Source organism: Euprymna scolopes, chromosome 21 (assembly GCF_053919585.1).
Source record: "Euprymna scolopes isolate OS-2025 chromosome 21, ASM5391958v1, whole genome shotgun sequence".
Classification (NCBI taxonomy): domain Eukaryota; kingdom Metazoa; phylum Mollusca; class Cephalopoda; order Sepiida; family Sepiolidae; genus Euprymna; species Euprymna scolopes.
The window spans coordinates 35,814,974-35,959,152 of record NC_136502.1 but is presented as its reverse complement, the minus strand read 5'-3'; the positions used below and the strand labels follow the sequence as shown (position 1 = coordinate 35,959,152).

General features: G+C 34.4%; 2 protein-coding genes and 1 pseudogene across 2 annotated transcripts; 2 read left to right on the top strand and 1 right to left on the bottom strand.

The window, feature by feature from the left end:
• Positions 1-56,908: 56,908 nt before the first annotated feature.
• On the bottom strand, positions 56,909-105,682 carry LOC145242102 (uncharacterized). The gene is made up of 3 exons (XM_080105018.1): positions 105,399-105,682; positions 77,154-77,323; positions 56,909-63,802 (listed from the first exon to the last, which is right to left on the bottom strand). The coding sequence occupies exons 1-3, from the start codon at positions 105,547-105,549 to the stop codon at positions 62,084-62,086; spliced, it is 2,040 nt and encodes a 679-aa protein (XP_079961144.1). The 5' UTR covers positions 105,550-105,682; the 3' UTR covers positions 56,909-62,083.
• A 925-nt stretch (positions 105,683-106,607) lies between these two features.
• On the top strand, positions 106,608-106,740 carry LOC145243304 (U2 spliceosomal RNA; annotated as a pseudogene).
• Positions 106,741-117,907: 11,167 nt separating this feature from the next.
• Positions 117,908-130,018, top strand: LOC145242104 (uncharacterized). The gene is made up of 2 exons (XM_080105019.1): positions 117,908-118,019; positions 122,206-130,018. The coding sequence occupies exon 2, from the start codon at positions 128,302-128,304 to the stop codon at positions 129,907-129,909; it is 1,608 nt and encodes a 535-aa protein (XP_079961145.1). The 5' UTR covers positions 117,908-118,019; positions 122,206-128,301; the 3' UTR covers positions 129,910-130,018.
• The last annotated feature ends 14,161 nt before the right edge of the window (positions 130,019-144,179 follow it).

The window sequence follows — 144,179 nt, the reverse complement described above, 5'->3', positions numbered from 1 at the left end:
CGGGAAATTAGCATATATAAAGTCAATGAATACATAACAAATTTCAAAACTGCTATTTTAGAGATAAGAAACACCAAATACTGTGAAAATCCTTCACAAACACTCAAGGGCGAAGATAAAGAACTGTGTGACTATATATCTGTTGATAATTCCATTCTTCAACTAAACATTTAATACTTGCTAAATTGTTTTACAAGATAAGCTTTACTAGTTTTAAGAAAAAAACTACATCCAGAAGAGATATCCTTGACAACTGAAGCATATCCCATGATTGACAAAGAAAAGTTTGAAACTGAGCTAGAAACATTTTATAGTATGTCAGAAATCCATGAATAATGCAAAGTAATTGATCTGAAATTTATTTTGGAAAACAATTTAAACGATGTTCTTAGTAAAATCACAAAACTCATAAAAATTATCTTGACAATTCCCATGACTACATCAGAGGTAGAACGTTGTTTTTCAACTCTGAAAAGAAGAAGAAAAAAACATGGGTTGCGAAAGACTAAATGAACTTGCAGTGCTTTCAATTGATAAAAAAGTTCTTCAGCAGTCATTCAGAAGTTAAGGAGAAAATTATCAATCTTTTCTCACAAATTAAAACAAGAAAAATGGAGTTTACTTTCAAATGAATGTAATAAGTAAAATATTTAAAATATTTACATCTATTTAGAATTCCTTTAAGTTATTGTATTTTTTATACGTGTGCATACGTATAAATTATATTTTTTATGCTTGTTTTATTTTTACACAATATTAAAACAATAGGTATTTTCTTTAAAACAGCACCCCCACTAATCTTAGGTACGAGCCGCCACTGGTCTATTGTCTCGTATGAGTTGTGAAGTATCGTGACCGAAGACGCCTGACATTTCGACAGAGATAAGTTGCTAAATGAAACGGTGAGCCATTGACCTTTATTGGTTGGAGAACTAAGCTGCAGTGTCGGCTCACAGAAGACAAAAATTGTAGAGACGACTTTGTTTCTAAGAATCCTTTTACCTGACAATACACCTCCACCCGGGCAACGCCAAGTAAATACCGCTAGTAAATTTTAAAATAACATTGCTTTGAAATAGATTTGATGTAAGCATAAAGGTACAAAAAGAAAGAAAAAAAGCTAATAATAATAATGCGTTACAAAAATATGCGCAGACAATATCAAAGTGACTTCATTCCCAAGAGTTTCGTGCATTTTTTGGTTTTTGACGGAATTCTCTTGACAATATTTTAGAATTCTTTCATCTTACTCTCTTATGGAATAATCAACATTCATTAATGAAATTCACAAATGGATGTTCGGTTTTTGATTATTGCAATTCGTTACATTGGTAATCGTAATTTTTATTGCATTATATATTAGTGGGTTTATAGTGTCGCGTAGGTATCAAGTAGGTACGTACGTATGTTGTTGTTGTTGACCACCACAACCAACAACATCAACAACAACAACAACAACAACAATAATAATAATAATAATAATAATAATAATAATAATAATAATAGTCGTCATCCCAATAGACCACAGCGTAAAGATCAAAGAGACAGAAAAACAAAGCAAATACACGGAACTTGCCAGAGAGATCTGAAAAAAATAGGGAACACGAAGAAAGTCAATATAATACCAATGATAGTAGGAACACTAGGAATAGTCCTGAAGAACTTTGAAAAAAAAAGACTAGGAGAAATTGGAATAAAGGGGATGAGCGAGACTATACAGCAGACGGTAATGCTGAGAACAGCTGAAATGTTAAGGAAAACACTCGAATACGGAAACCAACCCATATAAAATACAAACCTTAACCAGCCACATGAAACTGCAGCAAAAGTAAAACATAAGAACACCACATGAACACAAAGAAACTGAAAGAAATCTTATAAGCTGCACCTCTCACATTTTCATAATACACATGATACACACACATCCACAATCTTCTCTCCGATGAAGGTCTTAGCATATACATAACAAAACGTCTCCTACAGTTCTTTGTTAAAGCGAAAACTTACTAAATTAGATGCACTATTTGTCACTTTCGTTTTTTAGTATAATTATTGCTGTGTTTATCGTTTGCATATCGCAAAACAAACTTGCAAAGGGATACTCTTTAATCAACTAAATTACAACAGCTAACAGAACAAAATATATGCTAGTATTTTTTAATAACACATTTCCAATTTTCACAAAATCTCATAACAATGTTCAATTGTGGAGAAATATCTATTCTAACTGGTTAGTTTGCATGGAAATTGCAATTAATGAGAAAGTAGTTTATCAAAAAGGTCAATTTCCAAAGAAACAGGTTTTACCATGTTTACACACATAATATTTTAGTTTAAATGCTTATTTTCTTAAGAATAGTACTTATAAAAATACCTTAATTACAAATATATTTAATCCTATGAAATAGTATCTTCCTTCTAGTGTTTGTGTATAGTCACTATTATCTAAATCTCCCTAAATCTTTGTGTAAAGCCACTATTATCTAAATCTCACAAATATTTTTAAACACAAAAGATACATCTTCCCTAACAGTGTTGTCGAATTAGAAGTTTTGGAAGAAGTTAGAGTTGGAGTCGTATTTTTTAATCTCCAGGGAATCAACAATTTGCATATTGGAAAATTAAAATAAGATGTCCGACAGAGTTAGAATCGAATATTATAAAAATATATATATATATATATATATATATATATATATAAGTTAAAGTGTCTGTGTGTGTGTCTGTGTATCTGTGTGTCTGTATACATTTCTCTGCGCAATAACCCAGTCGATTTTTAGTCTACAGACTCGAAATTTGATGTACAGGGTACTGAGATTTAGGAAAATCGATGTGATCGGTTTTTGCCCAGAAATTTGCCGATTAAGGAGTCAACGTTCAACGATTTGACCTTTGAGAACTCTACCAAACTTCACGACAATTTTGGGTCTACGCACTTTAAATTTTAGATATAGATTCCTTGGACATGGATCTAACTTAATAACTTGATTTGAGCCCAAAACAATAAATCTTAAGGAGTCATAATAGGAGTCAAAGTTAAACAAAAATTGACCTCTGCGGACTCTACCAAATGACTCTTTCTGGTCTAAACATTTGAAATTTTACATAAAGGGTATTCAGAGATAGGGCAAGCTTTTTCATCAGTTTGTGTCGAAAATTTGAGCTACCAATATATAAATGTATGTATGTATATTTGCATGTCTGCCTAAAACTTTCGACAGAGTGACGCGACGGATTTCAGAAGATTATTAACGTTTTGAAGCTCGACCATTCAGACGACAAATACCGAAGAATTGGCTAAAAACATTAATTTCTTCACTCTCAACTGGGCACTTTTCTACAGGGAGGGGTCGCTTTTTTTCACCTATATTTTCGAAAGTCATCCCCTCTTTTCGATTGTCTAGCCTTAATTTAAACCTTCGTCACTTCAGTTTGGCGGTGGTCGTAACAGCAAAGACGTCACGTTTTTTTTCACATTCTTTTCCTCCTTCGCAGTACGGGTTCGAGCCTGCCTTCCTACTATCACTTGTTTTTTTTTGTTTTTTTTTGCTCAACACACAGCTCCAAATACCCGGGCAACGCCGGGCACCCACGCTAGTCCTAAATAAAGTGCATGATATTCGCAAATGGTCATCCATCTGGTACTGACCAGGCTCATTGTTGTTTAAGTTTGGTGATCTAACGCGAACCGGTGTGTCAATATGATTATGACATATGCATAGTATTTTAGAATTTAAGGAGCCGGACTTGCAGTCAGAATTCTTGGAATCCTTAACGTTAGAATCGAACTTTATACTTCCCAACTTCATAACCCTGGTGTCTGTCTATATACGTTGGTGCGAGGGTGTTTGTGCTTAGTTTTAAGATAATCCAAACGTTTAAATGTTATTCTTTATTCAGACATTTAATTTCTATTTTTTTTAATTTAATTTTCCCAATCAACACTGTTCTACAAATAACCCTGCTAAGATTTTTCTTATATATATAAAATTTAGAGTTTAAAACAAAACGAATTATAAAGTATGCGATTTAAAAAAAAAAAAAAAAAAAAAAAAAAAGCAATTATATATTTATTTCTGTTTTTTGGGGGGTGGGGATCCTTTGAGATGAGGTTTCATAATTTGTGCATTGGTTTTTGGGGACCCGTGGCACAGTGAATAGAGGCGTTGAGTCTCTACGGTTCCCGGTGAGCATTGTATGAAGATAACGGTTTCAATCTTATCCAAAACAGGCCAGAGGATTAGTTGGCCAGAAACGTAGTCAGACAACAGCAACTATGGAAGGCAGTAATTACTGAGGATACAGTTACGAGACTCAGCATTCCTATCCCATCGGGGTTAACCACCTGAAGAAGGCCAGAGGGTGAGTTGGTCGAAACGTGGTGAAACAGCAACTATGAAGATGAGGAAAACAGTCGGCAAAAGTCAATACACAAAATAAAGGGAAATAAAAATGAAATTGAAAAGATTCCGCGGCAATACAAAGTAGCTTCGGCCATTAACAGACAAAGTATACTGTATCGGCAGTTAATTAACGTTTTCTGTCCAACGTGATTTCATTTCTCGCCCAATAACGGCCATGTTGAAAAAATGGCGACTTTGTCTGTTAGTGACCTTTTACCTCTAACTAATCAAATCTCTTCAAACAAAAACGCCATTAAGTAAATGGATATTTTTTGGACGAGACTCATAAGTTTCCGTTTCAAATTTGTGACACTTTCATCAAACGGAATAAACACGTTATCGAGTAAATATCACGGCTTATGTTTGTGTTTTTATTAATGGCTGATTGCACTCTTAAAAGGGGAAAATCAAAACATAAATAAGTTGTGAGAGTGCATACATTCGCCTGACAACTCTTTCTTCTTCTTCTTCTTCTTCTTCTTCTTTCATGGCATGTTCATTCCGTAGATGAAATCATGGTTAGTGTTCTTCATAGGCTTCGGTCCATTGTTGGTCCGATTCCTCTGAAGACAATTCTTATGAAAAGAGACAGACCCCAGTAAGTAAGAAAGCAAAACTAGATAAGTTTGAAAATCATATCAGGAAAAGGCTAGATTCGAACCCAGTAGGCCAGTGTTCAAATATAATAGAGATTGAAATGCTAGGAATGCGGAACGATTTGCATTATTCTCGCAAATAACTAAACATTATTTATGACAGAGTTAGATCGATTGTTCCTTCTTTTAGAAATAACAGGATATTAAATATGTCAGTTAAAAGAATGGACAATACAAAGTTGAAAATGTTATGTAACAATAGGTTCAATGATATAATTTAATTTACGGATTTCTTTTGTTTATGAGAAGTGTTAGATACATGTGCAAAGGGCATGGGTAAATTGAAACGTGACACAGTCACATTGGTTGAAAGAAAGGAGATTCTCAATATATTGAGACAGGGTTCGAGGTTAATGAGGATGGCAGTTACAGACAGTGATAGAGTCAGTTAGAGACGAGAGTCGGATAGCGACTTAGTGGAGCTGATGCTCTTAGAGGCGAGGGAAGGGAAGAGTTGACCATGTAGTCGAAAAGGCTTGAATCCCTGACATCATCAATCATCCAGCTGGTATGAATAAAGTAACCATCTACTATTTGTAAACTGTTGTCTTCGTCTGTCGTCATTCCACGAATTGAAAGGTAAATGTGTTTTGCCTATCATCATCTTGTACGAAAATGCCCCCATCCTCCCTACTCTCCTGACCTTGCACCCTCTGATTTTCACCTCTTCCCAGCCATGAAGTTGTTTTTGAAAGGAAAGCGTTTCCCAGATGATACAGCCTTGATTTCTTAAGTCACGTCGTAGTTGGAGGACCAACCTGGAGTGTTCTACAAAACGGTCTCCAGAGCTGCGTCAAACGATGGGAGAAATGCATAACTCTGGGCGGTTCCTATGTAGAGAAAGACTAATAACTGTGCCAAGTTTCGTTGCTCTACTGCTATGGAAAGTGGATCAGGGGCATTACTTATTGCACGCCCCTCGTAAATGAACATTGTTTTAACGCCCTTCAAATATTGTCTGCCTCCTCCTCCATCATCAGTAATGATTCTCCCTCTCTTATGTAAAAGAACTGTATTACACATTCCTTCAATAATGAATTCGCATCTCTCCCAGCTCTGTTATAAATGTCTCTCTCAGAATATAAATATCTTTATCATCCTCTTGTTATGAGGCCCCGTTATATGTTGTCTCCAATATGTACCCACAACTCAACACAATCGCATAATTTTGAAATTGGCAGAATACATGGGGTGGTCTGCCATTACCTTCCTCGGCACAGTGGTATCTGACTCGCCTGTTTGCGCCTATCCATTGTCCTTAGATCATCCGCATAGCTGCAGTTGAATAACATAACTCTTAAACCCATAGAACCGTTGATTTGCTAGAAATTCATCCTCCTCCATGGCCATCCAATATCCTGCTGCCGATGTCATCAGAGTTACCTTCTCCTAGATGAATGTCTTAACTAAGACTAGGGGTGCATACCTCTCCCAGTGAATTAATGCGCCTCCAGATAGCAGCCTGGAAATTTCTTATGACTCTGTTCAGTACATACGACATCTGGCTTTCTCAAATGTTCACCCATCTGGTACTGGTTAGACTCATCGTTGCTTAACCGGTGATCTGGCAGGAACCGGTATGTCAATGTGATTGTGCTGTATATACGATCGTATACGTTTAATAAATGCACAAATTGAGAAAAACAAAATTTTATAACAAAAACATTTTCATACAAGAGATAATTTAAAAGTTACTTTCAATCATGAAAATATTAATTTATGCAAACCCGTGTTCGAAAAAAAAAAAAAAAAGTTGAGTTAGTTACAATGCTTAGAAATGTGTATGTTCCTAGTGTGAACATGCGTGTATAAGGAACATATGTATTTCAGCAGGGCTCTACATTGCGAGTGAAACAGTTGCATTTTCCAAGTGGCGACTAGACATAATGAAACGCTTATCCTTCAGTGATTGTATTTCTTTCAAAGCTCACTACCGAGCGAAAAATATCTTCTCAACTTTTTTTTTTTTTTTTAATAAAACGAAAAGCTAAATTATTTAAACAATAAAAGTTTAATAGAACAATATACTCTTTTTTTAATGGAGGATGTTTAAAAAACATCTGAAGATATTAGAATGTGTAATGTATCAACATAAATTTTGTTGTATATTTAGAATTACACTTAAAAAAAACACACACACAGAAAAATGTTGATGATGTACATACTCGTCATGGAACGAAGATGTCATATTCTAAAAATCATGTGGGTTTGGCTAGTAACTTTTCTATTTGGCTTGTAAATGAAAATATTTAGTTGTCAAAGGTCAACTAAAGATAAATTTGTCCGTAGAGCCCTGTTCAGCCTGATTGGGTAAGTATTTTCCATGATATAGCTTCGGAAATATTTCATCATTCAAACACTACCATGTTTGAATATATGGTTAAGTGTTAGTTTTACTTATTTAAAACTGCTTTAAAGCTTCACCACTCACTCATTTTGCAGCCAAATTTCAAACAATTTTTACAGAATCATAGGTCACCTTCTCAGCTATATTTTGAAAAAAAAAATTTCAATTTTCGTTCAGTAAAACAAAAGTTATAATAAAATTACTGTGTTAAAAAAGTACTTTTCTGATTGGATGTTGGTTACCATAGTAACCGAATGTTATGCTACCTCAAATTGGCTGAGATGATGACGTAGCACAAGATATAAAAAAAAAACTGTCGCTAATAATTCATCGCTGTCCCAATCTGTCGCTCAGCTGTACTGTCGCTGGTAATTCACCGTCGCTGTGCTGTGCTGGCTGACAAAAATTGACTGCTGAATGAACACCACAATCCGGAGAGAGAGAGAGGGAGAGAGAGAGGGAAGGGTAACAAGTGAAACAGAGAGAGAAATTTTTATTTCAAAGCAAAGCCTGGAAAAATCATGGATTACATAGAAAAATGCGAGCATGAAAAGTAATATGGTTAAGATTAAACTTAGAAAAGTAAAAGGACTAGGTGTTAAACTGGAAAAGAAAAAGACAAGATATTCTAGTAAAAAAATATAATAAATTTATAACTTAAAATATTGCAGCATTAATTAAGAACTGATTATATAATGTTAAATTGAATTTTTTAAAAATTCTTAATGCTGCAATATTTTAAGTTATAAATTTATTATATCTTTTTAATAGAATATCTTGTCTTTTTCTTTTCCAGTTTTAACAACTAGTCCTTTTATTTTTCCATGTTTAAGCTTAACCATGTTACTTTTCATGCTCGCATTTTTCTGTGTAATCCATAATATGGAAAAATAAGAACCGTATCCTTACTTCTCGATCTATAATATAAATCTCACCTGTTTGTTTAAATGTATGTATGTATGTATGTATGTATATCTGCCTAAAATTTTCAACAGAGGCGATGGATTTTCACAAGATTTGTATCGTTTTGAAGCTCAACCCTTTGGATGACAAATATCAAACAATTGGTTAAACATGAATTCCTTCACCCTCAACTGGGCGCTTTTCTACAAGCAGGGGGTCGCTTTTTTCGACAATATTTTCAAAAGTCATCCCCTCTTTTCGATTGACTAGCTTTAATTTAAACCCTTGCCACTTCCGGTTTGGCGACGGACGCAACGGCAAAGACGTCACATTTTTTTGTTTTTTTTCACATTCTTTTCCTCCTTCGCAATACAGGTTCGAGCTTGCCCGTCTACTACCACTTTTAAAAAATTTTTGCTCAACACACACCTCCAAAAATCTGGGCACCCAGGCTAGTACCCCCGAAACTATGCCATGAAAATGTTAACTCGAAAACTATTTACCTGATCAGGCTGAAATTTTGCATGACATCAATGTTATCAAAGAGCATCATATCAACGTATAATACTTGGAAAGAGAAGTGAATGTGGTTAAGTGGTTAAAGACACAGACTGACGACCTGGGTGTTCCAAGTTCGAATCCAGTTTGCTCCACAAAAAAAAATCACTTTCCCTTTGGATGTTGGCAACCTTCACGTAGTTTCTCCCATAAGTAAATCGATGTCTTTCTAGAAAGAATTTTGGTTAGGAAAATATCGAGGAAATCAATGCCAACAATAGAATCTCGGATTCATGCAATATGAGGATGACACTTGGAAAACTTGGAAGTTGAAATATCATCAAAATTTCTATCTTGACCGCACTTTTCAATGCAATGGTTAATAAAAAAATATAATGGTTGTGATCATATAGAATGCGGGGCTTTGGCTACAATATGGGTCAAGTTGTGAGTCTCTATAATGATCAAAAATAAAGTTATTGCCAAAAGTGTGACCTTTCTGTGACCTTGTGACATGGTCTTTGGTCTTGGTAGAGGCCATTTTGAATGACAATAGTATTTGGGTATTGCCAAAGAACCACACCAACATTTAGATATAAATTGTTTATAAAAAGTTTTATTTCAGTGAGGGACGTGCATGCATATTAAAATGCAAATAAATGAAACATTGAAAATATAGAAGGCTCATCAGTTAGAAAGTGCTAACTAAGTCATAAACAGAATTTTGCAAATTAAAAATTGAGAAAAACAAAATTTTATAACAAAACATTCTTATACAAGAGATAAGAATATAAAAGTTACTTTCAATAATGAAAATATTTGTTTATGCAAACACGTATTCGGTAAAAAAAATGTTGAGTTAGTCACAATGTTTAGAAATGTGTATCTTCATAGTGTGAATATATGTGTATAATATATGTATGTGAGTATTTGGCAGCGTGGCATTGTATACGTGTGTGTGTTGGCTTATCTTGTTTTTGTCTTATTAGTGCGTGTATAGCTGTGAGTAGCAGTTCGTTTCTGTTCACCTGACTATTGCTAGTGTGTAGAAATATATATTCAAGATGAAGAAAGTGGGTTTGTGAATCATTGAGTCTTTTCTTTCCTGCCTCCTGCCTCGCTAGGCCAAAAGCACTAGAGAGATTTTTGATCATATATTATTGCTTGAGAAATTTCGAAAACCCTGATTTGTTAATCCGGTCTTTCAGGTGTTTTTTTTAGTTCGCACTGGTGTATTACCTTCACATAGACATGTTACTTTTATGGTCTGAAATGATTTTCATTGGTTGAAAATAACACGTTCCAGTGAAACTTACTTGCTTTGAGGAGCGAAAAGGAAAACGAATTTCAATGACGCAGATAAAGAAAGCATGCAGCAATTAGAGCCACTTGCTTTTTAGCATCATGTTTGTAGGAATTACTTTGATATCCTAAAATTAAATCAGTTATAACTTACACTATGTATGATATTTTGTCCAAGTTTGGTGACGATTAGTCAAGTGATGTGAATGCTAAAGTGTGCACAAACATAGTAAAAATTTCGATTGAAAACATAATAATAAAGGTTTAAATAGTAAAAAAATAAATAGAAGAGTGATTGGGGGATCATCGATGCGGAGGTAGTTATCCGAAGTAACAACATCTTTTGTGTACTTATTCAATTCAATTTAATTCAATTCAATTCAATTTTTTTTCAATAAAACAATTGTGCTTCAATGCCATATAAGAAAAATGTCAAAATTTGCAGAGAAAAGGACACAGTACACCAGCACTTGTCTAAATTTACCTTAAATTGTTGCATTGTTAGTGCATTTATTACATCACTTGAAAGTCTATTCCAGGGTCGAGGGATTCTGATGGAGAAAGCGGCCCTCCTTCGGTTCAATCAAAGTCGGTGGTGAAATAGTTTCTTGCAGTGTTCTGGTGCAGGAGTGAATAAACGGTTCTGAGGTATATTATAATGTCTACTGAGAAGATTGTAGGCCCAACTCAGATAACTGCATAATCACCAGCGCTCAAAGGAAAAGAGATTAAACTTTTTGAGTGGGCTTTCATATGTCAGATTCAATAGACCCTGCACCATTCCAGCAGTCAGTCTTTGAATCCAGATTCTATACATCATGCATTAGATATGGGAAAGAGGCCTGGACACCATACTCTAAGAATTGTCTGATGAGGGAGAGATAAAGAGGAAGAAATATTTTAGGAGTGAGTTTGCAAAAAGCATGTCGTATGAGAAATGGGGTACTGCTTGCTTTGTTGGCAGTATGAATGCAATGTTTAAATGGCTGGAAGGACGAGTCGATTAGAAGGCCAAGACGTTTTGTCTGGTTCACCTCCTTGAGCAGATTAGTGTCGTCACTGAAAGCTCTTTGATTCTCCGGAAGAGTGTGAAGACTGTGACAATCGGTGGTTGGAAAGGATAATTACTGTTGTTGAAGGAGAGTTTTGTTTCGGTATCATTAAATGTAGCCATTCATCGTTGGCTTCATTGTACTATTTTCGTGTTGGCTGGTCAAAATCAGTTTGCATATTTGATTCCGATGTTTTTGAAGTTGGTGTACAAATGAACTGCAAAAGATTAAATCGGTACTTTCAGAGATATTCACATAGAATTTGAGGTTACTGTTAGAGATAAAAGTGCACTGTTTTGAGGAGGTGGCCAAATAAGTTGATTTCTTTGTATTGTTTAACGAGAGAGAGAGAGAGAGAGGGGGGGGGGCTTTCTAAATAATTTATTCCTTGATCGACAAAATAACAAGCCTGTAAATGGTGTGGAGATAAATTGAATTACAAAAATTGATCAAAAATTGATATGGAAGGCAGCTGGATCCCAAGGGAGGAATAATTTGCACATCTGTTCGTGGCATTTAAGTGTGTGTGCGAGAGGGGGAGAGAGAGAGAGAGAGAGAGAGAGAGAGAGATAGAGAGGATGTGAAAAGGAGAGGAAGGGAGAGAGAGTGGGGTGAGATAAGCTAACAGGGCAAAACTGTTATCTTTCTCAAATACCTAGATATATAAACTCAAATGTAGTTTCGCACTTGTGAACATATTTACATATATGTGTACGTCCATATATAGAAGTACACATGTTCATTTTTTTATATGTTATAATAATAATAATAATAATAATAATAATAATAACACCATTTTCCTCCTCCTCCTCCTCCTCCTCCTCCTTTCCTCTTCCCTTTCCCCCTTTCCCTCCCTCTCAATCACCCCCTTCCAAAAAGAACAAAAATAAAACAAGAATAATTGTAATGGCGGCATTCGTAGGGGATTGGGACATCGGGGAGGTTTATTGCTGCCCAAAATTCCAGTGAAGACCAGTGAGCATTGCCTGCAAGAAATCAACGGTAAACGACTATTGTAATAGCGCAAATATATTTACCAAGGTTATCAAAAAAGGTGAAGAGTGCTAGAAATTTGGGGAGACTTGTTGTCATCCAGACCTCGGAGAACACCATTTGTTGTTATCAGTGAGAAATCTTTGATGATGACTTGTTATGATGATCACTCATAGTGAGTGAAAAAATAAATAAATATATAAATAAAAAAAATAAATAAATAATAATAATAATAATAATAATAATAATAAACTAGAGGGACCTGTGGAAATTCCACAGCAGACTCTTTGATATGTAATATATTGGCATTCTGTGGATGTTCAGCGTAAATCGAGACGCCCTGGTATTATTATAACTTTCTTGTTAAAACTTCAAAGGTATTTATCTAAACTAGCAGGGACGCCCGGTCATAAAATACGTTTAAATATGCTTGCATATATTATTATAGAGTCAATTCTATTCTTATAAAGTTGTGATTTAAAAAATTAAAAAAATATCTATATAACCTGGGTGCATCAGACTGAACTGAAACTGAAAACAAAACTTATGAAGAATGAATATATATATATATATATATATATATATATATATATATATATATATATATATATATATATATATATATATATATATATATATAATGATTTCCTTCATCTATAATCGAACGAAACCAAAACCAAAACTTGTGAAAAATTCTTAGCAAAATTATTTATAAAAAAAGTACATGGCTTGAGTGGAGTGCCATCAATTATAATCGAAACTGAAACAAAAACTTATAAAGAATTATTGGTAAAATTATTTATACAAGAAATTGAAAGTCATAGCAATGAAACGACAATCGCTCGGAAGGAGAAAGATGTAAGCATGATACACAAAAGAACACACACGCTATCGTTTTTCTAGATGATGATGATGATGATGATGATGATGATGTAGTTTTAGCATCAACTGGCACCACACAAATAGTCGATAAGGATAAAGGAAGATGGAAAGACCGAGGAGAGAAAACATTGATCAGACCTCCACTGAATGAGTGCAAACATGACTGGGACCATGGGGTGGGGCTCTTTGCCACCTAAATTCTAGTGATGACTAATAGTCATTGCCAGTGAGAAACCAATGGTAAACGATTGTTGTGATAACACAAATTCATCTGCAAAGGTTATTGGAAAAAGTGGAGAGAACTGGAAATCTGGGAAGACTTGACTCTAGGGAACACCAAAGGTTGTTGACAGAGAGAAATTTTTGATGATAGTGTGTATGAAAAGTCCTAGTGGGTATAGATGATGATGCTGATAATGATGATGATGATGATGATGATTATGAGAACATTCCCAAAAAACTTGGAAAATACCAAGAGAAATTGGAATCAAGGGGGAAGGCTGAGACTACACAATAGACAGTGATACTGAAAAGAGCTAAAATCTTAAGGAAAACCCTCGAATGCGGAAACTAATTCATATATGATACAAACCTGAACAGGGCATATGGAAGATGCAATAGAAGCAGAACAAAAACAAAAACAAAAACAAAAACAAAAACAAAAACAAAACACATGGAACAAAGAAAACTGAAACCGCAAATTTGTATAGTGGTGTCACCATAGACTGTTGCCACATCAAATAGTCATGAACGGTCAAAAAGGATAGAAAAACCGAAGAGGGAAAGCACCAACCAGACTTCCACTAGATGTGTGCAAAGAGGACTGGGGCATGGAGAAGTAACACAAAAAGAAAGGAACACCACATGGAACCAAGAAAACTGATTCCGCAACATTTTAAGTAAAGAGTCTCCCTCCTCCAAATAAAAATTGTAGTGTCAGCGTCGACAGGCGTCACACTAAATAGTCATGAAGGGTCAAAGAGGATGGAAAGACTGAGGAGAGAAAGCACGGACCACGTCCAATTGATGATTGTGAAGAAGATTAGGAACTTGGAGAGACTTGTTGCTATCCAAATTTCAGTGATAGCCAATGATCATTGCAAGCAAAAATGTCAATGGCAAGCGGCTGTTGCGATAATGCAAATTCATTTTGCAAAGGTTATTGAAATAGGTGGAGAGTAATGAAAACTTGGGGCGACTTGTTGTCACCTAGATTTCAGGTTGTTGTCAGTGAGCAATCTCTGATGATAAACTGTGTGAGAATTCCTTAAAAACAAGTGAAGCATGCCCCCCCCGTGAGTGAACTAGACATTAAAAAAATGACTAAGTTCAGCATTTGCACCCACACTCCCCCCATTTAGGCCCTAAAGTCCCCAGGGGATGTCCAATCCTGGTGAAAATGAACAAACGGTGCATATGTAAATTTGAGTTCTGCACCATTGCGCGAGCCTTTTCTAGTCTCACACAAAAACATGCGTTCACATTTCAAGCCACTTTTCTTGTCATATACATATGCGCACACAAACATACGCGCACATGTACACACACATACATATATTCACGTTTGCGTATATACACTCACATTCACGTGTATACACACACACATGCTAATGTACACACATGTACTCACATACGCGCACACGTACGCACACATGGGCAACGTCACTTCCCCTTTCAAAGGAAATCCATACGTGCAAAAGACCACCGGAAACAGCTATAAATGCAAGAGCAATAAGCTGTTTCCAGCCTTTTTGGACCAGCTTCCGAGCTGAGTAGTTTATGGACCAGCCGCCGCCATTTCGGCAGGCGCGCACCTCATGCCACTTGCTACTATATGTGGGGCAAAAAGCTAACAAACAGTATGTACACTTTATACGCTTTCTAGCTCTATAACCTGGATTGACTTTCTCTCTCTCTCTATCTACAACTTGTGCCGGAGAACACCTCCGTGTAGCTGACTGCTAACATGGCGCACAGCTTTACTGATGTCAACCCTCTATCTTTGTCTTTGTCTACGCGCTGAACTATCATTCCCATTTCTACTACATTACTCACGCCTCTTTCCACGCGCGAACAAACGATGGTGACTCGAACTTGAGATGAACACACATTTCCTTTTCTTTCTACAACACCAGTCCCGCAACAAACGATGGTTACACCCGAACGCGGACATGAACATGTGTTATACCTAAAACATTAATTTTTCAACAGTAAATAAACGACACGTTTATTTTATCCAGCAATTGAGTTTTTGTTTCCTTCATTCCATTCGTTTCATTATTTTCTTTTGTAACGGGATTAGGATATATATATCCTATTCCTCTACACCATGCAAAAAAAAGAAATGATTAAGTTCATCATTTGCGCCCGTTCCCTTAATTTAGCCCCAAAATTCCCGAAGGTCTTAACATATTTAAATTTGAGTTCAGCACCATGCAAAACTGCTAAAGCGACATACATAGAAAATTTTGGACAAATATGGTAAAATAGTCCCAAAAATGGAGTGTTTTTATTAGCCCTAAAAGAGCCCCTGGGGCACACCCAAAAGTTATCGCAAAGTATAGACAATATAAAATTATATAAAAACTAGTTATTTAAAACTTTTCAGAAAGTTTTATAAAAATCCAAGGCATCATTTTTTTTTTAATAAACATGAAAGTGTCAATTTTAGCCATTTTAACCTGAAAGGCACTCCTAGGTGGGCAACCGAAGATTTCCCGGAAAATCCGTTCTGTTAGTTTTTTACTCATATCATGTTTAATGTTTGTGCAAAATTTCAAAAAATTCCAAGGCGTAGTTATTGAGAAAAGTGCGAACAGACGAACGGACGACTGGACAAGGGTGAATTTACAGGTCCACCCTCCTTTTGTCGGGGGACCAATAAATAAATTAATAATGATGATGATGATAACCTAACGCTAGTTGCAAAAAAAAAAAAAAAAAAATGGGAATGCTGATAATCACAACTAGAATCTTCAGCCAGGACATTCCAATGAATGTTAAAGATATTTAATTTAAAAGAAAACTAGCAGGGAGACCCGTCGTTGTCCAGGATTAAATGAGGATCAATAAATATTCCACCCTCCCATACTTTTATTTTCATCGAAATCAGTGAAATCGCAGTGTACCGTTAGGAAGCTTCACATGTCTCCCCACAGTGACTTAGTCCACAATACACTGTAGTCTTCATTGCACTGTAGAGAATCTACTGTTGATTTTATAAGATTATCTATAAATATTTGCTTCACTTAAAGTTTAAAATGCAAATATCAAGTATCATGGTTCAATTGTGCTCTAAACAGAAATATTAATTTCAGACGAGACTCTGTCTTATCAAAGAACCAACTGTTGATTTTTAAAAATTATTTTTACATAATCACTTAAATTAAAGTTAAATGTACAAAAGTTAAGTACCATGATTCAATTGTGCTCTGAAAAAAACATTTATTTCAAACATGCCCCTGTCTTATAAAAGAATCTACAGTTGATTTTATAGGCTGGGCCTTTCTGCTTGTGTGGTGATAAAACTTCTCAAATGCACTTATGATGTTAGGTTGTATAATAGTGTTAACTTTGGGCAAAATTGGACTGTCCCTTCTTTAATCGGATTTTTTTGATTATCTAGTTCCGATACTTATCAGACGCATTCTGATACAAAATCTACATAAGAACATTCCCAGACACATCAAGTACATTCGTGTGAAAAATAAAAAAAAATAATAATCGGTCCAGCCGTTTGTGAGTCCATAGGGAACTCACACACACACACACACACACACACACACATATATACATAATAGTAGAGATATAAAAAAAAACAATTAAACAAGCTAAGAATTGGCAATAACGCGAACTAATGCAGCGTTAAATAGCCAAGAGAATGTTGAGACGCAAGTAGAGCAATTATAACATAGATTAAATTGCAAACATAAATAATGAAGAAAACAAATGCATGGAACTTGTCAGAGAACTGAGAGCAATGTGGAACATGAAGAAGGTATTTATGTCCCTCCCACAGCGGAAAGATGTGACACAAGGGCCGGAAAATGGGATCGAAGAACCAGTGCTCCCTAGGAGGAGCACTCTGGCCTGCAAAAATAAATGACTTGACAGTCCCACTGATATTCCCCGGTGGGGACGCCTCAGGCGATTAGCAACGAACTAAACCCTTCTAAAAGAGAGAAGATGAAGCCTGGAAGAGTTGACCTCCGCAGTAAATAAGGAAAAGGCTATTTCAAAATTGGCCTAGATTCTGTTGACTTTGGTGTTGAGGCAAAAAAAAAAAAAGAAAGCAAGTCAACATAATACCAATAACTGTAGGAACGTAAGGAAAAAACTGGGAAGAAAAAGGCGAGAAGAAATTGAAATAGAAGGAAAGATTGAGTCCATACCACAAAAACAACAGGAATCTTAAGGAAAATCGACCCACATAAACTGTGAACACTAACAAGCCAATCGTCAGTTACAACCGAAATAACATAAAATCATAGAACGAACACCATACGAAATCAAAAGAACTGAAACTGCTAAAGATTCAATAAACTATCACACACACACACTAAAAACACACACTAAAACACACACACACACACACACATGCATATATAGTGCAACCAACTTCACCAGATACGACACAAAATGATCATGGAGGGCCAAGAAGGATAGAAAGACTAAGGAGGAAAATTACTTACTTGCGCAAAACACTGGAAAGGTTTGAAGGGGAGACTTATTGTCACTCAAATTCCAGAGATGACAAATGGTCGATTACATTTTGAGAGTAAGCTCAATGAAATATTCTGAAACAGTCCATTTTATAGGCATTGGCATAAGCTGGATTTTCAATTAGATGTTGGCTAATGGCAGATTCTAATGCAGAAGAGGGGTGAAATCAATGTGGTTTGCCCAATCTAATTTCTGCCAGTATATGTTGGTTGATGCGTGTCTGCAAGTTTAAAGAGGTTCGACCCACATAGCCAGCAGCGCATTGGCAATTGAATTCTTAAATTACATTGCTTTGTGTGATGAACTATCCTTCGTGACCAGGGGGGATGCAGATTTTACACTAAAAACCAAAGACAACAGATGAGAAACAATTTAATAATCCATCTGCCCAAATACTGACCAGCAACTCCAATCCAAAGTAGTTTTAAATAAACAGGACACTTGGACGGACTCAACGATATTTTCATTCAAAATGATTATCCAGAGAATTTGATTAATTATATTATATGAAAGGAAACAGAAGAAAGGAAGGCAAAAGACATTTATTTGTGGTATTTCCAACAACGCACTACCTCTTGTTTCAAACAGTTCATTTCTCTCATCAACATGTCTTTTTAAGACGCTTTCGTCCCCCACATCTTGCTCGCTGTTATTTCTTGAACACATGCCTCTCCATCGCTTCTCTGGCCATGTGTGCCTTTTTATCTCTGCTTTTCCTTTCCCTTCACCATGACGTCACATCGCACACTAGCTCGGTCATTTGCATATGTGTTATGCGGCTCCTACTGCTACCAGCGACTCTGTTACATATCCAAAGAAATTAGACTTAAATTGTGAACACGCAGGAACACAAGCCACATGTCTTGATATGAATATAAATATTGCCTATGGAATATTTATCTATAAAATGTTCGATAAAAGAAACTCCTTCCCTGTTCATATAGTCCGTATGCTGCATAAAAATAGTACTTGTCCTGTGTGTATATATATAAGAATTGTTAAACAAGGTGGTGATCAAAATAAAATATTTAGACAATTAAATAAAGCAATGACCCGCCATTCTGATGTTTTTAAGCCATATCAAATTAAACAAGGTAGATTGATAGAGCAAATCCAAAACTATAAAATAGTTTAATATAAAATCTACATGCGTACATAAAAAATACATATAATGTAAAATATATATATATATAACTTATATAGTAAGTTATAAAATGTATATGGCGATTAAGCTACACTGAATATTTCGCGTTCCATCCAGTGTAGCTTAATCTCCATATACATTTTATAACTTACTAACTAGTTCTACCTACGTATTGAGCACTTTTGAAGTAAATACTTAAAGTTTACGCATAAATCTATACTTTCGTATATTAATTTTATGTGAGTAAATTAAGTAGTCATATATATATATATATATATATATATATATATATATATTTGAATGAGAAAATTTGAAAATCTGAAAACCTTATATATATATATGAGAAAATTTGAAAACCTGAAAATGTTGTGAAATGAAAAAATCATTTTTATTCACTTTTTTATGTTGTTAAAGATTATTTCAAAACATTTTAAGGTTTTTAAATTTTCTCATTTAAATGCATAAAAAAAATTGTTTTCTAAAATGTGTGACTTTACATTGCTTAAATTTCGCGTTTAAACCAAGCGACCACACACTATGCACGACAGCAGAAGGCTTCAACTTCTTATTACATCCTGTTCTTCAGATGCGGCACTTCCATTTCTCGTTCTCTTTCAGTGGAGGAGAAATCCTTCACGACTGAGGCAATTTTTATTTTTGTACCTTTTCTCCACGTTAAAAAACGACTGTCCCGTGGGGAGGCATTGTAAATAGGTACATCATTATGAAGAAGAAGGAAAAAAAAACTTAATCGGACTGACATCTCCTTGATAAAGGCAGGTTATTGGCGAAAATTCGGACTTTAACAATAACAAAAAAAAAGTAAATAAAAATGATTTTTCATTTTACCACATTTTCAGGGTTCCAAAATTCATTAAAAATGTTTTCTAAAATGTGTGACTTTACATTGATTATATATATATATATATATATATATATATATATATATATATATATATATATATATATATATACTAGCAGGAGCCGTTAACCAGCGTTATCTGGTGGAAGCATGCCCCCCCCACCTCGTAAAAAATTAAAGTATGGTTGTTGTTGTTGCTAACCCCAACATCCTCATGTTAAGAACGGCTTTCATAATAGACACCCCCAACCTTCTCATGTTAAGAATGGCTTTCGTAATAGATTCCCCAACCTTCTCATCTTAGGAATGGCTTTCAAAATAGCCACCCTCACCCTCCCAATGTCAATAACAGTTATCGGAATAGACATCTCACTTTGTGAAGGAGGGGTGTCAAAATATTTGCCCCAAATTTAACCTTGATAATCATTGTAAGGATACCAACCTGCAAATACTATAAACCAACAAAAAAATGGGGGGGGGCAGTGTCAGTTGGATAAAATTAGATTTGTCCTTTGCCCATGCGTATAAGTCTGATGGCCGCTAATTTAAAGTGCATACTACAGATCTTCATATCTCAGAAAACTACTTGTATCTGCCAAATATAAATGAGATTTTCTTAATAAGCATAGTCGAAAACCTACACAAGTTGACATTTTAAAGAAAAGTGTGGAGGTGGAACCAAGATTAAAATTTACCTAAAAAAAAACGTAAACAAAGGTAATGTATGTGCAATGTCGATAAAGAGTCCAGAAAAGAGAAGTAAACAAAGTACTCGACAGAAAGTATTTTTCTAAAATCAAATATCTATCAGAATAGACCCCCCCCCATTTTGTGAGGGAGGAGGTTTGTCAAAATATTTGCCCCAAATTTAACCTTGATAATCGTTGTCAGGATCTCCATCCACAAATACTATAACGCAACAAAAAAATAGGTGGGGGGAGTGTAAAAGAAAACAAAAACTTAGCACCGTGTAAGGTTTGCTAAGCCGTTCCAAAAAATTTTTTTTCAGGGTTTGTTTTTTCTGGAAGGGATAGTTGCGTGTTGTTAATGTGTGCATAGGTAAGTGTGAGGTTATCGATATTTAATTTGATGTTTATGAGCAGTTATTATGTTTGTATTTTGTTTATTTTTTTAAAATGATTGCCTCTGGTAGAGAATGCCGCCATATTTGAAAAGTTCTGGAGCGTTCGATTATGTATTAAGAGGTAGATTCCAGAATAATCGAATTGACAGCTCTCAGCTAATGAGAATGGGCGGAATTTGAGAAGGGAGAATTTATTATTTTTGAATTGGAAAATGGAAAGATTTCATTATGTCTATGAGTTTATGATACAGTTACGAAGGGTACAAGCACAAAATCTGCAGAATGTGCATATTTCCTCCTGGTCTTGACTGGGGTAGTAGGAGGACTTAATATTTAGGGAGAAAAATAGGAACTACTTCCTCTAAACATGCTGCGATTGTGATGGTGTTGCTCCTAGGATAAAATGTAGGATTTTATTACAATGACTAAATGTGTCTAAAATGCTGTTCTAAAGTTGCATAAGATAGTGGCTGATAGTCTAGACATAATAAATTTGTATGTGGCATCTGTTGCTGCAAACCTACAGTACTTTGGTCCAGAGGGTAATTTCTATAATCAAAATATTATATATGGAGATATCACAAAAGAGAAATATATATTAGTGATTCCAGCATTTCCGATACAATTATTGATTCCATACTAAATTCCCAATTCCAATACAATTACAGATTCTAATTCTTATAAATCTCTAAATATTAAACTGCAAAGTTGCTATTTTTTCTGATTATCATATAGATGTTAAATGTGCATATATTTTCTCAAACATAAAATCTCACTTGTACGGGGTGATTTGTAGATTTTAGTTTTACTGGTAGCTTAAAATCAATAAATATTGATTAATTTTTTACTACCAGTAGTGGAAGTTGTTTTAAACAACATCACATAAAAACGATAATTAAAGGAAAGGCACAAATTTTCTCATTCCGATACCCTCAAAAATCTCGATTTTTTCCAATTCTCGATTCTGAGTAATCGCCCCAACACTAAATATATATATATATATGTATATATATATATATATATATATACATATATTTATATATGCATATACATATATATATACACACACACACACACACACACATATATATTATTATTATTATTATTATTATTATTATTATTATTATAAAATAAATAAATAATTTTTTGGTGCTTCTCTGTAATAAGAAAAAAATTAAAAATGCTAAATTTTGAATTTCAAGTAAAATCAATGGTATCTACTTAATGGTTATGTCGTAGTAATGAACATATCCAAAAATTACAAAAGCTGATAAAGTAGAAAATTGATTATTAATGAAAACAAGTTTTCAAAAAAAAATTAGTGAAAATTGAGTTTTTATAAAATGATTACCTCCCTTGTTACGATCTGAACTCTCATGTTTAATTCTTTTATGAAAACTTAGTTTTAACTAATTTTCTTCAAAAACTATTTTCATAAATAATCAATCTTCTACCTTATGGTTTTATTTGAAATTCAATATTTTTGTTTTCAAACTTTGCTCTAATAACAAAGAAGCACACATTTTTTTTTTAAAGATTATTTTTAATGACACTATAATAGATATAAAACTATTAAATAAAATAAAAATAAATATATAAAAATATAAATAAAAAAAATAGGGGTGATAAGTAAAAAAATGGATTCGTCCGAACTCTATAAAAATAATTTTGTAAATACCAAATTTATTTTTTTATTGTGTGCCGCCATATTTATTTTTTAGTGCGTGCCCCCATATTTATTGTTTTAGTGCGTGCCGCCATATTCATTATTTTAGTGCGTGCCCCCATATTTATTTTTTATTGTGTGCCCACATATTTATTTTTTATTGTGTGCCCCAATATTTATTTTTTATTGTGTGCCCCATATTTATTTTTTAGTGCGTGTTCCCATATTTATTTTTTATTGCATGCTCCATATTTATTTTTTTAGTGCATGCTCCCATATTTATTTTTTAGTGCGCGTTCCCATATTTATTTTTTAGTGCATGTTCCCATATTTATTTTTTATTGCGTTCCCGATATTTATTTTTTATGGCGTGCCCCCATATTTATTTTTTATTGCGTGCCACCATATTTATTTTTTTAGTGCATGCTCCCATATTTATTTTTTAGTGCATGTTCCCATATTTATTTTTTAGTGCATGTTCCCATATTTATTTTTTATTGCGTTCCCCATATTTATTTTTTATGGCGTGCCCCCATATTTATTTTTTATTGCGTGCCCCCATATTTATTTTTTTAGTTCATGTCCCCATATTTATTTTTTAGTGCATGTCCCCATATTTATTTTTTAGTGCATGTTCCCATATTTATTTTTTATTGCGTGCCCCATATTTATTTTTTAGTGCGTGCCCCCATATTTATTTTTTTAGTGCGTGCCCCCATATTTATTTTTTAGTGCGCGTTCCCATATTTATTTTTTAGTGCATGTTCCCATATTTATTTTTTAGTGCATGTTCCCATATTTATTTTTTATTGCGTTCCCCATATTTATTTTTTATGGCGTGCCCCCATATTTATTTTTTTAGTGCGTGCTCCATATTTATTTTTTTAGTGCATGTCCCCTTACTTATTTTTTAGTGCATGGCCCCATATTTATTTTTTATTGCGTGCCCCATATTTATTTTTTATTGCGTGCCCCCATATTTATTTTTTTAGTGCATGCCCCCATATTTATTTTTTAGTGCGCGTTCCCATATTTATTTTTTTAGTGCGTGCTCCATATTTATTTTTTAGTGCGCGTTCCCATATTTATTTTTTAGTGCACGTTCCCATATTTATTTTTTAGTGCGCGTTCCCATATTTATTTTTTAGTGCGTGTTCCCATATTTATTTTTTTAGTGCATGCCCCCATATTTATTTTTTATTGCGTGCCCCATATTTATTTTTTTAGTGTGTGCTCCCATATTTATTTTTTTAGTGCGTGTTCCCATATTTATTTTTTTAGTGCGTGCTCCCATATTTATTTTTTTAGTGCGTGCTCCCATATTCATTTTTTTAGTGCGTGCCCCCATATTTATTGTTTTAGTGCGTGCCCCCATATTTATTGTTTTATTGCGTGCCCCCATATTTATTGTTTTAGTGCGTGTCCCCATATTTATTTTTTTATTGCATGCTCCAATATTTATTGTTTTAGTGCGTGCCCCCATATGTATTGTTTTATTGCGTGCCCCCATATTTATTGTTTTATTGCGTGCCCCCATATTTATTTCTTAGTGCGTGCCCCCATATTTATTGTTTTAGTGCGTGCCCCCATATTTATTGTTTTAGTGCGTGCCCCCATATTTATTGTTTTATTGCGTGCCCCCATATTTATTGTTTTAGTGCATGCCCCCATATTTATTGTTTTAGTGCGTGCCCCCATATTTATTGTTTTAGTGCGTGCTCCCATATTTATTGTTTTATTGCGTGCCCCCATATTTATTTTTTATTGTGTGCCCCCATATTTATTGTTTTAGTGCGTGCCCCCATATTTATTGTTTTAGTGCGTGCCCCCATATTTATTTTTTATTATGTGCCCCCATATTTATTTTTTTAGTGCGTGCTCCCATATTTATTTTTTAGTGCGTGTTCCCATATTTATTTTTTATTGCGTGCTCCATATTCATTTTTTTAGTGCATGCTCCCATATTTATTTTTTAGTGCGTGCGCCCATATTTATTTTTTATTGCGTGCTCCATATTTATTTTTTTAGTGCATGCTCCCATATTTATTTTTTAGTGCATGTTCCCATATTAATTTTTTAGTGCATGCTCCCATATTTATTTTTTATTGTGTGTTCCATATTTATTTTTTAGTGCGTGTTCCCATATTTATTTTTTATTGCGTGTCCCCATATTTATTTTTTAGTGCATGCTCCCATATTTATTGTTTTAATGCATGCTCCCATATTTATTTTTTATTGCGTGTTCCCATATTTATTTTTTATGGCGTGCCCCCATATTTATTTTTTATTGCGTGCCCCCATATTTATTTTTTTAGTGCTTGTCCCCATATTTATTTTTTAGTGCATGTCCCCATATTTATTTTTTAGTGCATGTTCCCATATTTATTTTTTAGTGCATGTTCCCATATTTATTTTTTAGTGCATGTTCCCATATTTATTTTTTATTGTGTGCCCCCATATTTATTTTTTAGTGCATGTCCCCATATGTATTTTTTAGTGTATGCTCCCATATTTATTTTTTAGTGCGTGCTCCCATATTTATTTTTTATTGTGTGTTCCATATTTATTTTTTAGAACATGTTCCCATATTTATTTTTTAGTGCGTGTCCCCATATTTATTTTTTAGTGCATGTTCCCATATTTATTTTTTAGTGCATGTTCCCATATTTATTGTTTTAATGCATGCTCCCATATTTATTTTTTATTGCGTGTTCCCATATTTATTTTTTATGGCGTGCCCCCATATTTATTTTTTATTGCGTGCCACCATATTTATTTTTTTAGTGCATGCCCCCATATTTATTTTTTAGTGCGCGTTCCCATATTTATTTTTTAGTGCATATTCCCATATTTATTTTTTAGTGCATGTTCCCATATTTATTTTTTAGTGCGCGTTCCCATATTTATTTTTTAGTGCGTGTTCCCATATTTATTTTTTTAGTGCATGCCCTCATATTTATTTTTTTTTGTGTGCCCCCATATTTATTGTTTAGTGCGTGCCCCCATATTTATTGTTTTATTGCGTGCCCCCATATTTATTGTTTTATTGCGTGCCCCCATATTTATTGTTTTAGTGCGTACCCACATATTTATTTTTTAGTGAATGCCCCCATATTTATTGTTTTAGTGCGTACCCACATATTTATTGTTTATTGCATGCCCCCATATTTATTTATTATTGCGTGCCCCATATTTATTTTTTAGTGCGTGCCCCATATTTATTGTTTTAGTGCGTGCCCCCATATTTATTTTTTAGTGCATGCTCCCATATTTATTTTTTAGTGCATGCTCCCATATTTATTTTTTATTGCATGCCCTCATATTTTTTTTTATTGCATGCCCCAATATTTATTTTTTTATTGTGTGCCCCAATATTTATTTTTTAGTGCATGCTCCCATATTTATTTTTTAGTGTGCGATCCCATATTTATTTTTTAGTGCATGCTCCCATATTTATTTTTTAGTGCGCGATCCCATATTTATTGTTTATTGCATGCCCCCATATTTATTTTTTATTGCATGCCCCATATTTATTTTTTTAGTGCGTGCTCCCATATTTATTTTTTTAGTGCGTGCTCCCATATTCATTTTTTTTAGTGCGTGCTCCCATATTTATTTTTTTAGTGCGTGCTCCCATAATTATTTTTTAGTGCGTGCTCCCATATTTATTTTTTAGTGCATGCTCCCATATTTATTTTTTAGTGCATGTTCCCATATTTATTTTTTAGTGCATGTTCCAATATTTATTTTTTTAGTGCATGGCCCCATATTTACTGTTTAGTGCGTGCCCCATATTTATTTTTTTAGTGCATGCTCCCATATTTATTTTTTTAGTGCGTGCTCCCATATTTATTTTTTAGTGCATGTTCCCATATTTATTTTTTTAGTGCATGACCCCATATTTATTTTTTAGTGCATGTTCCCATATTTATTTTTTAGTGCGCGTTCCCATATTTATTTTTTATTGCATGCCCCCATATTTATTTTTTATTGCGTGCCCCATATTTATTTTTTTAGTGCGTGCTCCCATATTTATATTTTTAGTACGTGCTCCCATATTTATTTTTTTAGTGCGTGCTCCCATAATTATTTTTTTAGTGCGTGCTCCCATATTTATTTTTTTAGTGCGCGTTCCCATATTGATTTTTTAGTGCATGCTCCCATATTTATTTTTTTAGTGCGTGCTCCCATATTTATTTTTTAGTGCATGCTCCCATATTTATTTTTTAGTGCATGTTCCCATATTTATTTTTTTAGTACGTGCTCCCATATTTATTTTTTAGTGCATGCTCCCATATTTATTTTTTTAGTGCGTGCCCCCATATTTATTTTTTAGTGCATGTTCCCATATTTATTTTTTAGTGCGCGTTCCCATATTTAGTTTTTAGTGCATGTTCCCATATTTATTTTTTAGTGCGCGTTCCCATATTTAGTTTTTAGTGCATGTTCCCATATTTAGTTTTTAGTGCATGCTCCCATATTTATTTTTTAGTGCATGTTCCCATATTTATTTTTTTAGTGCGTGCCCCCATATTTATTTTTTATTGCATGTCCCCATATTTATTTTTTTAGTGCGTGCCCCCATATTTATTTTTTATTGCATGTCCCCATATTTATTTTTTTAGTGCGTGCCCCCATATTTATTTTTTATTGCATGTCCCCATATTTATTTTTTAGTGCATGTTCCCATATTTATTTTTTTAGTGCATGTCCCCATATTTATTTTTTAGTGCATGTTCCCATATTTATTTTTTATTGCATGTTCCCATTTTTATTTTTTAGTGCATGTCCCCATATTTATTTTTTAGTGCATGTTCCCATATTTATTTTTTATTGCATGTCCCCATATTTATTTTTTTAGTGCGTGCCCCCATATTTATTTTTTATTGCATGTCCCCATATTTATTTTTTTAGTGCGTGCCCCCATATTTATTTTTTATTGCATGTCCCCATATTTATTTTTTAGTGCATGTTCCCATATTTATTTTTTTAGTGCATGTCCCCATATTTATTTTTTAGTGCATGCTCCCATATTTATTTTTTATTGCATGTTCCCATATTTATTTTTTAGTGCATGTCCCCATATTTATTTTTTAGTGCATGTTCCCATATTTATTTTTTATTGCATGTCCCATATTTATTTTTTTAGTGCGTGCCCCCATATTTATTTTTTATTGCATGTCCCCATATTTATTTTTTTAGTGCGTGCCCCCATATTTATTTTTTATTGCATGTCCCCATATTTATTTTTTTGTGCATGTTCCCATATTTATTTTTTTAGTGCATGTCCCCATATTTATTTTTTAGTGCATGTTCCCATATTTATTTTTTATTGCATGTTCCCATATTTATTTTTTAGTGCATGTCCCCATATTTAGTTTTTAGTGCATGTTCCCATATTTATTTTTTTAGTGCGTGCCCCCATATTTATTTTTTATTGCATGTCCCCATATTTATTTTTTTAGTGCGTGCCCCCATATTTATTTTTTATTGCATGTCCCCATATTTATTTTTTAGTGCATGTTCCCATATTTATTTTTTTAGTGCATGTCCCCATATTTATTTTTTAGTGCATGTTCCCATATTTATTTTTTATTGCATGTTCCCATATTTATTTTTTAGTGCATGTCCCCATATTTAGTTTTTAGTGCATGTTCCCATATTTATTTTTTTAGTGCGTGCCCCCATATTTATTTTTTATTGCATGTCCCCATATTTATTTTTTAGTGCATGTTCCCATATTTATTTTTTATTGCATGTTCCCATATTTATTTTTTTAGTGCATGCCCCCATATTTATTTTTTAGTGCATGTTCCCATATTTATTGTTTTAGTGCGCGTTCCCATATTTATTTTTTATTGCATGCCCCCATATTTATTGTTTTAGTGCGCGTTCCCATATTTATTTTTTATTGCATGCCCCCATATTTTTTTTTTATTGCATGTTCCCATATTTAGTTTTTAGTGTATGCTCCCATATTTATTTTTTAGTGCATGTTCCCATATTTATTTTTTTAGTGCATGTTCCCATATTTATTTTTTTAGTGCGTGCCCCCATATTTATTTTTTATTGCATGTCCCCATATTTATGTTGTGAAGGAACATAACTGGCTATACACCGGTTACAAACTGTATATATATATTGGACTGTTTGGCAGACAGCGGCAGACAGCGGCAGACAAGCAGTCGCAGTAAGACGGATAGTCTTACGTGTTGATTATCAGACTTTCTTCCCCATACTTGTTACTATGTACTTCTATTTACCTTAGGCGAGCAGCCTTACGTTTCTGTATTATAAATAAACCCCATTACACATACCACTCGGTGTAACTCACGTTTGTCTTTATTTCCTAAGTATTTAGGAATATAACAATTGCGACGAAAGGATGTTCTTTCTCTTAACAGAGATAAATTACCGTACCAAGGACTGTGTACAATGCAAGGATTTTTTTGTTTTACGAAAAAAACAAACTACACAAGGATTTTTGACCACGTGCGTCAATGAATTTAAAAATTTTTTCCTACCTAAAGTAGCGAAAAGTACGGATTTTTCTTCGTAAAGAACTCACAAGAAATTATAGAAACATGTTCAAGGTAAAGTGGAATTTATATTTATTTTGACAAGTAAAAAAAAAAAAAAAAAAATGGTCGCAAGTTGAATTCGAAACTACACTAAAGGATTACGAGTTTCGAAAGAAAAAATATAAATACAACGACTATTGTACCATTTTATGCCACGTGGGAACGGCAGCCATATATTTTTTTTTTTTTTGGAAAATTAATTGTTTGTTATTGCCTTTATATAAATAATTGGAACTATTTGTCGTGGGAAGTAAGAAATATTTTGTGTATGAACTTACGTTGTTGAAAAAAAAAAAAAAAAAAAAAAAAAAAGAATTATTTTACAAAGCCTGTTGAATTACTATGGATGAACTTTGTTGAAACGTGTTGTGTCTGCATATTGCTACTAATTTACGATATACGTAAATTTACGATTTTTCTTTGGAATTATTGTGTAGAATTCGAAAAGACATTTTTGTACTAGAAGCTAACATGGAACAATTAGCAGAGTTAACTAAGGCTCTAGCCCTTAGCATCCAGGAACAGACAAAAATGACTCAACAATTTTTAGCGCAACAACAACAACAACAACAACAAATTCAACAACAACAGCTACAGCAACAGCTGCAACAACAAGAAGAAAGAACACAAAAAACTTTAGAGGCACAACAAGAACAAACAAACATACTACAACGACAAATGTCGACACAGCAAAAGAATTTAGAAAAGCTAATTCTAACGTCGACCGGGAAGAAGACTAATTTTTCTGCCGAGGGTATTTCAAATTCACTAACGGAATTTCGTTACTCCCCGGATACTGGTGTTACTTTCCCTGCATACTACAGAAGATACGAAACAATTTTTACGAAAAGATGTTTAGACTGGACCGATGAGGAAAAAGTTACCCTGCTACTACAAAAACTGGGTACTGATGAAAACACCAAGTATGCAAATCTAATTCTACCAAAAAAACCGGAGGAGGTTTCGTTCGAGGAAACAATTAGTACCTTGTCGAAAATATTTGATAAAAGGGATAGCCTATTTCACTCTAGATACAAATGTTTGAACATTCAGAAGGCAGAAGCTGAAGACTATCTAGAATATGCTTGCACTGTGAACTGTTTATGCGAATCATTTAAATTGAATGAAATTTCCGCAGACCAATTTAAATGTTTAATCTTTGTACAAGGTCTCACAGCACCAAGGGACAAAGATATACGTTCACGGATCCTAACAATTATGGAGGCGGATCCTAACATAACATTGCAAAAAGTCACTGAAGAGTGTCAACGTCTGATTAACATAAAGAAAGACAACACTCGCATTGAAGAGAAAAATATTTTTAAGGTGCAGCAAGTAAAAAGGCAAGGGACCACAAGAAAGTCCAGGTTCCAAGAACACAGGATCCGTAAAGGATACAAAGACCCAAAGCTAAAGTGTAAATGTTGTGGTAGTTTAAGACACAACAATAAGACCTGCTGGTTTAGGAACAAAATATGTTATGAATGTGGTCTCAGAGGTCACAAGGGAACATACTGTGCCCAGAAGAAAAGACAAGGGACCGATAATGTAAATACGCTTCGCATGAATAAAGAAAAAAGCTGCGAAAGACGGAAATATGTTGATGTTCGGATAAATGGACATCTGGTTACATTGCTTCTGGATAGCGGTGCAGATATTAGTATTATAAATGAAGATATATGGAAAAGGATAGGTCGACCTGAATTAACGAAAACCAGAAAGACGGCGAGAAGTGTGTGCGGCAAAAGATTAGAGTTCAAGGGAGAATTAAAATGCAAAGTGACATTCGCTAACCAGACTCATAAATCCAAAGTGTACGTCGTACCAGGAAAGAATACATGCCTGTTTGGGGTAGATTGGATTGTCCTGTTTAATTTATGGGAGAAACCCATAAATTCGTTTTGTAACGTTTTAACTGCAGAAAAAGCAAACCAAAGGGAAGACTTCCTGAAGGATTTGAAAACTGAATTTCCCAATGTTTTTGCCGAAGGACTAGGACTCTGTATTAAGACAGAGGCAAAATTTGAATTAAAGAAAAATGCCACTCCAGTATTCAAACCTAAAAGGAATGTGCCTTTTTCAGCGATGGACGCAATCGAAAAAGAGTTGGATAGACTTCAACAACTGGAAGTCATTGAAAAAGTTAACCACACAGATTGGGCAAGTCCAACCGTGTATGTAAAGAAAAAAAATAACAGAATAAGGGTCTGTGGAGATTTTTCAACGGGTTTAAATGACTGTCTATTGGACCATAATTATCCCCTTCCGTCCGCAGAAGATCTGTTCTCTAAGCTTAACGGAGGAAAAATTTTTTCTAAGATAGACCTCTCAGATGCTTACTTGCAAATTAAGATCAGCGATGAATGCTCCAAATACTTAGGCATAAATACTCATAAGGGCATTTTTAAGCTAAAGAGGCTTCCTTTTGGATTAAAGGTTGCTCCTGCTATTTTCCAGCAAATTATGGACACGATGCTGGCAGGGTTGGAATTTTCAATGGCCTACCTTGACGATATCCTAATTAAAAGTGAAAATTTGCAAGATCATAAGAAGCATGTAAAAGAAGTATTCAAAAGAATACAGGAATTTGGTTTTAAATTGAGCCCAGAAAAATGCGATTTTTTTATGAAAAAAATTAAATATCTAGGTCAAATAATCGACAAAGAGGGTCGAAGACCGGATCCACAAAGGACTGAAGCAATTGAAAAGATGCCTGCTCCAGATTCAGTGACAAAATTAAAATCGTTTTTGGGATTAGTTCAATACTATGCAATTTACATCCCTAACATACATAATTTAAGAGCTCCACTTAACGAGTTACTGAAAAAGGGTGTTAAATGGAACTGGAATAAGGAATGTGAATCTGCTTTCCAAAATATCAAAAGATGTCTACTGTCAGACTTAGCATTGGCACATTTCAATCCAGAAAAGGAACTAATACTAGCAACGGACGCCAGTGATTACGGTGTTGGCGCTGTATTACTTCACAAGTATGAGGATGGTAGGACAAAAGCTATCGCCCATGCTTCAAGAACGTTGGTTGCAGCGGAGAAAAATTACAGCCAAATTGAAAAAGAGGCGCTGTCGATAATATTTGGAATTACAAAGTACAATCGATTTCTCCATGGACGATCTTTTATTTTGCAAACCGACCATAAACCCCTACTTACCATATTTGGATCAAAGAAAGGCATTCCCACACATACTGCGAATCGATTACAGCGATGGGCTGTAACCCTCTTAAACTATCAGTTTAAGATGGAACATGTATCCTCAAAAAAGTTAGGACACGCAGATGCATTATCACGGTTGATCCCTAAAAGAAGCGAAAGTTTCGAAGAAACGGTAATTGCTGCGCTTAAAGACGAAAGTGAATGTACAAGTTCAATGTGTAATATGATACGTGAACTTCCGGTAACTTTCGAAAAAATAAAAAAAGAGGCAGTAAATGACATTTTCATTAAGAAAATGAAAAATCAATTGGGATGGATAAAAAAAAATAAAAAGGTAGATCAAACAACGCCTTTTTCCATCTGTGAAGATGTGCTCATGTATGGTGAGAGGATCGTAATTCCACTAACGTTACAGAGGAAAATTCTGAAGGAATTTCATACAGGTCATCCGGGCATTTCGAGAATGAAATCCCTTATGAGAGGATATGTGTACTGGCCTGGTATGGACAAGGAAGTTGAAAAATGTGTCAAGACATGCAGAGGATGTCAATTAGCAGCTCGAGATCCTCCAGTAAAAACGACGCCATGGCCAAAGACGGACCTACCCTGGTCACGTCTGCATATTGATTATGCGGGACCTATAAATGGTTATTTTTACTTGATTATTGTAGATTCTTTTTCAAAATGGCCAGAAATATTTAAGTTTAGACATCCAACAGCAAAAAACACTGTGAGTGCGCTTAATGAAATTTTTAGCCGTTTTGGAGTGCCAAAAACCTTAGTGAGCGATAATGGAACAGCATTTACTGCTCATGAATTCAAAGAATTCTGTGACTCACTAAATATTCTACATATGACAACACCTGTGTACCATCCACGATCGAATGGGTTGGCCGAAAAATTTGTAGATACGTTTAAAAGGGCACTTAAGAAAAATCTTACTACGGACACAGACGAACAATGTATTCAAACATTTTTAGCAATTTACAGGGTGACACCAAATCCTAATAATAATGTCAATTCTTCCCCGGCTGAGCTAATGTTTGCAAGAAAGATAAGATCTGTCTTCGATAGGCTGCTACCAGAGAAAAAGAAAGTTTTCAAAAAAGAAAACCTTAATACCAAGTGCTTCTCCCCAGGTGAAAATGTATATTTTAAAAATTTTCAAAATGGACGAAATCAGTGGGTTGAAGGTATTATCAAAAAAAGGATTGGGAGCATGGTCTATACCATCCAAGGATTAAGTTTTGTCTGCAAAAGACACAGAAATCAAATACGTCCCAGACTGTCTCCAAATGTGGAAGAGACACCAATGGAAACATTGTGCGATATTTTTGATATACCAAAACCAGCGTGTGTACCGCAAACAATGAATATTTCGCCTGAACCGACCATACGGGCTGGACAGAAACCTTTACCCCGGGTAACGCTGACCAGAAGGAAAAGCGCAAGAAAGAGAAAAGTTACCAGGAGATTAAGCCCTGACCCTAAAAGGAAGAGGTATTTAAGCTAAAATCAGGAAGATTTCAGCTTCAGGGGGAGGTGTTGTGAAGGAACATAACTGGCTATACACCGGTTACAAACTGTATATATATATTGGACTGTTTGGCAGACAGCGGCAGACAGCGGCAGACAAGCAGTCGCAGTAAGACGGATAGTCTTACGTGTTGATTATCAGACTTTCTTCCCCATACTTGTTACTATGTACTTCTATTTACCTTAGGCGAGCAGCCTTACGTTTCTGTATTATAAATAAACCCCATTACACATACCACTCGGTGTAACTCACGTTTGTCTTTATTTCCTAAGTATTTAGGAATATAACAATTTATTTTTTTAGTGCGTGCCCCCATATTTATTTTTTATTGCATGTCCCCATATTTATTTTTTAGTGCATGTTCCCATATTTATTTTTTTAGTGCATGTCCCCATATTTATTTTTTAGTGCATGTTCCCATATTTATTTTTTAGTGCATGTCCCCATATTAAGTTTTTAGTGCATGTTCCCATATTTATTTTTTTAGTGCGTGCCCCCATATTTATTTTTTATTGCATGTCCCCATATTTATTTTTTATTGCATGTTCCCATATTTATTTTTTTAGTGCATGTCCCCATATTTATTTTTTATTGCATGTCCCCATATTTATTTTTTAGTGCATGTTCCCATATTTATTTTTTTAGTGCATGTCCCCATATTTATTTTTTATTGCATGTTCCCATATTTATTTTTTAGTGCATGTTCCCATATTTATTTTTTTAGTGCGTGCCCCCATATTTATTTTTTATTGCATGTCCCCATATTTATTTTTTTAGTGCGTGCCCCCATATTTATTTTTTATTGCATGTCCCCATATTTATTTTTTTAGTGCGTGCCCCCATATTTATTTTTTATTGCATGTCCCCATATTTATTTTTTAGTGCATGTTCCCATATTTATTTTTTTAGTGCGTGCCCCCATATTTATTTTTTATTGCATGTCCCCATATTTAGTTTTTAGTGCATGTTCCCATATTTATTTTTTTAGTGCGTGCCCCCATATTTATTTTTTATTGCATGTCCCCATATTTATTTTTTTAGTGCGTGCCCCCATATTTATTTTTTATTGCATGTCCCCATATTTATTTTTTAGTGCATGTTCCCATATTTATTTTTTTAGTGCATGTCCCCATATTTATTTTTTAGTGCATGTTCCCATATTTATTTTTTATTGCATGTTCCCATATTTATTTTTTAGTGCATGTCCCCATATTTAGTTTTTAGTGCATGTTCCCATATTTATTTTTTTAGTGCGTGCCCCCATATTTATTTTTTATTGCATGTCCCCATATTTATTTTTTTAGTGCGTGCCCCCATATTTATTTTTTATTGCATGTCCCCATATTTATTTTTTAGTGCATGTTCCCATATTTATTTTTTTAGTGCATGTCCCCATATTTATTTTTTAGTGCATGTTCCCATATTTATTTTTTATTGCATGTTCCCATATTTATTTTTTAGTGCATGTCCCCATATTTAGTTTTTAGTGCATGTTCCCATATTTATTTTTTTAGTGCGTGCCCCCATATTTATTTTTTATTGCATGTCCCCATATTTATTTTTTAGTGCATGTTCCCATATTTATTTTTTAGTGCATGTTCCCATATTTATTTTTTTAGTGCATGCCCCCATATTTATTTTTTAGTGCATGTTCCCATATTTATTGTTTTAGTGCGCGTTCCCATATTTATTTTTTATTGCATGCCCCCATATTTATTGTTTTAGTGCGCGTTCCCATATTTATTTTTTATTGCATGCCCCCATATTTATTTTTTATTGCATGTTCCCATATTTAGTTTTTAGTGCATGCTCCCATATTTATTTTTTAGTGCATGTTCCCATATTTATTTTTTTAGTGCGTGCCCCCATATTTATTTTTTATTGCATGTCCCCATATTTATTTTTTAGTGCGTGCCCCCATATTTATTTTTTATTGCATGTCCCCATATTTATTTTTTTAGTGCGTGCCCCCATATTTATTTTTTATTGCATGTCCCCATATTTATTTTTTAGTGCATGTTCCCATATTTATTTTTTTAGTGCATGTCCCCATATTTATTTTTTAGTGCATGTTCCCATATTTATTTTTTATTGCATGTTCCCATATTTATTTTTTAGTGCATGTCCCCATATTTATTTTTTAGTGCATGTTCCCATATTTATTTTTTATTGCATGTCCCCATATTTATTTTTTTAGTGCGTGCCCCCATATTTATTTTTTATTGCATGTCCCCATATTTATTTTTTTAGTGCGTGCCCCCATATTTATTTTGTATTGCATGTCCCCATATTTATTTTTTAGTGCATGTTCCCATATTTATTTTTTTAGTGCATGTCCCCATATTTATTTTTTAGTGCATGTTCCCATATTTATTTTTTATTGCATGTTCCCATATTTATTTTTTAGTGCATGTCCCCATATTTAGTTTTTAGTGCATGTTCCCATATTTATTTTTTTAGTGCGTGCCCCCATATTTATTTTTTATTGCATGTCCCCATATTTATTTTTTAGTGCATGTTCCCATATTTATTTTTTAGTGCATGTTCCCATATTTATTTTTTTAGTGCATGCCCCCATATTTATTTTTTAGTGCATGTTCCCATATTTATTGTTTTAGTGCGCGTTCCCATATTTATTTTTTATTGCATGCCCCCATATTTATTTTTTAGTGCATGTCCCCATATTTATTTTTTAGTGCATGTTCCCATATTTATTTTTTTAGTGCATGCCCCCATATTTATTTTTAGTGCATGTTCCCATATTTATTGTTTTAGTGCGCGTTCCCATATTTATTTTTTATTGCATGCCCCCATATTTATTTTTTATTGCATGTCCCCATATTTATTTTTTAGTGCATGTTCCCATATTTATTTTTTAGTGCATGCTCCCATATTTATTTTTTTAGTGCGTGCTCCCATATTTATTTTTTAGTGCATGTTCCCATATTTATTTTTTTAGTGCATGCCCCCATATTTATTTTTAGTGCATGTTCCCATATTTATTTTTTAGTGCATGCCCCCATATTTATTTTTTAGTGCGTGTTCCCATATTTATTTTTTAGTGCGTGTTCCCATATTTATTTTTTAGTGCGTGTTCCCATATTTATTTTTTATTGCGTGCTCCCATATTTATTTTTTAATGCGTGCTCCCATATTTATTGTTTTAGTGCGTGCTCCCATATTTATTTTTTTAGTGCATGCCCCCATATTTATTTTTTTAGTGCGTGCTCCCATATTTATTTTATATTGGCACAAAGGTGCTTGCTTTGCATAATCACGTATGTTTGATCGTTGCTTCGATGTTAGGCAGTTCCTGGTTTGTTCCTGCACACAGTCACTGTTTCTTTACAGCAGGCGCATGCCAATCATGGCTACTTATCCTTCGATCTCTCCACATAGTCATCACAATATTCTACTCGATTTTCCATTTCTTAACTTGTCAACCTTTGATGGTTCCTATAGAAAAATGCTAACATTTACTGTGACATCTGTCTATAATTAGTGTCGAATGTGGTTGATTCTTAGTAAACAAGTTTGAATGTATATTAAATGATTTTCATTTGTTGTCGCGGCAATCCAATCATCCATTCTTTGAATTCCATCAGAATCCCAAAAGATTCTTCACCATTATAAGAATTTCTTTGTTAATTGGGTTCTGCAAGTGGGAAATCTCTTTGTAGAAATCTTGCTATTGCATAGTTTTGATTAAATGCTAAAAAAAATAATAAAAAAAATAAAGATGACTTCTTTTTAGAAGGATTTCTCCTTCACTTGCCGAGAATGGAAAAGATGATAAGTTGTATCAGAACAGATACTACACTTTGCTCCTAGCCAAAAAGGACAAGAAACGTTCGCAAAGCCAGTTAAATATAAAAAGAAAATATCTCAAATTAGTCATTTTCTATTCACTATCTCCCCATCTACTCTACTATCAAATGAAAACAAGCAGGCGTTTTTTTATCTTCTTTCAAATTCCAGTAATATCGGCTGTAACATAATTCCCCCATTGAGGAGCGTTAGAACTACGCTGAAGTAGCTTTGTATTCCCGGGTGACGCCAGATAACCCAAGGATTTAAGATAGAGAAGATAGATATACATATTTTATTTCTCTCTCTCTCTCTCTCCCTCTCTCTCTCTCTCTCTCTCTCTCTCTCTCTCTATATATATATATATATATATATATATATATATATATATATATATTTATATATATATATATATATATATATATGTATGTATATATATATATATATATATATTTATATATATATATATATATATATATGTATATATATATATATATATATATATATATATATATATATAATTGCCTACTCATCAATGAAACAGCTGTAATGGAAAAAATCCAGGAAATAAACGAAGGTTATAAAAAGAAAACGTGAGTCTTTGAATTTGCAACAAAATTTTACATTATATATATATATACTAGCAAAAGTACCCATCGTTGACTGGGTTCAAAAACAGCCTACGACCTTATGATGAAAATATCGAATTTTGGATTCAAATCAGTTCGCTGTAAGTCTCCGTCTTAAAATGACTGAACCACTACTCATCTGGGCTACATTTATTCTTCGCCGCCATCTTTGTTCTTAAGAATTATTCAACACTCGAGATCATGACTACATTGATTCTTTGCCAATTTGATTTACTACCGTTATCTTTGTTCAACATAATGGCTCAACACTTAATACTTATTTTGTCTAACACTTATCGTTAGCATATTTTCTAGCTCCTAATATCAAGTGGCTTCATGCATTGTCTAGAGCGATTTCCATTAAAAGAAAATACTACAATGAACTAAACAAGCCACTCATCTCTCATTAATCTGTGTATTTCTATCACCATCTTTTGTTGTAAGTTGATTCAACCGCTCTTTAATATCTTTTAAATGCCTTATGCGTATTTAAACGTTGAACCGATGCATGAAAGTGTCCTGCACTTTCTTGAGTGAACCTATTTTATGATAATGCTTCACAAGAAACGGGGAATGAAACAGCTAGAGGGCGGATATCTGTGATTTGATGATCTACATCAAAGGGTCAGTATTATATGAAAATGCAACAGGTGTCATGAATATAATAGTCATTCTTAACCGCACAAAGTAATTCCCAGATCTTTTGCAATCCTAATAGGTGCTCCTCCTTTCAATCTGAACTAAAAGCAGTCAAAAAGGCTCTCTATTCTCCAAGTAATCCTGACCAAAGAAGTTGTATTAAGATTATAATTGGTCAGTGATAGCCTCTCAACTTTGCAGGGACTTCAACCAGATCACCCATCTACTCTACTATCAAATGAAAACAAGCAGGCGTTTTTTTATCTTCTTTCAAATTCCAGTAATATCGGCTGTAACATAATTCCCCCATTGAGGAGCGTTAGAAATACGCTGAAGTAGCTTTGTATTCCCGGGTGACGCCAGATAACCCAAGGATTTAAGATAGAGAAGATAGATATACATATTTTATTTCATGTCAAAATAGATATTGTTTGAGAATCCAGAGAAATAAGAGTCCTTAGCCATCTCCTCGAGGGAGGCGTTACAATTGTTGCCGTTTGACCAGGATTTGACCTTGGGTTGCCACGAAAAAAAAAAAAAAAACAGAGTTGGGATTACGTTATAATCCTACATTATCGGTGGCAGAAGAAGAGACGTACTAAGAAAGAGACAGACAGACAGACGGGGACTTTTGAAAACAAAGGAAGGAGAGACAGAAAAGAAAACAGATAAAGAGATGCGAAGAAGAAAAAAAAACAGCACCTGAAGAAAGACTTTGAGCCAGAAAGAGAATTTGCATGCGTGAAAAGGACATTTTTGTTTAAAAAAAAAAACGTTTGAACATTTTGAAAAAAAAAAAAGAAGAAAACAGAGAGAGAAAATGAAACGCCGGTTGAAAAAAAAAACATTTTGAAAAAGAAAAGGAAAACAGAGAGAGAAAAGAAACACTTTTTAATATTCAACAAGTGCACGCCGCGAAGCGACGAGAAGAAAAAAAAGAGACACTTTTTTTAAACATTCGACAAGTGCGCACCGCGAAATGACGAGAGAGAAAGATAGACAGAGAGGAACCTTCTTTTCTTTCCTTTTCTTTTCTCTTTGTTTTATCTAAGATTCTTGCAGGGCGCTGAGCTGAGAACCGTCAAAAGAAAGTCCCAATGATACCTTGAATGACCGTCTATAGCGGTGAGAAGAAGTCCTCAATGAAAGAAAATCTTACAAGATGCTTATGAAAGAAGACTTGAACTGTGAAATAAAAGGTGAAGGTTCAACTATAACTGCTTAAGGTGAGAAGATTCCCTAACTCAATAAAAAGCGGGTCCTTTGAGAACCCTGATTAGGGCTGCAACCCTGTGTTATACGAGACTGTGCTGTTGATAGCAGCGAAGTGAGAAGAAAAAAAACCCTTGAAAAAACTCTTGTAAATTGTGACTGTGACTCTGTGAGAAAAAAACATTTATTGAACTATGATAAGATTGATGAGAAGAAATTGGAAAAAGGGGAATACCTCTTATAAAGCCTTGAAAAAAGTCGAGTAATGTTATTTGAAAAAAAAAAGGGACAAAACTTTTAAACAAGGGAAGTAACTCTTGTGAGTAATTGATAAACTTAATGCATTTTATGGAGTAACAATTTTTTAAATGATGATTATCTTATCTTTGAATTATTAATGTAGATAGAAAAAAAAGAATATATAACCAAGGAAAAAATTTGCATGTGAAAAAAAAAAGAAATTATATTAGCCCTGACGACCTTTGAACTTTTTACATTTTTGATGATTTTACGAACTTTTTCGAATTAACTTTCTTATGAACTTTTGAATGAAAAAGGGGGAGAACCCTGCATAAAAAGGGTGGATATGGGATTGTGTGTATGTTGTCTTGTTGACGGATAATTTGAGGATGGAAAGAGGGGTCTGTGAGAAAAAAACTGATGGCGTACTAGAAAAAAGGAGGGAGTGGTGTGTTAAGGAATTAGACTCCATTGGTTCTACGAAGCAATATAGTCTAATGGGGGCGAATGTAACGTAATCCCCCATTGAGGAGCGTTAGAAATACGCTGAGGTAGCTTTGTATTCCCGGGTGACGCCAGATAACCCAAGGATTTAAGATAGAGAAGATAGATATACATATTTTATTTCATGTCAAAATAGATATTGTTTGAGAATCCAGAGAACTAAGAGTCCTTAGCCATCTCCTCGAGGGAGGCGTTACACGGCTGCAAAGTCACTTTTAACGTGGAGTAAAAGTTTGAGAAGCAAATTTTCCTAATGAACAATTATTTTTATAATTTATAACTGGAGTAAAAATAAGAGAGAACAATTATAATTTATACGCGAAGTAAGGATTTCTTTTAGTTTCAATTTTACATAAAGCTTTAACTCAGCGGCCATTTTCTTTCTATGGCGTTGTTTTTACACATTTATTGATTCATTTACTTCTGTGATTTCGTATTCCTTTCATGTAATGATCACATGATCGAGGTTCTGCAACATTAAGATTCCAAAGACGATGTGCAAGGAAATTCCACAGAAAGGACGATACGTAATAACGTTCTGCTACAGTAAGTCTGAAAAGATGATGCACAAAACCAACAAAAACTGACATCTGCTTTTGTTTTCCTTATATATGTCATGTTAATCCGCCATGAAGGAAACCATATATAAAGAGTATATTTCCAAAGCATCATTCAGCCATGATTGTATTGCTCTGCTGATGGTGGTGGTAGCAATAGTGGTAAATGACAGCTCACACACTTATAGATGTACACACATTAATGCGCGCAAGCACACACACACACACATCAATATATATATATATATATATATATATATATATATATATATATATATATATATACTAGCTGGATGCCCGGCCTTGCCTGGTCGTACAATATGCTTAAACATGGTATTTTAATTTATGCAAATTGCATATGTATTATTATAGAAATAATCCTCTATTAAATATTATATATTACAAGGAATAATTTTCCCTGTGAACTAATTTGCAAAAAAAAAAAAATTAAAAAAAATAATAATGATAATGTCGTTCATCACATTTCATCTGTGTTTGTTTACAATATTATGTCAGCTGATATTTGGGCTTGACGATCTTAAAATTAGTCTTTCTTCTCTTATAGATAAAAAAAGAGGAATTTTTACAGGGAAATATTTTATATGGCACTGGTGTAACCTTGGCTGGTGTAATGTAAAATAGTCCCCTGTAAAAATTCTTTTTATATATAAGAGAAGAAAGACTATCTTTTAAATCGGATGTTTTCGATTTCAGATACTTATCAGATGAATTTCTGTACAAAACATATCTAAGAAAACTTCTAGAAATATAAATTACTTGTGTGAAATTTGCAAAAGATAGGCTCAGCCGTTTCGTAACCTATGAAGAAGGAACTCACATACACAAAGTGACTTATATATATAACTTTATTAAACATTCTATAAAGGGCGAATGAGCCCTTTTTCAGGGTCAACGGCCAACTTGCACCGCGTATGTTTGTGTGTGTGTGTATGTGTGTGTTGGGCTGGAGAGGGCTCCCGTAAGATGTGGTGAAGGCAACCTTTCTAGGAGAAGCAAATCTCTGATTTAAAAAATCATAAAGCAGGAGACCAATACCCGCATTAAGCTGGTCTGCAGTTTAACTTGTTGCTGGCTATCTTGCTCTTGCTTGTTGCTGGATCTCAACATTTTGAACCGAGAGAGAGACTTAACTGTCGTACAAAGCTAAGACTCTGTAACATCATCTGTGTATAGATACTCCCTCAGGCATTTGTCTATAAAAATGGTCCTGTGGCGATGGAAAAGTTGTGACTCATGAAGTCTTGAAATGCTGGAAGCATGTAATAATTGATCTCAATGACTGTCTTCAGTGCCATGCCTGCTTGAGCGTGTGAATTCACCGGTAGGACTAAAAAAAACAAAAAAAAGTCATTTTGGGGCTGAGAGAGTGGCACTCATCTGACAAGACGTTGCAGTCATTATTATAAAGTATTTGCTTAATTCACATTCATATTGTTTTATTACCGTCTTACACATGTTTCATTGGATGGGATGTATATTCCAAACAAATTAGCAGAGACACGAGTTTCTCAGGAAAAATATACAAAAAAATGTCTATTTTTCCTGAGGAACTCTTGTATGTCGCTGATAATTTGTTTAGTATATTCATGCTATTCAATGAAACACGTGTAAGACACAGCAATAAAACAATATGCATGTGAATTAAGTAAATACTTCTGTAATTTTGGACTGTTTAATAAGATTATATATGCTTTGTAAGTGTGAATCTATTTTTATTGAGCTTAATTAACTGTGGCAATTTTTAATAATTTTATTGTCCCAAAAGAAGCTGATGGTTAAAAATAATACATCACTTTTTTAATTTTTTATATTTTTCTTTTATCGTATTTTCGGTTGAATGAGTCAATATCAGAAACTCACAGAGAATTTCGACAAACTTCAACACAAGAAATTTCCCTACTCCCAATGCAATAAAAGCTATGGTGGCTCGATTTCATGAGCAAGGGTCTGTATGTGACCTCCCTAAATCTGGTAGACCCCATACGGCAAGAAGTGATGAGAATCATCAGAGATTAGCAGAGAGTGTGGCCGAGGATCCATCCACATCAGTAAGAAAGAGATCAAGTCAAATTGGGGTCTCTCAATCAATGCGGTTCCAGCAGGACGGTGCAACGGTGCATACGGCACGAGAAACATTAAATAAATAAAATATAAAAATAAAATTGGCTAACCCGCTCACTAGATCTCACATGTGTAGATTTCTTCCTTTGGAGTTACCTCAAAGAGTGGGTATGCACAAACAAACCAGCCACAATAAATGACCTTAAAAACAATATAGAGGAGGAAATTAGGGTCATAAGCCTTAAAACATTAAGTGATATGCTGGATAATGCCCTGCAGAGAGCACAAGAGTGTGAAAATGAAAATGGTGGACATTTGAGTAACATCATTTTTCATATATTAATTAATTGGAATTCATTGAGATGAGTATTATTTATTAATTTTATTTATTGCGGACTATTATTCTCATCTTTTCTTAAGTTGTTTCACAACGTTTCGGTCAACTATTCCTATGGCCTTCGTCAGGTGGTAACGTCGTGAAACAACTAAGAAAAGATGAGAATAATAGTCCGTAATAAATAAAATTAATAAATAATACTCATCTCAATGAATTCCAATTAAAATAAAATATCTACCATTCGGTACGGACCCGACCATGGAAGATCAGATAATAAATAAAACAAATTTATAAGACCAAAAAATTCAACCTTGATCGCCCTTCGGGGCCCTGGCGCAATTGATAGAGATGTTGAATCTCTACAGTTCCAGGTGAGAATTGTCTGAAGATAGCGGTTTCAATCCTACCCAAAGCCGGCCAGAGGCTTACTTGGCCAAAACGTGGTGAAACCACAACAACTACAGAAGGCAGTGATTGCAGTGAATGCTGTCATGAGATTAAGAGTTCCTACCATCTGATGAAGGCCAGAGGAATAGTTGGCCGAAACATTGTAAAACAACTAAGAAAAGATGAAGGTAATAGACCGCAATAAATAAAAATTAATAATTTTTCATAACTAAAATTAGACCTTGTGAAAAACATATGCTAGATTAAGTTGTGTAAATAAAATTAGAATAAGTAGACTATGATATCTTACTATATCTCAAAACATCACGGAGAGGCTCATCTACCTACATATGAAAATTTGTAATCATAACTTGAATATTGAGGAAATTTTGGGACACCATGTACATTATGATTATTAGGTTGGTGCAAAAATAATGTCGTTTTTTTCCGTTCAACTATATATTCAACATCATTTTTGCATCAACCTAATATAAATCTGTTTACAAACACACACACACACACACACACACACACACACACACAAAAGGAAAATACGTGAAATGCTGAATTGAAGTTATATATATATATATATTAACTTCAATTCAGTATTTCAACTATTTTCCTTTTTTTTTATTTGGTATAACAAGATTTTTCTTTACTTCTGACTTTCAGTATCATCCTCATCTTTCTTAATGTCTTTTCTATCTTTCTCAGCTGCTATCAGATCAGGTTGTCTGAAGATATTGGCTCCCTAACCTAAAATGCACCAAACATTGATGTTATTGATATTTATTTTTTATATTTCCTTTGCAAAACTCAACCATGTTCTTTATTGTTGTTAATAATGATATAATAATTCATAATTGTAATATTTGTGAATATAGAAATAATTCATAATTATAATATTTGTGAATATAGAAATAATTCATAATTGTAATATTCGTGAATATAGAAATAAAAGAAACTGGGTATTTACTTCTTTCCCCCACACAAAAATATAACACAAGGCCGGAAAGTGGGGAGAATTAGGCCAATGCCCCTAAAAAAGGGGCATTCTGGCTTATTAAAAGTTGCTTGGACAGCTATGTCTACATTCCCTTGTTAGGGTACTTCAGACAACAATAAACTTCTCTCCAAAGAGAGGAAGCAAGACTTACCTCCTAGGACTATCCAGAACTAATACCTCAGCCGCACAGATAAAAGGCCATCGAAATGATCCAGTTTTTGCTTTACTGATTATTGAGAACAGATCCTCTACGGAAATCATCCAGTCGAGAGTTTCTTAGCAATTGAAATTGCAGAGAAATTATTCTGGTAGAAGAAACCGATTCATAGTCTGAAAAATTATTACTTATTTCAAGAAATCACACTTAAAAAAGTTGGCAAATGAGACCTCTACTAGAAAAAGGCTAATTCAGGGGAGATAAACACCCATCCTTTTAGATACTAAATAACAGAGTTAATAGCAAGCAGAGTGATAAATTTTGACGATCAAGGGGAGGTAAATCTATCAGTTTGTTATATAAAAGAAAATCGGTTCTTGTGTTTTTCCAAACAAATACATTTCAGGTACTTAAGTGTCATGTCGAAATTATCATAAATTCTAAAAATGATGAAGAATGATCCAGTAGAAAAAAAAAAGTAGAATAAAAATAGAATTCATCGAATTATCGAGTTTTATCATATGTTTTAATGTGGAGGGGTTGTGAAACCAATTTCTATATGATAAACTGATTTATCTTCCTTGCTTTCCTTGAAATCCGCCATTGAAACAAAAAAAAAAAAAAATTCTCAGACCACTAATCACTATGATTTTCTTTTTCCAAAAAAATAAATCTAGCACATTTTCTACTGGATCATTTTTCGTAATTTTCGGAATTTATACTAGTTTCAACATGACATGTAAGTACGCAATACTTGTCCTATCTCTGAATACCCTTTATGTAAAATTTCAAATGTTTAGACCAGAAATTGTCTGAGTAATTTAGTAGAGACTGCAGCGGTCAATTTTTTTTTTAACTTTGACTCCTATTATGACCTCTTAACATTTATTGTTTTTGGCTCAGACCAATTTATTAAGTTAGATCCATGTCCAAGCAACCTATACCTAAAATTTCAAGTGTTTAGACCCAAAATTGGCGGAGGAGTTTGGTTGAGTTCTTAAAGGTCATGTCGTTGAACTTTGGTCCCTTAACAGCCAAATTTCTGGCCGAAAACGGATTACAAAGATTTTCCCAAATCTCAGTACACTATATCAAATTTCGAGTCTGTAGACTGAAAATTGACAGAGTTATTGTGTAGGGAAACGTAGACAGACAGACACTTTCACTTTTATAGATATATTAGCATGGATGCCCGGCGTTGCCTAGGTGTTAGGAGGTGTATGCTGAACAAAAAAAAAAAAAAAAAAAATGGTCAATTTTTTAAAACTTTGATCCCTTTATATCAAATTTCGAGTCTGTAGACTAAAAATTGACAGAGTTATTGCGTAGGGAAATGTACACAGACAGACACACAGACATGTTGACTTTTATAGATATATGGACTAGCAGTTCTGCCCGGCTTTGCTCGGGCCCTATGTACTGTTCATAACTTTATGTGCATATGTATATATCAAAAAGTATGAATATGTACGGTAATGCCTTTCCATATAATAGGCTTCCTTAACTACCATAGACAAAAGTTTGTAAAGACCGCAAAGAACAATTTTTTTAAAAACTTTGATCCCAATTTTGACCCCTTAACATTTATTGCTTATTTATTGTTCAAATTATAAAGTTAGATCCATGTCCAAGTAACCTATATCTAAAATTTCAAATGTTTAGACCCAAAATTGGCAGAGGAGTTTGGTAGAGTTCTCAAAGGTAAAATCGTTGAACTTTGACCTCTTAAAAGCCAAATTTCTGGCCGAAAACCGATTAAAAAGATTTTCCGAAATCTCAATACTCCTTATGTCAAATCTCGAGTCTGTAGACTGAAAATTGACAGAGTTATTTGGAAGAGAAGTGTACACAGACAGAAAAACAGGCACACACACACACACACACACACACAGATTTTTTCACTTTTATGATATATAGATAATCAGTTATTATAAAGGTTAAGCCTCCCTTCTTTGCTCATAAAATTAAATTTGCATAAACCATTATTAAAGTGAGCCGGACATGCGCACAGTCAATTTTATGATAAAAATAATAGCACATGCTTATTTAATGCCTTGAATATTGTAAATTTCAAAACTGGAACTTAGGAAAGAAAAATCCACATTTTGAAAGCTGTAATTTCCCTATCCACAGGCAATCTGCAGTAGATGGCAAGCTACATTAAATGGTGAAAGAAGTTACGTTTCTAAATTTTTGAGATGGGGATTACTTATTCATATTATTTAGATTCATCGGCCTACTGTTCTCATCTTGAGTGTGATTTTCACGACTTTTTGGTTGATGTAACCTCCCACCTTCTTCAGGTGTGTCTTGTCGAACTCGGAAATGTTTCTGTCAAACTCAGGAATTTGAATGGAATTTCGCATGGAACCCTTTATTTATTTTACAGGGTAGTATGCTCTTGTTCTGTCAGCTATGACTTGATAGACGTCCTAAGTAATTCACAATTATACTTTTTGGTCGCCCACACTGAGAATTGAACCTTCAACATTCAGGAGAAGGTCCTTTTTTCAATCGATTTTTCAAAGTACTTTAACCACTGCACCACCGGGTCCTTACAGAATTATTAGAAACTAATAGACTTTACCCATAGTTGCTATAATGTGCTACTTTAGACTGCTCCCACCTCCACCCCCACAGCCAGGACTGCCGATAAATGTTAAGAAATAAAAAAAAAACAAATAATGACAAAATGAACAACAATAAAAAGAACATTTGAGCTCCACAGACGGAGTGATGCCACGACAATTAGGTGTTAGTTTTTGGTTTGCTAGATAATAATGGATGAGGTGAGTTAGGGAAAAGGCGGATGCAACCAGTTCCGGTGTTAAGCTGAGAGTGGCTGAAAAAAAATGCTTGCAGCCAGTTCCGTTGGTAGGCTGATGAATAATCAGACATTTAGGACTTGCAGTTAAGACTTGCTTTGAACACAAGTTATAAACTAGTGCTTGTGGCTCAGTGATCATCAAGGTCAGAGTTCATATGGCCAGAAAAAAAAAATAAGATAAAGATGATGAAGCCCATGGCACATAAAGTTTAAAGAGTCAAGAGGCTTGCATGGTTATACAATCATAAAGTCAAATTATGATTTTAGAATTTGTGAGGTTATAAAAGGATTTGTTTGGATTAATATCCTATTCCAAACATTGAAATCATTCAGGAAGTGTTTTATGATAAATTGTTCTGGAACAATGCATTGGAACAATTCAAATGGATGACCAGTTTAAAAAGATCACTGTAAGACTGTTTAGATGGTCTCTGTCTATTATACAGAGTTAAAATTGCCAATTTGATTTTTAAAACGGCAATAGAGAATCTGTTGGAAGATGTGCCACCTGACGCAAGTAAGAACATATTACATGTAGAAAGTTATATAAAATATAACTATATATATATATATCTTCTTTATTATATAAATCTAACCTGTCTGTTAGTGTGTGTGTATGTATGTATGCTTGTATATCTTGCAAAAACTTTCAACAGAAGCGATGGATTTTCACGAGATCAGTATCATTTTGAAACTTGACCCTTCGAACAACAAATATTGAAAAATTGACCAAAAACATTAATTCCTTCACTCTCAACTGGGCACTTTTATACAGGGAGGGTACCTTTTTTGCCGATATTTTCGAAAAGTCATCCCTCTTTCCGATTGTCTAGTCTTAATTTAAACCTATGTCACTTCCGGTTTGGCGATGGGTGCAACAACTAACGCATCGCATTTTCTTTTTCACTTCTTTGCTTCCTTCGCGGTACGGGTTTGAGCCTGCCTGCCTACTCCATTCTTTTTTTTTTGTGTTTGCAATTTTTCCCTCTTTTTTTTTTTTTTTTTTCTCAACCAACACCCTTACATACATCTCCACTTTCTTTTCTGCCTTCACATTACAGGTTCGAGCCTGCCTACAACTTTTCTGGTCTAAACATTTGAAATTTTACATAATGGGTATTCAGAGACGGCAAGGTTTTTAATCGGTTTGGGTCGAAAATTTGAGCTACCAACATATAAATGTATGTATGTATGTTTACATGTCTGCCTAAAACTTTCGACAGAGGTGACAAATTTTCACAAGAATCAGTATCGTTTTGAAGACGACAAATACCGAAAGATTGGCTAAAGACATTTATTTTTTCACTCTCAACTGAGCACTTTTCTACAGGGAGGGGTCGCTTTTTTCACCGATATTTTCGAAAGTCATCGCTGTTTTTGATTGTCTAGCCTTCATTTAAACCTACGTCAGTTCCGGTTTGGTGGTCGTCGTAACAGTAAAGATGTCAGGTTTTTTTCCCCGTTCTTTTCCTCCTTCGCGGTAAGGGTTTGAGCCTGCCTTCCTATTACCACATTTTTTTTTTTTTGCTCAACACACACCTCCAAACATCCGGGCAACGCCGGGAATCCAGGCTAGTCCCTATATATATATATATATATATATATATATAAAAAATGAACTCATTTTTTCCCCCTATGATTTTAACTTTAATAGGATTAAAAATCAAGACATTTCATGCAAATGTAATATGCACAAACTGCAGCACAATATCTGAGGTGTGTTATAGGTATCCTACCTTTCCACTTCCTCGATAATCGTAGATTTCTATATTTTTTCTGCTGAGAGTTCCCTGGCAAAAATCACTGGAAGTAGTAAAATCTTTTCTCTCTAATTAATTCCTCCTTCCACCGCCACCCATTTACACCATTGTGTGATTGTTCACAAGGGACAGTTACGAACGAACGCCAGTTTCGGTTTTCTGTACTTTGTAGTTGCTTAAAAAAACTGGAATGGAATTTCACAGTGCCTTTCCATTCTATGCTTCCTATTGGGTGAAACGCACCACGGAATTAACCAATAGCGACAAACATTAATTCTTACCCCACGCTTACTTTTATGTTGCTTGATTACCATTTTTTTCCCAACATTTATACACTAAAAAAAAAAAAAGATTCTTTCGATTTTTTTTTTATAAAATAAACATAATACATAATTTCTGTTTTATTTCGTTTTGTAGTTGCTTAAAAAAAACTGGAATGGAATTTAAACGTTCCTTTTTGTTCTATGCTTTCTACTGGGTGAAACGCACCATGGACTTAATCGTAACAAAGGGTTATTTATGCCATTTTTCTTCTTTTTTTTTTTTCGCTTTTCACTGTGTTTCTTTGGTTTTGTTTTTCTGACCATGTTCATCATTTTTTTCCCTTATTTTTGCTTTTTTTTTCCGATTTCTTTTTTAAAGAAGTTTTATGTTTGTTTGATGGGTTTTTTTGGTTTTCGTTTTTCCGATCTTTTTTTTTAAGGAAATTTAACAGTTTTTTTTTTCAATATTGAAACAGGGTTATTACTTCGCTTATTCTTTACTTTACCCCCCCCCCTTACACACACATACAAACACCCGGAAAACTCTGGGTACCCCCGCTAGTTTATTATAAAAATAAAAAGTCCAGTTGGTTCTCCACCCTATTTTCTTTCTAAAATTACCAACCTCATACAATGCATCTCCACCCCATCATCAGTATGTCTTTCTTCTTTTTTTTGTCAATATAAATCTCAAACAAAACAAACATCTGCTTATCCTGCAACAATGCATTGTTTTGGTTTCAAACATATCTAACACGTATTTAAGGAACACAAACCCTAACGTGAATTCCACATGACCAACGCACCGTTCAGACATTTGAAAAGACTATCGTAAAAAACAACAAATGGACTTCTACTGATTCTATGCTCCAACAATAACATGGCAAAAAAAAAGAAAGAAAGACATACTGATGATGAAGTGTATCTTCAAAATATATTTATGAATTTCAATATAAATTTCAATCAAAATAAATATCTGTTTATTTTGTAATAATGCGTTGTTTTGGCTTCAAACGTATCTAATATGTATTTATTTTATTCAAACTCAACCAGCGCTTCTATCAAGGAACACAAACCCTAACGTATATATATATATATATTATATATATATCATTGTACATATGCACACACATATATGTTGATTCAATAGACTGAAACTGCATGACTGGTTTCATCATTATACCTTAAGTTGTTTCACTGCGAGTCTGTTACATCTCTGCATTGTTTTGCCTTCTATAAACCTGAATTTCGTTTATATACACATTAAACAATGCTTCAAGAAAACTACTTTAACCGTTTATATATTTTTGTTTTCACACAATGAAGGCACGAGACACTCAGCTGTTGTTCGATACACGAGACGCCAAGCTGTTGAACTGCAGAAAAACATTTTGATTATATTGAACAGTTCATTTGATTTAAATGCAATTCAGATAATGCGGCCTGACATAATTGAGGGTGAGAGGGGAGGGACGATACATGGAAAAGCCATTGAGAAGTAAACCCTGAAACAGTGTGTATTCTCTCCTGATGACCCAACATTATCTAGAGACCGGAATGAAATATCCCATAAGTAAAATCAGCTGATAAAAAAAAAAAAATTGATTATATAAGGTAAGCTGTTTCTTCCAAATAACAATATTTCCTGCTAGTGACTCGCTTCATAGCAAGTTTCTGCTACTCTTGCGATAGCAAATATTGTTCCATTACATAAACTAAGAACAGCGGGACTATTTGGGTTTGTTTATTGCATTATTGAATATCTGGGATTGTCTTATAGGAGTATTTCCTTCTAGTATTTTATAAGACCACTGGATTCACCAACCTATAATCTAATTCATTTCAGTACCTTAAAGTCTATTATTGCATATCTCATGTGAATTGTGACATATCCAGACTGAGGACCCGTAACGTTTTGACCAAGATAAGCTGGAAAATGAAATGGTCAATTAGTGAGCTCTATTCGTCAATTTTTCTAGCTTTTGTGAACTGACCGGTTGTGTTTTTTTTTTTTTTTTTTTACATATAAGTTACCACTTATCAAGGCCCAGAGGCCCACTCGAAAATAAGGGTTATGGAGTGTACAGTAGTCAATGGGATAATATTGTAATCGTTAGTAATGGGTATTTGGTAAATTGGATTACTTAAGGGGGCAGTTCATCAAGAATTTGTTTATGTTGGACTTGAAGACAACCAAGTTGTAGTCAGCTGGGAAGCAGGCAAATGGGAGTTCCACAGGTGTGCACTTCTTAGAAAGAAGCTTTGTTCATGGAATCTCCATTTTGATTTAGGCACAGATAAAGAGTGGGGGAAATTATTGACAGTGGTTTCAGCTAGACAGGTGTTTTTCGTGAAATATTGGTGAGGGGGAGACCAGAGATTGCAGCTCAAACGAGCACTTGCCATCGAAATAATGATAAAACAAAGACAGGCTTATAATGTCTCTTCTGTGGGAAAGATGTTGTGAAAATAACATTTAAGATGAGAAGAATACTCTAAATAATTAAAATAAACAATCCTCATCTCAAAAATTCATGTAACATTTGAAGTGAGTTGTTACCTTGTCGGTCAGAGATATGCAGTCTTTTATTCTCATTTGTACATAACAACGAAATAAGTACTAAGTCATTCACAAGACTGCCTTCGTCTGACTGACAAGGCAAGGATGGGTCAGAATTTTATCTGATTTTTTTTTTACTTTTCCATATTGTATAAAGTATTCCAAAAGTTATACCATGGAAACTTTGATAACGACAAAAACTATTTTGGATTTCTAACGGTTACGTGCGTTGAGAAAGCAAAAAAAAACAAAACAAATTTTTCACTATTCACCAATAACATCCAGTGTGAATGCACCTGAAGATGGCCAGCGGTTAAATTGGCTGAAACGTTGTGAAAAAATATAACAACCAAGATGAGAATAATAGTGCAAATAATACAAAATATAATTATAAATCCTCATCTCAAACATAGCCATTCATCATATCTACAATATTTGTAGTTTGGCGTATTTTTTTTTTAATTTTACCATCAGGCTATGAAGCCTTGCCTGAAAAACACACACACCATATATATATATATATATATATATATTATTGAAGAAAATTATTTATCTGTTCAGGCTGAAATGTTGCATTGTGGTTACTGTTAGCAAAGAGCACCAGACTTATACTTAAAATTTGAAAAAAATGAGACATTGAAAGTCAATCAAAATTTTGAAAAGGTCGATTGTAAAGGTCAATATCATACAAGATGTTTGACTTCACTGTCTACAATATGGGCTAAGTAGAGAGTCTCTCCAACGAACAGAACCAAAGTTATTATCAAAAGTGTGACATTATCTAAATGTCACAAAATTAAATCAGTTACAAATTAGACCATATTTTGACCAAGTTTAGTGCTGATTGGTCAAGCAATGTGGTTGGGATACTATCGACATCCCCTCTTAAACTGTTAGGAAGTAAAAAAGGAAAAAATATAACAAAAGAGAAAATAAGTTTATCAGCAGAACAACAGAGAGGAAGTTGTTCATCAAGTTACACAAAGGAAGCTGAATTGGATTGTTAATCAAGGTGTGGCAGAAAAAAGATAGGTCAACATATTTTAGAATTAGTTTTAAAAGTGACAACGAGTTTTACAACAGTTTACGTCAGTTAGGAATAGTTTACGGACAGTCTTAGGTTTGCTACAGTTGAGGACAGTTTTGAGTTGAGGATAGTTTACAGTTGGACATAGTTGAACGCAGGCTGTGGCTTGGAACAAATCAAGAGAGCTTTAGTAGATCAAGATGAGCTGCTATCAACCAACAAACACAACTTTGACAGAACGTAGATGTGCACTTTAGTATGTAGAGGGTCGATGGTGTCACACACGCACACCCAGAGTGTAACTGATATTTGCAGAATGTGTTTGAGTGTGTTTTGTTTTAGTTTATCTATCTATATAATTATAAAACTCAAATGGCCTTGTAACGAGTGATGTAACCCACTTTCCGGTTTACGACATCCGGTTGCGCATGCGCACATAAACATTAACCCATAACAATGTAAACAAATAAACACAAATCGCTTCTTTTGTAGATTTTGACCTTCGCACTGAAATATTAACGTTATTATTTCAAAATTATTATTTAACATGGGAAGAGTGGGGGTGTTTTGCAAATATTCTTTATACTGTCACTATTTTCTTACAACTAAACAACTTTAGCCCATTGACAAACATAAGAACAATTGTAGTAAAGCCAAGACTACTACTACTACTACTATTTTCTATCCGTCCCTTTTCCTTCCCTCCTTTTTTATATTTTATTTTTTTACATTTCTAGATACAAAATAGTTGTGAGAATGGTGAATTTGTTGCCACATTTATTAATCTGTTTCAATATTAGTTTTATTTTATTTATTTAGGATTTATTTTTCTGCTTCAGGTTTTATTAATTATTTTTTTTTTTAGATTTTAAGTTTCTATAACTTGGTTGAAGGATTCCAATATGGGTTTTTCATTCTTATATTTCTCATCGGTAGGTTCATGTGCGTTTTTGCTGCTGAATGATTTTCGTCGGCGTTCGATTCGTAGGAAAATCATATTTAATTTTCGATTTTTGAGCGATTATTCAGAAAAATAGGTAACTTTACACGAATAGGGAGGATTTTTTTTTTCATGTTTGAGTGATCCGTCCGTGATTTTTCATTTTAATATACTTTCATAGAAATGTTTCTGTTATGTCAAAAAAAAAAAAAACTATTTTCTTTACGTCACAAGTGTCACGCTCATACATGAATCCCATAGCTAATACAGGGTGACCCAAAAAAACGGGCCCCAACTCTAATTAGACCCCGTTTCTTAGTGTTTTGTCCGAATTAGTTTATTATATTAGAAACATCCCATCAAAACACTAGGATCTTTGGCCTTTTTTTCTCCGTTCTACAGCATATGTTCTAGATGGCCTCCATTTAGCTTTTGTTCTTTTTTGGGTCACCCTGTATAACATACTGACCCAACAGGTCATGGGTAGTCTAGTGTTTTTATATTTGTGAAACTGTGCATGTTGTTTTTCTCGGCCGTTGCCAATGGAAAACACAGCTAAAAGAGAAGACGAAGGGTATTAAAACCGTAGAAACAATGTTGGGGTTGGCGGCCATGTTGTTGAAGACGGACAAGCACACACGGTATCAGTAGGCTGTAAAACAAACTTGACTGAAAATATAATCTACACCTTGGAGGTAACAACAAATAATGTGCATTTTTTTTTGTTTGGAAACTTTTTTCTTTATTAACTTTTATTGCTGACGTTACAAGAAAATGTTAATAGTAGGATCCAAATATAATGTGGAAAATGATTGAACGTTTGACAAACATTTAAATTTCAAAACTTTAAGAATTTTTTTTTTTTTTTTTTTTTTTTTTGAATCCTAATATATAATTCTCTTGTACATAAACAAAATACATAAATAAAAACATTGTATCTTGTCTTCAAAAACGTGCAGAAATAATACAGCAGTTCCTTGTGTGTGGACTGTCAGCTCAGCACAAGTTCCATTGTGACTATCTGATCACTTCTACCGGAAATGCTTAGGAAAAGGATCAATCCATCTTTATACCCCCACACACCAATTATGAGTGAAATTGTCGGGTAGACTAGACTGATATAAACACCTGCAACTGCATAATAAATCTTGGTCATCATTTGCTTGGTGGGGAGAGTGGGTCCTGTATAGCACAGTCAAATTCAAGTGTGGAGGTCATCTAATAATTCAAACTTATCTCTTTGGGATCAAACAGATACCTATCCGCCACAATTTATATATATATATATATATATATATATATATATATATATATATATATATATATATACAAGCGAGTTATATGGCAATTGACCTACACAGAATTTTTTGCGTTTCATCCCTGTAAAGACTCGTTAGTCTAAGATGGGGATGAAACATGGAAAATTCCGTGTAGCTTAATTGCCATATGTATATATTTTCATAATTTACTACCTAGCTCTATTTACATATTGTGCAGTGTTAAGTATATACTGAAAAATCAATACATAAATTATTATATCTCCTTATAAAATTTTATGTGGACACATGTAATCTATATAAATCTCACCTGTCTGTTTAAAAATATATATATATATATATATATATATATATATATATATAGATATGTCTGCCAAAAACTGTCGATAGAGGTGACGGATTTTCACGAGATCGGTATTGTTTTGAAGCTCGACCCTTCGGACGATAAATATCGAAAAATTAGCTAAAAACATTATTTCCTTCATCCTCAACTGGGCACTTTTCTACAGGGAGGGGTCGCATTTTCACAGATATTTTCGAAAGTCATCACCTTTCTTCAATTGTCTAGCCTTAATTTAAACCTACGTCACTTCTGATTTGGCAATGGGCGCAACAGCAAACACGTCACTTTTTTTTTTTTTTTTACACACACATTCTTTTCCTCCTTCGCGGTATGGGTTCGAGCCTGCCTGCTTACTACAAATTTTTTTTTTTTGCTCAACACACCTCCAAACACTTGAGCAACGTTGGGTACCCAGACTAGTAAAATACATATATAAATAGACCTACTTTCATCCTCATACATGTAAAAAACCTGCTGAATGAAATAATTTCTAGCTGTATCTGGAATGCACAGAGGTCATTTTAGTCTTTAATTTTTATGTTTGCACAGTTCTTTTTTTTTTTTTTTTTATTTAACTTAAACAAAAAATGAAATAAAATTTTTGTTCCAAGGGAGAAAACACTTTCTATATTCTTAAGTAAAATAGGAGTTATGCCCTTTGTTGAGTTTAGTTTTTCGGTCATAATTGGTGAACCATCCCTTGAGATTAAGTAATTTCAAAAATGAGCTGAAGTAAAGTACATTATTATATTACCAAATAAAATAGCATAATAAAATGAAAAAGGTAATTACAACTTCTCTCCCAGTTTTCGGATTTTGCAATTATGCCCTTTCTTTTAAAAATTGATAATTGTTTTTTCTTCTGATTGCGTAGAAATAACAGGTTTAATCGACTTAAAATTTTTAATTTTGACCCCTTTACACCTTTTTACAAGCTAAAAACCAAATCAAATTTGTTCCACAGGTTCAAATCCCTGTATATAACAAGTTTCAAGACCAAAAATTGATAGAGGAGTTTGGTAGAGACCGTTCCATACACAGACAAACAAGGTCATGGTTATTATATATAAAAATAAATAACTAAAGTTTATATTCCAAATTTCAAGATGTTGACCATCTTACTGCTTATTCTTTTAAGTAAGTTTACATACACAATCCTTGACAGTGCCTGTTTCATAGCACAGAACTATTCATTTAATTATTATATCAATCAATGAATTTATTTCGCCCTTATGCAGCTATATGTTTTGGTTTTGATTCTAGCTGATGGCATGCAAGTCTTATCACAGTCACAGTTACGGCATTTGGTGCGGTTTCAAGTGAGGGCCAAATTATGCCACCTCACATATTCGAAGTCGGCTTGAAAGTCAACACCAATGTGTACCTTGATATGCTGAAGAGTGTGGTGATCCCGTGGTGCAATCAGGTGGCCACTGGCAGACCTTGGATGTGGCAGCAGGATTCGGCGCCGGCCCACAAGTCCAAAGAGACCCAGGCTTGGCTTCAGAAGAAGTGATATGACTTTGTACCCTTCTCTCACTAGCCCCCTCCCTCCTCCGACCTGAACCTGTTGGACTACTTTGTTCGGTCATACGTCGAGAACATCACCAACATGAGCATCCATAACACCAAAACCAGCCTGATTGCCGCCATTCGCCACGTATTTGCTGAGCTCCTGACAGTGTTTGTGGCAAAGATATGCTCCCAGTTCTAGATCCACATCAAAGCGTGATTGAGGCTGAAGGCAGCTAAATTGAATAGATGTTAGCTCTACTACAAAATCAAGTTACCTGAATTGATTTTTTTCAATAAGTTTTTAAATAAAGTTGTTTTCTTTAGGGCGACAATTTTATCGTTCTACTCTCTCTATAAATAGATAGACAGACAGACAGACAGACGTGTGTGTATTTATGTTATTATTATATATTTTATCAAAATCTACCTCTACTTTTCACACATTGATAAATTTAAATAATATTCGTCCATCATTTGTAAAGATGACTGAAATTTAAATAATTTTAGATAAAATATATCGTTTACATATAACAGAGTTAATTCCCTTGCATCATTACTAAGCAATATTTATTTTACTTTATCCCCACTTTTTTTTAAACTTGTGTTTTTATCTATACATCAAGGATAAAATCATTCAGAAATCGAGCTTTTGCATCTGATTTGTTACATCAAGTTGGTATTTATTTGCACCACGTTTGTTTTTTTGATTGTTTCAATTTTTGGTTCTTGTCCAGAAGTCTCCCTAGATTAAAAAACAAAATTGAAGAAAAATCTGTATAATCTACATAGCCATGCCGAAACAAAAATATATTCCAAAAGTTATATAAATTGATGTAGTAGTTTAATTTTTAAGCGATTAATGGGAATTTGTAGGCATTACAACATATATCTTGTAAGCTTGAATATTTTTAATTATTTTCCTTTGTGTTTTTTTTTAGCCAGTTTTTAAAATAGTGAACAAGATGGTTAATCATGAAATTTGATTTTCTTATTCAAAAATAAAACTTTTGATTAATTCATATGATTTTTGGAATATGATATTTTCGTTTCATCATTATTGACATCAAACAGCTTTTTAATATGGGGGAATTCTGGACAAGAACCAAACTTTGAACTCTACATATTTTTTTTGCAAACGTTTTGTATTTACATATCGGCTCTTAAGTTAATTGCTTTTTGAAGTAAACTACTTAAACATTTGTTTACTACACCGATACTTTTTTAAACAATTGCAAACCACATGACTTGGTTTGGGTATAAATTATTATTAAATGATATAATATATATATATATATATATATATATATATATATATAATTCAATAATTATTGTAGTAAATAATTATGTAAGCCACTTTAAGAAACTCATTTCTTATCGTTGAGCACTTCCAGTTGAATTAAAGTCGGTCAATTTAACTCTTATGTGCAGATCATCATATAATGATTAGATCACTCTGACAGACGTTAAAAAGCATTTAAAAAATAAATACTTAAATTCAACAGCATTTCATGCAGTTAACGGTAGCCGAATTAATTAGGTCCTTGCTAATGAAACCAGGGATGGCTTCTGTCGCTGGGTTCGAATCTATCGACTGGTATTAATCGTGACACCCTGTACTGATGATTCCCGAATGGATGAAACATTAGTGTCTGTAAGTATTATAGTAAATAATTATATATACTAGCAGGCCACCCGGCGTTGCCCAGTCATAAAATACACATAAATATCATATTTTAATTAATGCAGAATTTTCATTATTATAAACAGAAATACTGTGAAGTATTAAATGTAACATTAAATTCATTAGAAAAAAAAAAAAAAAATTGAAGTAAAAAAAGAAGTGCATGCTAGTATTATGTTTTTTTTACTAAACCGTTAACTTCTTGTCAGTAAAAAAACAAAAAACTCAAGCTAAGATCGAACCCAAAACCTAAAGACAGTGAGTCAAGTACGATAACCATTAGACCAGCATGACACGATCTTTAAAAGGTGTTTTCAAACTACTTATTCTTAACATACATCATCTGTAATGTGAACTATTCAATGCATGCACATTCGTGAAACAGCAAACAGATAAAAATCCGATGATTCCCACATACCAATTTTTTAATTTTGACCCTTAGCAGCCTTTTTTTCCGGATGAAAACTGATTAAAAAGTTTTTCACATGTTTGAATTTCTTATATACCAAACTTCATGTTTGCAGATCCAAAATTTATTGAGTATATAGGTTGAGAAGTCACTAAATATTTCTATCAAAAGGAAGAGTGCGCTTTCCTATCTTGACAGAACACAAAACCATCTTCGAAATCTAGTGGATGATGACCTTTTCGCCTCCCTACATCTTTTTCACAGAAGAGACGTTGTGAGTCTGTCTCTATCGTTACATTTACGGTAGGTGTTCGACTGAGCTCCAATCTATGGTCCCTGCCCCACCTGTGGAACTTTCGCAGCAAGTACTTGTTTTTACTACAACTGTCAACAATTTCCCGTCACTCTATCTGTGCCTAAAACTAAACAGAAATTCTATGAGCAGAGTTTCTTTCTTGGAATTGTCTATGGAACACAATACCGTGGTACTACTTTCAGCTGTCTGTAATATGGTTATTTTCAAGTCTAATGTAAACAAGTTCTTGTTGAGCTATCCAATTATGTGATTAAACCATACCAAAGTTCCACCATTACTGATCATCAGTGTTGTCTTGCGTCTACCTAACACTACTAATTTACTCTTATTCTAGAGTGCTCTCCAGGCCTTGATAAGCAATAACCCCGCAAGATAAATAAAACAAACAAAAAAATATTTAAAAAAAAAAGGCAAACAAAAAAATTTTCTAACAAAATAACAGTAAAAAAATGTGTTTCTTTTAAATTAATGTATTTATTTATGTAGAATGGGATTTCCTTACTCAAATCTATGATTATTATATGTAAAAAAAAAAAAAAAAAAAAAAAAAAACTGTAATGATCATATAAAAAAATAACCTCCATACAAGAATTTATTCACAAAAATCACTTTGTTCCTGGTAATCCAATAAAAGCAATCAGAAACCAACAATTTCACCGCCAGGGAAATTCCACGGTGAAATGTCCCGTTTTTACAAATAACTTAGCTACAATCAGAATCATGAATTTAATTATACATTTTATATATGAATCGAATTGATATAAGTATGAAATATTAATTTGCAAACATGTTTAAAGCATTCTTGATCTCTGATATTTCTATGTGCATGGTTAAAACTTCATCAAGCCAAGAAAGATTAGACTGTGTAAAGCGAAACAATGTAGCTCATTAACACTTTAAACATGTTTCTAAGTCAATATTTTGAATTAGTTGGTCTTCATGCTTATCAACTCATTCCATATACTAACCATTTCATTCTTGTCAAATTTAATTTACTTCATATAATCTCTCTCATACACACACACACACAGAAACACAGGGTGTCTAAAAAAATGTACTCACACTTTAACAGTCATCAGCATTGTCATCATAATAATGATCATTAATTTGAACATTTGTGAACGTGATTCTTCAATTACATTTGTCTTTTGTATTCAAAACTTTTCATTTCATTGTATGCTCATAAATAAAGGTTTTATTGTCATTCGAAGTGTGAGTACAATTTTGTTGGAGATGACATATATATATATATATATATATATATATATATTTACGCACACACACTGGTGCATATAAATGCAAATGCATACACACACACACACACACACACACACAAATGTATGTACATATATACACACCCTCACACAAATGTTTTTATCTCATAAAAAGCATTAATACAATTACGTAAGCAATTTAAAAATTTCAGTTTTTTTTTTTTTGTTTTTTTCAGAAATGCATATGCGCACACATCAAATTTTTTCTTCTCATGCCAATCTCCATCCTATCAGCCCTCCGAAACGTTTGTCATCCTACAAGGGTGTCTAATCTTTGCATTTTCACTGCAGTACTGAAAGAAAGCGCCCGACTCCTCTACTTCCTCAACACTCCCCCCTCCAGAGCATTACATCTGATGCAGATGGATATCAACTTCCAAATCACACAGAACTGCAAGATAAGATGATTAGAGACAGTTATTGTATGAGCACACGCATGCATGCGTGTGTGTGTGTGTGTGTGTGTGTGTGTGTGTGTGTGTGTGTGTGTGTGTGTGAATTACGGCCAAGGAGCTGCATTTGCACATTCTTACATCCAAGTTATGGTGACGTCTACATTATCTCGGCCAACCTTATCCAGAAAGTACTCAAAGTCGCGGCGCGTTATACTCTGACACTCGATCAGGTCAAGTCGTTGCAGTCCGTTCTTCTGGTCATTGAGTAGACGCAGGATCGACCGCCGATCGACCTTATTGCACATTTCCAATACAAGTGTTTGCAGACCAGATAACGGGTTCTGCAGCAAAACTGCCGCTAAAAGATCGTCAGTCAGGAAGTGCATGTTTGTCAAGTGTAAGTGGATAAGGTATCGAGCATTGGTCAGAATGAGTCTAAGGATATCGGCAGGAAAATTATTGGTCTCGCTCAACAAGATTATGCGCAGACTTTGCAGATGAGCAAAGAGGCCATCACTAGTCGGCTCTGGTCCCTCCACATTATATGTTTGTTGTAACCGACCATGTCTAATGCGGTAGTTTGCTGCTGGGCGGTAGGGTGTATTTGACCAGAGCGTACCGGATGCTGTCCCAGGACGAAATTTGCGGATGCCCCAGAATTCATCGTCATCCTCATCATTATCCTCATTGTTGCTCTGCGCAGCGGGATCGTTACAGGGAGGTGCGCTGTCTTGCCACTGGCAGCCACTTATCAGCAGGTTCCTTAAAACGCTCGCATCATAGTCATTGAAGTTGCACATCGAAGACTCTATGGTGAGATGTTGAAGCTGTGGACAGTACTGACCTATGCGAATGAGGTCAATATCAGCAAAGTCGTAGAGGGTCAATCGAACAAGATTTGGTCCAGCCTGCTTCAACACGGGTACAAGGCCCTCCTCAAACGTGATAGGGTCAGGCGCGCAACTGACGACCTCAAGGACACGCAGCTGCCGCAGTTGTGTAAGATAAGCCATACCTGAGTTGCCAATGTTTTGGTGCAGATAAACCTCCGTCACATTCGGACACAACTGGCATGCAAATTTGATACTGTGTGCGGTGACGGTGGCACACTGGATGCCCGTTGCCGTGAGGGAGTTTATTGCATACGTCCTTATTTGAGGATTTTTTTCGGCTGTTTTTGATAATGCAATTGAGTCAGTCTGTTTTGAACTCTCGACCTGCAGCCAACCTTTTTCATTAACCTCAACAGTGTTCTTATCACAACTATCGTCATTTGTGCTGTGATTCAAGAAGCCATTACCCGTAGCACCACCTTCCTCTGGCAAGGAAGCATCTGCTACATTGTCCCGAGATGCTAAGTCCATTTCTGCGGAATCCCGTGTCGACTGCGTATCTATAGAGGTATTTCCCTTATTAAATGTGCGTCCGTGACCTAGGAGAATCGATGTGCCATAGCGTTGAACGTCCAGGTAAAGTTTTTCAAGAACAGCACACACATCGCAATAGTGGAAGTAACGCAAACCATGCAGTGTCTGTAATATTGCACTGGCTCCACACAGACTCACTGCAGTTGCCCCAATGTCCAGGCTAACCAACTGAGAACAGTTTGGGATTCCCTCAATAACCGAAGTCTTGAGGCAGAGGCCAAAGGCCCCAGAGTCAGTAACTGGACATCCGAAGACATTAAGTTCACGAAGTTGAGAGCAGGTTCGTCCAATAGCAGCCATCACTTGGTCATTGCATTTGGTGTTTTGAAGAATCAACGACTGAATGTGTGGTACATTAAGGACAAGGTCAACCAGTACTTTGGCCGATATTTGGTTCAATGAGGACAAATTCAGTTTAGACAGCGTCTGTAAAATAAAACATAAATATTACCAAACAGAAAATGTCATTGCTTGTAGGTGTCAGAGTCAGAAATAACTTTTGGTACTCCTGCAGAATAAGGACTTATTATCGGAATTTTCTGGGCAGTTTATGTAAAATGTCAAAAGGTGTTGAAATGCCAAGTCAATGAATTTGCAAAAGATAGCATTTAGTAAAACATTTATCATTGGTTTATTATAACAAATACACATATATATATATATATATATATATATATATATATATATATATATATTTATCTTGATTTCAAAAAAAAATTATAAAATAGTAAAAAAATACAAAAACAAAATCAAAATTTTTTTGCTTGCTATCAGTTGTTTGCTTTTCAAAAATATTTATCCATGAAACTTACTTAACAATGAGCGTTTTTTCTTGATTTAAATTTGTATTGTTTTAAAGTTTCGTAAAAATTGTCCAATAAAATTATTCATATTTTCTTCATAACAACAAAAAGGATCTTGTTTTCATTTATTAAATTGATTTTTCATTGAATTAGCTTCATAATAACAGAAATAATATATTTTTTCATTGACAAAATTGGCCAGCATTTGCGCAAAAAATTTTTTTTTTTAAATCATGAAACTTTCGTTTAGCATCTTTTTGCATTTTGTGTAAATCGCCCGGAAAATTCCAATGATAACACAGGTCTTGTTCTGCATAAGTACCCAACTTTTTAAAGATTTTATGAATAACTATTTACTTGTTTCACCAAAAGACAATTTTTTTTTTTTTTTTTTTATGTAGGTTGGAGAGCATCCATTTTCATTACAGCATGTATAGGTAGATACTCAACGGTTGACAAGAAAAACGTTTATATCAGAAATTCCTCAGCATTCCATTTTTAAAAATTATTTGATATAACTAATTGGTTAATTTGCTACAATTGAAAGCTTTATATCCTCCAAGAAATTTCAACAGAAACCAAACTGCCAGCCATTATACACCTCTGAATGTGTCGCCACCATTATTCAATGATATCACTGGTTCAATCACCTTCAACAAAATAATCACCTTTAAAACTACCCACAATCACTACAAAAGATTCCTATGCCCAATAAATTAAATTCGAGTGGCCAAAGGTTTGGTTCCCATGAGTTTTGGTGAATAACAAGTACGGTGCTGAACAAATGTAAGATCTCCATTCCAACCATCATCACTAGGCTGAAGGTGATCTTCTCGACATGTGATAAAGTCAAGCTTTTTGAAATAAACTTTGTATTAATTTCCACCCTTTGCCATCAGGATCACCCACTTTCTGTATTTCCCCAATATGTTTAAAAACTTTTTAGCAACATCCACATATCTGACCCAAATGTTACCAACCTTATTAAAAACGTTGATGCCAGCAAGGCAACTGATGCCAGACAACATTCCAATCAAAGTAATTAAGCTACAACTGGAACTAGCTCCTATTTTTACAAAGCTATTTCTTAAGGGGGAAATTTTTCCCGTCACCTTGCAAAAAAAAAAAAAAAAAAAAAAAAAAATTCATCAGTTTGCCGAGCATTTAAAAATACTGAAGATTGGTCGAGAAAGGATTTCATTCCTGATGCAATTCTCTACTTACATAAGATATGGTTCGAGAGAGAACACTGATGCCACATTTGGGGGAGATATTATTCAGAGCACTATATCCTGCCTTTACAGAGCACTAAATTGACTTCGAAATCTAATGGATAATTTCCACTTTTCTTCCCTGGAATTTCTTTTTTACAGAAGAGATGTTGCTCGTCGTTCTCCATTCTATTGTTATATTCATGATAGACACTCAACTGAACTCCAACCCCCTCCCTGTAAAACATTCAAAACAAAAAACTCGTCTATCAACAACCACTAAAAGAATTTACTTCCTCCATCGATGAATCTGAAGCTAAACAGAATTTTCATGAGTAGAGTTTCTTTCCAAGAACCGTCTGTCCCAGCTGACTACAACATGGTAGTCAGCAAGTCAAGCATAAACAAATTCTTATGGAGCCGTATTCTTAAAAGATCAAATTCTGCTCAGATTCGACCACTGTCTACAATCCTCAAGGTGTTTGGTCACACCACTAACCCTTGTCCTCAAGTGACCTTTGAGCATTGATAATTTTCCCCTATATTAATCCATGGTCATAAAACCGTCAGCAAAAGGCAGAGGCTACTAAGCCTATTAATCTAGCTCTGAGTATTCTGTTTAAATGTACAACTTACATTATCTTTAATATAAATCTACTGCCATGTTTTTTTTTTTTTTTTTTTTTTAATTAAATAAAATATCTTCTTTCTTAATACATGATCATAAGACTGTCAACAATGGACAGGGGTTACCAAGCTAATCAGGAAATGCATAAAACTTAGGAATACAAAATTCTGAAAATGTGAGTGATACATGTTCATTCACACAAGTTTGAAGAAGCACATTCAGGACTGCAGAACACAATGCGACAGAAGATCACTGGTACATCTCTGAGCAAACACCGGTGTGGTATTGCAGAGGATCTAATGTAAATGTATATCATCACAGGTTTGGTTTGTTCAGATGCAGCACAGGCGGTATTTAAGCATTGTGGCTTGGTAAGAACCATGAAACTGAAATGATCTGCAGACAACAGAAGCATGGAATACTGCTGCCATATCTGGGCAGGAGCTGCTAAAAACAGCCTATCCTGCCTTGACAGAGTACAAAATAGACTTCGTGGCTTAGTGGGGGATGCCCTTTTCTCTACCTTGCAACCTCTCCCCCACAGAAGAGACGTTGCGAGCATATTCTTGTTTTATCAATATTTCCATGGCAGGTGCTCGTCTGAACTCCAATCTCTGGTCCCCCTCGCCAATCTTTCACGAAAAACACCCGTCTAGCCGAATCCATTGTGAAAAATTTCCCCCACTCTTTATCTGTGCCTAAATCAAAACGTGGATTCCATGAACAAAGCTTCTTTCTTAGAACTGCGCGCCTGTGGAACTGTTCCGTCTGCCTGCTTCCCACCTGACTACAACTTGGATGTGTTCAAATCCAACGTTAACAAATTTCTAATGAACCACCCCCTTAAGTAAACACTTCATCAAATCTCCACACTAACGTAATGTACTTGCAATAACCCTTATCCCTGAGTGGCTTCCGGGCCTTGATAAGTGGTGACCACTGTGTAAAAAAAAAAACCCAAAAAAAAAACCTCTTGCATTCTAGCAAGAAGACAGCAGATCTAATCCAAGCAGTGATGAAGTGAATTTTTAATCTAAACATTGAATCCTGGCGTCAAGTCCAATCAAGAATGGGGAAAATAAACTTCACACAATAAAATCTATTTTAACAAATAAATGTTTTTTTTTTGTTTTTTAATTTAAATTTAATATTTTTTGTGCTTTATTTATACAGTAAAAAAGTTTATTTAACAAAATAATACAGACTATCTCTTTCAATATGACACCATTAAAATGTTTATCTTGGAAGATTTTCAAGAGCTGTCTGCAATGACTGCAGAACTGTCAGAACATGGCTTTAAAGTTCAGAAAAAAAAATTATTGCTGACTACATTTGCTTCACACTTGATTAATTTTAACAGCATTTCAAACTTGATCGTCATTTCATGTCAAAATGTGTTAAATATGATAAATATAAATTAGTAGTCAGACAATCGAAATCAAGAAAATCTTAACTTTTTAAGGTATTGGAATTGGTATCGGAGAAAATTGTGCCTACTTTCTGATGCCAAAAACAATTCTTGTAATTGTTTTTTATTTGGTTTGTTTTTGTTTAAAACTTTACTTCCATTACTGCTACTAAAGATAAAATGATGTGTGTTGGTTTTAATCTACAAAAAAAATTAAAATGTATAGATCATCACACACAAGTGTATTTTTATGTTCACGAAATATATCACAGATTTTACAGTAATCTAAAGGAAAAAAAACTCTGTAAATAAATATTTAGTGATTTTAAAAGAATCGAAATTGGGGAAAAATTTTGGAATCGTCTCATCATTACATTAATCTATACAGATACTTATACATATGCATAAATACATAATTTTTTTCTTCCTTTGTTTATTTTGGAGTATTAAATTTTATAATAGATGCAAATTTTTTTCAGGTATTCAGATATTTGGTTTGGGTTTATTAAATTTTATATTTCATTCAGCTTTGAATTTTTATAATACTTTTGACAAGTTGGTTCCAGGTTTAAACAATTTGTTAGAAAATGGTCCACCGTGAAAGGTTCTTGACATGATGCTACAGGGAGGTAGGCATGTGTGATTTTTGTGTGCTCTATTTTAAGTCTTGATAATAATACTTCTTTTCTGTTGATTTTTGAGTCATTTTTTTTTGTTTTGCTCTTATTTTTGGCATGATTTTGGAAAAGTGTTTCAGTAATTTTGCTATTTATTTTGGGTGTAGATGTTGATGCTTCTTTTGATGTACAAGTGTAGGATTTTGAAATTTGGGCCAATAGAATTGCTGAGAGTCAATACTCATGAGTTGAGCACTCTTGCAAGGGATTTACCATTGCTATTCATAAAGAACAGAGCTGTTCAACAATCGGTCCTTACTTTTGTATCAAGCATTAGGACAACATACTCATAACATATCTTGACGTTGTTCCTTGGTTGGGCCTTAGAATCGGTTTGAAACTGTTTCTAGATAAAGAGCTTTGATTCAGCAAAACAGATAATGTGGAGGAGTATAATTAATATGAAATAGATGGCGAGAACCAAATCATGTAACTCCTCTACTCCTTTCATGAATTGTTTAATGCAAGCTTCTATCTTTCCATCAACACTCCGATCCCCGTCTGGCATCAACTGAAATGAATGGCTGTCGTCTTGGGGAAGCTCCATATTTTGACAAGCTTCCAGGTCTGACCATTACTCCCGATCTGAGATGGAACACGTACATCAAATCTATTGCCAAGGCTGCTGGAAAAATGGCGGGATCATTCTACCATTCCAGAAAATATCTCACTGCTGATGCAATTCTCTACCTCTATAAGAACCAAGTACATCCAAGGATGGAGTACTGTTGCCACATCTGGGCAGGAACTGCTAGAATACCTTATCCTGCCTTGACAGTTCAAAATAGACTTTGTAGCCTAGTGGGGGGTGCCCTTTTCTCTTCCCTGCAACCTCTTTCTCACAGAAGAGACGTTGCAAGCCTGTCTCTGGTTTATCGTTATTTTCATGGCAGGTGCTCATCTAAGCTCCAATCTATGGTCTCCCTTGAACTGACTTTCATGAAAAACACTCATCTAGCTGAAACCACTATCAATAATGTTCCGACTCTTTATCTGTACCTAAACTTAAACATATATTCCATGAACAAAGCTCCTTTCTTAGAACTGCACGTCTGTGGAACTCTTTACCATTTTCCTGCTTTTCAACTGACTATGTGGTAATCTTCAAGTCCAACATAAACAAGTTCTTGATGAACCATCGCCTTAAGTAATCCAATTTACTAAATTTCCACTACTAACAATTACTACAACATTTTCCCATTGACTACTGTACACCCATTAACCCTTATCCTCGAGTGGCCTCCGGGCTTTGATAAGTGGTGACTCCTTTGGAAAAAAAAATTTCACAGCAAAATTAGCATTTTCAGCTTTCTGAGATAACTGTCACAAAAGGAAAAAGGAAAGCAAGGCAAAAATGGAGAAAGGAAGGGAGTAAAAACAGTAAAAGAGAAAGAAAGCAAAAGACAGGAGAAAAGAGAAAGAATGAAATAACATCGAGGCAAAAGGGGAAGAACATTTGAGAATTAAAATAAACAAATTTTAAACAATATATAGGTAAATGAAACGTGCACAATCATACATTTATTTTAACTATAGTTTATGCGTAGATTTAATTTTAATCAATCATAACATATTCTCAGTAGTAGAAACATTATTGGAGAATCTTTGCTTCATAGTGGTGATTGTTTTTAGTTTTTGTTTTTGTTTAAAACAAAGTGCAGTTTGCAGTATTTTAATCATAATTTGTCTCTTAGGGGAAGATTATTTATGAATTACAATAAACAAATTTTAAACAATATACATGTAAATGAAATGTGCATAATCATACATTTATTTTAAATCTAGTTTACACATGGATTTAGTTTCAATCAATTAATCATAACAATTTTGTAGCAGGGGAATGGTTATCAGTTTTGTTTTTTTTTCATTTCAATGTAACTTAAAAATGCACCTAATTTTATCTGTATACCTTTATGGGCTGGGATTTAAGTTTATCATTACTATTTTTAGTTGGATAATTCACGCATATTTAATTTGGGAAATAAGAGAGGGTTGGTTGTTGATTGTTTTTGTTTTACGGCATATCAACCCTTTTCCGGTTATTTAATGCCAAATCCAGTTATTTTGAAGAACAAATTTTTTGATAGAATATATTTGTTTTTTTCAAGTCGGTTTCTATTTAATCTATAGTTGGGACCCTCACAGGTACTACCACTTCGGGTCAGAATGGACCTGGGAGCAATGGCAATTAAAGGGTGGCTACACACTCTCCAAAACCTGCAAGCTGGGGCCTCACCTATAGTTTAAGGTCATACCCAGGACCAAAAGGAAAGGGACAAAGGTTTTTGATAGCACAGTTACCCGAACATGCACTCGTCCAACATGTGCCCTTCCAGCACCTAGAATAAAGCAGGTCAGAATAAGATTTGTGTCAGTATTGCATAGCAGGCCACAGAAGGAGGGTACGCCAAAGTCTGATCTACTTTGATGGGATCGGCTTAGAGAGAGAGAGCAGTACGATATTGGAAAACGCAAAACTGTTTAATGACCCAAGCCAATGACATCACCGATGATGCCCTTCAGCAAAAAAAACTTGAACTATATATTCAGAGTATAGAACAATTTCTCCAACTGTCTATTCATGTTCTTTTCCCCAGCCAATAAGGCGCATAAGATCTATATGAATTATAAACCAGTGTAAGGAGTACTAATCAGAGAAAAATAACATTGGGATTAACATCTTCCACATCGTGGCATTGACCGCTTTGTAATTTAAACACTCGAGTATGACATTTAGACCATCTAATGACATTATTTATTATGTTCTTTATAAATGAAGAGTCAGTAGTTCAAGTTCCTGAAATGACCGAACTAAAAAAAAATTGAACTAAAAGAAATCATCTTGCACTGATGATAATAAATTATATCCAACGTATTCATTTTAATTTTCAATTTTAGGACTGCCGTTTGTTTTGTTTTTGCTTTGTTTCTGGGAATGCAATAGTTTCATTTTTAATGAACAAAATCTCAAGAAGTCAAGTAAATATTAAAAAAAAAAAAATGATAAATGCTGATAATGCCAAAAATAAAAATAAAAAAAATATATCACATTAAAAAATGATGGCCAGATTGAAAACATTTTTTTATGAGAATTGGATAATTTTCATAAATTTTTACAACAAGGGACACATACTCCAGACTCCCAGAGCAGTAGAAGTGCCCTCAGAATCCCAGAGCAGAATTTCAAATGATACACTTTATTTAATTCATGTTCCATCAATGTCATAGAAGTCTGAGTAATTCGCACTTATGTAATATAGTTGGCCAAGAAGAAGAGTAAATTATCTGTTATCTGACTATCAGTCCATCCATCTATCAGTCTGTCTGTCTGTCTATCTAACTGGTGAGGTAAACAAGAGATTTGAAGCTAGGTTTTGATAAGGTTATCAAACATTATCAAACTCTGACCGATCAAGTTCGCACCAGAAGGTATCTGAACAGCTGACCAGAGGTTGATGTGTTGTCTGTCATGTGTTCCAGTTTGTTGGAGCATCATTTGAGCTGGATTCAAGACATTGAAAGAAGATCTGAAAGGGGTCTCCTCACAAGGGGGAAAGAGGTCTCAGAATGGAGATGTAGATCATCAATCACTCCTTTGCTATGACGACTACCTGGGAGAAACAAAGAAATATATATATAAAAATATACAGCATCTTCGTCTATCTTGAAGCATCTTTGTTTAAACAGAATCTCCCCTAGATGGCTGAATAATCAGAGAAACAATAGCAGAAAACATGTATGTCATCCAATGTATTTGTTATATGTAATTATGTTGACATGCACGCATCAACACATCTAGATGAGATTAACCGCGGGCCGTAAAATAGACTGTTACATATATATGTGTGACCCGATGGGGACCGGGCGATGCTGAGTGACCTTGCTAGTCAACACGAATTCAGAGGAATTCGCACGGCTGAATTCTAATGATGATGATGATTTGATGTTTAAACAGAAATGTCTATGAGATTTTGTCAGAAAGAAAAAAAAACAAATGATAATTATTTTATCTCATGGCTGTTATATATCTGTTAACAACGAAAAGGTTGTTTTTAAAAACCTCTGTTGATAGGTATGAAGAATGGGGGTCAAGAGCAGGGGGTCGCCGCCAAGCATTGTTCGACTTGGGGTGACTAATCACGCCTAATTGGTAATAAGTAAAAACCTCAGTGCAGGTGGGGGTTGAGGTTTGGTAGAGATAAGCTCTAAGTGAAAGAAAGAAAGGTGTTTGTAACCACTCTCTGAAGGAGAGGTGGGGAAAAAGGGGTTAGGTTTAGAAAAAGGATTTCTAAGCAGAGGAGTCGTAGCCAGCAAGCTGAACGGCTGGGCTTGTCAGGTGCTCCCGATTTGGGGAGCCCTTCAGGGCCTGAAGTTATGATGGGAACTAGCCTGTGTTAAAGGGAACTCTTGTGACTTTACTGGTCTGGTCTTACATCGTTCACTGCTATAGTCAGTCACCTCAAATTAGACAGTGGTTGTTATGAAGTAATGAAAACAATAAATAGTTTGTTACTGTTATTTTGTGGTGTTCTGTTTGTTTGTGGTGAGGACTCTTGATTTTTTCAGCAAGTCGCAAAGACCAGCGGAGTGATTGATGTACCCGGAGACTCCCTACACATGGAACAAAGACGATTCGATCGAGAGGAAAAGCGCCCCTCCATGAAAACACAGTGGGTAAGGACGATCAACAGGCCAACTTGTAACGAGACACGGTACGATCAAAGGACACCTGCCACATCGGTAACATTATATATGGTGCCGGATCTACATCGTTATATATGTAGATAAGACAACATATGGTTCAAATAGTGAAGAACCACAGACATTCAGTTAGGCCACGTATATACATTCAAACATCAAGATTCAAATATATATATATATACACACACACACATCACAAACAGGTCACAAAATACGTATATACACATGTACGTTCTAAATAGTAAAATACATACATCGGTCATATCAACACATATGCATATAGAACATTTATATTGGAAAGGATTGAACCTTCAACCTCCAGAAGAGTGAAACTTACAACTGAATTTTACAAAGTGCTTTATCCACTATGCCATGGATCCTTGCAGACAAATGAAATGTAATATGAATTTTTAGAGTCTTAAACCCAGTTTTGATTTTAGAACTACAATTTTACTCTTTACTAGCAAAGTCACCCGGCATTGCTCGGGACCGTATAAAACAATGAGAAAAATTGTGGACATGCCTGTTATTCTTAGGATAGAGGAATTTTTCATGTCTATATATCATTTGCCATCTTGAGCAAAAGAATGTTTTACCTACTCTAGGACGGGTATTATATGTATGAAATAATTGTAACTTCCCTAGGACAGGAGATTTACAGCACATATATGGAAAAAAATTTCCTTACCTAGGGCGGGTAATGTACATGTATTAAAATAATTTACATAATTTTCTGTTGTGCTCACTTTTCTGTATGCCATAGATAAGAATGAGTTTATTTTTACATCAGAGTGAAGAAGAACCTTATTTCTCATTTAAAAGTCATACTACCCGAATATATATCATGATTTTCGGTTTTAATAATTTTTATGCACGTTACAGGTAGGATTATCTTTGTTTTTTCATATGAGTACTATACTGCACAAGTATCTTATTTCTTGGGTCGGATAATGTACAAGTATATCATTTCTAAGATATAGATGAAACTACTCGATAATAAATACATAATTTTCTGTTGTGCTAACTTCTCCATATGTCACACGTGAGAGTTTGTACATCAGGGTGCTATAGTAAAGAAGCACCTTATTTCTTATATAAATGTCATACAACTCGAATATATTACATGATTTTTGGTTTTGATTACTTTTATGTACATCGCAAGAAAGATTTCCTTTGTTTTTCATATGGGTACTATACTATACAAGTACCTTATTTCTTGGGTAGGATACTGCACAAGTACCTTATTTCGTGGGTAAGATACTGTATAAGCACCTTTTTTTTTCTAATTTAAAAACGAAAGAACTCAATCCATTTATGAAATTTTCTGTACGTTAGGTGTAAGAATTTGTTTTTTAATCTAGGTGTTAAAGTGAAGAATCACATTTTTCATATGCAAGGCATACTACTCGAATATTTAGCAGGATTTACGGTTTTAAACATATACATTACATATAATTCATAATGATTAGTTGATTAGTTTTGGAGTCGACCCAAGACACAAAAATATATACTCATATACACATAATTATAATTAATAATGATCGGTTAATTAGTTTAGGAGTGAATTCAATACAAAATTCCATTACTGGATCTATTTACGTGATTATTGGAATGTAACAAATAAGCTGATACATAATATATCCTATATATTTGGAATATGACATTTTTGTTATATACAGCAGAAACATTTTTCTGTATTTTTTTATATAAAAGTGTTCTTTTATAATTATTACGTAACATTTAAAAGTACACAATATCGGAATGTAAATAAAATAAATAAAGAAATAAAGAAATGGTGGAACTCGAAACTGCAACACTAGTGTTAGTGATCGATGATGCTATCCGCTGCACCAAAGAGACAACTGTTTTCAAAACACTTGGAAATTTAGTAAAGCAATGTCTGTTACAGATCATGTGCATGTACAGAACGACACCATAGCACTATGCTCGCCAAGTTGTCATTTCTTTCAAGTCTGAACCCCCTTTTTGAATCCCTTAGCTATTGTTTTAACCGATTAAATAGCTCTAATAAAAGTGTGTGCCCAAAATGCAATCTTTTGAGCTACTGCATGCCATCAAGTCACCATCTGTCTAGGATTGGTTGGTTGGTTTTGTTTTACGGCATATCAACCCTTTTGGGTTATTTAATGCCAAATCCAGTGATTTTGAAGAACAATTTTTTAATAGAGTATATTTGTTTTTTTAAGTCGGTTTCTATTTAACCCATAGTTGGGACCCTAATAGGTACTACCACTCCGGATCAAAGTGGACCTGGGAGCAATGGCAATTAAAGGGTGGCTCCACACTCCCCAAAGCTCACAAGCTTGGGCCTCACCATTGGATATAGTTTAAGGTCATATCCAGGACCATCTGTCTAGGAGGAGATACAATTTGAAAAACGGAGAAAGATACATACACACAGACATAGTGAGATTTATATATTAGATTATTACTATATACAATGTAACCCGGGTATAAGAGATCCGAATATAAGAAAAACGGATATAAAGAAAGATTTTCTCTGGTCCCAAATTAGAGCCTGTGTTAATATACAGTGTAACCCGGATATAAGAGAGGAGAAGTCTCTTATATCCGGGTTAAACTGTATGTACATAATATATATGGTAAAAATGCTAGAACATGTCTGGCAACAAAAACTAAGGCAAATCCTCAAGATCTTTTAGCAGAGCTACACCAACAAGACAGAAGTGTTGGACAGAGCCTCAGTGAACAACGTTGAGGCCACCATCATCCACCACCGCCTCAGCTGGGCAGGACACGTTCACAGGAAAGATCCTTCCAAGCAACCCTAGAAACTCCTATATAACTGACCATTGGCACCTAAAATGAGCTACAAGGATCAACTAAAGCGCATATTGACACTTACCAACATCAGCTTGTTTTCGTGGAAAGAAACTGCTAGGGACTGAATGACGTGGAGGAGATCAATACGTGATTGCATTATAGACTTTGAGGAAAAGAAAAGGGAGGATGAAGAGGGAAGGTACCAAAGGAGAAGTGAATGCTGTGAACAATCCCTTCCTACCCTCCCCTGTGAACACTATCCACGACTATTCCACTAATTAATGGGCCTCACAAATCAAGTCAAACAAACAGTAACCACAAAGATGAGACTCCTAACAGAACCTGGTACTTGGACACAAGTGAGAGGTGATTATATATATATATATATATATATATATATATATATATATATATATATATATATATATATATAATGTTGGGACGATTAATTGGAATCAAAAAAAAATCGGAGCTTTTGGGGGTATTGGAATCGGTATCAGAAATTGGAGCCTACATTCCGATGCCAAAACAGATTCCTTAAATTTTTTTTTTTTTTTTTATTTGATTTTCGTTTAAGAAACATGATCCACTGCTTTTAGTAATAATAAAATAAATATTTATTGATTTAAACTTCCAGCAGGACTAAAATCTCTAGATCAGGCCCCTCACAAGTGTGTTTTTACGTTTGAGAAAATATAAGCACATTTAAGATGTGTTTTTACAGTAATCGGGACAAAATAACACTTTTATAGTTAAATATTTAGAGATTTATAAAAAATCGGAATCGGTAATTGTATCGTAATCAGGAAAAATATTGGAATTGTCCCAACACTTTATATATATATATATATATATATATATATATATATATATATATATATAGGTGATTGTCACCCAACATATGTGCTGCTTCTTGCAGTCATCTTATTTTCTTTATATTTTTTTACTTCATCCCATAAGAATAGATGGTTTCACCCTTATCCCTTCGTATGTAATCAGCCATACCAGTCTTTAATCTCTCTATGTATTACAGCTTTGCAATATTTTTCTAACCTTACTTGGAGTGGGCCACATGTCTCACCTTTATATAGTTTTTCGCATTCATGTGAAACATCATGTAAAGACATTTTAAGTAATTACTCCTGGACAACACCGGGAGGATACAGCTAGAGCGTGTTGGAGTAAAATATTCCAACATGTATGCAAATATTTATAAACCGGATATCAAATATTCCAACATGTATGCAAATATTTATAAACCGGATATCAAATATTCCAACATGTATGCAAATATTTATAAACTGGATATCAAATATTCCACTTCACAATGCGATATGTATACTCTATATGCAAATGCACAAATGGTAGGAAATTCAATTCAGTTTATTCATGTCTATAAATTTTCCGCTTAAACTTGAAAGTCATTTAGGCAACGATATAAAAATAAATAAATAAATGAATAAAAGTTGCAATCTGGGGTGGGGGTGGGGGCAAACGAAAATAAGAAAAAAATGAGAGAGCAAAGTATGAATGACGTATCTTACCTGGCATCTAACGCCAACCATTCGTATTACACTATCATGATTAGCAATGGAACGGCACACCTCCAGGTCCAACTGCTTCAGGTGTGTGTGTAACAAGATCTGCAGGTGATGCCGCTTCAGCCATCTTTGTTCTGAAAGAATGTTAATCAGGTCTTGCGTCAATTCGGTGGCTGGAAAGAGAAATTAAAAAAAAAAAAAAAAAAAAGATTCAATACAAAATTGAAACAAACTTAAATTTATATTTCATTCATTTTATTCTTGTTCTACGACAAAAATTAACTCTTTTTTGTAACGTAATGCCAAAACACAAAGATTCAAGTATTTTATGCTTCGTATTAAGTTCTCCAGAAAGTTCCGAGCGTCTTTAGGCACACAAAAAGGATAGAAATAAGATTTCCCCTTTCTTAGCGGTATTTATTCAATGGAAATGGTCATGAACTGTACTTTTTGAAACTTCCAACTCGTGCACAAGTGTTCTAGTTGTGATATTTAGATCTTCTTTAACTTTTGTCTTCAAAACATCAATATCAAATTTTGAGGGTCTTCCACTGCAAACGTTATCTTCAAGAGCGAGGTTTCCCCATTTTGAATTTTGCAAACCACTACCAAACAATTGGTTCTCTCGTAGCATTATTACCACACACTTCACAAATCTCTTTAAAAGTTTTAGCAACAGTTTCACTTTTTTTTCCTTTTTTGTTGGTAGTCTACTTCATCAGAATCCCTAATATGACCTTAAAAGTCATTCAATTGTAGGGATCCATTTGGGGGCTATAAAGAATGTGGAGTTTCCTCTTAGTTACTGTACGTTCCTAATGCCAGGTGTCACCAAATCACCTTGCAATCAGATGTCGCCATTGCCTTATTTTGTTTCATAAGCAGATGGAACCTGTGGAAACTTTAAAATCAGGCAATAAAATTTGGCTAATCAAATTAACCCTTTCTATTTAAAATGTGGGCAGAAGCTTGTGCCGAGATCCGACACATGTTAAAGAAATCACTTCTCAAGCGGCAATAGAAATGAAAGGAAATCCCCTTATATTGTCATCACTGAGGGTAAAAAAAAAGCAGTGGTAATGTATCACATCGAAACATGTCATGTCTGACAAACAAGAAAAGACAAATGCAAGAAACATAATGAGCGTTTTGATGAGAATCTTAGAAATACTCGAACTTTCTGGCTTCTAAATTGAATAACACAAGGCTTTAAAGCTTGGAGTTACTAACTCACGGAAGTAACAGAGAGAAATATGAAAATATTTTATTTCGAATGGAAATAAAATTATGAACTTGTGCAGCTCGAGTTGGAAATATGTATCCCGCCAAGAAGGCACCCTGTAACATGAAATCATTGTGTTTCTGAGAGCCATGGATTTTACTTATTTTTTGCAAGCCCAAGTTTTTGTGAGTCATGGGTTTCCTTCTTTAGTAAGGAAAAGACAAAAAAGAAGGGAAAGAAAAAAAAAAATGAGAACGCCATGGATGGCACTAGGTCATCGCATGTGAATTAATATTCCTCATATTTATTTACCTCAGTGGGAACATTGGTGACAAATTCATTTTTATTCTTTCTTTCAAGGTTCTCTCCTGGCTGCTGGCTTGATCTAAATGACTTTGGGACCGGCGCGTTCATGTGTATTTGGTTGATTTGCACTTTGTCTTTCATCTTTATATTTCAGGTTAATAAATAATCCTCCTGACTGAGGAAATTATTTGAATCTAAGCTTTTAATAGCGAGAATTTTAGCCCTGTCATGCTACCCTGCATTTGAGAATTTTAAGAGACTTTCATTTTTCGTCTTTACTTTCCTTTTCAGTTCCACTGAATTGTTGATTTTATAGAAAAATAAAATCAAACCAAAAAAAATTAAAATTTAATTCTCTGGATTTGTGTCCTCCTTTCCATTTTTCCATTTGTTAAACATTTATGCTTTTTACTAACCTGCCTAAATAACCTGCCAATCTCACTTTCTTTTTTTATTTGAGGGGTAGAAAATGTAAATATACAGGCTCCAGAGGGATATAAGCATATTAGCCCATACCCGGGCCCCCTACCATTTCAAGATTTTTACACATGGATTTTAATTTGAAAGGATAGAGTTGGGTGGCATACTTCCAATGGTGGACTCCCAACCCTGGACTAAGTCAGAATAGAGCAGATCTACATACCAATTTTCATACATGGATTGAAGATAATCAGAGTGCTCAATACTGGAGTGGAAATGTAACAGTTACCATTACTCTCAGGTCCACTTTGGCCGGAGTGGTAATACCTGTGAGGTCATCTGGTACTACAAAATCAGGTTGTCTGAAGGTACTGGCTTCCTGACCAAAAACACAAACATTGACGCTTTTGATTTTTTCTACTCCGCGACCCCCCCCCCCATTGCAAAACTCAATTATGTTCTACAAACACAAAAACAACATTTTTATTCTACAAAACAATCAAGCCAAACACCATAAAAAAAACATATAAGCTATAAAGAACTTTAAGCATAAAAACTTTTTCCAAAATTACTTCGGCATTAAATAACACAAAAATGGTTGATATGCTGTTAAACAAAAATAACAAACACTTCTGTGTTTTCAGATATCACAGTGCGGATGTGGTAGTTGAGGCATCTGAGCTTTCCTCTCTCGCCTGGTAGCTGCAACATGAAAAAATTTCCAGCAAATATATATTAATACGATAGCATGTGTGTTATTTATTTACTTACATCTTTTTTCTTCGGATGCTGTTCAATTGTTATAGCCTTCTATTTCTTGTAATAATTTTACCAAGAATTCTTCATAAGTTTTGGTTTCAATTATAGCTGAAGAAACTCAAGTTTTTATATATATATATATATATATATATATATATATATATATATATATATATTGGACCAGAAACAATACCTCTGACCATTTTAACGTTTTAATGGGCTTGACAGACTTAGCTCATATCACCGATCTGGTTAGCCTTTTCCTTTTAGATGAAATTCATTCTATACTCCATGAACAATTCAAATTGGATGGGGGGGGGGGTTATACAGAGATGATGCACTTTTCGTAACAAACTCCACAAATAAAAATTACGAAAAAGCAATTAAATCCTTGCATAAATTATTTAAAAATTATAGACTTACTATAAAAATCGACCCTAATAAAAAAAATAGTAAATTTCTTAGACGCAACCTTAAATCTTGAAAACTCTACCTTTGAACCCTATCATAAACCAAACCAATCTGTACTATATGTCCATAAAGAATCAAACCACCCTAAGTCCATATTGAAATCAATAGTTTCCAATGTCTCTTTAAGAATTTCTAAACTATCTTCTAACAAATTTATATTTAACAAAAACACAAAATGTTACAATGAGGCCCTTAAAAACTCAGGATATAAATCACAAATCAAATGCCTAAATAAAAACGATAAAAACACAAACTGCATTGAAAACTATAATAATTGCAATAAACCTACTAAAAATATAATAACCTATAATATAGCCATGTCATCCTGCATACGAATGGCAAAAAATAATCTAACTACAATACAAAACCAAATTAAACCGCAAGCATTAGCCACTAACACAAAGAAACCACAAAGCAAAATCCGTAAGCATAAAAAGACATAGGGAAATCCTATGGTTCAACCCTCCATATTCTAAAAATCTTGAGACAAACATAGCCAGGGAATTCTTTAAGATATTAGAAAAAGAACTTTAAAGCCCCTCATAGACACAATAAAATCTTTAATAAGAACTCAACTATGCCAAACCTTCATCATAAAATAATTAGTTCTAACAATAAAAAAATTAGTAAGATACAAAATGCAAATATAGAAACTATAGCAGGCTGTAACTGTAGAAGAAAAAATAAATGCCCTTTACAATGTACCTGCAAGATAAAAAATGTGATTTATAGCTGCACAGTGTCACAAACCCCAAATATAAATTATGTTAATAGCAACCATACAAATCCCTTTTCACATTATAACGCTACTACAGTTATTCAATAACTGCACCCCCATTAACCAATCTACCAATAAAATACAACCAAACCTATTACATACCAATACCACTCCTAATCAACCTGACAACAAATATATTAAACAAAATGTAATCTACTTCGGTTCTACATCTGGACTTATTAAACATAGGATTTCAACGCATAAGCACTCCTTTAAAAATCCTTCCTTGAGAAACCAGACTGCTTTATCTAAACATATTTGGTGACTCAATGATAGAAATATTCCCTTCAATTTAAAATGGGAAATAATAGGATCATATAAAACATACGCCGGGGGACAGATTCTGTGCACTTTGTAGATATGAAGCCTTTAAAAATTTTTAAATATAATAAAAATAAAACCATTCTCTTAAATTTAAAAGACATTTTTTCGTGATGCATTCATAAACGTTGGTTTAGATTCTACAAATTTAAGCCACCATAAATCATAAAATTTTCTTATTACTAATCTATCTTAAAATGTATAATTTATGAATTAATAACTATTATTATTATAGTTTTTATCATTATTATTATCTTATCTGATATGTTTACCATTATTTTCTATTTTATTTTATTATCTATTTCACTTTGAATTTATATGCTACTATTTTTTATTAATTTAAGTTCTATAAATATTATAATTACTATTAAAAATATAATTTTTATTTAATTACTATCAATAAGATTCATTTATTATATTAAAAAATTCAACTTATAACTAATTTGTGGTTATCTCCCTTTGAACAGTAAAATTCATTATTTTTCTATTTGAATATAATTATCTCCCTTTGTAATTCAAATATTTGAGTTGATTTCAAATTTAGTGTTACTAACGAGTTCAAACTGGTAATATTATTCCATTGGTGTTTCCTTTGAAAGTTTGTATATATCAACATTTTCAACCATTCATAAACTACGTTTACCATCCCAATGAATGCACTGACGATGATACTTACGACTTTTAGAAGGCGAACCATTAAAAGGTATGTTTTTGTTAGAAATATTAAAATATCCTCTCTTACCCTTACCTTTCAACCCCATTTTATTTTATCTTATTTTTATTTTTATCTTTAATTTTATTTTCATTTTATCTTATTTTGTTTATTAACATCAAAAACTATTTTCCTTTATATTTTAAATATTTTCCAGATACATCTGCCTTACTTAAAAAAATACTAGGTTTATTTTTAGTGTCTTTAAAAAAAACCCAAAAAAAAACCCACCCAATATTTTTGCTGATGAGGAGACATTTTTCAAAAAACTAAATGATAAAATTATTGTCCAAGACTTATTGTCTATCTCAATAAAAACATTGTTTCCGAAACGATCATACAATTTATTGATTTTGTTTGTTCTTCCTTATGAAACCGATTTTTAATTTTAATTATAAATTATCAATCATCTTACCCAATATATATATATATATATATATATATATATATATATATATATATATATATATATATATATATAGATGTAGATATTTCATAAGTTTTGGTTTCGATTCAAGCTGATGCACCCAAGTCATATGGATACATTTTTTTATTTTTGAAATCACAACTTTATAATGTATAAGAATCGATAAAAAATTGACTATAATTATATATATGTAAAATCTGCATGAATTATGTCATATTTAAGCCTATTTTACGACCGGGCTATGCAGTGCCTCCCTGCTTGCTTAGATAAATACTTCTGGATTTTTAACAAAAGAACTACAATAATATCAGGGCATCTCCATTTATGCTGAACATGCACAGAATGCCAACATCAATATATTACATATGAAAGAGTCTGCTGTGGAATTACCAGGTCCCGCTAGTAATGTCTCATTCTTTTAGAGCACTGTGGTGGTACACGTGATCTTCTCTCGCCTGCTCCTTGTAGAGGTCAACAAATATGAAGCTCAAAAAAGCAACCAAATTCAATCAGTTCACCTGACAAAGTGAAAACATTTTCTCTCTTCCTCCCATAATTCCACTTCCTGTACATGTTCTAGTTTTACTCTTAAGTTCTAATTGAATTTTTCCATTGTCTTCATTTAAATTTATGTGAAAGATTTCCAATTCTAAACATATGTTTATACATTATTATAATTAATTATGTTATATAATAATTATTACTAGCAGGACCTGTGGAAATTCCACAAACTCATTCATATGTAATATATTGATGTTGGCATTCTGTAGATGTTCAATGTAAATGGAGATGCTCTGATATTATTGTAGCTCTTTTGTTAAAACTGCAAAAGTATTTATCTAAGCTAGCAGGGACGCTTGGCATAGCCCGTCATAAAGTATGCTTAAATATATGTCAATTCTTGCAGATTTCGTATATATTATTAGAGTTAATGTTCTATCAATTTTTATATATTATAAAGTTGCGATTTCCATATGACTTGGGTGCATCAGCTTAAACCGAAACCAAAACTTATGTAAAAAAAAAAAAATGTATATAACTTGAGTTCCTTCAGCTATAATCTAAACTGAAACCAAAACTTTTAAAGAATTCTTGATAAAATTTATAAAAAAAAATAGATTACTAAGGTGCCATCAGCTATAATCGAAATAGAAACCAAAACTTATGTAGAATTCTTGGTAAAATTAAGTCCATAATTAAATGACAGTCACTCGGATGTAAGCATAACACAAAAATAAATAACACACACACTATCCTATTAATATATAGACTATTAGAATTATATTATTTTCATTTTTTTTGTCTCCTGGTCTTATACAAAGGTTAGACGTTTCATGAATGACTTTTCCCCAAGTTAGTTTTTCACTTGTGCCACTTATCAGGATCAGTTTGTCAACAACCGATTCCCTCAATGTCTACCATATTGCTTTGGGTCATAGATGTCAATGTGACATTTCAGATAACTGATGGTGGATGACATGGCCGAAGCAGTTGAGATGTCTTTGTATGGCATACTCTCATGGAAGCCTGTGAGTGACATTGGCGATTTTCTCTATCTGATGCACTGTAGCCAGAATCACGTTTTAATATTTCATTAGTGACCACGTTTCACAGATATACAAGAGTACATCCTCATATGAATATCAGAACAGTTTGTAAAGGCCTGTCCAAAGAAAGATTAGTTTGGAAGTCAATTTCTTAAAACCATACACTGCATGCTAGCATGTATAACTGATGATGATGATGACTTGTGTGAAGAGTATTCTCCTCTACAATAGTTAACTGAGGATGATAACCACGAAGCTAAACAATACAGTGAACTACATCCACAGAAAATTCTTTCAACAAGTACTGAATATGTAATAGCCAATTAGCAACACCCGGCTATATGAAAACACCCAACAAAACCCTGAAGTACCAAAATCTAATGCAGATCTTTGGGATGGTATGGACACCTTGAACACCAGAAGAGCATTGAAGGAATACTTAACATCATTTTTGAGCTATCAACATTTCCATACGATGAATTTGATCATTTTTTCATGCAATATGAAGAAGTAATGCTCAACAAGTTTGCTTCATTCTTGAGATTTTTGTCAGGTGAACGTATGCAATCTCATGACTTGTTGATGATTTGTTATTAATTGTAACCTAGTGTAGAAAAGTAAGTTTGTCTTTCGTATAAATCATTTTGTTTTTGTTTTTTGTATTTTTTTAGTGCATTTTTGGTTATTGGAAGTTGGCAACAACATCTCTTGAGGCAATTCTGTTGTTTTAGACTTTCTCATAAACAAATAAACTGGTAACATGAAAATGACAAAGTAAAAGAAAACAAGAAAAAAGAGTACGAGAGAGAGAAAGTGAGCAAGAGAAAGAAGGAAAGAGAGAGAGAGAGAGAGAGAGAGAAAAGGAGGGAGAGAGACGGAGAGAAAGAGGAAAAGGAGAGAGAGAGAGAGAGAGAAAAAAGGAGAGAGAGAGAGAGAGAGAGAAAAAAAAGGAGAGAGAGAGAGAGAAAAAAAAAGGAGAGAGAGAGAGAGAAAAAAGGAGAGAGAGAGAGAAAAGGAGGGGGGAGAGAGAGAGAGAAAAGGAGAGAGAGAGAGAGAAAAGGAGAGAGAGAGAGAGAAAAGGAGAGAGAGAGAGAGAAAAGGAGAGAGAGAAAAGGAGAGAGAGAGAAAAGGAGAGAGAGAGAAAAGGAGAGAGAGAGAAAAGGAGAGAGAGAGAGAAAAGGAGAGAGAGAGAGAAAAGGAGAGAGAGAGAGAAAAGGAGAGAGAGAGAGAAAAGGAGAGAGAGAGAGAAAAGGAGAGAGAGAGAGAGAGAGAGAAAAGGAGAGAGAGAGAGAGAGAGAGAAAAGGAGAGAGAGAGAGAGAGAAAAGGAGAGAGAGAGAGAGAGAAAAGGAGAGAGAGAGAGAGAGAAATGGAGAGAGAGAGAGAGAGAAAAGGAGAGAGAGAGAGAGAGAAAAGGAGAGAGAGAGAGAAAAGGAGAGAGAGAGAGAAAAGGAGAGAGAGAGAGAGAGAAAAGGAGAGAGAGAGTGAGAGAAAAGGAGAGAGAGAGAGAAAAGGAGAGAGAGAGAAAAGGAGAGAGAGAGAGAAAAGGAGAGAGAGAGAGAAAAGGAGAGAGAGAGAGAAAAGGAGAGAGAGAGAGAAAAGGAGAGAGAGAGAGAAAAGGAGAGAGAGAGAGAAAAGGAGAGAGAGAGAAAAGGAGAGAGAGAGAGAGAAAAGGAGAGAGAGAGAGAGAAAAGGAGAGAGAGAGAGAGAGAGAGAGAGAAAAGGAGAGAAAGAGACTGTACGAAAAAGTAAAGATTGTAAGAGAGAGAGAGAGAGAGAGAGAGAGAGAGAGAGAGAGAGAGAGAGAGAGAGCCTTGGAGAAAGAAAGAGTGTTAGAAAGAAAAAGTAAATACAAAAAATGAAACGATTTTCTTTCCATAAATAAAAACATTTAAATAAAAAAGAGAAAAGAGCAAAGTTATTTGCTTTCCTAACCACATGGAAGATATTCACGAGTAAAAAAAAACTTGCACATTCCTGACTAATTATTACAAGTCCCACTGGGGAAACACAATGTTTATAAAACTGTTTTCGACTAACCTAAGGTAAATCGACTTCAGCCGAGACGAACACATCTCTAAGGCACGTGATTCGCAAATGTCGTTCAGCTTCTTCTGATCACAGTCCAAATAACAAGCAGAACTTTACAACAACGACAACGATGTCAATATATTTGGATTTACTCCATAAATTAAAAAAAATATACGAGGTTATCCCACAAGTTTTGTCCGGATTTTAATTCTCTGAAACATTTTTTTTTAACAAGTCACAGCTTATTAAGGTCGAAAGGTCACTCGAGGATGAGTTTATCAGAAGGAAAGTGAAACAAAGAAAGTTTGGACAAAGATCACAGTGTAGTATCTGTTCTGCAGAGACTGCATTTTCGTCCTTGCAGTCGGCCTGTTTCTTTAGCTTTTGCTGAAGTGAAGCATTTGTTTGGTCTTACTGACTGACCCTATCCTTTGGGAGTCAAGTTATGCCAAGCACCCACTAGTTGTTTTTTTTTCTTTTCTTGCAGGTCACACCTCCCTCAGCAGAACTTAAGCAGCTGGCAGGTTCAGGGAGGCCCAAGCACTGATAATTCAGTAATGGTATCCTTGATAATTCAATAATGGTATCCTTGCTCCGAATCGGCAGGTTCCTGCCGAGAGTTTGGCTACAAGTGATGGATAGGGCCTCTGAAGTGCCCTTGAGTTTGGTTATTTCTAATTTGATCGAACCGGATCAAAATTATGCTGTAAATGGGAGGTTGATTCAAAACAATCTGCACTTGATTTGCACCATCATAAAGGGGTTAGAAGACGACATGGAGGCTGTGCTGATCAATTTAGATCAGTCCAAGGCATTCGATAGAGTCGAGTGTCGTTTCTTTGGGTCTGTTGTAGAGGCTGCCAGTTTTGGTCCAGACTTCATCAGATGGATCTCCATTCTGTATACTTGGCCAACAGCAGTGTTGTAGGTAAATGGGATACAGTCGGCACCGTTCGCTGTCTCTCTGTTGGTACATCAAAATTGTTCTTTGTCACCCTTGCTCTATGTCCTCACATTAGAGCATTTCCTGCGCAAATTGAGGACGGAGTGCAGCTGGACTGGCCCTATGCAGTATCACTCTTTCTAGTGGTGTGCAAACCAGGGTCACAATGTATGTTGATGATGTCACTGTGTGTCGAGCTTTCATGACATAATGGCAGTGATTAAGGCATTCAAATAGTACAAAGACGTAACTGGAGCAATGGTCAATCTCAGCAAATCTATTGGCCTGAGATTGGCCACCTGATAGGGAGCCGTTGCCTTGCCAGGTAGCTTTGGTTGGACCTACAGTTCGGTTCGCATACTAGGCATGTGGTTCGGACCAGGCTTCCAGCTAGAAAAGAACTGGTCAGAAGTACTGGCAAAGGTCAGATCTGTGAGAATTTGGCTCCGAAAGTTGACTTTCTCTCAAAGCATGCTCCACTTACATCTTTCCGCTAATCTTTTACCGACTGTCTGTACTTTCCCTGCCTGTAGGTTGCCTGGTGGCACTGACGCAACTGCTTTTCTTGGTTCTTTGGAACGGGCAGAGACTGCTAGTCTGTAGACAGGTCTGTACTCAACGTCTGTTTCATGGGGGCTAGAGATACCAAACTTTACAAGTCATAGACATGCAGAGCGATTGGTATTCCTGAGTAGAACTTTGATGGAGGAGTCTGCGAGGGGTCCTGCAGTTGAGCTTGCAATTCCCAACCTCATTCCCGATCCCTTTGTCGAATGCCATTTTAGATCAAAAGGGCAATTGCAGTTCTTTGATGAATACTAAGATACTCTCTGAGTGTTGCCTAGGTCCAGAAACCTTGTATGGCCTAGGAGGGCAATATATGAGGAATTAGTGGAGGGGACTGCTTCGGATCCTCTTGGGGAATGGCTGGGATTGTCGAAGGAGGAGACATACTCTCAATGGAATTGGGTGCTAGACCAGGGTTACCTCAAAAATACAGACTTTCTCTGACCTAGCAATTGGTTCGAATGCCATATGCCTTAATGGCATGCGATTCAGGATTGGAAGAGACAGCAGCCCTTTTTTTTTGTCCGCGATGCAAGGAGGACAATATTGAAACTGTAGACCACGCTTTCTTCAACTGCTGTAAGCTTTGTACATTCTTGACATGTGTCAGTGAGGTAACGGCTTGCATTATCCCCGAGCGAATGACGTGCTTGGATTTAGTTGCCATCATCTACAATGCAGATTCTCTGTTGTCCAGGGAGGAATGAATGGTGTTCCTTGGTATTTTAGCCGTGGCTAGACTCATAGTGTATTCTATTTGTTTAGAGATAGGGCATGGAGGAGAGCTGCCTTCTGATTACTATCTAATTTCGTATTTTAAGCACCAACTTAAAATCAAAATTAGATGTGATACCTCATCCAGTTTTTGGTTGTAGGTTGATACATACCTCTAGTTTATGTGTATTCATGCGAAACAGGCTTGAGTACGTGTTCCCTGTCTAGGCATAGCACACATTGACCTTAGGTCACAGACAAGATTTAAATAGTCCATACCAGAGAGCTTAGCTAGTCGGAGAGAATGGGTTCCACGTCCCGTTACTTTATTTTAGGTATTAGCATACCTCGAAAGATGTCCTTTCCCAATATAATTTTATTTTTGGTACCCTGATCCTTTGTCCCAATGGAATGCTATCTTGGATGTTACCAATCGTCCCTTCTGTCCCCACTCCCTGATATTTCTTTTGGCCCTTAGAACTGCCCACTCCCCATTCAGGAAATGTCTCATTGGCTTTCAGCATCTTTTGTCCGAAGATAGCGAGCATTTTAATTATTAGATAGGATGGGAGGCTTCTTTCCCCGCTTTACTAACATAGTATTTGTAGCATTTTGTTTAGTTCTGTTATTTTTCTTTATTTTTGGGATGGTTTTAAAGCTGCTAGTTTTTGTCTCCCTATTATTGCAAATATTGTTTGTTAAATGTGCGTTTTTTTCTTGGTATTTTCTTTTGTATTTCTTGCGATTGAATTGTTTTGTATTGTGCTTTTTTATAAGTGTGCAAGAAAAGAATAAAATTCACACACGTTTAAATGTTTGTAAATAAAATCATTCGAAAAACGCTGGGTTATTTTCTTTTTTAAATAGCGTAGGTCCATAGAGTGAATGTGGTATTTTGGTGAATGATACTTGTGTAGAGAATAGACAAAGTGGACGATCCTCGGCACCCACTTTCCCCACCCAACCCCCTTTTTTGGCCTTGTACCTAATCTTTCTCCTTCATAAGCAAAAGTAGAAACACGGAGACAATAGCTACATGAGAATCATAATTTGTTTAGATTGACCTTGGAATCAACTCATCACGTATCAATATATCTTGATTTTAATATTTCTAACAGGACCATAAAAATGGTGCAAAACTGTTCTGTTGATTGAAAATTATTTTACCTGCCACAGGACGGGTATTCTTCTAGCTTAATATAAAGTTCAGATTACCGATGTTAGCAAAAGAAAAAAAAATCAGAGGAATTAACGATGAAGAAAAAAATGTAGAGTTCCAATTCAAAAGGTCAGATTTATAGTTAAAAAAAAAAAAAAAAGAAGTGTTTTCTCGTTTTCAGACAACATATTTGTTTTAATACAAGACTAGTTTAATAATAGTGCTCAGCGTTTTCTGGCATATGGTTTCACCGACTTGAGCATGTTCAGGGAGGGGGTGGGGTGTAAGGGTTTGGATTTGACCTTCTCATTTCAATAGAATAAGAAGCCAGGTACCGTTTGATTAGAGGAGTGACCTCTTCTACTTGGGTATTGGTTGTTTATATTTTTTTTTTTTTTTTTTAATAAATGCAAAAGTTGGAGTGGAATTACTGATAGGTTAAGAGAGAATAACCAGTTTATATGCAAGAAGTGTACATCAAAAGAGAGTGCCCACACTATCAACCAAGCTCCAACCCCTGTCCCGTCGATGAAATGTTGCATCTCTGTGCCTATTTTACAAGTATTTTAATAGAAAGTGCTGCGACAAACTCGTAGCACTTGTACTTTGCCAGCATAAATACTCCAGATTAACCTGACAAGCAGCAAAATCCCACCCCTACACTGTAGAGATCCTACTTGCCAGAAAGTCTTCTACTCTGATAATTTCTTCTCGGAAACTGCTAGACTTTTGGAATTCCCTCCCGATCTTCTGCTTCACTGACTGTACTGATATGTAGAACTTCAAGTGTAATGTGAACAGATATCTCGCTGCTCAACTCCCTAGATCATGTTCCTGTCAATATGGTTCCAAATAGTAGTCTGATACATTCAAGTGACAACATGCCTTGCTTGGGGTGAACAAGAGTTAATAAATAAAAATAATGGAAATGGATGAGAATCCAAATGTGAAGAGAGTATGCTGGGCATGGTCAAAACGGAAGGAGGGAGCAAGTATCTTTTGACGGAGTCTTTCTTTAAAAATCTACCAAAAATCAAGTAATTACCTAATCAATACAAAATTTTCACCAGGCAGTTAATGGTGTTTTTTTTCTTTTCTTTTTTGAAAATTTAAAATTCTATTTAAAAATAGTAGAAAAATTTTTATATTGTTCTGCTTTTCATATGATAAAATTCAGGCTTTTATCTTTCAGGAAAAAAAAAAAAAGTTGCTTAAGAATAATGGATTTTAATAGATTTTAATTTGTTTGAAAAAAAAAACAAAAAAAACCCACCTTGATTTCTTTTTTCATTTTTTGGCCGTGCCTAGTGTATACCTGCATGGTGAAGCTATTGAAGTTGTCAAGAAGTGATGTTACCTTGGTGACACCATTCAGGCACACGGTGGAGCAGGTGTTAGTGTTCACAAGTCATGAGTGGATGGAGTATGTCCCGGGAACTTCTGTCATTACTAACTAGCAGAGCATTATCATTGTCAAGAATAAGGGAAGAGTCTATTTGTTTTATTGAAAAACTAACCTGTGCTAAGGGGAGAGGGTGATAGGGTTAGTCAGGAACTAGCTAAGCAGGACCTTCTACACGAGACTAGCGAGCATTATGAAGGCCAAGTAGTTAGAGCTAAGCTTAGAAAGATAGGAAACGAAGCAGTCAATTCTGACACGGACGTGTGTTGTGGGGTTTCTAGGCGTGGCTCGGACAAGTACATTGGCAAAGTGAAACATCCAGATGGACACACCTCGGAATCAACTCGGGAGATCTGCAAGGGCTTTTGAGAACATTTCAAGGAGCGTTTTACACAGCAACCTGATCTTCTGATCCTTGAGTTTAGCAACTATTTGGCCAACTCTCCCTGTCTCGAGCGGCTAGTTGCGAGGGCCGGGTGACGGAGCGGGAGGTTTTTACTGTGCTGAAGCAGGTCGGCTGTGACAGATCGCCGGGACTTGATGGTCTGCCATACGAATTGTATTTGAGGCTGTCGCCCATGTTTCTGCCTCTTCTGATGGAGGTGTTCAACCATTGGTTTGCTCAGGCATCCATCCCAGAGCAAGTCACCAGGGAGTGATCAGATTGCTAAGGAAAGGTGATGGGCATGGCGGGGAGGAATTTAACGACTATAGGCCCATAACTCTGCTAAACACAGAGTTGAAAATTTTGGCCAAGATCTTGTCAAATCGGCTGCAGGTTGTTATCTGCGACTTGATCGAACCAGAGCAGAACTACACTGTGAAGAGGAGATCAGTTCAGAACAATTTGCACCTGATCCGCATGATCCTAGAGGGTAGGGATAGAAGACAACTCGGAAGCCGCGCTGATCAATTTAGATCAGTCCAAATCTTTCGATAGGGTTGACCATTACTTCCTGGCATCTGTCTTAGAGGCCGCCGGTTAAGTGGATCTCCATGATGTATCACAACCTACGGCTGTCGTGCAAGCCAACGAAAAGTACTTCAAACCCTTTGTTATCTCTCGGTCGGTTCATCAGGGTTGTCTATTGTCACCCCTGCTCTAGGTCCTGGCGTTGAAGCTGCTGCTCTGCAAGCTGAGACATGGGGAGGCAAATTCGGCCCTGCGCGGAATAGCTCTAGCTGGCAGCTCAGCCGCCAAGGTATCTGCATTCACTGATGACGTTACGGTCTTTGTGTCGAGCTTCCGAGACATAGAGATCATATCAGAGGTGCTCGCTCGGTATGAAAGAATTACAGGAGCCAAGATAAACCGCAGCAGGTTGGTCGGACTGCAGTTGGGTGCCTGGAGTGGCAACGCAAACCTCCAGTGCCCTTCAGCTGGACAGATGGCTCAGTTTGGATCCTCGGCATGTGGTTCTCCAGCTAAAAAACAATTGGTCAGAGGTACGGTCAAAGATGGAGGCTGTGGTCAACTTGTAGCTTCCTAGGAAACTTTCCTTAAAGACTAGAGCTGAGGTGTGCGCCACTTACGTCTTTCCTCTCATCCTTTATCGACTGGCCATATTTCCCCTGCTTGCACAACACCTAAAAGCTCTCGTTGGAACTCTTGTCCTCACTCTTTTAGGACAAAGGAAGACACTGGGTGAGCAGACAGGTCTGTATTTAACGTCCGCGTGAGAGAAGCTTGGGAATGCCGGACTTGAAGTGTCATTGAGACGTCAAGAGGCTGGCCTTCTTGAGCCACTATATACAAGATGATCAACCATGGCACCCTGCGGTTACTGCCGCCTTTCCAGACCTCATTCTTGACCCCTCTGTCGAGAACCGTTGCAGGCCACAGGGAGAATCTGCCTTCCTAAAAGAGTGCAGAGCTGCACTAAAATGGCCACCAAGGTCCACCGATCTTGTGATTGCTACCTATAGGGAACTCCACAGGGATCTAGTGAGAGGAGGGGTGCTGACGACCCGCTATGCACGCATTTGGGTTGGCAGCAGAGTGAGATTCACTCCGCGTGGAGTTGGGTGCCAGGTTCGAGTTATCTGAACAATTCAGAGTTCTCTCTGACCTGGCGATTGGCCCGAATGCACTTCCTCTCAACAACATACAATGCAGTTCCATTTTTTTTGGAGTCGCCTGCTTGTCCTTGTTGCGGAACAACAGCCGTAGAAACGACTGATCATGCTTTCTCCAATTGTTGCAAACTCTGCCGGTACTGGTCGTATGTCAGTGAGGTGACGGCTCGCATCGATACCAAGCATCAAGCATCCTCACCCGATTACCATATCTAATGTTGTTGTCAACATGAGGCCGCCGTGGGATAGGGAAAGACAAATGGTCTAAATTGCATTCCTGGCCGTGGCGAGAATGGTGATTCGGGCTTCAGGACTTCAAGGTGAGCGGGGGTGTTGTCTTTTTCTGATCAGGATCTGATCGCTTTCTTTAAACACCAACTATGGGTGAAGATCTGATGTGATAGAAAGAGACTGCATCACGTGGTATTTGACAGAAGATGGATACATGTAGTAAGTCTGTGTATGAAAAGGAGCCAAATTTGAATACATGTTCCCCGCTTAGGTGTGGAATGCGTAGTTCTGTCAAGTGTAACAATCTTTAGCCACTTAGCTAGCCGAGTGAGTGCTCCATCCCTACCCAACTAGGAAGCCTCCAAGATCTCCACTCCCTCCTAACTGCAATATTTTCTTTTCACCCCTCCCTCTAAATTTCACTCATCTTGGAGAGAAAGAAATTAATCACTAATACTCCCCCCCCCCTCACCCACCAATTTTTCTTTTCTCCATTTCATCCCATCTAGAGGGCATCCCCACTTAGAGACCGTCTTGCAGGAGCTCAGGTTCCTTTACAAAATAAAGTGGAACGGGCAGTCTATCAACTAGACGGTGTTGGGAGGGTCCTACTAACCACTTTTGTATTTTTTCTTCCCCCACCCTCGACGCAAATGAATTATTGTATTACCTTTATTGTTATCTTTTTTGTTTTTACACTCTAATAAAAATGCTTTAAACAATTTGGGGCTAAGTAAGACGTCCCCCAGTATGAAAGGGTGAATGCGGTATTATGGTGGAAGAAGATACTAGCTAAGAGAAACTTTTGTTTAGTTCTAGAGTGACAAGGATGACCAACGATCCCCATTACGCCCCCTTTTTTAGTTGGCCTTGTGCCTAAGTTTTTTGTTCATGTTAATTTTTAGTCTGAATATAGGATTTAATATTTCAAAGTGTAGTATCTGTTCTGTTGCTACTCTTAAGGTAATTTGTCTCTCTCAATGGAGGGATAACCTCTATACTGAGACAATTATTATTTTTGGTCCCTACCAGAGTGCCCCTTTTGCCTTTTGGGGAAGAGCTGGTCCCCCTCCCCCCCCCCCACATTAAAATGATCTTGTGTCACATTTTGCTTTAATTGGGAAGCAAATAAATACCAATAAATAGAAAAAAAAGGGTTTTTATTATGAATATTAATACACAAAAAAAAAAATATATATATATATATATATATATATATATATATATATATATATATATATATATAGGAGCATAGATAATAAATACACACAATACTGTTAAAAACATCAGCATTAAAAAATAAGTTGCTCATCACCGAAAATAACTTGAAACGATCTAGAAAAAAAATTTCTCAAGTGTTGACACGTAATTGCACAAAAACGAAAAAGAATACCTAATTTTTATTTTTCCATTGACAGCTTCGGGGCAAAGGGTAAACTTTTGGTGTCTTTTTTTTTATTATTAAAAACATAAACTACTTGTCTATTAATAATCAGCTACTGATATTTGTATGGGAATAGGGGCATTATTTACTTAAATAATTTAAACTTATTTAAACCAATAAGAGAACACTTTTTCATGTGATTTGTTTGGTTTGGTTGGTTGTTTTACGGCATATCAACTCTTTTCGGGTTATTTAATGCCGAATCCAAAGATTTAAGAAAAATATTTTTAATAGAATATATTTGTTGTTCTCACGTCGGTTTCTATTTAACCCATAGTTGGGACCCTAACAGGTACTACCACTCCGGGTCAGAGTGGACCTGGGAGCAATGGTAATTAAAGGGTGGCTCCACACTCCCCAAAGCCCACAAGCTGGGACCTCACCACTGGATATAGTTTAAGGTCATATCCAGGACCCCCATTGAGGGACTTTTACCCTCTGCAGGGGGGCAGTTGGCGTATTCTAATGCCCCACCGACAGGGCCGTGTGATTTGTTAGAGAAAAGCAACCAACTGCTTGGTTCTTGTCCAGAATTCCTTTTATATTAAAAACAAAAAAAAATCTGTACGATATCACTTGTGACAAAATGAAAATATCATATTCCAAAAATCAAGTAAATTGATCAACTCATTTTATTTTTAAATAAGAAAATCAAATTTTATGAATAACAGAAAAGCAATTCTTCTGTCTGCCATTTTGAAAACAACCTTAAAAAAAAAATAAATAAATAAAAATAAAAAATATGAAAGGAGATAATTCGGTAAATTTTTACGACATGCCCCAGCATATTATAAACACTTCCACCTCCCCATGTTAAGAACGGCTTTCGGAATAAACACCCCACCAACCTTCGCATGTTAAGAACGGCTTTTGAAATAAACACCCCCACCAACCTCCCCATGTTAAGAATGGCTGTCAGAATGAACACTCCACGAACCTCCTCATGTTAAGAACGGCTTTCGAGGTTGGGGGGAGGTATTCCGAAAGTTGTTCTTATCGTGGGGTGGTTGGGAGGGTGTTTATACTAAGCTGAGGCAGGTCGTAAAAAAAAAAAAATACTGATAATTCAAACTTGCAAGACGTTGTAATGCCTATGAACCCCCATTAATTGCTTAAAAAGTTTTCTTTGTAAAAATAAAACTACTTCATCAATTTATGACTTTTGGAATATGATATTTTCGTTTTGTCATGGATATATACATCACACAGACTGTTTCTTTATTTGCATGGTTGAATTCTAGATAAAAACCAATTGCTTCATTCATTTGCATGGTCCACAGAGGCAACACTTTGATCGAAGCTAATCATCGCAGAAGTTGCATTTAAATCTCCAAATCAATTAAATACAGATCTATTTATTTATTTCCTAAATCAAATTTTTATTTTCATTGCATCTAAAGCTTCAAATGTTGACCTATAGATCTTTGGCAAACAAACAATGATACCAAATTTATTTTTCAGCTCAATTAACCACTGCATTATGACCAAAGTTCACTGGAAATTAGAAAAGTTGCTGTCTTATGTGCTAGTGGTTCAGAAGCCAATCTTCATAATGTATAACTAAAAATGTAGACTTTCGTGACTCTACAGAAATTTATCTTTAATTGACCTTTGAAACTAAATATTTTCGTTAACTAGCCAAATAGAAAAATTACTAGTTACATAATTTTTGGAATATGACATTGTTCCATGAAGATTTTTCTTCATTATTTTTTTAAATGTAATTGTAAGTAAGCACCAAATTTTATGTTGAGAATTAAAGTATAAGCATTTCAATTTATTCAGATGTTTTTTTAGACAAAATTTGTTTTAAAAAAAAAAAAATAAATAAAAATTTAAAAAAATAATATTGTTCTATTAAACTTTTATTGCTTTAAATAATTTAACTTTGCTTATTTTATTAAAAAAAAAAATGTTAAAAAAAATTTCTCACTCAGCAATGAGCTTTAGTAGATTGTTGGTGAAAAAAAAAAAAAATCGTTAAAAAATAAGCATTTCATTATTTCTAGTCGCCACTTTGAAAAAAAAATAAAAAAATACAATCATTTAAAAAAAACTCTTGATAAAATTTCTTTACATATTTTTTTAAACAGCCTTCATTAAAAAAAGAAAAAGAGTTTTATTAAACTTTATTGTTTAAATAATTTGACTTTGCTCGTTTTATTAAATCTATTATATAAATCTCACCATCCATCGCGAAACCAGAAGTCGTGAGCGTTCTAATTAAGGGCAGTCAATCCAACGGAGACAATGACTTGCAAAAATGTTGACAAAAAAAGCGACCTCCCCTTGTAGAAAACTGCCTAGTTGAGGGTGAAAGAATTAATGTTTTGGGCCAATTTTTCGATATTTGTCGTCCAAGAGACTGAGCTTTAAAACAATACCGATTTTGTCACGTTCCGACGCATCTGTCAGAAGTTCTTGCACACACACACACACATTTTGTCTTTTATATATTAGAAGGATTTAATTATGTTAAGTATTCATCCAGTAATAATTTACTTCGATTTTGGAATGAACTTTGTATGACAAAAAAAAATTGGGCTTAACCGAATGAGGTAACAGCAGTAGTTACCAGATCTTCGTTCCAATTTGCAAAACAATGCGGAGTTTAACAACCTCCTGGCTCTTATAAGCGTCGATTAACAATAACCGCTAGTGGTATACAAAACCAATGATACGACTAGTAGTAATAACAGTGCTGATCAGTTTATTTCAAATTGATGACACATGTGACTCTGAAAGTCTTACAGCAAATCAGACTTGTGCATATCTCGTTTCAGTAAAGCACTGTCATAAATGACAGCCTATCAGAGGAGGCAGTGATATTTTCTACCCTATCTACAGTTAAAGTTGCCTTGGGCAAGACATTCAAACTCCATATAAATGTACACAATACTCTAAGGAGTTACAAAAAACAATCTAGAATAGATAAAACTCCCAATGACAGCAAATGTAAACTTTACAAGTGACAAACGTAATAGCAAGTCAACTCAGAAAAATAAGGATATACATATGATTGGGTGAGAAAGGGGTACAACTTTACTATAGTGTGTCGGTCAACCCAATCATGTATTTTCAAACAAAGGTATTTTAAGGAAAAAACATTATTACGTACTTACATGTCATGTCAAAATTAGTATAGATTTTAAAATTTACGAAACATTGTCCAGTAGATGTGCTAGAGCTAATTTTCGGAAGAAAAAAAAAAACGTATTATCGAGAATAAGTAAAATGGCCGACTTGAAAACAGTTATCTCCCCTGATTTTAAGCATCTAAAGGGTTAATTTATAGTGAAATTGCAACTTTGAAAAATTCTATTTTTACTTATTATTTTTCTATTGGACCATTTTTTCATAATTTTTGGAATTTATACAAATTTCAGCATAACACGCGAGTATCTAATAATGGTTTTCTGTGAAATGTATTTTTTCAAAGACACACTACAGTAAAGTTGCGCCGAGGAAGGTATTTCACTGGGAATTATGCAAACAAACAATATTTTGATTACAGAGAATAATGCTTTATATTCTGAAGAGATCTTCAGTTAAATGAATCAGATAATTCTCTGGATTCACTCAATACAGACGAGGAGTCGAATCAAAGGTAAAGAACGTTTCAAACCTAGGATTAAGGAGTTTTACTTGCCTAAATGTTAGAATTGAAAAGTTTTTAGCATATGTAGACTTAACCTGATTTAAGAATCTCTTTGGGTTTCTACATCGTGGAACAAGTTGTGATTAGCCTGGAGATGGCCAAATAGTTCAAGATGATGCTGGATATATTATGGCTGCTGATCTCACCTCTCATTTGAGCAAGAGAGGATGTGATTCTAGCATACAGCATCATCAACCTTTTGAGTTTTTCATCTTAGGGAAGGCACGGCCAAAACTGAAGGAGAGAGTAAGTATTTTTGATTGAGTCTTTCTTTAAAAATTTTTTTTGATTGAGTCTTTCTTTAAAAATTTTTTTTGATTGAGTCTTTCTTTAAAAATTTTTTTTGATTGAGTCTTTCTTTAAAAATCTACCAAAAATCAAGTTATCCAATCAATACGAAATTTTCATCGATTGAAGAATGAACTTTATAATGGTCTACATTTTTTTCATAATCGATATTTATATATATTATTCTGCCTACAAAACCTCCCTTCTTTATTTGTGGGTACAAATATGCTTAAAATAATCAGCCGAAACCAAACAAAATATATTGTATTGTGAGGAGGGTGAGGATTGTAGATAAAAAAAAAAAAACTGCACACATATCAGATTTTATGGTTGAAAATACGAATTTTGAATGCGTTTCACTTTTCATCTTTTGAAGTGTGAAATTCATTGAATATGTTAATTATTATTATCTTTCTGACTAGCAAAAAAAAAAAAAAAGTTTATAATTTCATTACTGAGCTAATATAGCATTAAATAAGAAATGCTTTGAAGAATTGATACACAAGAAAAAAAAAATCGATAAATAACTTTAAAATACCATTAAAAAATATTTGCTCTGTATTAATGAGTTACCTCTTATTAAGGCCCAAAGGCCACTTGAGGATAAGTATTAATGGGTTGTCTGGTGAATGGTGAGATAACACCATGATGATTGTTAATGATGGTTTAAACTGGGCAGAAGCTAAATTACTTAAGCGAACAGCTGAACAGGAATTTGTTTACATTGGACTTGAAAACGGCCATGCTGGAAAGCAGCTCCATGGTATTAGTGTTCCATAAGCGGGCAGATTTTGGAAAAAAAAAAAAAAAAAACTTTGCTCATGGAAATTTTGTTTAGTTTTAATTACAGAGAGAAAGAAAGGATAATTATTTACAGCGGTTGTAACTAGACGAGTCTTTATTGTGAATGTTTTAATCATTTTTTTTTGGTGTCGATTTTACTTTGTAAACTCAAAATTTAAACTGTTTTGTCTTGTTGCTTCTTTTTCATTTAATGCGTCTCATATTGGACGAAAATTGCACGTTGGTAGCACAAAGCGTCTTCAATGTGCCATAGAAATCTTGAACCGAGTTTTTCCAAGTTTTTCTTAGCCTGATTTTCCTCTCGCTTACCCTCGAATGGGATATGTCTATAAATCTGTTTATCCGAGCACAGATTCATTCAACATGTAAGCAGTTGCAATGCAGAGGCGACTCCAGCCTGGGCACCTTCAGCCGCAATAGCAGAGAATGTTGTCAACGTGCGCACCACAAATCCATGAACCATAACCATGTCATTCCTCGTCATCCTTAGAAAAATTGAGATAGGAACCCAGCATTCACTTGCATGTAATATGGCACTACGAACATGCTTGATCCAGCGATGCAAGATCAAACAATTCACATTTCCCATTAACATAGATCATTATCGTCAAGCTAGCAAAATGAATTTCACAACTTCTAATTTCTGCAGATCATCCACAGAGAACTCAGTATAAGCTTTTCTTTAATTGTACAAGCATAGAGATTTTTTTTATTGCTTTTTCACCCCAAATAAGGCAGAGTGTCACTTGGATGTAAGGGGCTACTATTTGGGACAAAATTTTCAGGGATACTATGTAGGGAGTTGAGCAGCAAGATGTCTGTTCACATTACACTTGAACTTTTGCATGTCAGTATAGAGTCAGGTAAACAGACTCGAGAGGTAATTCCAAAGCCTAGCAGTTCAAGGGACGGATCAATTTGAGGGATCTTACATTGTACGCATGGGATTTTGCTGCTTGTTTGGTTAGTCAGGAGTATTTATGTTGAGGAGGTGCAAGGTCTTGAAGTTCGTCAGAGCACCTTCCATTAAAATACTTGTAAAATAGGTGTAGGGATGCAAAATTTAATCGATAGGACAGAGATTGGAGTTTGGTTAACAGTGCAAGACCTCCTAGGTTAGCGGCTCTTTTGAATCCTGTCTAGAGACGAGTAGCAGATGCACCAGCCCAAATGCGCCAACAATACTCCATGCATAGGTGAATGGTGGCCTTGCAAAAGTACAGGGTACTCTCAGGCGTAAGTAACTTTCGAGTACTGTAGAGAGAGACCACCTTTTTCACAGGAGCCTTGGTAATGTTCTCGATATATTTGTTCCAATTCATGTTGCCTGTGAACGTTAAGCCAGGGAGTTTGAATGAAAAGCTCTCAGGTATCATTAGCTATGACAATCAGTGGTTGAGTGGTTAACTGAGCTTCCTAACAGTCCACTTCACCTCGTGTGAACTGAATGACAACCTGTGCAGAATACACAATTGCTATAAACACCAGATTGTAAACCTGCACAAAGAACCTTGTGTAGTGAACGCTGATTAGGGCCACTGATCACAACTTTTGTCTTCTCCACATTGATTCAAAGGCTTTTTTTTTTCCTTCTTTTTACAGAGAGTCACCATTTATCAAGGGCTGAACGCCACTTGGTTAGAATCTGATTACTTAAGACGGCTCAATAAAAACTTGGTTAGGGTTAGGGTTAGGGTGGTTCTAAGAAAAAACTTTGTGGAATTTGTGTTTAGATTTAGGCAGAGATAGAGAATGAAGAAATAGTTGACAGCGGTTGTAGCTAAACAAGTGTTTGTTGTGAATGTTATTGTTTTCCACAAATTGAACCATGCACGCATTTCTTCCTCCGATTCGGCAATAATTACCAGCTGATCATAGGCATATAACAGTTCCCCTTTGTGTTTAGAATTCAAAAAGCACAATGATGAATAGCAGAAATGTTGGGATGAATAAAACGAAAACAAAAACGCGAAAGTCTCGCATCTTTATGTTCAACGTGGAATCTGACCCCTTTGCACTTCTCTAAAATATAACAGTTTCTTTGCAGGACCCTTAAAAACTACGATGTAAATAACTAAAACTCACAATCCTTTCTGGGAATAACATCTCGAGCAAAATTAGAAATTTGCTGCATAATTTTGATCACCTCTTCCACATGAAATCATTAATGAATTCAACAATCTTTTCTAGAATCCACCCAGATTTATGGGAGTACGCTAACCGCATTCACCCCAGGCAGATTCAACTGGTTTCCTCCAAAGGAGAATGTTTCAAGGAAATATTAAATTCACAAGTGGGCCCCAGTCACATATATATATATATCCCGGTCAGGGGAGGTCTCGACGTTCTCCCACATACAGCACCTGTTGTTCCTAAATAGTCACCCATCTGATACTGACCAGGTTCTATATTGCTTAACTTTGGTGATTTAATGAGAAACGGTGTGTCAACCTGTCCTATGTATCCATATTTGGCCAAGTAACCAGATAAGCTTCAATGTCTTGTCTACCAATTTCAGTTGTGAATGTCCAACAGTCTTCATTTTATCGACATTCCATAAAGCAGACATGGAGAAGACGTGCAAAATTGTCAATAACTTCAAAAAACTTCTCTCTTGACATCATCTGGATTCGAGTCATGATGGCCATCTTCAGTACAGGAATAGTCTGTATATTGATTTGATAACACCACAAATAAAAATCTGGGTTGTTATGGGTCGGTAATTATGAAGCCCTGTCAGAATGACCCCTCTTACTGATGAGATGGTCAACAAAGTGTCCTCACCCATATCATTGAACGCTGATAAATAAAAAATAAAAAAAAACTGTTGGATATACGTAACTAAAACTTGGTGGACAAAGTCAGATATAGACTAAAGTTTATTTCTACCAAATATGGTTGGATTGCAGAAAGGATTGTGAACTTTATTAAAGATTATATGGATGGCATTTTGGAGGGTAGGGTTATCCTGTAGATATATAGTATACACACACACACACACATTTTATATACATATTTAATATTAAATCAAAGATGAGGAATAAAAGTTATATCTATCTCCTTGATGGTGTTTAGCTTTTTTTTTTTTATCCTATTCCTTGATTTTCATATCTAAATGTCATTAAGCCAGTTTTTTCTATATTTGCATTTTGTATAATTCTGACCCTTCTCTTCTGACGAGAAGCATTTAGCTTCGAAATGCCATGGCCTAAAAGTTTTTTTTTTTTTTAAAACTTTTCCTTATTATTCTGATGATATAATAAAGTTTATATAACTTATTCCTGATCTTTTTTATTTAATATTATAGTTTTTGCTCCCTTTGATAGTGTTAAGCTTTTCTTATCCTGATAAGTTTTTGCTTTGTTAAAGATTTACTCTTTGATAACTTAATTATTTTTATTTTATTTTTTACCATTCAAACACGGTAGTGTTTGAATATATGGTTAAGTGTTAGTTTTACTCATTTAAAACTGCTTTAAAAGTTCATTGCTCACTCATTTTGCAACCAAATTTCAAACAATTTTTACAGTTCATAAGTCACCTTCTCAGCTATATTTTGAAAAAAAAAACAAAAAAAAAAAAAACTTTTTCAATTTTCGTTCAGTAAAATAAAAATTATAAAATTACTGGTGTTCAAAAGTCCTCAGAATTAGTAAGGAATGTGAGAGACGATTTCTTCTAATTGGCTGTTGGTTACCATACTTCTTTGTCATCGCTACCTTCATAAATCATAGTGAGAATGTCGCTCGCATACCATCTTATTTGGGTTATATAGATATATATAATACAAGTGACGCTCTTTGCCATGATAGGGCTGATAATATTTTGCTTACGACATCACCCGTTAATTCTGTTTCTCTTTTTTCTACTTTCTTCCTGTTTATTTACTTAATTACGTCTTTTATTTGATTTTTTTAATTTAATCAATTTAAGAAGTTGGTAATAATTTTTTTTATAGATTGTTGACAATGTGTATGATATTGAACACAAAAAAGAAAATATTTCAAAGCATAGCCTGGAAAAATTATGGATTACACAGAAAAATGCAAGCATGAAAAGTAATATGGTTAAGATTAGGCACCGCCAAAAATGGCCGCAAAATCAAGTTGTTGTTGTTTTTTAAAACGAAATTACGTTTATTAAAATCCATTATTTCTGAGTAACTTTTTTTTTTCCAGAAAGATAAAACCCTGAATTTTATCATATAGAAAACAGAATAATGTAAAACTTTTTCTACTATTTTTAATTCAATTTTAAATGTTAAATTTTCCCAAAAAGTTAACAATTGACATTTTTTGTCTTGCACAAAAAACGTACTTAAATATTTAAAAAAAAGGGTTTTTGAAATAATTAATTAATTTATTTATTGTCTAACTAAGATTTAGGATGATTTTCTAAGAGAATATGCAAAAATATTATAATATAAGTACCTGAATTTCAAATAATTCCACTTATTCATATAGGTAACCAGATATTCGCGTTGACGTAGAGTTCAGATCGACTCTGTTTACGTTTTCGTCTGATAAAAAGCAAACTATGGAAGACCAAACAGGCCAAAAAAAACTTATTTTTCAGTGACGAAAATTTCAATGTATTATTAAGCTGAGGCTGGCCAGTACCAGATGGGTGACCATTTGTATGCGTTTGGTTTTTAATGTGTATGTGTGTGGGGGCCAGACTCCCCAAAATGGGGGGGGGGGCAATTTAAAGCAGAATAAAAAAAAATTATTTCAGCGCGTTTGGTCCACCATAGTCAAAGGCGGCAAACGTTTTCAAACGGGATCGAAAAAAAAGATGCTATTTTTAACACAAAGGGCACAATATTTATCGAATTTTTTTTTTTGGTATCGATTATTCAAAGCATGCCCTGTTTAATAATGGTCATGCATTATTCGGCTCGCTAAAAAAAAATTGTTAATTTATTTATCAAAAATTTTAAAATAGCTTTTTTCGTATAAATATTAAAAAAAATTTTTTTTTGTTTTGCTTAACTTAAATTAATTATTTTACTTAACATATTCACCGAATTTCACACTTCAAAACTCAAAAGCGGGATAATTAAACACAATCGAAGTTCTGATATTCAGACGTCAAAATAAGGTATGCAAACATTTTTTTTTTTTTTTTTTTGAATCTATAATTCTGTCCCTTACAACACAATATGTTGATTTCAGTCTCAGATGATTATTTTAAGCATATTTGTTCCCACTTCAAAACAAGGGGGGGTTTTGTAAGCAAAAAAATATATATATATAAATATCGTTTATGAAAAATAAGTACACTGTTATAAAGTTCATTCTTCTCCTAATAATCGCTGAAAATTTCGTATTGATCGGATAATTATCTGATTTTTGGTAGATTTTTAAAAAGACGGTCCGTCAAAAAGTACTGACCTGCCCCCCCAGTTTTGGCGGTGCCTAGTTAAGATTAAGCTTAGAACTGTAAAAGGACTAGTTGTTAAAACTGGAAAAGAAAAAGACAAGATATTCTAGTAAAAAATATAATAAATTTATAACTTAAAATATTGCAGCAAATAATTGATTATATAATGTTAAATTGATTTTTTTTTAATTCTTAATGCTGCAATATTTTAAGTTATAAATTATATTTTTTTTACTAGAAAATCTTATCTTTTTCTTTTCCAATTTTAACAACTAGTCCTTTTACTTACTTTTCATGCTTGTATTTATATATATATATATGTGTGTGTGTGTGTGTGACAGAAGTTCTTGTGATTTTTGTTTTGATATGGGTGGAATTTATAACTTTTTAGAGGACAGTGCTGTTGATTTGGAATTTTTATTGAGCATCTACGAGAATCTTGTCAGTGTTTAAAAAACAAGATTTTTCGTAAGACTTAAAATAAACGCTATCTTGAAACAGCTGTAAATAATTATACTATTTTTGTGTATTCTCTTATTAGGAACTTTAAGAAATGGTTTGAAATCGTCAAAATACATAGATACTTACTCAAGAAATAAAAAGGTCCGATAACGTAGAGGAGTCGGGGTACATCTCGAAAATTGGAGTAAAAATCCGAACTCCATACTTTGTCCATATCCCTGGCAATGCTGAAAAGGCATTGTCTTTTTAAACTTTCAGCGGATTTGCGACGAGGCATCACTTAAGTTTTCGCCAGCACATTTGGTTTGGTATGAATTGAAAGCTGTTCCTTTTCTTTTTCTTTTTACATATATATATGCACATAAACAAAGTTGTTTGTTCTTTTTTTACAGTAAAAAAAAAATATATATATATGTAGACAAACACAGAGAATCTCTGTAAACTATATACTTTTTATTTTGAAATATTGATTATATATATATATATATATATATATATATATATATATATATATATATATATATATGAGAGGGAGAGAGTGTTTGGATGTGCGAGCTTAGATAGAGATTTGAACTTGAATATTGACAGACTAAGTAATATAGCTGTTCAATGTATATTGTTAAATAGATATTGCTAATAAATAATAAACGCTAAAATATACAAATAATTATTATATGATAATTAAACTCTTTATTAACTGCACCAAAGTTATTTCCTCAAGTTTTTATTTTTTATTTTGTTGTCTTTTTCAAAACTTAGATTCAAATTTTAAAAATACCAGTTAGATAAATACCTGAAGCTCGTGTTATTGGTGTCTTTTTAAAAGAAAGTTTTAAATAATATATAATTATTTGTTTGTCTTATATAATAATTATTATTAAGAAGTTGTTGTTTTTTAACATAACTTCCAATGTATTTTATTTTTTTCATAAAGGGGTGTAGATAAATCAGTTTCTCAGTATTGTTTTTTTTTTTTTTTGTTTTTTGATTAGGAAAAAAAAATGGTCTTGGTTTTTTAATTAAGGTATTTTTAGAATGGGAGGGATTAATATGGCTGGATCATCGGAATAAAAGATGTGGAAGGAAGGATAGGTTTAACAAGACGTATATAAGTTTTAAATAGTTTTAATAGCCAAGAATTTAACCTCTAGAAGTAAAATAGTATATTTATTTGAACTTCATAGTTGATTTTGATGTAATTGGTCGTTATAGACTTTTAACAATTCGTTTCCTAACCAAATAGAAGTGTACTTTTCTGTATTTGTTTATATTTATATAAACGTTATTTCTCGTAAGTTTTTTTGGTCAAGATGGTCAGCTACTTTAATTACAACGTCTTTTTCTTGGCCTTTTGGTCAAGATCAAAGTGTAGTATCTGTTCTTCAGATGTTGCACTTCATTTTCTTGTTCTCTTTCGGCGGAGGAGAAATCCTTCACGACTGAGACAATTTTTATTTTTGTACCTTTTCTCCGCGTTAAAAAACGACCCTGGTGTCTAACTCTGTCCCGTGGGGAGGCATTGTAAATAGGTACAACGTCTTTTTTTGTGTTCGTACCTAGCTTTGACTTTAATCATTATCTTTCTGTCAGGGTTGGGATAAGGTTAACTGCCAACAATAATAATTTAAAAGGGCTCAATTTCAAAACATTAGATTAGAGATGAAAATATATAAATATGATAGAGATAATTGTTTGAGGGTGACAGTGGTCAAGCGATTAACGACACGGATTGATGACCTAAGTGTTCCAAGTTCGAACCGAATTCGTTCCACAAGAACCACTTTCGTTTAGGATGTTGGCAACATTCTCGTAGTACACCCAGTAAGTCCCCAATATCTTTCAAGAAAGAATTCTTATTATAAAATATCGGGGAAACCAATGTCAATAATAGAATCTTCAGATTCATACGATATTATTATTATTATTATTCTTATTGCAAAAGGCGATGAGGACAAATAGACTTAACTGATATTATAATAAAATAAAGTTTATAATTATATATGTCTATATATAATAAAACTTACGTTATTTTTTTATTTCGCTTGTGTGGTTTTTGATTTGAATAAATACACGCCCAACTTAAAAGTTTAAAATTTACAAACTGAATGATAAACAAAAGTATATATCATCTAACCAAAATTAGCCCAACCTGTTTTTTTGTAAAGAAGACTTAATTTCATACAACTCTTTTGGTTAACGGAAAAAAATGTCTGTTTTTGTTTGTTTTATGTATAAGTAATAAAAAAAAAAAATAATAATCGTGCAATTTCACATGAAAAAAATATAATCTACATTAAACATTCGTATATAATATCCAGATTGTTTTGCATTGATTTTGTTATTAGTTCTATTTTAAATTGAAATAAAAACAAATCTGAAACTGACGACGGAGATCCATTGCAATGCCATCAAAAGAAGATGAAATAATGATTCCGTTGCCAAACTCGTATTATTATAGTCATCGTCATGTCCACCATTCGAGTTATTTACAAAAGTTTTTTTGGCTTTCGTCTTTTTTTTTCTTTTTTTTTTCCTCCCTCGGAAAAAAATAGATGGATATTCATCGGCTGTTTTACTGGGTAGGATTTTATACAGGTGCCTGTAAACAGGGGGCCGGACGACTTATGAAGAAAGTGTTTGAATCACTAAAACACCCGAAAATATACAAATATATATAATTTTTTTTTGTTTGTTTGTTTTTTTGACGGTGTGCTTGTCACAAGTACCGACCGGCTGTTTTCTTCTGACAACAAGTATCTCACACTGGTACCTCAGCTGAACACATATCTGTAAGGCATTTCTATATATTACTAGGGAAGCTCAACGTTGCCCGGGATTGAATTAGGATCAGCGAATGTTTCACACTCCCCTATTTTTATTGCCATCGATATCGGTTAAGTTGCCTATTTTTCAATCAAATTGATTGATTAATGATTACCTGCTCGAGTCAAGGACCATTGGACCAACCACGGTGCATTTGGAACGAAGTTTCACATGCCATTGGCCGCAATTACTTAGTCCACTATACATTGTAGTTTACATTGGACTGACTATTGCTTTTATGAAATTATTTTGGCGATTCAGAAGCATAGGTGACCCTAAGTGCGATCGTACCGATGTCAGGTGAAAAGCTAGCCTCGATGTGAAAATGTTCCGATCGGACTTCCTGTTTTAGTTTTAAATAAGTAAATTGACGTGAAAAAAAAAAATGAAACTTTTGAACATTTTTTTTTTAAATAAATTTTACAGATTTATTTTAAACTGAAATGGGAAGTCCGCTTTGGTAATCGGAACATTTTCACGTCGAGGCTAAGTTTTCACCCGACACCGGTACTGTCGAAGGGTCGCCTATACTTCTGAATCGCCATTATTTTATATAATGACTTGAATTAAAGTTTAAAATGCAAAAGTTAAGTATTATGCTTCAATTGTGCTCTAAACAAAGACGTTCATTTTGAACGCGCTCTTGTTATTAAAGAAACCTACTGTTGATTTATACATTGTGCCCTTTTACTTGTGCGGTGATGCACGATGCAGTGCATCACCGCACAAGTAAAAGGGCACAATGACAAGTGCATGATGCAATGCACTTGTCATGTTTAGGCTAAGAGTGTTAACGTTCGTTAAAATCGAAATGTCCCTTTAATCGGATTTTTTTCGATTATTGATTTTTGGGCACTTGTGCGTTGTGCAGTGCACCAATGTGAATGTACAAGTTTTTGGGTTTTTAGTTTGGACATTTGGAGAGTGCATAGCAGGGACAGACAAATGGGTAAAATTTTAGGAAAAGCGTGAACTCGAACTTGTGTGTTGAAAAAGAATCTGAAAACTATCCATCGCAAATTAATAGCTTCAGAGATATTAATATTTTTTCTAAAGGATTATTTTCTTTGTAAAATCGGCTGTAATGGCGTAAGTTGGCTGATGGCTCATGCCATGCACATAGCCTGAAATCCACAAGAAAAATAGTTCACGCTTTTCCAATACATCGTGTAAATGATTAATTTGAGGTGGGGGGAGGGTTATAAATTTTTTGAATTTAAAAATTTTTTTATACTTATTTTATTCAGTTTTCACCCCAAACAAGGCACAGTGCCACTTTGAAGTAGGGCACTATTATCGGGGACATAACTTGCAGGAATATTATGAAGGGAGATGAGTAGCAAGATGTCTGTTCACATAACACTTTAACTTCTGCATGTCAGTACAGTTGGGAAAGCAGAATCCGGAAGGGAGTTCCAAAGTCTAGCAGTTCTGGGACAGAAACTAATAGAGTAGAATGCTTTCTTACACCTAGGGATCTCTAATGTGTAGGGATGGGATTTAGCTGCTTGTCAGGTTTGTTGGGGGTATTTACACCAAGGGGGTACAAGTCCGCAAACCAACGCACATTGTGTGCAATTTCAGTCGCAAAAGAGACCAAGACAAAGAATAGAAAATAACTCCAACCCCTTCTTGTTACAGCCGTGGCGTCATTCACGTGATCTAGAATGTTCCCTACGCCTCAAACGTTATCTTGTCTCTCTCATGATCGTTCTCTTTTTTATAGTCTTTTTTTCCACACCAGAGATGTCACTTTGCTATCATTTACATACATGCATCCGCACTATGCTACATAAATTTAAGAAACTTATAACACAAAATAGGGTTTTCTGCCCCTGATGTACACTTGTCTGCCCCTGCTATGAACTCTCCAAATGTCCCAATTGAAAACCAAAAGTGTTGTACCTTCGCACTAGTACACAAGTCTGATTTTTTATACTTATTGGAGGCATTTCGACCCAAAACCTATCTAAGAACACTCCCAGATACATAGAGTATATTGTGTGAAATTTCGAATAAATCAGCTCAGCCGTTTTAGAGTCTAAAGGGAACTCTCCCTCTCTCTCTCTCCCTCTCTCTCTTTCTCACACACACACACACACACACACACACACACACACACACGCACAAAGTGACTTGTATATATAACTAGAGACAAACTTTTGTGATCACTTTTCATGTGTGTTTTGTTGTAGAGGGAAGATGGATCGACTGGTCTCTGAATTCATGATGAAGTCAAGAGCGTGGGTCGAAACATCGTGCTCTATCAAGCAAAAAAAAAAAAAAAAAATATGTCAGCAAACAGGTACGACTCTGGAACAATTACAAATGTTTAAAAGAAGAATTTTTATTAACCAGAAAAAAAAATTGGGGGTGGGGGATGCAAGTCAGAGTTTAGTACTTGTACAGTTTAATCCAGACATTAAAAAATGAAAATATTGAAAAAAAGTTATATTGTACATACCTGTTATGGAATGAAGTTCTAAAAAATATTTCACTTAATTTCATCGAGTAGTTTTTTTGTTTTTTTTACCGTGGAAAAATAATTTGTTATGACACTGAGCAAAAGGTAGCTATGTTTCGATTTTTAAACCACGAGGAAAGAAGAAAAGCTATTATTTAATACGGGGAGGGGTGAGTTATCTCCTGTGGTGCCTCTCTCCCTTCCTCGTGGTTTAAAAATTTAAACATGGTTACCTTCAGCTCATTGTTATAAAAAATTATTTTTCTACTGTAAAAAAAATCTACTTGATCAAATTAAGTGCAATTTTTTTCAGAGAACTGTATTCCATAACAAATACGTACAAGATAACATTTTTTCAATATTTTCATTTTTTTAACGTCTTGATTAAATTGTACAATATCCAGAGTTCTTCTTGAATGTGCTTTGTCTCCACATGTGGAGAAAATTAAAATGATTGGAGTCTGTTAATGATACGGTGAGATGGGTATCTTTTATAAAGCAAAGATTTGGGTACGTTCTTCGAGTGGGGAAAAGAATATTACTTGATTGTGAATGGATGACTGATAGTTTTCAAGTGACTGAGGAAGGTATCAAGTTAGCGTAATTTAACAAAGAAAACTTCACGCACGCTCAATACTGCAGAGAAACAGTTTGTAAGCATAGAATATCCATTCATTGTTGCTTCCTTAATGAGAAATAGAATATTTTGTTCATTTGCAGTTTTTATCCGACACTTTAATCCGTGCCGATTTGGGTACTAGCAGTTGAGTACGCATGGTGATAATTTTGAGTAATTTGAGACATATCTCATTATGAATTGAGTAATATTATCATGTAGAGTCTCTTTTAGGGCTAATAAAAACACTCCATATATAAGGTCATCATTCACCCATGTCTGGAGTGTTGTTATCATATTTGGGCTGGTGCATCTGCTACTAGTCTCTCACTCCTAGACAAGGTTCAAAAGAGAGTCGCCAACCTGATACATTCTAAACTATCATCTAAGCTTCAGCCTCTGTCCCATTGATGAAATGTAGCATCCCTCTGCCTGTTCTACAAGTGCTTTAACGGTGAATGCTCCGACGAACTGCAAGCACTTGTATCCTCTCGACGTAAATACCCCCGACAAACTTGACAAGCAGCAAAATCCCATCCCTTTACAGTAGAGATCCCTAGATGTAAGAAAACCTTCTACTCCAGTAGTTTCTTCCCCAGACCGCTAGACTTTGGAATTCCCTTTCGGGTTCCTGCTTCCCCAACTGTACTGACATGCAGAAGTTCAAATGTAACGTGAGCCGACATCTTGCTGCCCAACTCCCCACATAGTACCCCTTGTAGCTTATGTCCCTGATAGTAACTCCCTACATCAAAGTGGCAATGTGCCTATTTTGGGGTGAGAATGTAATAAAAAAAAAAAATTTTTTTTTTAAATATATCAGATCCATTGTTCTTTCTGCTCTCATAAAAATCAGTCCCCTCCGTCGCTTTCTCATACCTGAGGCTATTCTCTATCTCTACAAATCTACTACCAAACCATGTATGGAGTATTGTTGTCATATCTGTATCTGTAATTTGATTGGTCCCCACCCTTTCTTATTCTCTGCACCCTTTCTCTCACAGTCTTTTCTATTGTTTTTAGTACCGAATGATAAATATTCATAGATTTTAACTTAGCAGTGAAACTAAAATCAATAGATCACCCCCCCCCACCTTTGTGAAAATATATGCACATATTACATGGTTAGTTGTTTGGTTGTTTTTGTTTTACAGCATATCAACCCTTTTCAGGTTATTTAATGCCGAATCCAATGATTTAAAAAAAAAAATTTTTAATACAATATATTTGTTTTTTTTTTTTTTGTTTTTTTCAAGTCGGTTTCTATTAAACTCATAGTTGGGACCTTAATAGGTACTACCACTCTGGGTCAGAGTGGACCTGGGAGCAATGGCAATTAAGGGGTGGCTCCACACTCCCCAAAGCCCACAAGCTGGGGCTTCACCATCGGATATAGTTTAAGGTCATATCCAGGACTCATATTACATGGGTTTTTACGGTAATCTGAAAATTTAAAAACAAAAAGAACAAACAAACACAAATAACTAAATATTTAGAGATTTTAAAATAATCGGAATCAGTAATTGGGAATTTGCTTTTTTTCTTTCTCATTGAATCTTTCTTGGAGTTCATATATTAGATCCATTGCTCTCTCTGGTTCTCTGTATCGTTCTAAACACCTTTTCACATGTTACAAATTGACTATCAGACCATATATGGAGTTGTGTTGTCATATTTGGGCTGCCCCGTTTGAGAGTTCTTAATAAGATGCAAAAACCTATCTGTAATTTGATTAGCTCCATACAGACAATTACTAGCTCCATCCTATCTTTTGCTCTGCAACCTTTCTCTCACAGGATGCGATGTTGCTAGTCTCAGTCTTTTATATAAATGCTGTTATAGTATGTGTTCTTCAGAATTACGTTTCTGAATTTTTGAGATGAGGATTGGTTATTCATATTATTTGGATTCTTCGGACCACTGTTCTCAACTTAAGTGTCATTTTCACAACATTTCAGTCAATGTAACCTCCAACCTTCTTCAGCTGTATTTTGTTGAACCCAAAAATGTTTCTGTCAAACTCGGGAATCTGGACGGAATTTTATTTTTCAATCGCCCACACTAAGAATTGAACTTTCAACTTTCGGGAGGATACCATTTTTACAATTGATTTTTTTTCAAAGTACTCTAAACACTGCACCACGGGTTCTGGCGGACAGTTCTCATACAAATTTTGGGAGTTTCAAAGTACAAATACTGAATAACAAAAAAAAACGAAAAAAAAAACGAAGGTACTGTTTAGCGTTTTTACCGGTTCTGGTAGGGGCACGCAGAAAATTAGGGGAGACGCTAGCTGACTATTACTAATATTTTAATATTGTATTTTACTTTTTATCCAAATAAAAATTCAATTAATAGTAAATAAATAAAAATAATTCAGTGTGTAAAAAGTTTGTGTAAGAAATATGCACACACATATATACAATCAGTGGTTATGTAAAATCCCAGCTGGTTATGTGAATCCTAGCATGGATGAAACGCGGAATATTCTGTGTAGCTTAATTGACATATATATTTTATAACTTACTATATATATATATATATATATATAGTAAGTTATAGGAAGCTACAGACGGACAAAAAAACGGCCGGGTAGCTGAAACAATAATGTAACTTAACAGAAAGATACGTTAATAAAAAATAAAACGCATATTTGCTCTACAACAGTATTGAGCACTTTCTTCAGTTTTTATTAATTACCATTTCCACTAAATATATAAGTGACTTTATCTGTCTGTGTGTGAAACATTCTTTACCAAACTACTCTGTCAATTTTGAATCTCAAGTCTTGAAAGTCGGTATGTAGGGGATTTGGACATGTGGAAAAAATTCAATTTGGTTTTCAGCCAGTAAAATAAGCTGCTAAAGGGTCAAAATTGAAAAAAATGTAACTTGGCAAGCGTAAGTCAACTAAACATGTTACTTCTACACATGTGCAAATTTAAAAAGTTATCTTTAAAGTTTTTATATGTATATGGACTTAGCTCAGATGGTAAGAAATAATTCTGGAGAGCGATATATTTTGAGTTCAATTCTAACTGGTGGCACTCAAGTCATATTTTTATTAATTTTTTTAAAACTTTGAAATCACTATTATATATTGGGTACAATATAATAATCAATAGAGAATTGGCTCTATAATAAAAAATATGGAATTTGCATGAATTAAAATATTATATATAGGTCTGCTAGTAATAATCTCTACTATTATAGAAAAGTGTGAGTGTGTATGTGTGAGTAAGTTCGTTCCGTATGGACTCTTAAATGACCGGGCCGATTTTTTGAAATTTCACACAAATGTACTTTATTTGCCTGCCAGTGTTCTTATATCACATATATATATAGATAGGTTTTGTGTAGGAATGTCTTCGATAAGTATCGATAATCAAAAACATCCAATGAATGAAGGAACAGGCGATTTTGACTAAAGTTAACACCTTATACAGCCTAACAACACAAGTGCATTTGAGAAGTTTTATTACCACTCAAGTAGAAAGACCCAGCATATAAAATCAACAGTAGATTCTTTGATATGATAGGGGCGCATTCAAAATGAATGTTTCTGTTTAAAGCACAATTGAAGTATGATCTTTGACTTTTGTATTTTAAACTTTAATTCAAGCCATTGTATATAAAAAATAATTTTTAAAAAAACCAACAGTATGTTCTCTACAGTGCAATGTAAACTAAAATGTATTGTGGACTTAGTCACTGCGGGGAGGCATGTGAAACTTCCTTCCAGTGCAACGCAATGGGTCTCCATCTAGGCAATTAATTGATTTGATTCAAAAATGGGCGATTTTACCGGTTTTGATAACAATAAAAATATGGGAGTATGAAACATTTGTTGATCATCATTCAATCCCGGGCAACGTCGGGTATTCATGCTAATATATATATATATATATATATATATATATATATATATATATATATATATATATATATATATAAAATTGACCTTGTCTGTGTGAAACAGTCTTTACTACTCTATCAATTTTTGGTCTTCAGGCTTGAAACTTGATATACATACATATATATATATATATATATATATATATATATATATATATATATGAACAAATGATTAATAAAACATGTTAAAAGACATCTTGAAAAAGAGTTAAAAACATATTTAATTTTAAAAGAGTTAAAAACATATTTAATTTTAAAAGAGTTAAAAACATATTTAATTTTAAAAGAGTTAAAAACATATTTAATTTTAAAAGAGTTAAAAACATATTTAATTTTAAAAAGGAAGCACAAGATAAGATTTTTTTTTTAATATATATATATATATATATATATATATATATATATATATATATATTTAGGCAGAATCTCATTATTCGCGCATATTTTATTGAAGAGGATCTTCGTTCTTCTTTTTATGATCTTTCTTTCGAATTTTTCTTGTTTTCGTACAAGTATTTTTGTTGTGGGATCCAAAGTTCTTATAAAGTCCCCTAGTTTACCAAACGTTTTCGGTCTCGATTGACCATCGTCAGGGTTGTTCTTCCTGTGCATCCTGCTTATTGATTAATTTGTTCTCTGTCGTTTCGAAAGAAAGATCATAAAAAGAAGAACGAAGATCCTCTTCAATAAAATATGCGCGAATATATATATATATATATATATATATATATATGGGGGATTTGGACATGTGGAACAAATTCGATTTGATTTTTAGCCAGTAAAAATAGCACCTAAGGGGGGCAAAATTGAAAAAAAATTGTAACTTGGTAGGTTATAACTCATCTAAATGTGTTACTTCTATGCATGCATAAATATACCTTTATACCTTTAACAATGTTATTTTTAAAGTTTTGATATGCATATGGACTTAGATGGATGGTAACAAATAATGCTGGAGAGCTATATGTTTTGGTTTCGATTCTAGCTGAGGCACTCAAGTTATAATTTTATTTATTTTTTTAACTTTTAAAATCACTACTATATACTGAATACAATATAATAATCAGCAAAGAATTGGTTCTATAATAATAATAATAAATACGAAATCTGCATAAATTAAAACATCATATATAAGCATATTTTATGACTGGGCCTGCTAGTAATAATACTGACAGAAATAGATCAATCGTAGTCAAGGGCGACCAACCTAAACCAAGATATAGGGAAGAGTGTCACTGTTTTTGCTGGTTTACTCCATTTATCCTTGATCCTCACTTTGTAATTCTAAGTCTTTATCAAGGAGAAATCAAGTACAATTTTGACCGAAAATCAAATCTCTGTCTCTTGACCTATAAAAAATCTGTGAGAAATTCTACAATTATAAGCAAGCCTCTGATTGGCTAATTTGGCCACCCACTGTCTTTGTTTAGACCAATCAAATTGGTTGATGTTTTAACCGCCAGAGATGAGCTTGGTGGGCCTTTTTGCCTTTTCTCTTTACAGGCAGTTCCAGACATGCAGCCCATGAAGAAGGAACATGAAACTCAACTCTCTATGGATATGAGGCGTTTGGACGCCTTTAACTTTTCGTCTCCTTGAGACTTTATTTGAAAGCCTAAATGATTAGGCATAGTTATTATTATATATGTCTCCCAGATACTTTTTTAAGGTCAGAATTATTGACCCGTCATTAATGACTTTTTCTGCAAATGAACATGAATTATGAACTTCTGTAATATCGACTCAAGTCGAGAATTGAGTCTTTTTATCAGAAAACATCATACCAACTCCTTCAACGGCTGTAATTAATCTGATCTTCGAACAGTGCTGCACTCGAATACCAGTTCCCAATGAAGATAAAAGAACTATTACTTTTCGAGGTTGTGATAAGATCTATTCAGAGGCAAAATGGCATTTCCTTTTTTTGCAATGAAGAAAGAATAAAATTTGTATCGAATTTTAGAGGTGTGCTTTGTTGTAATTGTTGTGTTTGTCTTGGAGTAAAAACAGGTGAGATAAATTATCTTACAAAATCTCTAACCAGTATTCCATTTTTTTTTTTTAATTGAGAAATTAATTTTTTTTATTGTAAACTTTCTTTAGAAAATATATTAAAATAAGTGTACGGCCAATAATGGAGTACTGTTGCCACATCTGAGCAGGAGCTACTAGAAGCAGCTTATCCTGCCTTGGCAAAGTTCAAAATAGACTTCGTAGCTTAGTAGAGGATGCCCTTTTCTCTTCCCTGCAACCTCTTTCCCACAGAAGAGACGTTGCGAGCCTGTCTCTGCTTTATCGTTATTTTCATGGCAGGCGCTCGTCTGAGCTTCAATCTATGGTCCAGTGGTCCACCCTCGCCAAACTTTCACGAAAAACACTCGTCTAGCCACAATCACTATCAATAATTTCCCACATTCTTTATCTGTGCCTAAGCCTAAATGTAGATTCCATGTACAAAGCTTCTTTCTTAAAACTGCACGCCTGGAGAACTCTTTTCCGTTTGCCTGCTTTCCAGCTGACTACAATTTGATTGTCTTCAAGTCCAACGTAAAGAAGTTCTTGATGAACCGTCCCTCTAAGTAATCCATAATCCAATTTACAAAATCTTCACTCCTTATTACGCTATAATACCATAACTAATGTATGCCCATTAGCTCTTATCCTCGAGTGGCCTCCTGGCCGTGATAAGTGGGGACTCCTTTGTTAGAAAAAACAAAAAAGGATTATTTTTCATTTTTCGTAAAAAAATTAAATTGTAGGTGCATCGATTTCCGTATTCGTACAACTGGACTTCAATTAAGAAGGGACTTTCTAATCTGTGACACCGTTTCTGTTGGTCTTTTTCATAAATATTCAATGCTAACAAACTCGAATTTTAGCGATATTTTTACGACTTGAAACCTTTATAAAACAAATCGAAATATTTCAGGTAAATCACTTTGATTTATATCGGCCATGTTTAATGATCGCAACTACAGAGCAAAACAAAATTGTCAATCAAAATTATTTAATGTCCTTCAAGAGTTTATTTATTTTTTTTTAGGTAGACGGTGTTGATATAACCGTGTACAAAAACGGGGATCAATTTATCATCTTACTGATACTCTAAATCGATCCTCCATTTTTTGACCGCTTCCTAGTTGTTTTGAAAGAAAAATGCGATCTTTATTTTATTTTTTTATTTTTTTTTACTTTTTATTCATTTGTAGACAATTCTTGTTTATGTATCTTTAAAAAAAAGCAGTTATCTTTGAAAACATTTTAATCATAATTAATTTAACGTATTTTCATTAAATTAAAAACGGTAACGAATGTTCGTTAGGGCTTGTATTACTCTACACATAGGGCCTTTTGGCCAAGATCAAAGTGTAGTATCTGTGCTTGCTGCAGTGCATTTCTTGTCCTCTTTTAGTGGAGGAGAAATCCCTCACGACTGAGACAATTTTTTATTTTTGTACCTTTTCTCCACGTTAAAAAACGACCCTGGTGTCTAACTCTGTCCCGTGGGGAGGCATTGTAAATAGATACTACTACACATAGGTTCGAAAAAGTTTTCAAAAAACAAATAAATGTTATCAAAAGCAAGATAAGTTACTTTTCTACCTAACTGGATAATTTTTTTAGTTTTATTTATTGTAACATGCTTATTCAGCTCGAAAAACAGTGTTTACTGATGTATTGGAAATTTTAAAATGGCACCCGACTCTCTGTTGAACACGGTAAAGGTGGGAAAATAAGTTAAAAATAAAAAAACTATACGAAATACTGTTAAAAACCCACCGAATATATGTCAGCCTATGTCACTGAGTGTAACATATTGGGCGAGTTTCTAACATTTTGTATAATTTTTTATTTTAACTCATTTTCACAAACTTACCATGTTCAACGGAGTCCGGCGGCTCCGGCGCCATTTTTAATTTTCCAATACAAATAAAAATATGAATCAAATTTAATCAAAGAAATAAAAATATCAAAAAATAAACTAAATACACGCGCGATTTTTAAAAAGCCTACGAGACATTTACGACGAAGAAAGTAAAAGAAAACCTTTCGCGCATTTCAGGGAGCAACCATTAAAAAAAAAAAAACGTTTATGCAGGATCCACGTTCCCCGTAAAGTACCTTTATTTTAAAACATTAATTGAGTTTGTGTTGAACACGGTAAGTTTGGGAAAATGAGTTAAAAATAAAAAAAAAACTATACAAAATGTTAGAAACTCGCTCAATATATGTTACCATGACATAGGCTGACATATATTTGGTGGGTTTTTAGCAGTATTTTGTATAGTTATTTTTTTTATTTTTAACTCATTTTCCCAAATTTACGGTGTTTAACAGAGTCCGGCGCCATTTTGAATTTTCCAATACATTGGTGAACATGTTTTTTCGAGCTGAATAAACATGTTACATTAAATAAAAACACGAAAAATATATCCAGTTTGGTAGAAAAGTAACTTATCTTGCTTTTGATAACATTTATTTGTTATATATTTGTTTTTGACAACTTTTTCGAATCTATGTGTACACTGTACAGTAATACAAACCCGTTATTTTTTATTTTCTATGGTTTTGATATACCCGCGTTTTTATTGGTTACAAAATAGGTGACTGATTTACCAGAACGTTGTAACTAAAAAGTGAGCACCCCTTTCAAATGTCGAAATAATGATTTTTTTTTTTTTTCAAGTTTTTTGTTTTTTTCATAATCTGGTTAATTAGTATTCAATCAATAATAACCCAGTGAAAAAATTTCAAAACTATCAGTATACAAATTACGCGGGGAGGAGGCGGGGGGTTGTACAACTCCGCCACCTTTTTTTTTTTTCTGACGATTATCATAATTTATACACTGAATAATCATATTAGCAGAAAAAAATTAAAAAAAAAAAAAAAAAAAATTAATGGCTTTTAAGAAGGGGGTTCACTTTCACGTTATAACGTTCTAATCACGTGACACGTTGTTAAAGAAATGTAAGTCAGTAAGTCAGGTAGCAATGAAGTAGAACGTTATAACGAGAAAGTCTTCTTAAAAGTCATTAACTTTTGTTTTTTGTTTTTGTTTTTTGTTTTAGTTTTTATAAATCACCTGAAAAAAAGTTTTAAAAAAAGGTGTTAAACGCATTTTTAGGAGGTTCGCCTTTTTTCTTTCTCTTTTTTATTTAAATCATAAGTATTTTTTGGTGAAAGAAAAACATGTCCGCCAGCGACTAAAACATTGAATCACATTTAGATTTTCATGGCGTTAAAAAGAAACAACTAAACAGGTTACATTTGTAGATTAACACCGTCAGCTTTATTAAAGTGAACAACTTGTCGGAAAGAAAAGGAAAACTATAATTATAAAATTTGAAGAGACTCAGTTTCGCATTGGTATTTTATGGCAGTTAATCATTTTTGTTTTGAGAGGGAGCGGAGATAAAAAATTATGTATATTTGGCTTTTGAAGGGGAGTGTCTACTTTTGTAATTGATTACTTGTGGTTTTATGGGGGTTTTATTTTTGACGGGAAGTGCCATTTGCATTTAGGATTAGATGAAGAGTTAGGTGAGTTGTTTTTTGTTTTGTTTTTTTAGCCTCATGCCACTCCGACTTAGGATTAGTGTTAAGATAAGTTAATTACTAATCTAGGAACTCTCATCCATTTTAACTTCTTCTTGAACTCTCCTGTGTTGCAGTGTGCCCAAACCAACAAAGTCTCTTTAAAACAGCTTGGTTAAGGAGGATAGTCCTGCATGACATTGAGATTTGTGGATTGGAGACAAATACCTTGGACTCTACAAATTGCCCCGTCATAGTCGGAAATCACACTTGATGGTCTGAACCCTTCCCATATGCTGATTATTGTAAAATACCTTGACAATGACACTTCTAAAATATGTGGATCAGATCTTATCCTTGCTAGAAATGCTCTGCTGAGCTGGCCCCTGTCCTCTTGCTTCACTGATAGATGAAAAATTGCTTCTATGGTACCAGTAAGAATAAAATTTTCATGAGTCTTATTTGTCTATTATCATTAATAGATGAAAACATAATTACTTGTTTGAAATGCAAAGGTCAAGTATTATGGTTCTTTTGTGCTCCTAAACTAAAGAGAAATAATAAGTGCCTTGTGTACCACCACTTTGGTGAAAAAAAAAAAAAAAAAAAATCCACAGTGCGATACTTAATTTTTTTTTTTCTTTTCATTTTGGAATTCTTTGAGATAAGGCTTCATAATTTGGTTATTCAGTTTTTTTTTGTTTTTTTTTGTTTTTTGGGGTTTATTTTCCAAACTGTTATTCTCATCTACATAGTTGTTGCTGTTTCATCACGTTTCAGCAAACTTATCCTCTGGCCTTCTTTAGGTGATTAACTGCAACGGGATGAGAATGCTGAATCTTGTAACTGTTCGATGCCTCCGCTCAGTCTCGAAAGACAAAGGATACCTCCTGTAGAGGCAGCTGCGCATGTAATTGTGAGGCAAGGGTTGCACAATCTCCAACCACACCTCCTCTGAATCGGCATTGTTTGATCCAGTGGCAAGGAGAAGACCAGAACGACTGGAAACAATATCGAGATAAGTGGAGAGCACATACAGCACCTGGAAGTCCAAAATGGTCACCCATCTAGTATTGGCCAGGCTCATCGTTGCTTAACTTCGATGATCTGACAGGAACTGGTGTGTCAAACCTGATTATGCTGTAACTGTATCCCTAGTAATTACTGCCTTCCATAGTTGTTGTTGTCTCACCATGTTTTGGACAACTAATCCTCTGACCTGCTTTGGGTAGGATTAAAACTGCTATCTTCAGACAATGCTCACCTGGCATGGTGGATAGATGCGTTGAGTCTCTATGGTTCCAGGTGAGCATTGTCTGAAGATAGTGAGACAACAACTATGGAAAGCAATAATCATTGGGGATACAGTTATAAGACTCAGCGTTTCTATCTCATTGCTGTTAACGACCTGAAGAAGGCTAGAGGATAAGTTTGGCGAAACGTGGTGAAACAACAATTATCAAGATGAGTGTAAGTCTGCAAAAAAAAAAAAAAATGAATACTCAAAAGTACGATATTTATCTCTTGAAAATAAACTTCCTTCTAAAGTGTTTTTTTTTTTTTTTTTTTTTTTTCAGACCTCAGATCCGGATCGTTGCACTCTGCATTACCAGAAAACAAGCGGTGCATAAAAATACTGTTAAAAAAAAAAAGAAAAAGCTAACTACCCTAACCCGACAAAATCAACATATATTCAATTATTAGTCTATACTGATGTCTATCAACTCAAAGCCAAGACCTGATTGACAAAAGCATTAAAAAAAAAAAACACAACTTGTGTCTAACTCTGTCCTCGTGGAGAGGCAAGTAAATATAACATACAAAAAAGAAAAAAAAAAAAACAGTTAATTTTACCTTCCAAAACCATAACGTGATATATTTAAGGATTTGGGGGTTGTTTTTTTTTTTGTTGTTGTTTTTTGGGTTTTTTTTTACAAATAAGGTTATATTAACTTACTGAATTATCTCCCTTTGTTTACTAAACCGAATTATCTCCTTCGTTCACTGAACTGATTATTAACTTTATTTTATCACCATAGAAGCTGTAGTTATCATAGAGTATTAATATATATTTATTATCCTAAATATTAGCCTTTTTTTTTTTTTCAATTTCAATGATTCCAATGTCTCGAACAACTTAGATTTTGCCTTTTTAAAACTCAGCTGGAATAGTCGAGTATATAGGAATATAATTTTTCTTTCTCTTTTTTTAGATCCCTGATCTTGATTTTGATTATCTAGAGAAACAATAAAATTTAAACATTAAGTTTGACATTTTTAATAGAACAAATTCATTGTACTTTTTAGATACATAGGTAATATCAACAGTATTAGTGCATAAATAACTAATAATAAATAAAACAAAATTATACAAAGAAGAATGACGAAATAGTAACAAACAAGTTTTTATTACTGACAAAAACATTTGTCAAACCACCAATAAGAAATATATAAATTAATATTAGAAATAAACAAGGGTAGATAACTCTCGTGCCCTCCAGTTTTTTGTTGTCAAAAAACAATCTATGCTTGTAATACTGTGAAACTGCAGTAAAGTCTTAAAACTAAGTGCTTTTTATTATTTATACATAAATATATATATTACATACATATATATAAATATAACTGTATATATTTATAGTTTTCATCAATATTCACTGCGTTTTTCATTTTAAACTCCAACAATTGTTTCCTATGCCTTTTGTAAGCTTAGCTTTATTTTTTTAAAAAGAAAAAAAGAAAATAATTGGAATATTTTCTCCTTTCCGTTGTTACGTGTGTGTCTTTATAAAATAAAAAATTTGTTCTCTAACCGAACAGTCACTGGAGATGGGCCGTGTCGCCTTCCATTTCTGCTGCAAAATCTGCAGTTTTACCATGGACGGAACTTCCCTGAGCCGCCTTCATACTTTCAAAAGTGGATAGCAGTTTTTTTTCTTGAGCAAGCTGCTCAAAACTACATGCTAGCTTTTGTATTAATACTGATACCAAACATTTGTTTACTTCAACTGTTTGGTATAAAGTTAGCTTATCTAATAATAATAATAATAATAATCTGTTTATATATCAAATCTGTATCGGTATAAGATGAACAGATTCGTTTAAGTGCGTTAGTTTAACCTAGTACATTTGAATACGCATAAAATCTATACAAGAAACAATTATCATCAAATTTGTCGATTCTAATTAAAAAACAGCTACTTTGATTATTAATTCAAGAAGTTAAATTGATGAAAAATATTTGCATCTACAAACTACTTCTGTACTTCGTTTACATATAATGTATGTAAATCGGGTATTGAGTATTTGATAGCTTTTCTGTTTTATACACACACACACACACACATATATATATGAGTGCACATAGTTATGTTATCTGCATTATGCATACACGCACATTCTTATGTCAGTTAATATAGACACACAGAATCATCCACATATCAATTAATATACAAACATATTTTCTTGTACGTATTGATATACAAATTCTTGCATCTAGACATGTAGGCACAGACCTATTGTTGCATCTATAAAACTAGGCACTAGACATGTTAGTGTGTCTATAAAACTAGGCAAGGGCGCATTCTCATATCTAGCAACATAGTTACGGACACATTCTCATACCAAGCACATAGTCACGGACACATTCTCATATCTAGCAACGTAGTCACGGACACATTCTCATACCTAGCAACATAGTCACGGACACATTCTCATATCTAGCAACATAGTCATGGACACATTCTCATATCTAGCAATATAGTCACGGACGCATTCTCATATCTAGCAACATAGTCACGGACGCATTCTCATACCTAGCAACATAGTTACGGACGCATTCTCATATCTAGCAACATAGTCACGGACGCATTCTCATACCTAGCAACATAGTTACGGACGCATTCTCATATCTAGCAACATAGTCACGGACGCATTCTCATATCTAGCAACATAGTCACGGACACATTCTCATATCTAGCAACATAGTCACGGACACATTCTCACATCTAGCAACATAGTCACGGACACGTTCTCATATCTAGCAACATAGTCACGGACACATTCTCATATCTAGCAACATAGTCACGGACACATTCTCACATCTAGCAACATAGTCACGGACGCATTCTCATACCTAGCAACCTAGTTACAGACACATTCTCATACCAAGCAACATAGTTACAGACACGTTCTCATATCTAGCAACATAGTCACGGACACATTCTCATATCTGTTAATACTCACGCACTCATTCTTATTTCTGTGAATAAAATTAATAAAGATAAATTCTTATGTCGTTAAGAAATTTGGCAAAGTTTTTACAATTAAAATCTAGTAAATACTTCCATCCAAAAACAAAAATAATAATAATTAAGAAAAAAAAATTTTTTTTTGTTTAATGAAAATCAAATCAATATTCCTTGGCAATGCCGGATATGAACAGCTAGTTTAACATAAACGGCATTTTAACATTATAAAGCAAATATTAACATTTGTATTTGGATTTAAATTCCGATTTCTTTTACTAAAACAGACACAAAGTTTTGTGTTTCTCGTTTATTAGTAACCTTGATAAATATATTGAATCAAGTTTTTATTGATTGAATATTTAAATGAACACTAACAGAATACAGGAAAATTAAAACTTTGTAGTTTTCTTTTAACAATCAAATATAAAAAAATAAAATCACGTAACCGATATTTGGTACATTTCAACTAATAAATTCATAATCATTCAAAATACAAAATAAACATTAAGTTGTTTTCCTGGTGTATGTTTCTTTGAAGAGTGCACTAAATTTATATTAAAATCCTCTGTTTTGATATAAAACACCTGTGCACGTTCTCCGAGACAATGTCTAAAGTATTCATCCTATATTTGTAAGAAAAGAAAATATAAAGTAATTGCTTATTAAATTATTTTTATTCATATCTATAAAATCTGTGGCATTCAAATAGTGTGTTTCATATGAAAATATAAAATCCATAACACTTTTATTTCTAGGTAAAAGGAAAACAAAAATGAATAAAACACCAAAGTGGAATTAGAATTCAATGAAAGTGCCTCTCTTTATTTCTCTTTTCTAATTTCATTTTTTTTTTTTTTAACAAAATAAATTAAAAATTATCACCTCTCTCCCTCTCCTTCTGTGGTTTGTTGATAAGAAAGTTCAACTAAGCAAGGGATATTTCTTTTTTTTTTCTTCTTCTTTCTTAAGTTAATTTCTTCATTTATTTTATTTCTCTGTTCAGAAAACTTGTGTAAAAAAATAAGCATCAAAAGTACATCCGTTACACAAAAAGATGGATGAAATAACTTTTAATGGATAGAAACCCATAGAGATTCGATTTATTGGTTATTGATTATCAATCACAACAGATTGTATTTAATGCTAGACTTAACTTCTTTTTTTTTTTTTTAATCACTAAAGATTAATAAAATTATAAGTACCGATTTATTTTATAAAGTGATCTGTCTAGAATTATTTTATTTTATAAAGTGATTTATGTGGTCTGTCTAGAAAATAATGAGTCTGATCATCTTTCAGTTTTAGTTTTTGATCAGTCATTTTTGAATGTGTCAGAAAACATTTGAGGCTTGTCAACTTCACAGAATTAACATAATTCCTAGTAAGCTTGAATTTATTAAAAGCATAACAATACAAAACCCACAATCATATCTCGGATATTATTACCGCTGACAATACACACAACATCTCTTTCTCATTCTGTTTTGTATTTTTTGCACAGAAGTGATCGAAAATATTACTTTTTTAATCACCTTAAATATTAATTTCAAAATTATCGAAATATTAATCGAACAAATGTTTTTTATTTGAGTATTCCTTTCAATATTTTTTGAGTGTTCAACTTTTTGGCTTATTTTTCCATTCATATTAATGATTGTGAGTGCTGAAGAAAGAATTGGATGAAAACGATTCTGTGGAGATTAACAATATAAACGATTTATAAAATAGTTCACAACTGATAGAATTACTATGAAATGAGAAGGTTTTAATTGTGATAGGAAATCAGTTTTGTTATTTTCTTGACAGACACATTTTACTTCTCTCAAAAGATATACTTGTAGTGATCACCATATTCCTCTGTGGCCATCATTTTTTTTTAATATTTAGAACTCTTAATTGGTTAACAATATAATAATAAAATCACTTATTCTTATATTTAGTTAATTAGATAAGCACATTCGCATACCTATTCTCATAGGTACAGCCACGTTCGTGTATATGTTCCCATGGGTTCAGACACATTTGCCAATCTATTTTCATAGGCACGGACATGTTCATGTATTTATATGGACAAGCAACAAAATTTTATGCAAACTGAAAACAGCTTGGAGGCAGCATTTATGGTTTCTGAATGAAACTATTTTGAATGAGATAAAGCTTATATTGATTATAATTTGTTTTTTTGATACGTACTGCCATTATTTTCTAGACAAGCTCGTTTTGTGGGAGGTAAAGATGGAAGTCAAGGGTTTATTTTAATACGGACCTTTTGAGATTTTTAGTGCTTTCAGTTAGATTTCGTTAGTCTGTTAGTTTGCTATTTTCTTAAAGTTATTTTTAAAAAGTCTGTTAAAAATTTATTCTTACATTTAATGCATGCAGAGTTTATTTTTTTACAGAAAATTTTAATTTTTTTTTTTTTTGAAAGAAAATTTTAATTAAATTTTAAATATTTTGTCTTAAAATAAAATTCTAATTAAAATGTTTGTATATAAAGAAAATTCGAATTGAATTTTCTTTTTTTTTTTTTTTAAAGAAAATTTTAATTAAAAAATTTCTTTGGTTTAAAGAAAATTTTAATTCAAAATTTGGGTTTACACTATTATCGTTATTAATATATATTTTTAAAAAGTTTAATTTAGTTTCAAATCATTCAATTGTTTATTTTTTTATTTAAAATATATTTATTTTAAAAATAAATGTTTTAAAATAATTATTTTTCAATAAACTAAACAACTAAAAAAATTTCTTAGATTTACTTTTTTTTTTAAAATAATTATAAAAATCCTATGAAAAAATTTATTTTAAATTTAGGTTTACTTTTTCATATATATATTTTGAACCCTATCCAAAATTTTAAATTTAATTTCAAATGGGTTTATTTTTTTATTTGAATATATTTCTTTAAAAGTTTTGAAATTATTTTAAAAAATAAGTGTTTGAAGAAATTTTTTTTTAATATAGTAAAACACTAAACGGCTCTTATTAAAAGTTAAATGTATTTTCATAAATTTTATCAAATATTCAGTAGAATGAGATTAAATAATTTTATAAGTGCAATTTGAAAAAAAAAAAGACAAATGTTTGAAAAGTATCTCTAATATAAAGGAGAAATGGTTTAATTTAAATCTGAGATTTCAAGCATTTGTTTTTTGTAATTAATATTTCTGACTATTTGTCTTCAAGATATGTACAACCATTCCAGTTCAGTAAGTGTTGAAATTTGTGGTTTTGGAAGGTAACCTTTATAAAACAAACAAACCATTTTAACACCAGATGATTAGTATTATTTTCCATGTTGAACTCTATTTTTATAGATCTGTTAATGTTTAAAGACACAATACGGACCGAAAGTCTTTTAATAAAAAATTCTTGGATTTAAAAAAAACAAAAACAAAAGATCTCTGAAATATCTAAAGAACAATGAACCATGCAGTTGAATCAAACACGGCAACCTCCGAGACTCAGGTGCTCTCCAAAGAAATGAATACGCACATTGAAGAAATGCAATTGCAGAATGCTGCATCTGCTGTGGAATTGTCCATGCATTCAGCTTCGCCCATAACTACAACCAGCAACAATCGTCGCAAACCTTCAGCCTGCGATATCTGTGGTAAAGTATTCAGCCGGTACGATAACCTCGAGCGTCACCGTCGCACTCACCAGGGTGAAAAGCTGTATAATTGTGACGTGTGCAGCAAGTCATTTGCGCAGAGTTCGTACCTGAAGGTTCATTATCGCACACACAGTGGGGAGCGTCCGTTTAAATGCAACATTTGTGGCTATGCTTTCAGTCGTAGTGATCATCTCGTCCGACACGTAAGAACACATCATTTAAGCAGGCAGGTTTCGGATGCAAAGAGCTTGAGTGGCAATAACCTAGAAACGGTGCAGTCGACATCGTTGCCAACAGGTGCCTCACAGAAACCGCAACTGCAGCAGCAACAAGTAATATCTAGTCAACCTTGCCCGACCAGTAACAATGACGCAAATCATCCTCACCAACCGGCTGAACCCTGCGGCCATCACAGCCATCTTCATTTGCACTCACACCTCCAACCAAACTATGCGTCATGTGGGAAGCTCGTTAATAACCACGACTGCGATACAACTAAGAATGCAAGTCATGACAAAGATCTTAAATGTGCCTCTGGTTGTGCAGGTGACGGTTCGAATGCTTGCCAAACAGCACCAATTCAGCAGCCGCCAATGCATCACTTATCACCAAACCATCCTGGAACCGGTCTCTTCAACTGTGACGTCTGCTGGAAGGCCTTCTCGCAGACGTCGCATGGGAACATCCATAAGCGTATTCACGCGACTGTGTTGCCTTACCAATGCCAAATGTGTGGAAAGTCCTTCTCGCGGCGGGACAACCTAAAGAGACACATCTCTACACACGATGGCCTGAAATCGTTTTCCTGCGAGGTTTGCAGCAAGGCATTTTCTCGGCGCGCGTATCTCAAGGTGCACCACCGTATTCATACTGGTGAGCGTCCGTACAAATGCACCATCTGCGACTATGCGTTCACGAGAAACGACCATCTAATAAGACACAACCGACCCAATAAGGGTGAACGGAAATTTAGCTGTATACCCTCAAATGTAAGGGAAGGAAACGGCTGCGCTGACGATGAACCACAGCACGAAGAACAGCATTTAACAACGGTTGGCACCACCTCCTCTTTTCATACGTCAAATCAAAATTCATCCTTGGTATTAACGGCTGCGTTATCTTCTGACGTGATCCCGGCATCTGCACACCATATGGTGCATACATCATCATCATTTTTGTCATCAGTCCCACATCATGGTCACCATCATCATCATCACCACCATCATCATCATCCCCACCATGCACCAACTTGCACTCCTGTTTCTAATATCTTCCCCAACCCCCAAATGACACCGGTTAATTCCCAGGTCTTTCCTTCTGTTCAAATTACTATGCCACAAAATTACTCCCACTCTACAGTAGCTCCCCACAGTACCTCCCACAAAATCAGACATCCATCATCATCATCAAACTAATTAAACTTTTTTCTTTTTTTATTATTATTTTGTTATCACTTTTGGCAGCTGCAAGTTGAATGTATTCAACTAAAAATTTGTTTATTAAAACTTGTTAAAATAAAAAAAATATTTTCTTTTTTATGATTTTTCTGTTTCACGAAAATCTGCTTCATCCAGTTTCCATATTTAGAGGACTGTGTGTGTCATTGACTCCAGAAATAACCTTTAATGAGCAAGTAGTCGAAGAGGTTGATGACTTAAAATATTTCGTTGCCACCTTTTTTAAAAAAATTTTTTACAAGAATTATCACTTATCCACGAGTAGCCTTCAGGCCTTTATAAGGGTTAATGAATGTAAGGTGGTAGTGTAGTAATTGTTAATGGCCTAAATTGGGTAGAATTTGATTATTTAAGGAAACTTTTCAACAAGAACTTGTTTACATTGGACTTGAAAGCTACAATATTGTAGTTGGTTGGGAAGCAGGCCGGCAAAACAGTGTTTCACAGGCGGGCAGTTTTAGGAAAAGCTTTGTTTATGGAATCTATGTTTAGATTTGGGCACAGATAGAAAGTGGGTGAAATTGTTGATAGTGGTTGTAGCTAGTCGAGTATTTTTTGTGAAAGTTCGGCAAGGAGAGAACCATAGATTGGAGTTTCATGGCCATAGGGTAGGAGGAAGATGAAATCTTGATTAGAATCAACAGGGCTCTCTCTGCTTTGTCAGCTTCATAATTGTCTTTGGTCACAAAAAGAAATTCAGCTAACAAACAAATGCCACATCTACTAGGTTTTTGTTTGCACAAGCCTTCTCAGTGGGTACACAACCTGGCCCCTGCGAGTAGCTATTCAAAGGCTGGAAGTCTTTGATTATTGGAATCTTCTGCGTATTCTCAAGATTCGTATCTCCAAACATGCCCCAAACAGCATGATCCATGCATGATATAAGCTTTTTAGATTTTAGGAAATACTTCTTATCAGGAGGCCCCAATGGTTTGAGCAGTAGCATTAACATCGCTACCGGGATGGTGCAGAAAGAGTGGTGAACAACTGAAGATATGGCTCACAATGGTTAAGACTGACTTTGATCGGCGTTCATGTCTTCGGTATGCGATGATGGAATCCTGAATGGCTAGAGTATGTTGCAGAGTCAGCAGCAGACAAACCTGGGTGGACTACCTTGACTCGTGATGTAGTGAATTCACTTGGAACCGGCTCAACCCATTCCAGGTGAATGCCATCACCAGTACAAGTATAGACACAAGGGTGAGCGACACCAGATAATGTCTTTTTTTATGAGGCGGGGGTATATCATAACTATTAAACCTTTGTGGAAGATGATTCCCCAAAACAAATATGTGTACGGCATAAAGTATTGGAAGAAATGAGAATACTCACACTTGATTTGATGTAGACATTTTATTTACAAGGAGGCAACTCATAGAATGACACAAATTACATCTATCAGTCTTAGTCCGATATTTCTTGTCTGTCACAACTATCACAGACAAAAGTAATATATGTCCATCTTCATTTACTCGAATTCAAACTCATCTTTTTGTTGGTGCCTGCCAGCATCTGTCTTGCGCTATTCTCACGTGGAGACACAAAAACGTGCATAACAGAGGTAAAAAGGAGGAGGTAACTCTGCCCGAAATGGAAAAGGAGTCAGTTCTCTTGATTGTAGTTCTATCGTTCTAGCAGGCTTTCCATGCAGTCTTATCTCTTCTTATGCACTCAAACCAGCTCTTCCTTGGTCGAGCATGATTTCTATTGCAACTGGAACATCTACGTGATAGTGGCACAATGATTACACCGAAGCTATTCCAGATCAAATAGGTCTGGACCCCATATCGTATTGCGAGCACAGGCTGAAAGACTACGTCTTAAGAATGGAAATTTATCTAGATATGAGGAGTAGTAGCATCCTCCTGACCCTCATCCCTATGCAATACTGCAGCAAACAGTGATATCACATCCGCAACCACCACCACCATTCAACATATCACCTAAATAGCAAAAGGTGGTTTCAACGTCAACCAGCGATTTAGTGGGCAACACATCAATATCTACAACAAATATAATCCAGATATTTTTATTATCCCGATTATTTAGACTACTGTTCTCATCTTGAGTGTTATTTTCACAACGTTTCAACTAATGTAACCTTCGACCTTCTTCAAGTGTCAAACTCGAAGATTCTCTCTGTCGAAACGCACAGAATTTTTAATGAAGCCGTTTATTTAATCCATGGGGTAGTTTGTATGCTCTGGTTCCATCAGCCATGACTGGGTAGAAATCCTAAGTTCTTCACAATTGTATTTTTAGTGTCATCTGTACTGAGGATTGGACCTTCAACCTCCAGAAGAGTGTAACTGACAACTGAATTTTACCAAGTACTTTATCCCCCATGCAAGGACCCATGAAATAGTGAATAAAGAAGGTTTGAGGTTACATTGATCGAAACGTGCAAATGACACTCCAAATGAGAATGGTAGTCAAATGAATCCAAATAACACGAATAACCAATCCTCATCTCAAAAATTCAAAAACATAAACCGAATAATTAAACATTCCCTGCAAACATCGATTTATTCAGACATTCGTATTATTTGGATTCATCGGACTACTGTTCTCATCTTGAGTGTCATTTTCACAGCATTTCTATAGAGGTAACCTCTGACCTTCTTCAGGTGTATTTTGTTGAACTCAGGGAATGTTTCTGTTGAACTTGGGAATTTGGACGAATTTCAAACTGACCCCTTTATTTACTACACGGGGGTAGCATGCTCTTGTTCCGTCAGTCATGACTAGATAGAGGTCCTAAGTAATTTGCAATTGTATTTTTCGGTCACCCACACTGAGAATTGAACTTACAACCTTAAGGAGAATATTTTTACAATTGATTTTTTCCAAGTACTCTAACCACTGCACCATGTGCCCTTGCGGACCAGTCATGGCTGACAGAACAAGAGCATGCTACCCCTGTGAAGTAAATAAAGGGTTCTGTTCGAAATTCCATTCAAATTCCTGAGTTTGACAGAAACATTTCCCAGTTCAGATTCACCTGAAGAAGATTGGAGATTACATTGACGGAAACGTTGTGAAAATCGCACTGAAGATGAGAACAGTAGTCTGAAGAATCCAAATAATACGAATAACCAATCCTCATCTCAAAAATTCAGAAACATCTTACTCAGACACGTTTGATGTTTTTAAATGACGATTGATTATCTGAACTACTTTTTTCATTTTGTTATTCTCGCAGTATTTCAGCTGATATAAACTTTTCCTTTTATTTGTATTGCGCCATGGATAAAAGTACTAAATAATAATTTCAGGAGGTTAAAAATTAAATCCTCAATATGAGCAATATTAAGAATACAGTTACTTAGTGATGGATGACAGAATGAGAACAAGCTAACCCTGTGGATTCTATTAATTTATATATTGCAAACTATTATCCTCATCTTTATTAGTTGTTGTTTCACAACGTTTCAGCCAACTATTCCTCTGGCCTTCGGGGCCTGTGGCACAGTGGATAGGGACATTGAATCTGTATGGTTCTAGGTGAGAATTGTCTGAAGATAGCGGTTTCAATCCTACCCAAAGCCGGCCAGAGGCTTATTTGGCCAAAACGTGGTGAGACGACAACAACTATGGATGGCAGTAATTGCTGAGAATGCAGTTAGGAGATTCGGAATTCCTATTCCGTTGCGGTCAGAGGAATAGTTGGCCGAAACATCGTGACACAACAACTAATAAAGATGAGGATAACAGTCCGCAATAAATAAATTGATAAATAATACTCATTTTAATAATGAATTCCAATTTTATACCTGTGGATTCTGTTTTTAAGTTTTTCAGGACTTGCTTGTGTGCTTATTCTTTCTATTCTATGGGATTTTTTGTTATTTGGATTCTTCGGACTACTGTTCTCATAATTTTTAGTTTTATTATCACAATGTTTTGACCGATATAGCCTTCAACCTTCTTCAGGTGTATCTGGTCAAACTCTGGAATCTGGAGGGCATTTTGAACAAAACCTATATTTAATCCATGTGGGTAGTTTGCCTTCATTCCATCAGCCATGACCAGTCTTAAATAGTTCACAAAGGATTTTTATCCTGAACCCCCAAAATCAACCGAGATTTCATCATTCTGTAATGATCCGGTCCTTGTTGATATTGTGGTAGGAGTTGAAGTTCTGTGCAGTTCTAGGTCGTTCACCCTCCCAGGCTTTGTCTTCTCTCTTTGAGAAGGGGTTAGTTTATTGCTAATCGCCTGAGGCGCTCTCACCAGGGAATGCCAACAGGGCTGCCCAGGCATTTTTTGCAGGTCAGTGTGTGCCTCCTAGAGGGCGCCGACTTCTCGATTCCACGTTTAGACCCTGGTATTGCAGTGGGAGAGAACTAAATATTTTATATTCTTAGTTTTGTTTGCACCGAGTAATGGACCATCAACCTCCAGAAGAGTGTCAGAACTGAATTTTTACCTCGTATTTTATCAGTTATGCCATGGTCCAGATTCCTGAGTTTGGTAGAAAGTTTCTCAAAGTTCAACAAGACGCACCTGAAGAAGGTTGGATGTTACATCAGCCGAAACTTTCTGAGAATAACATCGAAGCTGATAGAAGTCAGATTAATCCAAAGATGCATCTAATTATTAAATGTATCAAATTCTTACGGTTGATCTAAAAAAGAAAAGAAAGATGGTTTGTCCAACGGAATGGCGAAGACCATCTCATCATCCTGGGAGTTTGTTTAAAGTGAAGCAGGTTTGTACAGAGCCAACCTCACTTCTTTGTCCAGCGACAGGACTGGATTGAAACAACTGGAGGCCAGGTGAGATGCAGTAGCTGACAGAAATGTTAACATCTTCCTACATACAGCACCTGGTATTCCCAAATGGTCACTCATCTGGTACTGACCAGTCTCAAGGTTGCTTAACTACTGAGAACCGATGTGTCAACGTGATTGTCCCATCTCTTATTATAGTTTATTTACGAGCAAAAAAAATTTACATTAAAAATCAGCAGATGTTCAAACCTAGTGTTTAATTATTAAAATATTGATATTTTCATCTGATTTTAAATGAATAAATACTTGTTTTTTTTTTCTATTATAATTATGTATACTAGTGGGCCTGTGGAAATTCCACAGGGGACTCATTCATATGTAATATATTGATGTTGGCATTCTGTAGATGTTCAGTGTAAATGGAGACACTCTGGTATTATTGTAGCTTTTTTGTTAAAACTGCAAAAGTATTTATCTAAGCTAGCATGAATGCCCGGTAAAGCCTGGTTGTAAAATACGCTTAAATATGATATTTTAATTCTTGCAGATTTCGTATATATTATTATAGAGTTAATGTTCTATCGATTTTTATATATTATAAAGTTGAGATTTAAAAAATGAAAACAATATATCCATATGACTTGGGTTCATTAGCTTGAACGAAATAAAAATTTATGAAATGTATACATAGATATGTGTGTGTGTATATATATATATATATATATATATATATATACACACACACACATATATATAACTTCAGTCCCTTCAGCCATAACCGAAGCCAAAACATTTTTTTTTTTACATAGGCATCACCACTTAACAAGGCCAAGAGGCCTCTCGAGGATAAGGGTTAAAGAGTGTACAGTAGAAATTGGACAATATAGTAACCGCTAGTAATGGAGATTCGGTAAATTTGTTAACTTATATAGAACGGCTCATCAAAAACTTGTTTACGTTAGACTTGAACACAACCATATTGTAGTCAGCCGGAAAGCAGGAAAACAGAAGACAATTCCATAGGCGTGCAGTTCTAAGAAAGAAGCTTTGTTCATGGAACCTACGAACTTATGAAGAATTCTTGATAAAATTATTTATAAAAAAAAAAAAAAATAGATGATTTAAGCGCCATCAGCTATAGTTGAAACCAAAACCAAAACTTATAAAGAATTCTTGGTAAAATTATTTATGACAAGAAATAGAACATAACAATTAAATGACCCGGATGTAATCGTGACACACAAAAGAACACACATGCTATCGTATTAATAAATGGATATGGCTTATTCTGTTTAACAACATTAATCTTACCAGTTAGGAATAATTTTTCTAAATGAATTTTTTTTCTAAAGTATAAAAATAAATGATATTGAGTATCAACACAAGCCTATATTTTTAAGTTTAAATAATATAATAGATATAAGTCAAATAAGTTAATTTCCAATTTCTGCAGAATTTTCTCATTTTTACAATAGCCATAATATGCATGTTTGAAAGTCAAACACGTCTGACGAAGGAAGGATTTTCTTAAATATTACAATACAGATCTCCCATTTAACTATGCTGACACAAGTAAGAAGACAATATATGTAAAATATTTAATATTAATAATGGAACAATTCCAATATTTTCCCCCATTCCAATACAATTACTGATTCTGTTCTAAATTCCTGATTCTTTTTTTTAAATTCAAAATATAGAGTTGTTTTGTGGGTGGGGAATTACTGCAAAAACTCATTTAATACATGCATATGATTTTGCAAATATAAAAAATATGGGTGCGACCTATAGATTATAGTTTTGCTTATAGTTTAAAATCAATAAATATTTATCATTTCATCGTTAATACAGGTCATGGAAAAGTAAGTTTTAAACAAAAACAAAAAAACAATAAAAAGAATAATTATTGGCATTGGAAAATAGGCATACATTTTTCTGATACCGATATTCCAAAAATAGTTTGTAGGTTGGCATTACCTTAGTCCCAATTGGAGCAGAATTTGGCTGATAAGCTGACTCGAGTGCCAAAGAGATGGATTGATATAATGAGGCAGGGATCTAATCCTCCGCAACTGACATGCATAGGCTTTACAGGTCGATTAACACGAAATCAGATCCGTGAAGTAAATCAGAAGAGTGGACATCCTAGAATTCGTCGAACCACATATTTTGTCCGAAGAGTGTGTCTTGCGACTACAAAGGCATTGATCAAGGCAGCAGTACACTCGTGCGAAGAGTGTCAGCAGAATTTCACCATCTCGATAGCAAAAAGGGAAGCTTGAGATGGAGGAAAACTGATGTTGGATAGGTCTGCATACTAATTATGATGGCAAACATTTCTTGATCTTAACAGACTGTGGCCTGATGCATGTCACAATATGGCGTCTGTTGACACGACAGTATACATCGAGCATTGTGCGACAATTAAGATCCATCTTTTCTGAACGTGGTCCCCTGCTTGAAATTTTTTCTGATAATGCCCTACATTTTGATGTCAAGAATTTCAGAAATTCACAACTGAATGGGCGGGGGGGGGGGTTTAGAATGCATTACCAATGTACATATTTTCCTGAAGGTAACGGCATAGCAGAGCAGTGTCGCCGGACCGTCAAAAGAATTGCAGCCAGGACACAGTGTTCGATTCCAGAGGCTGTGTACTGGTATAATGTGAGACCCAAAGACGATGCAACACCATCAATTGCACCAGTCAATGGGATTTACCACTACAAACAGCGTTTTCTTTCCATTTTATAATTTTAAGTTAGAAAACCAGTCAGGAAGTGGAGGAGATACAAAGAGAAATGGGAAATGGGAAGAAGGGAAAGGGGGGAAAAAGTGGGTTATTTTTGTTTTTGTTTTTGCAGAACATAATTAAGTTTTGCAAAAGGAAGTTAAAAAAACAAAAGCGTCAATGTTAAGTGCATTTTGTCTGAGGAAGCCAATATCTTCAGACGGCCTGATCTGGTATCACCAGGAGACATTGATCATCATGTATATAGCCACTTGTTTCGCAGTGAAAATTAATCCATTACGTTACGTCTCTAATAGATTGCAACATGCAGGTGTACATTGCGTGTGTCATGTGTCACAAGTCTATTTGCATGAAAGTAATTTTTATCTATTGATGCAATTGATATTTTAATATTGTACTAGAAATCTGCCCGGCGTTGCCCAGTCGTAAGATACGCTTAAATATGATATTTTAATTTATGCAGATTATGTATTCATTATTATAGAGCCAATGCGCTATTGATTATTATATTATGCCCAATAAATAGTAGTCGCCATCCAGCAGGGCCTGGTCAAAAAATATGCTTAAATATGATATTTTAATTGATACAGATTTCATAAAGATCTAATTCTCTATTGATTATTATATTGTACCCAATATATAGTAGTGCGCCCCTAACATGTTATGGTTGTAAATTACATTTAAATATATTTTAATTAATGCAGATTTCATATTTGTTATTTATGTATTGATTATTATATTATACCCAATATGTAGTAGTGATTTCAGAAGTTAAAAAAAAATATATGACTGCCCAGGCGCTTTTTGCAGGTCAGTGTGCCCCTCCTAGGGGGCACTGACTTCTCAATTCCACTTTCTGACCCTAGTATTTCCAACCCTTGCAGTGGGAAAGAACTAAATATTTTATATTCTTAGTTTTGTCCGCACTGAGTAATGGACCATCAACCTCCAGAAGAGTGTCAGAACTGAATTTTTACCTCATACTTTATCAGTTATGTCATAGTCCAGATTCCTGAGTTTGGTTGGAAGTTTCCCCAAGTTCAGCAAGACATACCTGAAGAATGTCGGATGTTATGTCAGCCAAAACTTTCTGAGAATAACATCGAAGCTGATAGAAATCCAAAGATGCGTCTAATTATTCAATTTATCAAATTCTTATGGTTGATCTAAAAAAAGAAAAGAAAAATAGTTTGACGAAGCCCATCTCATCATCTTAGAGATGATGAATAACACGAATTGAGAGTTTGTTTAAAGTGAAGCAGGTTTGTACAGAGCCAGCCTCACTCCTTTGTCCAGTGATAGGGCTGGATCAAAACAGCTAGAGGCCAGGTGAGATGCAGTAGCTGACAGAAATGTCAACATCTTCCTACATACAGCACCTGGTATTCCCAAATGGTGATTCATTTGGTACTGGCCAGGCTCATGGTTGCTTAACTAATGAGAACCGGTGTGTCAACGTGATTGTGCCGTCTGTTATTATAGTTTATTTACGAGCAAAATGAATGACCTTAAAAATCAGCAGATGTTCAAGCCTAGTGTTTAATTATTAAAATATTGATATTTTCATCTGGTTTTAAATGAATAAATGTTTCAGATGAGGGTTTTGAAATAGTTTTAAACAGCAATTTTTTTATAAAGGATTTTCCAAAATTAATATGTTGAATTAGTTTTTCTCACTTATCAAAAAAAAAAAAAAAAGTAGACAGTTTACCCTTATCTCTATAATTTGTTGTATCAATTAAGATAAAAATGAAATGTAATAAGTCCCCAGACGTACCTCTCCATCGTACAGTATATCGATACACTAAGGCTGACTGGGATAGCTTCCGTACATTTATAACTGATCTACCTCTGCATTCCATATTTAAAAAAGATGTGTCCTCTATAGTATTAGACCTGACGGAATGGTTAATTGTAGGTATTGATCGTTTCATACCCTCGAAAAAGTTTCAGCAAAAACCTAACAGCCAGCCATGGTTCTCTCCAGAATGTGCTGCTGCCATTGCGCACAGAAATCACTTTTTCCACTGTTTCCAACGTAATAGATGTATGGAAACTAAAGCCGCTTTCAGGACTGCCAGCAACCATTGTAAGAAAGTAATAAAGAGCGCAAGGTGGTTGTATGCTCAATCTGTTAAGTCCAAAGTAGCTGAGCAGCGGCTTGGTTCCCACCAGTTTTGGCAAATAGCAAACAGAATTCTGAACAGAAGCGTGTGCTCCATCCCAACTATCATCAATGGACCTGAGGTAATCTCGTCAGCATCAGACAAAGCCAAACTCTTTGTCAAGAACTTTGCAGCTAATTCTACCTTTTGCGATCAAGGCCGCCAACCCCCAATATTTCCTCCTGTATCTGAAAACACACTATGTGATATACGTATATCTGTACGTGATGTTGCCAAGCTAATCAAAAACCTTGATTCCAGTAAAGCAACTGGCCCGGACGGTATTCCAATTATAGTACTCAAAAAACTTCAACCTGAACTAGCACCCATACTTACAAAACTATTTAAACGTTGTCTTAAGGAGAATAGTTTCCCATCTCCCTGGAAAATCTCATCAGTATGCCCTGTATTTAAGAATTCAGGTGATCGCTCATCTCCCTCTCAGTACAGGCCAATAAGTCTCCTGTGCGTCATGAGTAAGTTGCTGGAATCTGTGTTAAATACAGAAGTAATCAACCATCTCAATAAAAATAACCTTCTTAGTGACACTCAATATGGTTTCCGTTCTGCTAGATCTACAGCAGATGTGCTTACAGTTATATCTCATAGGATTAGCAAATCTCTCGACGGAGGCAACCTTTCTAGGGCAATTGCTCTTGACATATCTAAGGCCTTTGATAGGGTATGGCATAAAGGTTTACTTCATAAGATCTCTAGCTATGGTATAGCTGGAAATGTCTTCTCAATTATTAAATCATTTCTTTCTGATAGGTTCATAAGAGTAGTAGTTGAGGGGCAAAAATCAGAAGCCCACAGTATTAATGCCGGTGTCCCTCAGGGGTCCATCCTGGGCCCAACTCTTTTCCTGATTTACATTAATGATCTTCCAAATCACATCCTTACATCATTTGTAGACATTTATGCTGACGACACTACCATTTATGGTAGCACATCTAAGACAGTAAACGACCAAGTTCTCTCCAATTCTCTCTCCTCTGATCTTGAGCATGTAGTACAATGGGGAAAGGAGTGGCTGGTTACTTTTAATGCATCTAAAACCAAGCTTCTCTCTTTACATCATCAACATTCTGATCCCCATCTGGCATCAATTGAAATGAATGGCTCTCGTCTTCAGGAGGCCTCAAGTTTTGACAAGCTTCTGGGCTTGACTATTACTCCTGATCTTAAATGGAACACGTACATCAAATCTGTTGCCAAGGCCGCTGGAAAAATGGTGGGATCTTTCTATCGATCCAGTAGATATCTCACTGCTGATGCTATTCTCTATTTATATAAGAGCCAGGTACGTCCAAGGATGGAATACTGTTGCCACATCTGGGCAGGAGCTGCTAGAAAGGACTTGTCCTGCCTTGATAGAGTTCCAAATAGACTTCGTAGCCTCGTAGGAGATGTCCTTTTCTCTTCCTTGCAACCTCTATCACACAGAAGAGATGTTGCGAGTTTGTCTCTGATGTATCGTTATTTTCATGGAAAGTGTTCGACTGAGCTTCAATCTATGGTCCCCCCTCGCAAAACTTTCACAAGAAACACCGTCTAGCTGTAAACACTATCAATAATTCCCCCCACTCTTTATCTGTGCCTGAACCTAAACGTAGATTCCATGAACAAAGCTTTTTTATTAGAACTGCACACCTGTGGAATTGTCTTCCGTTTTCCTGCTTTCCAGCTGACTACAATATGGTTGTCTTCAAGTCTAACGTAAATAAGTTCTTGATGAGCCGTTCCATATAAGTTATCAAATTTAACAAATTTTCATTACTAATGATTATTATATTGTCCAATTTCTACTGTACACTCTTTAACCCTTATCCTTGAGTGGCCTCTTGGCCTTGATAATGTGGTGTTACCTATGAAAAAAAAAAGAAAAAGTCCAATGTGAACAAGTTCTAATTGAATCGTCCCCCTAAGTAATCCAAGTTACAAAATTCCCACTGTTTACTATGCTAAAATCACAATGACTAATGTATACCTATTAACCCTTATCCTTGAGTGGCCTCTGGGCCTTGATAAGTGGTGACACCCATGTAAAAAAAAAAAAAAAAATAAATAAATAAAGAGCAATGCATATTTATTTGTAAATAGATATCCGTACCGTTACACAAAAAATTAATGAGTATAAAACTGTTTGATGAATCAGGAATAAGGGAGGACGCAGATCTATTTCCATGCTTTCTTTTGTCTTTGTTGTTGTTGTTGCTTTCTATATCGGCTTATACGTTTTTTCGGGTTTGTATTACTGTACACATAGATTCGAAAAAGTTTTCAAAAAATATATATATAACAAATAAATGTTATCAAAGGCAAGATAAGTTACTTTTCTACCTAACTGGATATATTTTTTGTGTTTTTATTCAGTGTAACATGTTTATTCAGCTCAAAAAACATGCAGTGTTTACCGATGCATTGGAAAATTCAAAATGGCGCCCGACTCTCTCTCGGAGAGGGTAAGTTTGGGAAAAAGTATTATAAATAATAAACTAGACAAAATACTGTTAGAAATTCGCTCAATATATGTTACCGTGACATAAGTTGACATATATTCGGTTGCTTTTTAATAGTATTTTGTCTAGTTTATTATTTATAATATCATTTCCCAAACTTACTGTGTTAAAGAGACAGTCGGGCGCCATTTTGAATTTTCCAATACATCGGTAAACACGGCATGTTTTTCGAGCTGAATAAACATGTTACATTGAATAAAAACACAAAAAATATATCCAGTTAGGTAGAAAAGTAACTTATCTTGCCTTTGATAACATTTATTTTTTATATATTTGTTTTTTTGACAACTTTTTCGAATCTATGTGTACAGTAATACAAACCCGTTTTTTCTTTTGTTTAACTTTCACGGTTGAGATATTTTTTTGGTGTTAGTGCACTTACTGATCCGCGCTATTTTTTAAATCGTATTTCCAAGTTTCATTAAAGTTTTATTATATGTTTTTTTTAATTATTATTCAATTGTAAGGTTAAAGTATAGAATAGGTACAAAACACCCTCCCCTTCCCATGTTAAGAATGGCTTTTTAAATAATAACGTTATTATTTCAGCACGGATCAATAAGTGCACTAGTACCTTTTTTTTCTAATCTTATTTCGGTCAATGTAGGGGCAACCCTTCATACCAGTTGTCACTATCCAGCTCCCATTTCCCACCCATCGGGAGCTGGTCCCCTTTTTCCCTCCCTCTCTCTCTCCACATTAAAAAAACGGCCTTCTTGTGCCTAATTTGCTCAGTGGAGAAGCAAATAAATACACACTAACTGTTGTGTTGCTCTCTTTTTATTTCTAACGTCTTTGACGTTTTGGGTTTGTATTACTGTACACATAGATTCGAAAAAGTTTTCAAAAAACAAATATATAACAAATGAATGTTATCAAAGGCAAGATAAGTTAATTTTCTACCAAACTGGGTATATTTTTCGTGTTTTTATTCAATGTAACATGTTTATTCAGCTCGAAAACCATACAGTGTTTACCGATGTATTGGAAAATTAAAGATGGCGTCTGACTCCCTCGTTAACACGGTAAGTTTGGGAAAAGGTGTTATAAATAAAAAAAAAAACTCGATAAAATACGGTTAAAACTCGCTCAATATATGTTACCGTGACATAGGTTGACATATATTCGGCGGGTTTTTAATAGTATTTTGTCTAGTTTTTTTATTTATAACACCTTTTCCCACACTTACCGTGTTAAAGAGGGAGTGAGGTGCCATCTTGAATTTTCAAATACATCGGTAAACACTGTATGGTTTTCGAGCTGAATAAACATGTTACATTGAATAAAAACACGAAAAACATATCCAGTTTGGTAGAAAAGTAACTTATCTTGTCTTTGATAACATTTATTTGTTATATATTTGTTTTTTTTTGTTTTTTTGACAACTTTTTCGAATCTTTGTGTACAGTAATACAAACCCGACGTTTTTATCAGTCCGCGTCATTTTTTATTCCTAGCAACTCACATCCAACTATCATTCGACATGAGTTTTTTTTTTTCTTTTCTATGTCTAGTAGCTCTCCTTTCTCTCAATAATCAAAGAAAGAAAGCCTTAAAAAAGTCAATGTTGTTGGTTTTTATTTCATTCACCAGTTTCCTATCTTGTTAGAATAAAAATACAAACTTGTTAGAAAACCATATATTGAAAATAAATAATAATAAAAAATCTACTATTGAGTTTTTATCAATTCATTTCAGATGGCGAATAATGTTTAATTGCTATTGCAAGTCGGACCATCATTACCGCTGTTGTGCAGTCACTCACACACGCTCGTACGAAACTAAACAAACGTTTATTAATTTTAATTTCCCCGCGCATTTGCACAAAGTTCTTCCAGCAACGACATAATTTCAAATATGCCCCTACGCTTTTCTCAGAATGACAAAATTAAAATGGTCATATTTCTGGCGGACGTAGTTCAAGACAGTACCACGTGACACAACCGACCAATGAGAAAATTTAGAAGATTGTCTTTTTTAACGCTTTTCCCAAAAGCAAATACCAGCAGCGGCAATCTTGTGTTGGAGCCGGTTCAAAACGTATTTAAACGCA

What these genes read in the sequence shown, in the direction of transcription:
- LOC145242104 (XM_080105019.1), top strand. Translation starts at nt 128,302, where the DNA reads ATGAACCATGCAGTTGAATCAAACACGGCAACCTCCGAGACTCAGGTG.
- LOC145242102 (XM_080105018.1), bottom strand. Translation starts at nt 105,549, where the DNA reads ATGCCTCGTCGCAAATCCGCTGAAAGTTTAAAAAGACAATGCCTTTTC. An exon ending in CGGACCTTTTTATTTCTTGA is followed by an intron (nt 77,324 to 105,398) that starts GTAAGTATCTAT and finishes TTCTCTTTCCAG; the next exon opens with CCACCGAATTGACGCAAGAC. An exon ending in TGGTTGGCGTTAGATGCCAG is followed by an intron (nt 63,803 to 77,153) that starts GTAAGATACGTC and finishes TTTATTTTACAG; the next exon opens with ACGCTGTCTAAACTGAATTT.